The sequence below is a fragment of the Hetaerina americana genome, unplaced genomic scaffold, assembly GCF_022747635.1.
Source record: "Hetaerina americana unplaced genomic scaffold, ioHetAmer1.1.p SCAF_178, whole genome shotgun sequence".
Taxonomy (NCBI): domain Eukaryota; kingdom Metazoa; phylum Arthropoda; class Insecta; order Odonata; family Calopterygidae; genus Hetaerina; species Hetaerina americana.
Window position 1 is genome coordinate 1 of NW_027286739.1, and position 120,000 is coordinate 120,000.

The 120,000-nt window shown below is 38.1% G+C and overlaps 4 protein-coding genes across 4 annotated transcripts in view; 3 read left to right on the forward strand and 1 right to left on the reverse strand.

Moving 5' to 3' along the window:
• Nucleotides 1-25,842: 25,842 nt before the first annotated feature.
• Nucleotides 25,843-30,840, forward strand: LOC139687181 (uncharacterized). The gene is made up of 2 exons (XM_071584306.1): nt 25,843-26,358; nt 30,790-30,840. Exons 1-2 carry the CDS (start codon nt 25,843-25,845, stop codon nt 30,838-30,840), a joined length of 567 nt encoding a protein of 188 aa, XP_071440407.1.
• A 4,137-nt stretch (nt 30,841-34,977) lies between these two features.
• On the forward strand, nt 34,978-66,371 carry Tgs1 (Trimethylguanosine synthase 1). Its single transcript, XM_071584307.1, has 10 exons — nt 34,978-35,087; nt 35,377-35,523; nt 35,602-35,764; nt 36,039-37,348; nt 41,324-41,599; nt 42,725-43,001; nt 49,372-49,999; nt 57,582-57,713; nt 63,575-63,876; nt 65,952-66,371. The coding sequence occupies exons 2-10, from the start codon at nt 35,420-35,422 to the stop codon at nt 66,057-66,059; spliced, it is 3,300 nt and encodes a 1,099-aa protein (XP_071440408.1). The 5' UTR covers nt 34,978-35,087; nt 35,377-35,419; the 3' UTR covers nt 66,060-66,371.
• A 4,816-nt stretch (nt 66,372-71,187) lies between these two features.
• ND-24 (NADH dehydrogenase ubiquinone) lies at nt 71,188-81,733 on the forward strand. Its single transcript, XM_071584305.1, has 7 exons — nt 71,188-71,326; nt 71,401-71,460; nt 71,557-71,619; nt 71,701-71,888; nt 72,769-72,976; nt 77,517-77,593; nt 81,536-81,733. The coding sequence occupies exons 1-7, from the start codon at nt 71,279-71,281 to the stop codon at nt 81,627-81,629; spliced, it is 738 nt and encodes a 245-aa protein (XP_071440406.1). The 5' UTR covers nt 71,188-71,278; the 3' UTR covers nt 81,630-81,733.
• Nucleotides 81,734-91,014: 9,281 nt separating this feature from the next.
• The window catches only part of LOC139687183 (uncharacterized), a 40,099-nt gene continuing 11,113 nt past the window's right edge, over nt 91,015-120,000 (reverse strand). Inside the window, exons 7-10 of the mRNA XM_071584308.1 lie at nt 113,096-113,404; nt 111,346-111,657; nt 102,014-103,937; nt 91,015-93,621 (exon numbers count right to left, since the gene is read on the reverse strand). Coding sequence (XP_071440409.1) covers nt 93,304-93,621; nt 102,014-103,937; nt 111,346-111,657; nt 113,096-113,404 — 2,863 coding nt within the window. The 3' untranslated portion in view covers nt 91,015-93,303. The remainder of the gene's footprint in view (nt 93,622-102,013; nt 103,938-111,345; nt 111,658-113,095; nt 113,405-120,000) is intronic.

A 120,000-nucleotide genomic window follows, 5' to 3' on the forward strand; every position in this document is an offset into this window, starting at 1 on the left:
TTTGGAAAATTTGTTTCATTTCCGCCAACCGTCTAAAAAAAACCTAATATTTTTGTATTTCTGCTTTAATTTTATCCACGAGAAGTGTCTTGCGTTTTTTATCTTATATTTCTCGTATTCGCTCGGCTTCCCGTGTGGATGTCATGTTTATTCCGTTCCCTTCGTCTCGATAATATAATTTATTCTCATTTTTGAGTGAATGCGATGGAGGTACATGTATGTGTGTGTGTGGTTGTTTATTTGTGACTGTGCATTATATAGCGTTACGTTTCTTCCGATTAGCCTTTCAAAGGTGCCCTCCCCTCATGAAAAAATTGTGTAGCAAGCAGTCATTGGTTCCTTTCCCGTTTAAAGTCCTGTTGTCTTCCCCTGTTTTTCCTCCTCTTCGCTCATGACCTGCGACATTGCCATGCCGTTGTAGGACTTTCCGCATGATTGCATTGCCGGAGTCGTAGTTGCTGCTACAACAAGAGAGAGATTGGTTGCAGAAATTCCTTCCATCAGAAAATAATAATGTAGTAAATATAATGAAAAAGAACTTACGGCTGCTCCTTACCTCCCTGCTCCTCCCCTTCCTCAGACCACTTCTTATCTGCTCCGCTCCTGTCGCACCCGCCCCCTCTCTCTCCCCCCACCCACCCACCCCGTCATCCACTTTTCCAAGAGCATTTCTTTCATAAGCTTGAGTTATTGCCTTCCCTTCTCCCTCCCGCCCTGCCTCCTTTCCTCCTCCCTCCTAGATTTATTTTTTTCCTTCCTCTTCCTCTCTCTCTCTTCCCTCCCTCGTGAGTTATCGACCTTTTTATTCCCTCGCATATCTCGCTCCATTCCCTCCCCTTCCAACCTCCTCCCCTCTCACTCACCCTCATCAACCTCGGCGAGAGTTCTCTATCTCTTCTATCATCCAGCCCCCACCGTCTCCTCCATCAGAACGACCTCCTGGTTCTCTCTCCTCCCCCGTAACCACACCACCATCAACCCCCACCTTACTATCTGGCTCCCACTCCCCACACCGCGCTATACCAACCACTATCCGTCCTTCCTCGCCTTTCTGCTTCCCCATGCGTCCTTCTCCCCTTCTCTCTTTACATTTGCTCCTACGCTGCTCCCTAATTCCCCCTCTCCTTATCCTATACCGCCAGTTCAGAAAAAAAATATATATCCTATGTATGTGTATAAATTCACCCTTGACGGTGCAGGGGTGAGGGGGAGAACACAAGTTTGCGAGCGGGGGGGGGAGGAAGACGGGTGAGGAAAGGAAAGAGAGAGAGGACGAGGGAGGGGAGATGCCTTGGTGGGGAAGAAGAGGAAAGAGGGGGGAAGGGTAGAAACATTAGGGTGTCGGCGGGGAAGGTGGGATAAAACGAGAAGACAAAGTAAATGCTTCCCAGCCTCTACGAAAATCAATAGTGGGGAAGTAGGAAAGGAGGAGAGGAAGGTGGAGAGAAGCAAAACGGGGCAGGCGAGACAGGAGGGAGAGAGAGAGGGAGAAAGGAGAGGGACTATAAAACGAGGTATAGGGGGGTTGGTAGGGGGGGCGGCCAGACACCCCTCCAATAACCCAGCGTAGAGGCGGTTGGTGGTAGTTACTCGCCCTGCCGTTGGCGCTGGCGTACAATGGTCCGATTTTGAGTGCCTCATCCAAGTTACGATTTTTCCCACACTTCTTTTTTGCAGCCACACGTCTGTGAGCGACTCCCCTCATTTTCCCTTGCGTAGGGAATGCTTCCGCCATTCCGTCGCCAGAGGGTAGGACCTATCGGACGAATAGAGGGTGGGAGAAAAAATAAATATATAGTATACCTTTGCCTTTGCCGCCTAGTATGAACGTGGAAAATTATGGCTCTTTTTTCATGCAAATATTTCTCATTCATGACCTCGATGGGGATTTTTATTATTAGGTTTGTAGTTGCTCGGAGACAGGTATACCCTTAGCAGTGTAGGAATGTTTCATTGTATTGAATACCGTCCCATCTACCAATGCCTCTTTGATGAGGATTCTTTTTAATTTTTCTCCAATAACTGTTTTCTAATTCTCTTATTGCACTTCTTAAGCTTCCCGAGTGGAATTGTACGCTCCTATGTTTTTAAGATGATGAAGTTTATAACGGTCATTGAACCTTAAAAAATTTAAATCATACTTAATTTTACCTTTAAAATTAATTTTACTGACCAGCAGTTGCGGTTTTGTCATTCACAGAATGTATTGCTAACTACTATTAAGGACATGGATTAGGTACAATTTTTATGAAATTTCAGCTTGTTCATTTCAATTAATTATTTTTTCGTCCAGATATTGTTTCTTCACTGACAAAATTGTGTTGGGATATTCACTTCTCATTGCTAAAACAAAGCCATAAAATATGATGCGTTGATGAAACTTTGAATTTATCAAATTCTCCCATGCTTATCATTTATCCATTTAAAACCTGTCATTCCTCAACTGTGGCATTAAATTACTAGATGACGTATCAAAGAGTAAACTACGTTGGAAAATTGTTGCATTACAACATAATATATTGGGCAAACAAAATGTTTTTACCTGTGATCTTTAGGATAACAATCGAACTAGATTTCTTCTCTACTACCGTGGTTCATCTCATTAATTACATATAACAGAGTACTGAAAAACATATCTTTCAATGCTGTACAAAATAATCCTTTGAAGTTCAGGATTGAATATATATTCTATTTATATTTTTGTGTTCTATTGTGCGGTCCAAATGTTATATTGCTCTTGAGAGTGCTTCTACATCATAAATAAATATGTGTATGTGTATATGTGTGTGTATGTATATATATATATGTGTGTGTATATATATATATATATATATATATATACACACACACACACATATATATATAAACCATAAACACAGTAATCAACTCAAAGGTCGGTTTGGTAGGTGATGGTAGAGTTCACCCAGTAATAAGCCCTACACGGCGTGTGAAATTCACACATCAGGGTAGGGGGGCCAGTTCCTTTCCCACATATATATATATATATATATATATATATATATATATATATATATATATATATATATATATATATATATATATATATATATTCATACATACATATATATATATATATATATATATATATACACATACATATATATATATATATATACAAATATAGGGTCACGGTAGTCCAGTGGGTAGAGTGTTGGACTGCTGACTGGAGGGTCCTGGGTTCGATTCCCGGGCAAGGCACTCTGGGCACCTGCAGCTCTACCCAAGCTGTGTGATTTTTCGGGTATCAGGTCTTCCTGGGAAACCATAACCGGCACAGGGAAAGGAACTTATAGGGCTTAGTACTGGGTGAACCCTACCATCACCTACTAAACCGACCTTCGGGTTGATTACTGTGTTTACGGTTTTTTATATATATATTTATTTATTTATACATATATATATACATGTATATATTTATTTATTTATTTAATATTTTTCATACACAAATACACTTCAGTAGTGTGAATCTACATATCTTCAAATGCACAGTGGCCACTTTTCCCTGAGACCTGTTGCCCATTTATGGTATAAATATTTATTTTTATGGTATGCTAGAAGGAAAAAAAGTTAACTATTATCATGAGTTAAAACATACGCATAGTGTGGTGTTGAAGGAAGGTCTGCTAGCAAGTGGCAGTTTTTTGAGAGACAATTACATTATAGTGGTGTATTTTCTACATTATTGCTGAAATAGGCATAAACTCAAAAGTGTTCGGAAAGCCATGTTATTTGAAGCAGTAGGCATAAAAATATATCTTAGCTCGTGATTTGTTATGGCACACACTTTGTATTAATTTCTTATGTGTAATATTAGAATAGTATGTATATGAGTACAGAAAAGGGCTTTATCTGAGTCTACCTTTTAGTTATTCCTGAAAACTTGTTTAGTCATATGTGCAGTCATTTATGGTTGGATTCAAAGCAACTGAAATTATTCTTATTCAATGTATTCATAAAATAACAAAAATTTGACTACTTTCCTCATTGGAGGATTGATATCACCATTCAAGTGCTCAGTCTCGTAAAGTCATTGCTATTGAGAGAGGCAGAGACCAAAATAGTTTCCTAATTGGAGGGGTAGGGAGACTGAATGGATACCCTTGAATAATTAATCTACGATTGATGAATGATCAGCATTATACCTAAAAAATAGCTACTTGGCAGCATCTGAACCGTTTTAATTGGGCATTTACATTCTCTGCCATTTCAGGAGTAAATTTTAGTGCTACTAAAACTTGAAATTGTACATTCTGTCAAGCTTAAGAGATTTGCTTTGTAATGGAGAGAGTAGTACTTCCCAGTAGATCAACAAATTACACTCATAGTCAAGTGCACTTGCTGCTCGGTGAATGATGGAATTCCTTTGAGCAAACACTTAGTAGTGATGTCTTCACTTAAATCATCCACTGGGAACAAAATTTGTTTTCCTTCAATCTTTATTTTGGTACAAATAGTTAAAATGCTTAGGTGTCATCATTAGGTACAAATTAGTCAAATTGCTATGCCTAATTTGAAAACCGCAACTTGACTAATTTGTGCCTGATGATGACACCTAAGCTTGTTGTACAAAAATAAAGAACAGTGGAAAAATACATTTGTGTTCTTCATTTAACGAACATAAACTTCCACAAAGTTGAGCCAGAAACCATCGAATACATTCACTGGGAATCGCATCCAAAAAACTACAAGCATGCAGAAGAAAGAGTTTTGTGTCACAATCTCGACGAGTTAACATGCATATTGTACACTGGGGCACTGTAGAGATTGTAACACTTTGTTTCTTTTGGATTTGGTTGTGTGCATGTAATTGCAAGTAAGCCTCAGATATGCAAACAAGTATATTATGAATTATTGCAATTATTATTCTCCTCATTGCATACAAAATGTTGTCTTTGGTGTCCAGCAAAATTAAATTTTGAAATGTCAATAGTGACTACATAATTACTTTGTCCACCTTTTAACTTTTAGTTATTCCTCTAGCATTTGTAAAGAATTGAGGAAAGTCTGGAAAATCTGTATAAGTCAACAGGTAATTGGAGGTACTCATATGTGTCTCCCTAGAAATATGAAAGTTAGCATTTCTAAATGGAAAGTGAAAAAACTGGATTACAAGTCTCACCCTCTAATCCAATATTTAACTTTGTCCTCAGCCTCCACTTTCCTTTTTGAAATAGCTCATACTTATTGCTGACATGTATCTGGCAAGAAAAGTGCTTGATGGCAATAAATTCAGAATTATTTTCAAAGGAAACTAGAGACTAAAGACTAAGGTGAAAATTGAATCTAAGGTGGGACTATACTCTGGTGTATTTGTACAGGGTGCGGTAACTTTACTTCCGTTTTCCAAATGCAAAACGCTTAAAAAAAAAGGAAGTTATGTTGCCGCACCTTGTATAATCACAATGACATTGTATAATTCAGTTTTTTCACTTTCCTTTTAGGAAAGTTAACTTTCATAGCTCTAGGACGGCATATTTGGTATCTTGTGTTACAGCAGTGGTGGAGAAAAGTGATTTGATGCATTGGAAATGTGATGGTATAGAGGTATTTTGAGGAGTAAGTGAAAAAAGAAACCAATTAAGGGTGCTTCCTAGTGAAGACATTTATCAGACACATGTTGAGGTACGAAAGTCAGCTGAAAACAAGATTGAAAGGAACCCAGGGGAAGAATTGCTGAGGAAGATGCATGATGAAGTGCAGGAAAAAGCCAGAGGAGGCAATGAAAATAACTAAAAAGAAATAAAAAGTCGGCAAACCAAATAACTTGGAAGAGCTGCGTCAAAACAATCCTTAGATAGATGATGAATTACCTCTTTAAAGGGGTGATTTTCATTTGAACTTAAATTTAGGTTAGGCCATGGAGATTTGATTCAAATTTAATTTTTTTATGGAGAGAAAACAGTTTAAATGTAAAATAGAAAATTCAAAGGTGGACATGCTTAAGCTTCTAATGAATCAATGTAGATAGAACATGGCTATTTTATCGTGGTGTGAGAGTTTTATTTTGTTTCCAAATGTTGGAAGGCAAATCAGACAAGTGGGCACTGCCACCATAGGTATGATGTGACTTACAGATCTTAGTTTTGTAAAAACCTTCACTACACTACACAAAGTAAGTGTAATAGGATGCACTCATCGCAGGTTTGGTGAACTACCATTTGGATTATTGCATGAATTGAAATTTCTTTTGTGCTCTGTAGGACACTGAGCTAAACCATCGTTTGGGATTTTCTGTGTACAAGATCTTTGTAACAGGGAGTACAAGGGAAGAAAACTGATATTTCAAACCTGGAGATTGAATTTCACCTGCAATAAGAGCTAGTAGAAAGGTTCAGGAACTCCAACCTCATCTTAATGACCATTTCACTTATTAAGTTGATGAATGTGTTTTGGTGAATGATCCCATGGCATTCATGGTTTTTGCAGATAGATGTTCAGAAGCAGCATTTCATTTAAAATATTTTCTACCTGAGACTTGATAAGGAGGGTTGCCTGGCTCTATTTCAAACTGAAGAGTTTGGGGAAAAAGAGTCATAAAATCTGTCATCTACCTTTCTAGATATTAAGTGCCTTAGACTAAACTTTCTCATGTGTCAATAAGTCAAGTCAGTATATTCTGACTAGGTCATTCACAAATGATTTATTTTTACATTAGCCGTTATTATTTTTTGGAAGTTAGGGGTGGAACACATGTGATGTATTTTTTAATTAACTATACCTAAATGAAATACCTAATTGACCTGCAGTATTTCATTCATGATGACAAATTTATTCTTTCCACTTTTATTAGGTATTATCTTCGATTTATATTCATAGGTATGTACAGAAGTATTAATGGCTAATAGCACTGAGGGTACTTGCTCAAGAGTATATTGAATAGACCCTACACTACTAAGTACTTACCTTATGTACGGGGATGTTTACAATTTCAAAGTTTGTCTTGGCCAGTCAAATAACTGAACTCTCAGTTTCTGGTCATAATATAGAAAATATTTAAACCTTCAAACCCTCTCCTTCCAAGGAGATTTGAAGAAAAGAGTTAATACTGGTTAATATGCTTGATAGGCTATTGGTACCAGTTTTTGATTCATAATTAATCTATGATATTTCTTAAGAAATATATTATCATTAGGGTGTAGATAAAAATACCATTCATTGTGGTTAATAAAACATAAATTTACCTAAAAACTATTTTAACAGTTTTTTCTGGTAATTTTTCATGAAAGCCGTTAGATTTAATATCAGTTATGCATATGCAGAAAAACTCAGCTGTTTCTTAAAATTGCCATTGAAAGCTGAACATGGAATGCCATAAAAATATTTTTTTATCCATGGCAAAGTTGATGTTGGTAATTTAAGTAAAATTATTCAATCCTAAGAAGCAGTTGGCTTTCAGGGAACATAAATTGTTTATCTGTAAAGTTGAATGATGTAGGGTTTTACCTTTGGGACCAAAAATAGGTGAAGTGCATCATGACGTGATGCCTTTTTTGATATTGTTGTTTTTAAACTTGCCAGCTGGTCAGATTTGTATAGTTCAAGAGCATTTGAGGGACCTTTCCATTGCAAAGTTACACTTCCAGTTCTGCATGTATCTATATATTTAAGACTCTTAACATTATATTGGTGATCATGACAGAGTTCAAATTAAATCGCTTTCATAGGAGTATTATTTTCTGAGATAACATTTCTTGAAAGCTCATCATTTGTATCACATGTTCATTATAAATAGTCTACTGTGTAGATAGTGTTTTGGATGGACACCAACTTAACACCGGTGCAATTCTTAGGACAATTTAAAAATACTTGTTGTACTTATCATATAGGGAAATTTCCACTGTGGAACTTTTTGTTGAATCAAATTATATAGTTATTTTCCGTTTCTCGTACTGGTAAATAGTTTTTTACATAAATAAAATAGTTCGAATTCACTCATGGAAAAGAAGGCGTATTAATGTGCACAATAATGCCAGCGATTTTAACATTACAAGGTTGTTTAAATTTTCTCTATCATGGCAATATTTACTGAAAGGTTTTATGAAACTTAGATTTTGTTAAATAAATTAAAATTGGGTTTATCAGAAATGAGATATGTGTGCAATTATCTTCTTGCTGCTAAAATTCTGCTACTCTTGGAAATGATTATCATCTTAAAAAGATATTGATAATAATTAATGTGTGATGTTCATTTGAAGGCTTTTATTAATTGTTAATTTGAGGGATTTTATTGATAAGACTTAAACAAATTACAAATATATGTGGTTGCATCAACATCACTCTGAAAAGCCCTTATCGAAAACATGGATAGAAGTAATTTAAAAATATAATTTGGAAGGGATCAGCATGTTATCCCATGACCTTATAGCACATATTAGATTGTATGACATTGTGTAAATCATTCCTAATTCTTACATATAACAGTATCACCCTGGAATGTGTACAAATTGCATGTCAGTGAGCATCATATTTCATTGTTCATTAAATTTATTGTGTCATTTTTTTTCCCCTTTCCTCGTGAAATAGGTCGAAGTGCCCTGCTGAAAAGCTTGGTGCCTAAGGATCGTCGGGTTCTGCCGAGGTTCCCAGCAGGTGCTCTACCTTTTGGGCCATTGCCTCTGCTGCCAGGGCCCCCATTTGTCTGCCACCGTTGTGGCCGACTCTACACGCACAAATGCAACCTCATGCGCCACCTACGTCTTGAATGTGGTGTGGGCCCACGGTTTGAGTGTGTGTGGTGTGCCAAGAAGTTCAAGCACCGTCACCACCTGCGAGATCACCAGCGCACTCATTTCCATCAGGCCGTGGCCCCACCACCGGTCATCATGAGCTCTGCATCGGGCCCACCATCTCCACCACCCTCAACAACCGGGTCTGCAACATCTTCCACAACCACCACTGGGACTTCCATCACCGCTCAGACTCCTGCCTCCATCGCTCCAATCCGAGACTGATTCTCTACGTGCTGGAACACTACTTCCTCATGTTGCTGCCTCCCATCTCCAACCCCTTCCGTCCCGCCAAATCTACTGAGGGACAAGGTCCTTTTTGGTACAGAGGAACTTTCCCCAGATCAGAAACCCCACCCTCCTCCCTAGGCATTGCCCTTATCTATTCCTGTTATTATATCAGTCAGACACCTTGACCGATTTGATGAAGAAGCTTTTTTGGCAGTGATAGATTCCACGGGTAAACATATACATGAGTCTATCCTGCCTTTCAAAACAGTTGCAAGCTACATTCATTATACAAAGTGCTTTCTTTTACAGTTGAGTGTTTGCTTGTTGAAATACCAAGCAACAGCTATGGACAGATTGAAAGAAATAATTGTAGATAATTAATATTTTTTTTAATTTTAAAGGATACCAACAGATATGATATACCTCTCTTGAACAGCCCATTTTGGGGTTTGTTTAGTTGCTTCCTCCGTCCATAATCATCTGCATCTACTCTTTATTGGCAATTGATCATACTTGTCAACCAAGGTGCTGCCGCTTTCAGTCTTGTGGGAAGGACAATACTTGTTGTGTCACATTCTTACGTCCTTCCCACAGTTCAAATTGGTTATTCTCATCATTCATGGTGAGATTGAGGTGAAGTTTTTTTTTAGAGCCTCACAAAGTAAATTTTCAAGAGTTCAAAGTATACTCACTCATGCTTATTTATAGAGTTTTTTCTATTGTGGGAGAAGGGTACATGTTGTTAATGAACATAACCCACATTGTGAATAGGGGCACTAGGCGATGTGCCCCTTAAAACTTGGGTATAATTAAATCAGGGAATGTACCAAATCAATCCTTCTATAACAAGACTGTAGTTCAAATACCTCTTACTAAGTACCTTAATTATTTACTACAACCATAGTGCCAAAATCAGAAATCTAGTCTATATATATTTTCACATCAGGAACAACTGGTGTACTCGTATATTTGTACAGAAGTTGAATTATACCTAATATATGTGTGCACCAAAGGGTTTTTGTTCCTTAGAAAAATATATTTCAAAGAGTTTTCATAAATATTTCTGGTGAAGCATGTTTCAGTTATGAATGAAAGTTTACTAAACAGTTATTCAAAATAGTCAATCCTATGAAATCAATGGTGTCAAGTGTTACTTCCAATTTATCTTTGCTCAATATTCTCATTCTTCCAAAGCTCTTCTTATCTTATATAGTTGCTATTTGTGGTTGTGTAGTCTAAGTATTAACATTAAATGATGCCAAAACTATGAAAAATTTGATATGACCCTGTGATCCATTTTTGGATTTTGGGAACTTTGGGTAATGTGTGTAAACTATGTCAGCAACATACCTTGGGTAAGTTTTTAACAGGATATATTACTGATAGTTCCTTATTTATTCATTATTTTAGTTATATACTGTGGTATTCCACCTAATATTTTCATGAAGCTCAACAAATTACCTCTCATATATAGAAATGTGCCAAATTTTTTATAGCTCATGGCAAAAGATACATTTGAAATTCTGTAATTTGAGTATTTCAGAATAATTCATAAGCTTTTGCATTGTGATTATTTATGTTTTTGAAGTCTCTTGTTAAGTGATATTTGCTCATTAAACTTTCAGTAGCTAACTCAAGGGTGTAATTGTTTCATGTTCCTGTAGTACATCTCAGGCTAAGTTTTCTTATTCAGGATTTTGTTGTTTAATATTTATATATATTACATAGGGATGCTCCTGCATTAAATTAAATAATTTTTTGATCAAGGACTGCTATGATACTCACTTTTTACCTCAAAGATGTGCCAAAAAATGCTCTTCTCCAAGATTGTTAAATCAAAGAATTGTAACAAAATAATCTGATATAATATATATATATATATGGTAGTCAATAGAAATATTCAGCATGTTTTGTATGATGTATGTCTGTGTCAATTTGAGTATGTGAAAACTTAAATGCTTGCATTTTGTAAGCAGTGGCAAATTAGTAAAAAATTACAAAAAATATTAAATGAAATTCAAGCGATTAGGAGCTAGAACAAATTATTGCTATGCAAAATCATGATGTGAGTAAATTTAAAATTTTTGTAAAAAGTTCATGGAATATTTTTAAGAAGTTGTAATCAACTAAATCAACAGATGTTCTTATTTATTCCTCGACTGCCGTCAAGTGTTGTTTCTCAGGTTTTCACGACATACCTCAGTTTACCACCTGTGATAGGTGATATTTTCAACCATAGGAAAGTTAAATAAATCAATGTGTAAAATTACCCCTTGCAAATGCTAAAAGCTCTGTAATGAACTAAATCTCTCAGACAAAGAGGGGTTTTTTTTGCCTAATGGATGGTCACCAATGAAGATTTTAGTCAAGAAGTATTAAAAAAAAGTGGTCTTCTTTAGCTTTAAAAGCATGATCCAATAGTTCCCAACAGTATTTGAAAATTAAATGTCCTTATTCTTTTGGGAAACTCGTTTGCCTAATTTTAATAAATTATTTCCCAAAGTTTCTCCTGCTTGCTGTGTCATATTTTGTGATTCTTGCATGTTTTTATATACCTTTATTCAACAGGTGACTGAATGCCATCAATTATGTGATGATAATATATAATATCTAGTGATAACATAAGTTATGTAAGTTATTTATTTGTTTAAAATTATTTTTGCCATGCCAAAAATGTATCGCAGACACCTGTTCTGAGAGTACATATCTAACTCATTATTACATCATAATTTAACTAGTTTTTCTGTACAAAATGTTTTTTGTTGATTATTGTTGAACTATTTCCCTGAAAGAGTGTATTGCACTTTAACTGACTTTTTTTTAAAGTGATGTTAAGAATGTGTCATTTGACCATTTGAATTATTTTTATTTTATACGCAATTATTTTCATAAAATTGTGAAATAAATCATTATTTTTTACATGTCATTGGTAATTTTTTTGTTGCTAATGCTCATGAAAGTCAGTTTATCAATATGTGGCAAATAATGCCATTGTGATGTAATTTTTCTTATGTGTTAAGTCTGACTTTCATGACATGCTTTAATGAATTCAATATAAGGCATGTTATAGCCTTGTTTGCTCGAAATATTTTTACTGATGTAATGTGTATCTATGCCTGTATGTAATGTGCCAACTTTACCTTCCTCAATTTTAAGACTGAATATTTATCCACCTCAGACATTATATTCAAAACCAGTTGAACCATTGATGAAATATTATTGATAGTTGTTAAGTGATTGAGAGGGCTAATCCCATGTATTCATGTGGTTTAGCCTCAGCATCAATGGTGTTTGGAATCAGTTATCTCTTCCAGTTGTTACTACTGTTTGTTCATTGTCACTGTTACCATCACCGTAAATACACATATGTTTTATGGCCTATTTATTATCCCAATGCTATTATGAAAATATTCTCAGAAAAGAATGACCCCAGAACTGTATTGCTGTTGGTACAAGGTATTTTTGGCTTTACCAAAATACTTGTATAGACCTATTCACCCTGTTGTTGACCATGTTAATTTGCAATAACTGCTCTCAGGAAATCTATATCCTATAGGTGTGTGTTTGACTTGTATGTAAGTAATTTAAAAAAGTCCCTTCATATCCATTTTTCATGTGTCTTACATATATACCTCCGATTTAAATTGGACTATGACTATTTCTGTAATTTAAAGATATTTCTCCTTTTAAAAAGTGTTTGTGTGGTAATGTACACACAAAAACAGACTGAAACATTTTTTTGAGTTATATTCTCTTGTTTTTTCAACCACTACAAAATTCTTAAGTCAGATAATTGACTGTATGTCATAATAAAATGTCATAAATTTGGAAATCTCACATATTGGTCAGTAATCCATGTAAGTTAAATAAATACTTAAGTCTAAGACCTGTAAATCTTCCTTCAAAGAGATCTTTATTTTGAAAGAAATTGATGTTGCCTGTCATTTAAAATGTTAATGAAGCATATTTTTTTTTCAGGTAAAAGTAATTCAGAAACAGGTCAATGGATGTATTTATGTAGTATGATTTTAATCGGGTAAAATTTTCAAAAATTGATGTAATCAATGTTTCATCAGTGGGAAGTTAAACTTTGGTTGCTTTTTAGATATTAGGAATCATCAATGTAAACTATGTTCAATAAATAATAGTGTCTAACACTACACAATGTTTCTCATTTCATACTTATTAGACTCAACTCAGAAATATGAAAATGAACCTCAATGGTAAACCCCAGGTTTTTACTCGAGAATAGACCAGTGTGACAGATGGGTTAACCAACTTAGTTACACAAGTTACCAAGGATAACCAATTAAAAGTATGGTTGAGAGTCAATTGAAACTTGTGAAAAAGAAGCACAAATACAGAGCCAGAAATCTCATATTGTTGGAATATGGTAATGAATAAATGGAGATGATTCAAAACAAAGCACACATGGCAGCTTGCAGAAGGAATTATGGAGCCAATTGAATAACTCTCCCTATGATTCAAATGAAAACATAAGGAAAGGTGTTTATTTTGTACATGTTGCAAAACATACATCATGTACATGTTATACATTTAATAACGGATATGCTTGTGTGCATATACATGTATGTGAGCTACATATATGCTGATGACCAACCAGCCAGCATTCCTTTACCATTATTCTGGGAAGAGCCTTTCCTGAAGCCGATTCCATACTTTCGCGGTGTTTACTATGCAACATTTTTTTATTTTGGGAAAAAGCTTTTTGAGATTCAATGAATATGCATAACCAGTTCATAATTTAACACTCTGGGCTTGAAGATATTTCAATACTTACGTTTTGTGTACTAGCTAAATTGAATAAAAATAATTTTCCATTGAAAAAATTGTGGAAGTTGTTGGTCAAAAGTTTTCTCTGATTGTTATTGTCAATGAATTAGCTGTCAGTCCTTTGCTAACAATTTATAAGCAGTTCCTACTTCTTAGAAATCTTTTTATGAAGCCTTCACTAGAGTTTGTCTTCAGAAACTTTTATCTGAACCTTTTGCTTTTTCTCTGTTAGTGATTAAAGTCATCCATTTAATTTTAGTTACATTTCTTTATAATTATTATTAAAATTTCCAGTCTCAGAAGTTTTGCTTCTTTATCTTTCAATACTTCACTTCTTTCGAAAACTGTAATGAGGAAATAATAGTACACAAGGATCTCATAGGGTATGCCACAAAACATTCTGCTCGGTTGTTTAAGTACAGTTTTATTTACATTTATTTCTCTGCGACTCCAACGTAGCCGGTGAGGTTCTAAATCCCAAGTGTATTTTTACTTGAGGAACAATTTGATTTATCCTGTCTCCATGTCAACAAATGCAAAATACTATTTTTTTTCACCTTCATACATGTCTCAAGTAGTGCTGGAGTTCAAACAGCTGGTCCTTATATGTTTAACCAGACAAAATTACAATGCTCAACATAGTTTGTGTATTGTTACCTTTCATTTCCTCTATTGAATTTTACTAGCACTTTACATTCTATACTCACAAGGCTTAATTGCTGTATAATTATTATGCTGCTTCCTACTCCCCTTCCTGCCTTACAAAGTTGCAATATTGCACTCTTCCAATCATTTGGTTCAACTAAATTTGTCAAGCTTGAGTTTAAACAATTGTCAAGATGATTAAAAAGTAAGTAACATGGCCTCCACACTTCAACATTTCCCTGAATATGCCATACTATCACATTAGAGTATCATACATGATTCTAACTTTTCTACTTGTTCACTGCTATTCCAACCTCATTTTCACTAATACCTACTACCCTGAAATAATTTTCAATATCAAGTTCATTAAAAACGAAGCCACTATTATATACATAAATCTTCAAAATACTCCCTCGTACAGCATCTAATGCTACATTCATCACTTCAGAAAATAACCTACTCTAAAATGTATCCAGACCTCTGCCTTGTTCTTTTTACCTAGCTCAAAAATATTATTTTCTTGCAAATCACCTGCATTTCCTCAGTTTTTGATGTTTGTATTCTTTCATGGTGCTTTTGTATTTGTTCATTTTCTTCTTAGCTCACTCCCATTTAAATAACATCACATTCCTCTTTCTCTGGACTCATAGAATCTTACTTTCTTCATTGATTCATTACATTCCAAAATCCTAGATACACCTCTACATGCACACTTTCAGCATATTTAACCGTCATTTCTATGGAATTTTTACAAGCATTATTCACACCTCCATTTGTCATTTTCACTTGATACTAGTTCATTTTATCCTCAGCCATGCATTCGTCTACTGCATTCTTACATTTTCATCTAGCATTTTTCTTATGTTTAATAAAAATTGTTTTTGCCTTCTTTATTTCCCTTGCAACTCACTCCTTACATGGACATACTTCTGAAATCACCAAATAGGGAACCTCCACATTCAATACCTCTCGTTGCTCTTATGTCCTCCACTGACATCTCATTATATACCTATGTGCCACAAAATCAATCATCCTCCTAACCATATATGCAGACGAACGCTACATTATTCTTAATCCATGTTTTTAAGAAGAACAATCCTTTTTCTATACACCCCTCAATTAACAAGTATTTTGTCATTCATTTACTCAAAAGTTGAGATGCCGCTTTTTCGGAGGCATCCTCTCGAAACAGAGCCCCACCATTATAGCATCAAAATACTATTATTCTTTCAACAGAGACAAATTCATTCAAGATTTCTCTCAATTTTCCTTAAAGTTGTCTTTCATGCTTTTCAGCCTTGCCATTCAATGATGCATAGCAAGCTAAAACCACAAATTTCTTACAAAACAAGAACTATTTAGGAGATATGAACTTGTATTTCCTTATATGCATCTCATACTAGTCACTCAGAATCAGGTCTTCTGCTTGCTGTCTGCCGTGTATAATAACAGTAACTTGTGATCATAACGCCACATCATTGCCATCAAATTTCACAACACTTTCCAATTTGTTTCACAAAGAGAGCGACACCCATTCTTCTTGCAATCATTTGGTTCAAAAACTCTTGATCCTTACCATGTACACATCTCAGGTTCTATGGTACTAAGCTCTTGTACCTTTTGGTTGCAACAGGTTGCAACATTCTATATTAGTTTTGGCACATTTGTGTCATATGCCTCATGTCAAACAAAGCCTAGTAATACCCCAGCCCTGCTTTCACTAGTTTAAACAAGTGAGTATGCTTTCTGAAGGGATTACCTTGAAGACATACCATTTCCCATTCACCACCAGTAGGAGGTACACATGCATTGGACTGACACACTAAAACACTTTAGGGCTATAGTTCTGTGGTAGATTATCCACCAGCATGGATATTCATCTATTGAAAACTATGATTAAGTGTGCAAGCTGTATTCATGACAATCTAACCAGTTGGAAGTTGCACACTTGCTATTTGGAGAGACCTGCAAAGTGGATGGTAAGTTTCTACTCAATAATGTATCCATCTTTTTCAATGTAACACCTGAAGTTCCAAGAAACTGGGGGAGATGTCATGGCAGTAATTTTCAACGGTGTCATCTGCTATATTTGTATTAGAATGCAACAATTTTAGAGTGTAAAAATCATTTTCCTTGACCAGGATTCGAACCTGGATCCATTGATGTCTGACAGGCCAAAATCTTGGAGTGCAAGAGAATGCCTTGATAGCTTAACTGGCTGAAGCACTCGGCTGGACAGCGAGGGATCCGGGTTAGAATCCTGGTCAAGGCAAATGATTTTTCCCTCTGAAATTGGTGCATTGCAAAACCTTAAGTATGCCTTTGATTAAAAGTATTAGTTACAAAATAATTTGAGCTGTGTATTTCCTATGGGTCAACCAAGGAAGTTATTCTCTTTAGAGTTTTTAGACGTTTGCACCAACACCTAATTTGACTTGCATGCAATAGATAGAATAATATGCAAGGTTTTATTGAATGAAGACTGTAGTTCTCCTTGTTGAATGCATTAGCATTCCACATGTTCCATTTGACTCTTGAATAAGAAAGAGTTGAGAGCATATACATTGATCAATTTTACATTTCATCAACTGGGGAAGGATTAAGACTTATGTATGTATGACCAGGAAACATTTCAAAAAAAGTTTCACAAAAAACAAGCAGTGATAGATCAACATTTAATGGCTAGTAATTTTATATCACTTTTATCCAAAGTCTGCAACTTTTCTTTTTTATGTGACAATTTCTTTTGCAAGATCATATTTTTTATAAAACGTTGCAAAATATTGATTTTCATAACTTTCTCTGTTCTCATAGCCATCCAATTAAATTTATAACCCTTCTATTGCTTCCATGTGGATGGAAATTTCAACAGGCTCCTTCCCTGTCTCTTCCCTAATGACATTACTTTCCATAATTGATGGTTTCTGGTGTAACTGTATGGAATCGACTCATATTGGAAATTAAAAATAGTAACTTTGTGATTCCACTGAAAAAATTTTATTATGAGCCACCCAGATTTCGACGTTCAATGTCATCTTCAGGTGACAACTCTGACGGACATTCCTCTATACATATTACCCTCCGGTAGGGGCAGGGAGGTGAGAGGGTTGAAGGGTGGGTGGTGGAGGGAATTGAGCAATGATAGTTGGAGGGAAGGGTAGAAACATGAGTCACCCTATGAGGAGCATTCCTCCTATTGGTGGAGGAAAGTGGGTGGGTTTTAATGGTTTATAGACATAAATTCAAAAATCTTTTGCATATCTCTGAGGTCAAGGGAGGGTGTGGGGGAAGTAGAGGGGTTCTTACCCACATAAGCATAGGTATCGAGAAGTGGTAAGTTTAGGAGGGGGGAGTAGGAGGTGTACAAATGTTCATTAGCAATATTCTCTTTGGAGTGTACACTTTCTAAAATTTCAAGCTGCTCTTAAGCATATAGTCTAAGCCCTTTCTAAGACAGAAAAAGGTTGTAGAAAAGAAAGGATTTTTCTACATTCTTTGAGTGATTCTAGAATGAGACTAGATGCTTTAGAGCAGCTTGAAATTTGAAAAAGTGTGTGCTCCAAAGAGAATATTGTTAATGAACTTTTGTGCACTTCCCCCACACCCTCCTTTCACCTCAGATATGTAAAAGGTTTTTGAATTTATGTCTATGAACTGTTAAAACCCACCCACTTTCCTCCGCCAATTAGAGGAATGCTCCTCATAGGGTGCCTCATGTTTCTACCCTTCCCTCCAACTATCATTGCTCAATTCCCTCCCCCACCCACCCTCTGACCCTCTCACCTCCCTGCCCTTACCAGAGTGTAATATATATAGATGGATGTCTGTCATAGTTGTCACCTGAAGATGATGTTGAAAGTCAAAACCCGGGTCGTCTCGTAATAAAAATTTTTCAGAGGAATCACAAAATTACTATTTTTCATTTCTGACATTACTTTCCTTAATCCTTTCCTTATTTGGGATGTTTTCTTGTTAACATGTCCTCTTCTGTTAAAAGCAGCACTCTGCTCCTACCTTGTCAGTATGAATCTATCTGATTAATCACATTCACTGTGGCTTTCTGTTCATAAGAGATATCTTCAACTGCCTGTACACCAAAACTTATAGCAGTTGGTCCACTGTTTTTCTCTTAATCTATTATTTTGATTCTCTTTATCAGCTGTTCGGCAAAAATATTCCTATGCCAGCAATATTTATTTGTGCCTTGTTTATGCAATTATGTACCTTCAGAAATACTCATTCAAGCAAGGCCAATTTTGCACTTTACTCCTTGTAAATCAACAGCTTAAGGAATGGCTAAGTCTGAGGGCAGCAAAAATAAAACTAGCTCATGTTTGTAATGCACCTTTATACTATTAATAACTCCCTGATAAATGGGCTATTTTAATACTGTGATGTTTTTCGTTAATACATAACCCTGATCATTTCTATCTTTGTAAATGAGACTGTCAACAGAGGGCTATGCCAGATAGTTATCTTAAAATAGGCATGCTTTCATGGGCTAGGTAAGATATTTTTCTTAAACACTGTTGCATTGAAGGTACAAACATTCAATCAGTTCAAAAATACAGGTACAGTCATTCATACCTGGGGCCTGGCCACTTATGTATAGAGAGGTGTTTTCAGTAGGTGGGTTTAAAGCAATATGAATTCTTCAGTTTCCTGATTTCCACTGGAGTCAGATTGTGGGTTCCTTTTTTATTCATGTGAAACAATAACGTGATACATTCATTTCTTAGTTTCAGAGTCAATTTCAAGTCTAAAGATTTCATTGGTAGCATTAGGTAAACCAGTGGGGAGAATACAGTTATGTAGTTGCTCATCACAGTGTACCAATAATAACATATAAGTATTATTATGCACTGAAACTGTGTCTGTTCATTGCATGTACTACCACCACCTACATTATTATTAGAATTGATAATTTTTCAAAAAAGGAAATCAATTTTCTATAGGTTACTTTCTCCAGCATTTTTGAGAAGCCTGGATTAGAGAAATAGATCCATAGTTTTCTATTTTTTGTGAATATGGTGACATTTAAGGTAAAATAATATATATTTTAGTCAAAGGTTTTGTAATAAATATAGCGCATTTCTTTATAACAGTTTATGGCCTGCCATCAATGCCACATGATTTTGTATAATTTAGCTGATTGATAATCCTCAGAATTCTACTTTCAGTGAAAGTTTCTAAAAATGCAGATGAGGAATTGGTGATTATTTTGTAGAGGATGTACTATGCATTTGTGGATAACCGATCAAAAAACTAATTATGATATTCTTTAGCAAAGTAGTCATCAAATATATTTGATTTTTTTGTAATTCATGATATCCTTTTACCTTCATAACAGATATCACATGTTTAAATGCTGCTAGTTATAGTTTTGCCTATTTCTTGTTTCACAACTCTTTAAATAAGTATACAGCTTTAGTGTCTGAATCATATGAGAGCTCAGAATTTTACAATAATATTTTAGTACTTATATTTTTGACTCTGGATTGTTTGAGTCATTGCACTCTTTGCATGATGCTCTTTTTCTATTGCAATAAATAGTTATTACTATAGATAGCCAAGAACTAAAGTTTAATTTACTTCTAGTAACATTGATAAAATATTTTTGAGAAGAAATGGAGCATTAGTAATAGGAAATAATTTCTCCTTCTATTCATTTGATGAAAGTATACTAAAATAATGAAAGCATTAAGGATCATATTCCCTTTTCTATATAAATTCAGTGTTTGGTATTTCGTGTAATACATTATCCCACAATAATGATGAAAGGATTGCTTTTTGATCAGAAAGTCCATATCAGTGGTGTTATAAGAGTTATTCTCAATGGTGAATTGGTAAACATATGAATTAATCCTTGTTTGGCCATAAGGGAATACATGGTGTCATATGATGAGAAATGAGAACAGCAATTGCATCAATTTTGTTATTTCAATTTTTTAAGAAGCCTAGGTTGAAGTCACTGTAATTTACTGCTGGTTTCTTTTCCTCTTTAGTAAGACATGGTCAATCAGCATTTCAGTTTTGGTGTGACTAATATTCAAATTGAATGATTAAATTGCATTGTATAATTTAATTTTTTAGAAATGATAGTTATGAATAAACATTCTTTTGATTAGCCTGTGAGCCAAATCACAATTATCAGCCTGGAGATCGGTTTGTTTAGTAAGGGTAGAGTTCACTTAGTACCAAGTCCAATGGCATGTTGCATTCACACTTCAGGATATAGGGGAGTAGTTTCTTTCCCTATGCTGGCAGTGGTTTGATAGAAAGATCTGGCATCCAAAAAATCACACACCTGGGGTGAAGCTGACGGTGCCCAGTGGTATCCCCAGGAATCAAACCAGGGTCCTGCGGTCAGAAGTTCAATCCACTGGATTGCTACATCCCCCACCTGTGAACAATTTGTTTAAAAATCAGCCTACATCAACAGACCCAATATGGTACCTGTCGTAGATGTGTCAATTTCACATACCATTGGGCTTAGTTTTAGGTGAGCTTAACTCTCACATATCAAATCAACCTATGGTTTGATTGCAATTATATTATTAAGAGACCAATAAGATATGCATGGATGGACAAGCAGAATTTGAAACATGGTGCAACTCCTGCATGCTGATGAACTCACCAAAGTAGAAAACAGGTGTAGTCCAATTATTTCACAGTCAACCCACTTCATCACTCCATCAATAAGAAACAAAAAGATCAGAGGATGGATACCCAGTACAGATTCCAGAATCTAGAACACTACACATGACATAAGGCCAGACTCCACGACAAGGTCCCTCAATTGAAGCAAACTTCTTTCTATGGGAAGGATCTATCATAAAATACAAAATTACCCTTGAATGGAAGCTTGAGAAAAAGAAACTTAATACTTAGAGTGGGATTTCCAAATGCTCAGCCTCAATTTAATGTCTTGTACCTTTTCAATTTCTTTCCCACTCACTCCATTGATCTGGAAGCAAACTTGATGTAACTCTTCCTTAAGCATTAGTTGCTTCCTTAGTTTCTCAATTGAATCCTCGTGGATAGTATCAATATCAATCTCAATAGAGATTTTTGTTGTTTTAATCTCTTTTCCTATTGTAATTTTTGTTTATTTTCATTATATTCTTCTCTAAACTAGATAACTATGTAGCAATATTCAAAATCCATCCAGCCAATATTTCAAAACTTGTACCCTATTCTTCCATAAGCTTTCTTTGGTTGCTAGCTTGGTTTTCAGTTAGATTTGCCAACAGTACCCTAATTTGAGGTTGATTGCAGAAGCCCTAACTTTGTTAAAGTCCATCTTAATTATTATTATTATTATTAGCAGTAACCTCCTGTTTCTGGGTAGATTTTTGACCCTGACACCACACACTACTGTACTCATACATATATCCAATGCCCTACAAGCTGCCGCAAGGGCATGTGACAGGGAGTTTGATGCATAAATATGTAATGCATTAAAATTAGAGTCACCAGTCTCATGATTGATAATCAAGTGTAATGATCACACTTGATGTGAAGTTTTAATATATATACAACATGGTGAACCTCTCAGACCCAATAATGTTGGATGTCTCCTAGGAGGGTCAACCTAGGAAACAAGAAACATCTCCCATTGATATTTAGAAGTTAATTCAATGGGAAGCTTTGGCATTCCTACCACTCCTTTGCTAACTCAGTCTAAGTTTTTAATTCCTCTTTGTGATGCATATGTTTTCCCTCCATCTGTGATGGCTGGTGCAACCTCTCCATCATTTAGTTTGGTTCTTCAAGGTGTGGAACAGCTGTTGATCCTTCTCCCACATTTGATCTTCTGGAAAGTGAATCTCCTTCTAACTTCAGGATTGTGTAATGGCACATGTGTTATGGTAAGTGAGCACTATTATACCTTGCAAGGTTACCTTTGTTTCCTACAAAGTGTGCCTTATGCTATGGACTTATGCTATAAGGGCACCTATGCTTTCGTGAAAAAATCTCTGGTTCCCAAATTTCATTTTGGTTGCTTAGACCATTACTTGCCACCAATTTCTGACCAATTTCATTTTACCCTGTTAAGCACATAATACTGCATAGTTTCCTTCAGGCACTTTAAGAAATAAAACCATTGTCAGTTTTGTCTGTAAAATAAAATAAATAGATAAATATAAATTAATGGAATTCCGGTGAGGGAATCACCAAGCCCTTCCACAGGGTTGCTTCCACAATCATGCAGTAAGTCCTTGAAATCTGCATCAGTTTCATGTCTCTTTTGCAATATCTGCTTACTAATGCACACCCTTTTCAAAAGGCCATTGTTCTGATGGTTATGTGGGTTACTAGTTCACACTTCTTTCTCTTGATTTTTGAAATAATGTTTACATTATTTATTTATTTATTTTAAAACATTATTCACATACAGCAGTAGCGTCAATTTACAGTGAAAAACTATAACAATCATGAAAGAGGACAAAATACAATAGCAGCATAGCAATAAACAACGAGAACCGAACATGGACAGGAGAAAAATTTAATTTGTTGAAAGGTGGGATAAAGCTTGGGTGATGAAATTGTTGCATTATCATGGTAAAAATGGCTGTGTCAGCAGTAAGGGTCCTTGGCAACCCATGAGTCACAAAGATATTTTGCTTGGTGTTTATTACCACTGACGAGGGTTTATTTGCTAAGGGGCTCACTATATTCACTTAGAATAAATATAAACCAGAACTTGATATACTTTTCTTGTGAAATTGTAAGGATGTCACATGCCACTTTTTCAAATTGGAGTTGGCAGAATTCATGAGATGCCAAATGTTGCTTTTATAGGCATGAATTAAAAAGATATCTACAGCGTAATATGCTCTACTCGGTTGACAGATATCTCAACAATATTCCCAACCAGTAAGTTCATACTTTTAGTTTATAGCAATGGTCATTGTCCGATTCATGTTGTTGATCAATGATTTTTCTGAATTGATATATCATGTGCATGTTACAGCCAATGTTCATGGATTTGTGCTAAATATTATGTAACTTTGAGCATCATTTCTTTTATGTATCTTAATTGAGCATGTGTCTTTGCTCCTTTCTGATGTGCCTTATATCATGTACATAAACCACCAACCTGGTATTTTTGTATTGTGATCTCTAGGCAAATAAAAAAAATTATAATAATAATAATTTGAAACACTGGTTGGCATTTGCTCCAGATTTGATATTTCATAATGAACTTTATTTCTATGCTAACTGACAGGTCAAACGAATAAAATAGTTTCCAAGCATTACTACTATATACTACCCAATTTTTGTTTTTATAGACTATGCTTAGAAAAAAAACAGGACTCTGGGTGATGAAGTTGATATACCAAAATGTGAAATATTCAAAATATTTCACAAATATCCACATTAATAAGATAGCTTCATGATGTTTTCTGGCATTAAACAGCTTCCAATACTGATGGAAGAAATGGGATTTCCACAGTAGAATTTCTTCCCTCTGGCAACAAAGTGTTGATATTTTCCCATTAGGGTGATTACCATTTCAATATGTAAGTCTCCAGGATTCTCACTAGCTCTTGTTTCTCCGACTTCAATGTAATATTACTCTGCGGAAATGTCCTCTCTGTACTGCTTCCAAATATTGCTGCAATCTGATTGGGAGGCCACCTTATTTACTGCAAACAGCAGTCCCCTCTTTTCCAGGTCCATATTAATTGGGTTTTAGCATATTTTTACAGCCTTGTTTTTGTCATTTTATTGATAAAAATTTGGGTGTCCTGTCATGGTCCCCAAATTTATTGTTTTCACCTAATGAGCAGGTAATAAAACAGGTTCCAATAATTATGATTCCCTTTTTATATCTCTTTTATTTACTACACCTGGATTCTACTTTATTTTCTCACAAATATCACTAAAGACCGAATCCCTACAGGCAGTTATGTTGGACTCCAGAATAAGCTCAACTACAGGGTCCGTACAATAAGTATCGGCACTGGTTCGCTGTAGCCTCAACAGAGCGGTAGATCGGGGTCCGACCAGTCGGCTTGGTGGTGGGGTCCCCCACCACTCACCACACTTAAGTTCAGTCACCTCCAGGCATGCGTTGAGACAGGAGGTGGATTTTTGTGATGTGTGATTGTTTGTGGTGTCGTCATGCCAGCATGGAGCGCACTGTCGAGCAATGCTACGCTGTGAAGTTTTGCGTTAAACTTGGGAAATCCGCATCGGAGACCCTTGCACTCATTAAACGGGCTTATGGGGATGATGTTATTTGTGGTACAAAGAGTTTTTGAGTGGTACAAAATGTTTAAGGAAGACCGAGAGCTTGTCAAAGACAAGTACTGCGTCAGGTGACCGATCGAACCAATGCTCAGGTGGCCAAAGTAAAAAAAGTTTTGGACTCTGACAGGCGTTTAACTTATCAGTGAGGAAACCAGCCTTTCAGTCAGAACTGTCCACACTATTGTAACATAGGATCTTGCAATGAAGCTGGTGCCAAAAGTCTTGAGCGAGGAACAAAAACTGTTGCGGGTTGATATTTCGCAAGAAATTTTGGACTGTGTCCAGGAAGATGAAGATTTTCTCAATGATGTTATTACAAAAGGATAGCTCAAAAGGAGCTCAAAGGTATCGGTTCGACTCCATTGAGTTCAAGCAGCGAGGACAAGGGCTCTCATCAGTATTTTGGAAACCGACTTCCAGCGGGCTTTTGACACGTGGCAGATGCGCCGAACTACAGATGTATTGATGCAGTAGGAATGTATTTAGAAGATTATTGAGTAATTGTAATGATAACTGCAATCAATTTTGATTTTTGGAACCAGTCCCAATACTTATTGTACAAACCCTGTACAACACAGTTCAAATATAGGTTGTGGCGGCTCAACACTTGAATCATCGTTGAGCGCCATCGCTCGCGCCTTCACCGGCAAGTGTTTTGGCTTCCGGCGTTCGCCACCAGGGTCCGCCGCCAGGGCGCAACCACGCTGCCAGAGCCACGCCGCCAGACCCACTCTCACTCTCAGTCCCACTCTCTCTCTCTGACTGGCTCTGGACCGTCACGCGCGCCGCCATCGTGGTCAACCCAAGGACGCTGCTTCCTGGTGAAGGATTCTCTCCTGGCTTCGCCACCGCACGGCCGAATATGTACTGAATAATTACTGTTCAATCGCCTCATCAAGGTTTTAATTTTCTGAGCACAATAAACTTTGTTAATTGTTAGGAGGTGTCATTATTTCCACCACGATACCTCCTTCAATAGTGGTGACCCCGACGTGATTCATTTCTCCCCACGTGCTTAGCCGTGCACTGACCACGCCGTTTTGGTCTATCCCGAATATCTGTACATCTGCTTCGCTATGTGATTATCGGCTCCAGTGTTTCCAATAGTGAATTCGTTTTGTTTATCTGTTTTTCCCCACGTTAATTGTTTGTCTAAACGCCAGAGATGTCGACGGACCGAGCCATGCTTCGCGTGCCTCCATTTTGGCCGGAAGAGCCGGCATTATGGTTTGCACAACTGGAAGGGCAATTTTTCCTCGCAGGTATCAGCGAGGACGCAAAAAAATTCTATACGGTGGTGAGCCATTTAGAGCCTCGATTCGCGCAAGAGGTTAAGGACGTTATTTCCAACCCCCCCGGTGACAACAAGTATATTAAGATCAAGGAGGAGCTTATTCGCCGATTGTCTGCGTCTCAGGAGGAGAAAATCAGGCGACTCCTTGAGCGAGAGGAGATGGGCGACAGGAAGCCATCCCAGTTTCTCCGCCATCTTAAGGACTTGGCAGGCTCGTCGATGCCTGACGAGTTCATGCGGTCGCTGTGGCTGACCCGGCTACCCACGCCTCTCCACGCCATCTTAGCGGCTCAAGATGGCGTCGACCTAGACGCCGTGGCTTCCCTCGCCGACAGAATTAGTGAGGTGATACCCCGGGAACGAGTGCCCGCCCCTACCCACGCTCAGGTAAGCGAGGTGAGTTCCGACCCGCCATCTTGTACCGGTGGATGCTCGGGCATGTTGGCCTCCCTCCTGAGCCGAATGGACGACCTCACCCGGCAAGTTGCTGCTCTTTCGGTGGCGCGGCACCCTCGAGAGGAACGCTCCCGTTTCCGAGGCCATTCCCGTTCCCGCAGCCAATCTCGCGGCTCTGAAGACGGACCATCAGGACGCCGTACGACGCCACAACTCTGCTGGTATCACCGGAAGTTTGGTGCCGACGCGCGGCACTGCACCCAGCCGTGCTCATTCCAGGTGCCGGAAAACACCGCGGGCGCTCGGTAGACGCGGCCGCCGACCTTAGCCCTACAGCAAGCCGCCTCTTCGTTACGGACACGACCACAAAGGTACAGTTTCTTGTTGACACTGGTGCTGACCTTTCTGTGTTTCCCCTATCGCTCGTCAAAAGTCCTAGACAGCGGACCGACTACCAACTTTTTGCTGCCAACAATTCCGTAATAAATACGTACGGTTGGGAAGTATTAAACCTAAATTTCGGTCTGCGCCGCGACTTCACGTGGAGGTTTGTTGTGGCAGACGTTGCACAGCCTATTATCGGAGTGGACTTTTTAACACATTTCAGTCTTTTGGTGGACGTTAAGAATTCTCGTCTTACAGACAGTTCGACGACAATTTCCGTCGCCGGAAATATTGTACGCCTCCCGGCAACGCAGATAAAGGCGGTAGTCGGAGAAACCCGTTTTCACGTTCTTCTCTCGCGCTTTCCCGAAATTACGCGTCCAGCAGGGACACCCGGTCATGCGTCCCACTCCACAGTGCATTTCATTCGCACGACCGCAGGTCAGCCGGTGTCATGTAAACCACGTAGGCTTGCTCCCGACAAACTTGCCGCAGCCAAACGGGAATTTGAATTAATGGTGCGATTAGGGACAGCCCGCCGCTCGGATAGCTGTTGGTCCTCCGCCCTCCACCTTGTTCCCAAGAAGGGAGACGAGTGGCGCCCATGCGGGGATTATCGCGCGTTAAACGCTAGGACCATCCCCGATCGCTATCCTGTCCCCCATATCGAGGATTTCGCTGCATCCCTCAATGGTGCTCGTGTTTTCTCCACCATTGACCTCGTGAGGGCATATAACCAAATACCTGTGAACCCGGAAGACATACCGAAGACTGCAATCACGACCCCCTTTGGGTTGTTTGAATTTCCCTTTATGTCATATGGTCTGCGAAACGCCGCACAGACTTTCCAACGTTTCCTCGACGAGGCACTCAGAGGCCTCTCCTTCTGCTACGTCTATTTAGACGATATTTTGGTCGCCTCCCAAAATGAGGACGAACATGAGCATCACCTGCGTGAGCTTTTTGGCAGATTAAAATCATACGGTGTGCTCATTAATCCTGCAAAGTGTGTTTTTGGTGTTCCCAATGTCAAGTTTTTAGGATATAGTGTAAGTGCCGAGGGTACAACGCCTTTAAGTGACAAAGTGAGTGCTATCGCAGACTTCCCACTCCCTGTGACGGTGAAACAGCTCCGCCAATTCTTGGGGATGCTGAATTTTTATAGAAGATTCCTTCCCCATGCCGCCGACTTACAGGCCCCCCTCAGTGAAGTGCTACGCGGTGGTGTACACGGCCGCGACAAAGTGGATTGGACGCCCGAACTGCGCCTTTCTTTCCAGCGGTGTAAAGACGCTCTTTCGAACTTTGTGCTTCTCGCCCATCCGGCCCCCTCCCTTCCCCTCGGCCTGTTTACCGACGCCTCAGACTTCACCCTGGGAGCTGTGCTCCAGCAGCGCACTGAAGCGGGTTGGCAACCGCTTGGTTTCTTCTCCAAAAAACTAAGCTCGGCCGAGAGAAACTACAGCCCTTGCGACAGGGAGCTCCTGGCGATTTATCGGGCGGTCCGGTATTTTCGCCACATGGTGGAGGGTCGGAATTTTACAATTTTTACAGACCACAAGCCGATAGTGTACGCGTTCCAGCAAAAACCTGACAGATGTTCGCCCCGTCAATTCCGCTACCTCGACCTGATCGGCCAATACTCGACAGACATTCGTCACGTAGCCGGCGCGGATAATGTCGTGGCGGACGCTTTATCGCGCATCGATTCCTTGTCCTCCGCGGTAAATTTTGAGGAGTTAGGCCGTGCACAGGAGGCAGACGCTGAACTTGCTGCGCTCCTTAAGAACGAAGAGTCTTCCCTCAAGCTCAGAAGACTTCCTGTTCCCGGTTGTGCTGTGCACTTGTTTTGTGACACTTCCACCCCTTGTGCTCGCCCATACGTCACTCCCGCATTCCGGCGTCAGGCGTTTGATTCGCTTCATAACCTGGCGCATCCCGGAGCGAAAGCGACGATAAAACTCGTGACATCGCGTTTCGTGTGGCCCTCTATTAGGAAAGACTGCCGCGAATGGGCACGCGCGTGCATCCCGTGCCAACAGGCAAAAGTGACTCGTCATGTTGCCTCCCCTGTGCGCAGTTTCCCGTCTCCCGGACGGAGATTCGAGCACGTCCACATTGATTTGGTCGGACCTCTCCCAAGTTCACGTGGTTTTCGATATTGCCTTACGTGCGTGGACCGTTTCACCCGATGGCCCGAGGCAATACCGATTGGTGACATTTCGGCCGAGACAGTGGCATTCGCTTTCTTTAGCGGATGGATGTCGCGTTTCGGCTCACCCCAACGCATCACTACCGACCAAGGACGGCAGTTTGAAAGCAACCTCTTCCGCCAGCTCTCCCTCATGGCCGGCGCGGAGCATTTCAGGACGACAGCATACCATCCTGAGGCGAACGGGATGGTAGAACGGTTCCATCGACAGCTGAAGGCCGCCATCCGTTGCCACGGGACCACTCAGTGGGTGGACGTACTTCCTGCCATCCTCCTGGGATTCCGCGCCTCCTGGAAGGAAGACCTAGATGCCTCCACTGCAGAGCTAGTGTATGGGGAGCCTCTCCGCCTTCCCGGAGAATTCCTCTCACCAACCTCTCCATCGCAGCCAGCTGACACCGCCTTCATGTCCCAGTTGCGCGAGCATTTCCGGGAGTTGAGCCCTCGCCCCGCTGCCCGCCACGGTTCCCGTCAGGTCTTCATCTTCAAAGACTTGCCGACGGCGTCCCACGTCTTCGTCCGGCACGGCCCCCCGCGGGGTTCTCTTCAGCTGCCGTATGACGGGCCGTTTAAAGTTTTAGAACGGAATGATAAGGCGTACAAAGTCCGCTTACCAAACCGTGATGTGTTCATTTCTCTCGACAGACTCAAACCTGCCTTTACGGTATCCAACCTACCAATTTATAACCACCAGGCAGCTCTACCGCTTCACCACACCGCGCCACAGCTGGAGGCAGCAGAATCGGACGAAAGATGGCCTGCCGCCTTTACATCGCGCCCAGCTACGCTGCCTGCACCACCAGCCCCTCAGCCCCCAGGTGCTGCACTGCGCACACAGCGCGGCGAACGGACAACCCGATCTGGGAGACGCGTGCGCTTTCCGTCGCATCTTGAAGAATTTCAACTATAATTTTCTCTTTTTCTTTCGTTGTCTTGACTTCATTACCTAACCTGTCATGCTTCCACCACCACTACACCCTCCTTCCTTGCCGCTCACCCGTTATCACCTCCTGTTTCCACAATTTTTCCAATGTCTACTAACCACCAGGGACTATAAAACAACCAAGGGGGTGGTGTGGCGGCTCAACACTTGAATCATCGTTGAGCGCCATCGCTCGCGCCTTCACCGGCAAGTGTTTTGGCTTCCGGCGTTCGCCACCAGGGTCCGCCGCCAGGGCGCAACCACGCTGCCAGAGCCACGCCGCCAGACCCACTCTCACTCTCAGTCCCACTCTCTCTCTCTGACTGGCTCTGGACCGTCACGCGCGCCGCCATCGTGGTCAACCCAAGGACGCTGCTTCCTGGTGAAGGATTCTCTCCTGGCTTCGCCACCGCACGGCCGAATATGTACTGAATAATTACTGTTCAATCGCCTCATCAAGGTTTTAATTTTCTGAGCACAATAAACTTTGTTAATTGTTAGGAGGTGTCATTATTTCCACCACGATACCTCCTTCATAGGTTGATGTGTAATCACACTCCAGCCTTAATTATCTAGTGAAATCCTTGTCTCAAGAATAAGTCAAAGGAAAAAAATTAGCAACAAGTTGATGGCCTAATTTAAAATGAACAGCAAACAATAAAGTTGCTTGAAATTAACATTAACGATTACTAGGTTTCAGAGGAGAATTTCAGGTAACAATTTCAGGTTTCATTATATTTGTGAAGCTTGATAAGAATTTCATTATTTTACTACATTTTAAATTCATATTTGTATTGTTTGTGAAGAAAGATTAGCCTTATTTTGAGATCTGACTAAAACTGTTTCATTAACTCAAAAATCAAGATATTCTTCAACTTTGCTCTAAGATATAAAATTCTTGCAGATACAACCAGATTCAGATGGTGTGAATAAGAGAGCAAACCCATTTTTCTAACTTTAAGGTAAATGCCCTGCAGTATTCAGGTTCCGCAATCATATTCTAGTGACAACATTTCTGAATTGAAGGAGATTATTGTTCCCAAAGGGAAGATCTTCATGAGGAATTGTATCACAGTAAATGACATAGGAAGGGGAGAGGTACGCGTGATGCCATTGCAGTAAAGAGATCACTAATCAAGAGGAATATAGAATACAATCAGGACATATTTGCCTGTTTTGTAGATTTTGAAAAAGCGTTTGATAGAGTAAATTGGGAAAACTTATGAATATATTGAAGAAAATAGGAATAGACTGGAGGGATAGGAGGCTAATCTGCAACCTGTACATGTCTTGGACTGCTTAGGTGCAAGTGGGGAACGGGGAGTCCGGATGGGCAGCCTTAGGAAGAGGTGTCAGGCAGGGCTGCCCATTATCACTGTTGCTGTTCAACCTGTGTGTAGAGGAAATGATTTAAGAGGCATGGGAAGAACTGGAGGTAGGAATGAAAGTGGGTGGGGAATTGGAAAAGTCAGTTAGGTTCGCTGATGACCAAGCTTTAGTTTGTTAGTCAGCCAAGGGGTTGCAAGCATTGCTGATTGCATTGGAAATTCAGTGCGACAGATATGGGATGAGAATCAATATTAATAAAACAAAGGTTATGCAATTTTCTAGAAAGAAAAAGGCTAAGCTAAACATTAAAATAGGAGGGCAAAAATTAGAGCAGGTAGAACAATTTACGTATCTCGGAAGTGTTTTGGATCAACACGGTCAAAGTAGTAGGGACGTAAGGAGAAGAATTACACTAGGCAAAGAGGCTTTCACAAGGAGGAGGGAGTTGATGACAGGGACATTGAGTGAGGGTATTAAGAAAAGACTCGTAAAAACTTTGATATGGAGCTTAGCTATGTACGGTGCGGAAACGTGATCATTAAAGCAGGAGGATAGACGTAGACTGGAGGCTTTTGAAATGTGGGTGTGGAGAAGAATGGAGAAGGTGAAATGGACTGAGAAGAAAACAAATGAGGAAGTACTTGGTATGGTGGACGAAGAAAGGGGTTTTTTGGGAGAACTCCTATGGAGGCAGGAAAAGTGGATGAATGGGTATGATGATGGGTATTGACCAGCAGTGAGATGTTGAAGACTGTAATAGAGGGGTGAATGTTAGGCAAACGAAGAAAGCTGAGGAATGGGATAGGAATTTTAGACGGGATGAAGGGAGGAAGGAAGTACTCAGAGATGAAGAGGGACCTGATGTAGAGTAGGATGCTGGATTTTGTGTTTTGTTAGAAGTCACAAAATTTTATTTGGTAGTTGTGTTCAACCAAAACCTACCTTAACCAGTAGATTACCTTATAATAATAAATGACATAAAAGAACAGGAGGTATAAGTTATCTATTCTCAAAACAAAATGCATACAGAACATGAATGCATACAAAACAGAATGTGTGCATGTAAATCCAAGGATCCTCCACACAAACTATATTTATTTATCCATGCATATGAAAATGGGAAAATTTTCCACAGTAACTACAATGCCCTTCGATTATGAAGTGGGAAAAGTTAGAAAAAGAATTAAACTAATGGAGGGATATTTTGAGGTTAACCACTAGCCCAGCCGGCACAGGGGATGCTCTACCTTGAGTATATGAAGGGTAAGATGTCTTATCTTATTTCTATCAGGGTATATGAAAACAGAATTGGACTCCAAAGGTATTTGGGTGGAAATATTTAGCTCAAAAATCCTACTGTCACATTTATTTATTAAAAATATTACTGGATAATATACATGCATGTATTATTCGACAAAACATATATATTTAGTATTTAAAGCAACAAAATGTCCAGAGTTTTATATCATGTAGTTCTTCCGAAATCCCCATGATTCACCCTGTCGATATTGGAATTAGCATGTATCTAGCCAATTTATGAGCAGCAATTTGTAACCTCTTCCTTATGTGTTCACTCACTTGACTGAAAGATAGAATGTAAATGTTAACTCACCAATGCTTAAAACTGTAGTTTAACATAATTTATTATGGTATATAAGCATTTATAACAAATAAACAAGCCATCCCTCTAAAGTGCCAATAGCCACCCTTCCTTTTTATATCACCATATCCTCCCTCCAAATATCCTACTTGCTACACCTTCTTAATGGAGGTTTCTTTTGTGTCCATCATTGTTGGGTTCTTCGGGAGTTTCTACTTCATGAACTTAGTTTCATGGCCAGTAGATATCTGGGGGAGGAGGAAAAAAGGCATTGGGAAATGGTTACCTATTAAACAATTCTTATTAGTAGAGGGGAAAAGAGAAGAGAGAATGCAGGTGTTATTTAAGATGATAATTTAGATACTAGATAAGGTGATAATTTAAGTAATTTTTGTATAAGACAGTAAGGATAAAAGAACACCAAACATGAGTAAAGAATAAGAACATAACATCCCTCTTTGCAAAGCACCTCATCGAGAATGGCCACAAAAGTGACTTGGTGACTAAAATTCTTCATTTTCAAAATAAATGTCAATGGCTCGATGCTTTGGAGTAGTTGGAAATTTTGAAATGCGTCCGTTGCAAAGATGAACTTGCCAACAAAATTTTATATCCCTCCCAATCCCCACTCCTAGACCGACTACTCTTCCAAGTCAACGATTGACGCCGAAAGATGTAATTTTCTTTTCCTCCCAGCTACATTTTAACCTTTTTACCCTGCCACCCTCCCTTACCCTTCCTCTCTGACCAACTCCTATTCCCTGATCAGATGATATATATATATATATATATATATATATATATATATATATATATATATATATATATATATCAAGTTTGCTTCTATGAGGACCACCTGATTATGATGTTCAATGTCGAAAACTGGGTTGTGTTTTTTAAATAAAGTGTGTGGAATTTCATAGTCAATAATTTCATTTCAATATTTTATGCTATTTCCATAAAGTTATGCTGGAGACAACAAACTCGAGGGATGTTGACATGGTGGCATGGAAGTCCTCAAGACTGCATTGTTAATCAACTGTTAAACAACAATTCACACTAAGCTAGCTACTACCTTGCTGAAAATTAATTACAGGACTTTTCTTAATCATTAAAAATTATATTGAAGAATTTAAAATACTGCACTTTCCATTAAATGAAAATTGTCTATTATGGGTGCATCCCAAAGTTATAATCAAGGACAAGACCAAGTCAAGTGGGCCAAGAAGTGCATTTAAAATAAAGCTTCTTTTTCATGACAAAAAATATAAATATTTAATTCTGCAACATAGAATCATTGCCTTCCATTACAATTAACTGAAGCTGTGAACCATATGAAAATAATATGGCATTCTTAGATTATGCTAACAGCAAAAAGTCTCAGTGTGTATTTCTGATCAAAGAAGAGCTCTCATAGGCGTCTAAACATAAACAGTTAGTTCACTCATGAATAAGTCAATCCTATAAATAAATGAGCTTGGGAGCATAAAGAATAAGAATGAATTGGCACAGAACTTGGAACTTCAAAGATTAGAAATACAAAATATGAGAAAGATAACGCAAAGAAAAACAAATTTGAAGTAAATGTTGCTCTTTGACGGGATTGAACCTCGGCGAATATTTAAAGACTTTCAAATTATAAATCAAATTCCGCGAACCAATTTCATCTACCTTATCCTAATCGATTTTGGCAAAAAACAACCATGGCCCCTATCATGTGGATGATGTCGACATTCATTTCTCTTCAGTCATAATATTCTCATTTATAGAAAAATTATAATAAACGATCCCTTTCATTTAGTGCCGGGGGTTATTACCCTGGCAAAACTTTAACTAACAAGAAATATTTCTACAACAAAACAAGAATATCATTTTGAGAAAAACAGCACGTATGCACCTTAAAAAATACCGCCAGTCTTTAACACATTGACCGAATGGTGAATTAAATATAGTACCAAAACATCCTTCGAACTTTTAATTCCCTTTCTCACTTTTTAGTAGGATATTATGACGCAATCTGAATGCAATGCAGCATGCTTCAAATGTCAGGTCCTTCAAATAAAGATCGCTCTACCGCGCTTACAGCTGCTGGTACCCTGCCGGGTAAATGCAAAGTTATAAATTTGAGCCTGAATATCAGAATGCGCACCTGCGTCTGAGAAACTGCAATTCTAGGATGAATTTTTAAAAATTTTAATCTCATAAAGTTATTCAAAACTCTAAGTTTTGTTGTTAGCGTTTTTACAGAGAAAAATGAGTTATTAACGTTTACAGTAAGTAATATAGTTTAGGTAAGCTATTCATTTCTCTGCCCAGGTGCATATTTCTGGGGTTTTCCTGGAGTAGAAAATCTAGTGTTGTAGCATTTTATCCAATTTCCTCATCCACTCATTCGTATATTGCTACTTCTCTATTGGTAACTATATTCATAATTTTAATAACGAATAAACAGAGTGGTTAATGAGCACCTCATAAATTCTGTTTTCATATTTTTCATGACCATCGAATTTTAGTTTTTACCAATGTTTATTTAGAAAATATCGCTAATTCTCTCTATTGTAGTTTCATTTCAGAGCACTTATACGTGCATTAAAACAATTTGAACATGTGTGAGCACTTCTGGGAGCCATTAGCGCACATACATCTGTCTCTGACTGGACTTCCTCTTGAGGAAAACATTTACTGCCTTTGTAGCAGGGTGTTTATTCGGTGAGTAGAATTATTTCAACCCAATGAGTTAATTCCTTTCATTATAATATTATGATCAAATTCTATTTGTATGTATAGTGATGCTGGGAGTGCTAGGGAAGGAATGTGTGAAAATTCATCTTCCATCGATGAGAAAGGCAGTCAATTCCAGGAGGCTTTTCATTCTACTGAGGCTAAAGAAAACGTGCAATATTTTTCTTGTGCCACCGAATCTCATCTGTCGAAAACAGGGAAAAAGGACGTACGTAAAACATAAAAGTATGGAGCTTCTCTCTTGTTTAAAATTGCTATCCAGTTCTGTGCCCATGTTCTCTAGTTCTCACTTTCTGTCGGAGTGCATTTTTTTTATCTATGGCGAAACTTTGTCGCGAATAGTTTAAGCATGCTAACGAGAACCATTTTCACGTAATAAACATGTAGATCAATTTAATTAACATTAAGATAATTCCTTGCGCGCCATCCCTCCATGAATTACCGTCCCTTAATCATTCCATGTTTCTCTATTCTGTCAATAGGATGAAAATGTTAGTTGCTATTGCAGTGCATCTCATACTGACAACAATTACTCAACTGATGAGTATGTTGGAGAGGAGGACGGTGAAATGAGGGACAGTGGTGAGGCTGAGGTCGCTATGGACGGGCTTGAAGTAGACGAGGAAGAAGACGATGAAGACAACGAGCTTGCTGATGATGAAGATGCTGTGCCTGAAGAAGACGAGGAGGAAGAGGAAGAGCAGGTGGAAGATGATTTACATTCAGACATCCATGGCAGTGACAGCGGAGCAGATCTATCAGAAGGGGGTGGCTGTCTTGTTGATTGGGGGCACCCAGGGGTGGAGCTTCATCCTGGGAATCTTGAAAATTTTAAAGAAAGGAGCACCGGTGGTGAAGACCTATTGTTATTATGGGAGCGCTTCTGGTCTCAGAATGGTGAACGGCTAATTTGGGAAAGCTGGCTGCGACTTTATGGTCACTATGTGAACCCAGGGTATCTGTCATTCTCTGAAAGTAATGTTGATAGGGAGGATGAGGGTACAGAGCAAATCCTTGGTGTCGAGTCAGCTGTTAAGGCCACTGGCAACAGGGAGGAAAATTTAAGGGAGGACAATGAATATCAAACGGTAAGTCCATCAGGGGATGCTAGTGCTGTGGAGGATGCGGACACTAAAGAATCTGAACTTCTCTCTGAATTTTCAAGAGAACATGCGAATGTGCTTTTAAATGCTGGTGAGGATTTGGCTGCCAGCAGATCAAGCAATCGGTCAGGGTCGGCTGCAGCATCATCCTCATCTTCATCTGCGTGCTCTCTATCTTCTGCATCCTCGTCTCCTAGTGATTCCATAACAACAGTCACTCAGATTACTGTGTCTTCACTTGGTCAAGACCTAGATCAAGATGAAGAAGAGGATGGTGCCTCTGCTAAAAGTCCTTCCCAAATGTCGGAAGTGAGTTGTGCTACTGGTTCAGAGTGCGATGCTGGCGGCCAAGGGAATGTTGACTCTGGGGATGCTTACTGGCAGGAACTCTGGCGGCAGCATTTTGAGGAGAGATATTATTTCCACTACAATGAGTTCCTCAGCTTAAGGACTTCGAACTTTACGCCAGGTGGTCAGAGCAATTCCCACTCCAGAAATCCAACACCTGACGTGTATAACTTAACTGGTGGGGTTGACGAGGCATGCTCTTCTTTTGAACCTTATCGGTGTGCTAAACATGATGATGAGGATACCACTCAAAGTGGTTTGCTCGATGACAGGGATGTGAAATCACCAGATGTGCCAAAAAGGTGTCACTCCAGAACAAATAGAGTGTCATCCGGTCAAAGGTGAGGAAAATTTTCAGATGAGTAGAAGATATATTGTTCTCCTTGTTGAAAATTAATGATATAGCCTAGGTACCATGCATGCCTTAATGTAAATTAATCTCCCATTTCCACGGTGAATATATCCAATTTTATGTTTGGAATAACACTGTATTAAGGATAAAATAGTATTATAGCACGAAAACACATTGGTCCAAAAACAATATCCTCATTACAACACTATTTTAATGGTAAAATTAGCAAATCAGTTTAATAGCTGTGGTACCTACAAATATATTGTATTGCAGTAAGTAGTAATCATTTTAAATGAGTGTGGAACATATCAGTTTCTTCCTTTTTCTTAATTCATAAATTTGAATGAAATAGTTTTAATATATGTATACGTTTTAGTGGTATTTTAAAGCTGTGATTGTTTCAATTTAATTTTATTAATGTACATAGATATATTTCTATGTATTTTAAAGTCATTTTACAACTGGTGTTCAAATCTTTAAGGACAATAGATGGATAGGAGGTGAGTATTATGTCATAATCAGTCCTTATCTTTTTGGCATTAAGTTTCATAGTTGTATCTTTATCTATGTTGAAGTCATCAAGACTGTAGTTGTTGGTAGGCAACCTAACAGCACCTTTATTGGATCTTCTAGTTACGGTTACTTATTACAGAAGATGCTTAAAGTGATACCTGCTGTAAACTATAAAACTGTTACTATTGCAGTTTTGATTGCAACTTATTCTCAAAAATAGCTGGTATCTTTCGGATTGTATTGCAGGCTGTAAGAATTGTGAACTTGAGATCATTCTCCAATATAACTGCTGTTGCAATCAATAAAATCATGTCAGGTTATCATGCAGAACCAAAGAAAAGAGCCTTGTTGCAAATCCATGGTTAGCATTTCTTACCGTCAGCCAAGAAGCTTAAATGCACTGCTGCCCAAACATAATAAAACTGCATGCTGTGGCATAAAACCATTACAAACTCCACTAGTCGCCTGAAGAATTCATCCAATGGATTCATCAATGACCTGGTAACTTCACTGGCCCCTGTTACTAATATTGCATTAGAATTTATACATTGCATGTAGAAATGAAAGCTGTCCTCTTTGGTCTACCTAATTCACTTGACGTGTTGTGATATAAATCCTGGAATTGGATTTCTTAGAAATAATAAGTGTAATTTCGTGTTCATGTGATATTGCTGAAGAAATCAGAAACATACATGCGTAATATGAGAAACTTGGTAGGGACTTAATTTCAAGTGTTTTCCTCCCCTTTTGTGAAACAGCATGCATCATACCCTTCATGCATACCCTTCAAGTTTCCTTTGGGATAGCCGCTGTCAAGAAAAGTCTGATATCATTTTGTCTTTTCGTTAAACTTAGATGTTGAAAAATGTTTGTCTTACTCAATCTTCCTTTTGCCATCCATATACATGCATACAGAGTTATCCATTGAGAAATCGTCTTTCTGAATCATTTAAATTCATCAGTACTGCTCCTGAACTCAATTAAAAGATGCATTGAACTTGTGGTAAATTTTGGGGTGGACACCTAAAAAAAATATTTGAAGACAGAAAATAAAGATAGGGCAAAATCAAGTTTTGGAAAACCATATGTTGCCAAGAGTTATTTCGTAAGAAGTCTTATAGTAGAATGTTGGAAGATGTATTTCATCTTTCCACATTATTCCCACCATTTATGCCTTTTGCGTCCATTCTTCTGGATACTGTGACAGAGATAAGACCAAGAGCTTTTAGAAGCTGTTCTCAGAGCAGCTTATTTTTCCTTTCATTTTCCCTTCCCATTAGACGTGCCATTATCTTTTGAATTTTTGAGAAGTTGGCCATGCCTTTGAGTGTGGAGATGTTTGAATGAAAAGGGGGATATCAAACAATGATTTTACTACTCTTTCTGTGGACTGGTTTCTTTGGGAAGCCAATGGTCATATTTCCCTGTCTCTTCTCACTTTTTCAATCAGGATAATTTAACCTGAGATTTTATTCCTTGATTTTTGTATCCACAACTTGTCTAAAGTTTGTCATTCGGTCACTGGTAGTCCATATTGGTCATAGTAGTTCATTTGTTGTTTAAATCTCCTTACATCTGTAAGTGTGCTGTTTATAATGTGCTTCTTTTGCCATTCATTGTGTTTAGTTGTGTGATGCTCATTAGAATGACTTTGAGTAGCACAGTGAGCTCTGCCATTTAAAAAAAATTGAGTTCTTATAAAGACTTAGATTACTTGCACAAAGAACAGGATATGTGTTTCATGTATTAGTGACCAGATATTTGTCTCATATCCTGCCTGATGAGGGTAAAAAAAAAGAAACTTTGCCCTTCCACGTAAAGAATATGCGGAAGTCCAATTTTCTTATCCTCATCATGAAGGAATTCCACAAAGTTAAACCTGAAACTGTTATGTTCATATCTTGCATCTTGCTTAATCCTATCAATATTGACACAACCGACAGCTGAAAGAAGCTGTGCATATTATCATCTGAATTTCATCTGAAGTTGAGCATTTTTGGGATATTATGGCGTGAAAACTGTTTACTGTAAGGCAATGCCATGATAAATTGTTACACCTGAAAGTTATTTTTCTGCAGAAAACATGTTAATTTAATAAGGAAATTTCCACGAGGTTAATCTTTGAGTGTTGTTTGTCAATGGCTCCCTATTGCAGGGCCCTCATATGCTTAATGCAAGTTCATGGGTGGGGGCAAAGATACTGGCTGGCTGGAGTTAAGTATGGAAGCATTTCAGGAGTCTCAAAATGAAATAGGCATATTATATTTTGAATAAAATAGTTTCTGGTGTGGTGTTGTAGGATTGGAACATATTAATGACCAAATGAGAAGTTTCCACTGTGAAAATTTATTGTGAACAGGTCACATCTCAATGTCACCTCGTCTGTAATTTGTATTGGTATTTTATGTATGCCTACCTCACAGGAGAAATGTCTACATCTTGGTGCACAAAATATTTTTGGCTACATTGGTTGATGGAATTTGCAAAATTATGGGTCACCAGGTTCAAATGATTGAGGAAATTTGCTTACCTTATATGCTGAGTAATATTTGGATGGGTGTATATTATTTGTTGTAAATTATTACCATAATATTAAATCATAACAAGCCAGTGTGCTATTTTGCAACAATATGGTAACCAAGTGGTTTGGCCATAGGGTCATGGTCGGAGACTTAACCCTACAGCTTCATCCATAGGGTGTAATTTTCTAGTTAGCATATCTTCCTGTGAATCCACTGGCAGATCCGGAGAAAGAACTGGCCTACTCTGAATGGATGAATTTCTTATACCATTGAGCATAGTGGCAGGTGACTGATATTGCTATTGTTGCTTTTAAATGTAAATTAAATACAAATTAATATCCTCCATAGCATCCAATCCATGTTAAAAATATGTTTTAGCCATAGTGTACATGCATATTATAAGTTTTTCTTGGTGCATAGTTATAAATTGTACACTCTGAGGAAGTAATATTGTTATTTCTTAATTAAGTTTACCAATTTGTGCTTAATGATTTTATCACAACTGCTTAGCATTTTCAACCAGATTTATGAAAAAAATTCATTTTTATATATTTGACGGTTCTTACAAGGCAACTATTCATTTATAACTTTATGCATTATCACCTTCATCTACGGCAATCATTGTGTAAATGATGATCGTGGTAGGTAAGTGGGTTCTTGGTCATCAACCATTTCCTTATTTTGCCATTGTTTCTGTTTAATTAATGATAACAAATAGCAATTAGTGGTCAGAACATTAGTTTAGTGAGTATTCATCAAGTTCACCATCAATCAATATGGGTGGGTGAATGTAATTACTAGTAACAATAATTAATCAGTAATAAATAAAATTAGTCAATCAATTTGTTTTGGTCAAACTATTGGTATAACCAGGCCATATAGTGATTGATAAATGTAAAAATAATTGTGTACTGTTTTTTCACTGTCAGGAAACTGCTAGATTCTGTTGGTGCTCTTCTGAAAAGTCTGAGTGTTTCAGTGATTAGTACCAATGGTTGTGATGATGAGCCATGTGAAGCGAACGGGGATGGTGGGGGAGAGGTGAGCAATGGTACCCCAGCTGACAACAGCACTGGTAATGCAGAACTGGGATCATCATCTGCTGCCGGGTTGGTTTCTGATGGCAAGGGCAGGTCCAAAGGAACAGAGGCCAGTGGAGGAGGCAAGGAACCTCCCAATGACCGACCCATCTCTCTTAAAAGAAGGTTTGGATGCTCTCATTCTTCTTGCATGGGTGCTCTTTGGGCCTACAATTTTATTTGAATGTGTATATGGTTTGTTTTACTTAATCCGAGGTTCCCATTGGATATGCTATTCAGGAAATATTTTACTAATTATTGTTCCGTATTCCAACTATAATTATAAGAGGCAAACAAAGTTCATATCTCTGTACAGCTGCATTAGTGAATTTCTCTGGAATTGTAATGCAATTTCATTGCATTTCTCATGGCCAATAAATTCACTTGTTCAAGTGGGATCGGAAATTGGTATAACCCATACGAGTTTCTTGATTCAAAGAGATCATTATTCATGGAATTCATGCACAACTAAGAAAAATAATGTATGTGATTGTGGATGTTTTTCTTGCTGTTTGGTTTTTAAATGGTCTTGAAGTAATGCATGGTAAACATCTGTGTTAGTTGTCCTGTGACAGATCTTTTTCTAAATTGTCTGTTAATATCATTTGTTGTGAATCCCTAAAAATGGTCGCCATAATAATCCTAATTGAAGGAATAATCTTCGCTTCTTCTGCGCACAATTCGCTGTGAATAATTCGCCTTCTTCTGTGCACACTGACTGCTGGTGACATATAGTATATCTGGGAAAATTCCTAAATTTCAAGTGTGTGTAAATTTAAGTGTGTAGTGGTGTATCCATGTTTCATCGACATTACAAAATATCTCCGTAGCAACTTTTTATAATAATCTAATATAAATGGTAATATTACCCATTTTGTTGGATGTTTCAAAAGTTATATTACAGATGGCTATTCATCTTTTTTTGGATGATTTTGTCTACATGATGCCACTAAAACCATTTGCTATGGTAATATGCTTCATTGTTTTGCCCACGAACTGAATGAGAAGCTAGTAAATTTTCCATCAAGCCAATTTACAAATTCCCTTACTCTGGAGAAATTAAGAATCAAGGCTCGGTAATAAAATGAAATCATATGTGATGTGTCCGTTTTTCTATGGTGCATGAAAATGATTTTTTCTGGGTAGTAGACTAAATGCTTTGTTTACTAGGAGCTTCTTATGATCATATGATACATCAGTATTTTGTTGCATTTTAACCTTATCTCCATGCCCACTATTTTCTGTTTTCAGCCATGAAAATGATACCGAAGTACCTGCTGGCCTAAGTGGTGTAAAAAATGCCTTCTCTCTGATGGGATACACTTTTGACTTGAGCATCAATAAAAAAAGCCACTCGGAGGCAAGCAGCGGGCCAAATAAAGTCGATGCAGCTCTCCATAGGATACATGGTGGTGTTGTGTCCTATTGCAAGAAAAACATCAAAGGAGCCAACAGACATCTTAAAATACAGCAGAGGTCTTCTCTCGATGCCATTCATGTGCCTAAGCAAGGAGGGACATTGGAGAAGGTGACTAGATTTTAGTTGATGGTGGTTGATTGCAGCCCTTTAAATTCCCTGTTGCTTTGTTTTTGAATGTAATTAATTGGTATTCTATCCATTTAAAATAGGTTTTTGTTGGATGTACCCTGAGCATCACTGATTTTCTGAGATTCGACTAACAAACACACCCTGATAACCCAAAAGACATTAAACTGTTTTTCAATTCAGCATTTTTTCTACCTCCCTCCATTACATCCAGCATGTTTATTCTTTTCCACCCCTCATATCCCCCTAAATAATATTCTTCTATTACAGTCTTCAAGGGGATTGGGATGGTGCAGTGGCTAATGTACTGGTTTCCCACCGAAAGGCCCAGGTTCAAATCCTGGAGACAGATATTTTTCAATGATATCCCAATCCCTACTTTTAGTGCTTTGTAGAGAGCACTTTGAGTCAGCACACTGTCCAATAGATGGGACGATAAACTGCTGACCCCTTTGCACCCTTTGTTAAGAGTAGGCTAATGCTCCACCCTGTATCCTTTCCCATTAACCCCTACTGGTGGGAATAACCTTAGATGTCGGTCACCTTCCCTAAAAACCACTACAAACTACCGTCTTCAGTGATCTATAATCAATCAAAATGCTCTTCATCCACCTTTCCTGCTTCCTTTGGGTTGCTCCCAGCAGCCATCTCTCCTCCCCCACCATGCCTAGCCCTTCCTTGTTTATTCTCCTTTCCATCCACTTCAACTTTTCCATCCTTCTCCACACCCACATTTTGAAAGCCTCCCATCTATATACATCACCTTGCTTCAGTGACCATGTTTGGTACTATACATAATCACCCTTCTTACCAAAGTTTTGTCTAGTCTTTTCTTAACAGCAACAGCCTTGCTCAACATCAGTGTCCCAGACATCAATTCTCTCCTCTTCGTGATAAAAATGTTTGCCTATCACCATCCGTATTTGTATGTCCCTACTATTTTGTTCCAAAACACCTCCAAGAAAGGTAATCTGTTTTACTTGCTTTGTCCACTCCGTAAAAAAATGGTCATTCACAAAAATGAATATTTTTCAACACCTTGAAATATACGTATTATTTGTTATCTGAACTTTGAAATTGATTACACCCTGTGTTTCAATTAATGATGTTGATCTTAAAATTTTGATAATGCTATTAGCAGTAGTAACTGTTATTATATGCATAAATATGTGATGGTCATATTGCATATATTAGCTATATACGAGGTCTGTTCAAAAAGTATCACAGCTTTTGTATTTTTCAAAATTTATTTATTTATTCATAAATATCTATTTTATTCCTTCAAAGTAATCCCCATTAGATATTATGCACTTGTGCCAACATTTTTATCACGTCAATCGTAGTGTAGCGTCATCCTTTCATGTGCCTCTTCAGTTTTGGGAACAAGAAAAAGTCACTTGGGGCCAGTTCTGGGGAATTCAGTGGCTGCGGCATCATTAGTGTGTTGTCTTTGGCCAAAAATTTGCGCACCTGTAACGATTTGTGAGCAGGGTGCAAAAGCCAATTTTTGTCCTTCCACAAATCCGGATGTTTGTGGCCAGTTGCTTTGGGCAAATTGTGCATAACTTGCAGGTAATATTCCTTTTTTACCGTTCTACCCTGCGGCAAGAACTCATGATACACCGTGCCCCTGCAATCTAAGAAAACTGTGAGCAAAAATTTTACGAGGGTCATCCGGAAAGTAATACCCGTTCGTGAAATAAAGACACAAAAGTAAATATTAACAAACATAAAAAATTTTATTTGAAAGAGGATACTTTAAACTACTTCTCAACATAATCTCCAAGCAAATTAAGGCATTTGTCATAACGTGTGACAAGTTTCTGTATTCCTGCTGCATAGTCCTTCGCCGCCAGCTCATTGAGATACGCGAGGGACCCATCTTGCACAAATTTTTGCATAATGCAGATGGTGTTTAACAATTTCATGAACAATTGTTCGAGAAACATTGGGAAAATGCTCACAGATGTCATCAATTGTGACGCGCCGATCGTTCCTCACGAATTCGTCAACTGAGCTCACCAGTTGGTCTGTAATGACAGACGGTCTCCCCGAACGCTCATCGTCGTGTGTGTTCCCCCTCCCCATGTTGAAGTTGCGACACCACCGCCGAACAGACGACTCGTCCATTACATTGTCTCCATACACCTCCTTTAATTGGCGATGAATATCACATGGGCGAACGTTTCTTGCATTGAGGAATTTAATCACTGCCCTCACTTCACAACTGGCGGCGTTCTCAATTTTTTTAAACATTGTAAACAATCACAGAAACAACACAGGCAATGCTAGCATCACGCAACTTGGCTCAGAGAAGGCAGACAAGCCACTGAAGCTATCTGACCTCGTCCAGCGGCTACTCGCGTCGTCAGCACTTCATGCGGCACGAACGGGTACTACTTTCCGGATGACCCTCGTATATTCAACCAAACTTGGCGTGCTTTTTTTGGTCTTGGCTCGTGCTGCAGCTTCCATTGGGATGAATGAGCTTTAGTTTCCACGTCATAACCATCAACTCATGATTCGTCACCAGTTATGAGCAAATTTGGGTCATCGTGGACAGAGTCCAACACCTCATTGGCAATGTTAATGCGTCGCTGTTTTTGGTAGAAATTGAGCAATTTTGGTAAGAATTTTGCTGCAACCCGTGTCATGCCCAAATCATTGGTAAAAATCGAATGGCACGAGCCAATCGATATATTTAGGTCCTCAGCAACTTCTCTGACGGTGATTCGATGATTGGCTAATGCTATTTTCTTCACTTCATCAATGTTGTCTGTTGTTGACGTACTCTGGTGTCCAGCACGCTCTTCGTCGTTCACATCTTCTCGGCCCTCTAAAAACATTATGTACCACCAATAAACATTGCTTCGGTCCAAGGTAGCTTCTCCATATGCCACAGTCAACATTTGGAATGCATCCGCGCACTTAATTTCGTTTTTTGCACAAAATTTGATACAGATTCTTTGATCCATATTTTGGAACGGACAAAAATCGAAGAAAAGTCAAAACACATCCCAGCAAAACAGCTGTCAACAATTAACTGAGCATTCAAAATGGTCAACTTAACTTGGCCTAAGTGAGAGACATAAGTACCAAAATAATGCCACAAAAAAATCAAAAATCAAATATAGAAAACCTGCAAAAATTCTAAATTCGCGATAGTTTTTGAACAGACCTCTTATATTAGATATATTGGGGTATGTTTTCAATATGCCATTTTAGCCTCTGTTATTTATAAGCATTATTTAAGAGTCATGGTATTGGAAGTAGTAAAATGTTTCTATTTCCATGTCCATCATTATTATTTGAAAATTATTGCAAATGACTTGATTAGATTAGTTGTGTTTTGAGATTGATCTCTGTGGGCAAAAACCAGTGATTTGTGGTAGACTAAAATTTTATGTCTGCACATGTACAAGTATTTTACTCATAGGAAACATGTAATCTACAAAATGTTTTTATATGTAAGCTTTGTAGACTGTGTGAACCTCCAAGACATTTATCAATTGATATTGCTCTATACTAACTAAAAAATCAAAATACTTAATGAAGTTAATTATTCTTAAATATATTCTGGAAATAAACTCCCATTGCATTGACAGTCCTTTTATCATGAAAAGCCCATTGGGAAAGATAACCCTTGACGTAATTTTATGCTGAGCTTGCACGAAAATATTGAAATGGTAAAATATGTAAATTTCAAATAATTTCCTGGTAGAAATAAAAAATTTATATTAAATCCTAACTTCCACAATTATCTTGGAAGTAGTCAGCTGGGACTTTTTTCAACTCTTAAGTTTTCAATTGATGGAATCACTGCTGGAAGTATACTGGCTGTAATACTACCTTGATCAAAAATTTCCCGGAATTTATTCAGAAAATTAAAAATACAAGTTTATTCATCTAAATCTATATTGTCCCCTTCAAAGTAATCCCCATCGACTGCAACACACTTATGCCAGCGCTTGATCCAATCCTCGAAACATTTTTTATATTCGGTTTTCGGTATGTCCATCAGTGCTTCCTGCGATTTTTCCATTACTTCCTCTCGGCTGCTAAAACGCGTTCCCCGTAATGGTTTTTTAACTCGATTGAACAGAAAGAAGTCACAGGGAGCCAAATCAGGTGAATTCGGTGGCTGTTGGATGGTATTTGTTGCATTTTTCGTCAAAAAATTACGAATAATGATAGCACTGTGCGACGGTGCGTTATCATGGTGCAAAATCCACGAGTTTTCTGCCCACATTTCTGGTCTCTTTCGGCGAATTGCTTCACGCAAACGTCTCATAACGCCCAAATAATACTCTTTGTTTACTGTCTGGCCTTCTGGCAAAAATTCATGATGCACTACACCGTTGTAATCCATGAAAACCGTCAGCATTGCCTTCTTTTTTGACTGAAAACGACGTGGTTTTTTTGGTCTCGGCTCATTTGGTGAACGCCATTCACTTGCCTGATGTCTGGATTGCGTGTCGTACTCATAAACCCACGTCTCGTCTCCAGTAATGATCCTTTTGATGAATGTGGGATCGGATTCAGCCTCGCAAATCATGTCTTTTGCGACGTCAACACGGTCTCTTTTTGGCATGAAATTGAGGTCTTTTGGCACCAACTTTGCTGCTACACGACGGAAACCCAAATCATTAACCACAATGTCTTGGGCGGATCCATAGGCAATGTTCAAGTCCTCCGCTATTTCTCTGATGGTTAATTTGCGGTTATTGACCAACATTTCTTTTACTTTATCAATTTTTTCACCGACTTTCGATGTCGATGGTCTGCCACTGCGTTCATCATCTTCGATTGACTCACGACCACTTCTGAACCGCTCGTGCCACTGGTAAACGACCGTTTTTTTTAGAGAATCGTTGCCGAAACACTTTTCCAACATTTCCAACGTCCGTGCACCACTAAATCCGTTTTTTACGCAAAATTTAATACAAGTTCGTTGTTGCAAATTTAAATCCATTTCTGCAATTGTAAAAAATCGCCAACACACACAGAGATAGATGTACTCTTGGCTACGTAACTTTTGCAAATGTCAAGTTATGACACTAAGATTTAAAGGGAATATCAACAACAGATGTACCAATTTAACAAAAAAAACAGAACTCAAATCGGAACGATGGGAGCGCCACACGGTGGTTATTCCGGGAACTTTTTGATCAAGGTAGTATGTTCCAAAATCTGTTTTCATTCAATTTGGATCTCTTTATTGGAGAATAAATTCCACCTCTTCAAATGGAGTTTCATTTTAGGGAAGAGAAATCAATTGCAAGGGACTATTTTTACTCTGTGAAATATTTTTACTCATTGATGTATTTTAATGCCCATTAGCGGATGACTGAAAATTACTATTGCAGCATTGCCAAAGTTATTTGATTTTGCAAGGGACTAGGTTGTGCAAATGGGATTTTGTTGCTGACTTACTTTTTTCAGCTGCGGAGAGGATGGTATCTTCCACCATGCATATTGATTTTTTATATCATAGTTATAACTGGGCACCAATGATTCATCAGCAGATATGGCTTTGGACATGAAGTTTGCATCATCTGGAACTGTTGCTTGCAGTTTAGTGCACGCTTAACCAGATGATGTTAGTGATCATCGTGCAAAAGATGAGGAACAAACTTAGCCACAATTTGTCTGGTGTTCAGTATATCTACTAGAATGTATGAAATGTCCCATACGACTCACCAATCCTATCACCAATGTCTAGAATTACTGGTGTTGGTCCTCAAGGACTACTTCACAATACTATAATGATTACGTGGTTGTGCATGATGATGGCTGACATTGATGTTCATCATCCTCTGCAGGCTCTCGGACTTCTTTCTCAAACCACTCAAATGTGCTTGCTTAGCTGACAGATTGTTCACCAAAAACCTCCTTTGGCATTCCATAGGTTTCAGCCCCAGTTTTCTTGTGAACTTGACACAAAATTGCATGCAGATACTTTGCTCCTTCATGTCAGCTATTACAGAATTCACAAACAGAGAAGAACACGGCAAACAGCAAAAAATAAGAACATGTGCACTTGCAAAGATGTAGCTTGGCCGACTGGCAACTGAAACACACACCAGATGACATCTGGTGACAATTCTCTGTACTGGGATTGGTTTAACCAGAATAGCCATACTCTCAGAAATATTGGGTGGGGTTATGCAGATGACATATTCCGCATATTGTACGTTGACTGCATGTTGTTTACACTCTCTTGTTTACATCTAGACTAAACTATTTTGTTTGGAGATATATATCGGTGGCAAAAGCAGCCAGTGAGAAGGTAAAGTAACCATGGATCAATCTTTGAATTTACTCTGGAAATGCTACTTTATTCATTCCTCAGGTGAAGCGTTTCCTCATGGATGAGACCATTAGCAGTGGGAACCCTGCCATCACCATGCCCTCCCCCTCCATCACTTCCAAGAAGCTGTACAGCTCAAGCTCAGAGGAGGAGGAGATAGGCCCGGTCGAGGGATCTCAGTCTCTCCTGGTGAGCAAGGTTCGCAGCCGCAAGAAGCTGACTCAAGATGGCACTGCATTAAAGAGATCGCCCTCCACGGGGACTGGCTCCAAGCGACCTCTGCTGCAGGTGGAGGAGGGTGCTGAGGAAGAGGAAGGGGATGAGGGGGAGGAGGAGGATGATTACATAGGGTCTGGGCTGGGGAAACTTGGGGAGGGGCTGTCCATCCTTGCTGATGGCCTCATCTCCAAGGAGGGAGATGGGGATGAAAATGGCAGGAAGGGGGAGGAGGAGGAGGTGTCAAGCTATTTGCCAGGGTCAGAGCCTCCAAGGAAGGCCAGGAAGAAGAAAAAGAAGCAAGGGGGCAAGAAGCGGAAAAACAGTTTGAGGGAGGACGTTGAACTTGGCCCCTTGCCAGCGGAGGTAGCGCAGAACCCAGTGTTGCGGAAGTATTGGTTGAGACGATACAACCTCTTCTCTCGCTATGATATGGGAATAAAATTGGACAAAGGTTAGTATGAGTTTAATTATATGAACTTAAAGGATAGAAGGCATTAGGGAGATTGTGCATCTTGAAATATTTTTTTAAGTATTATAGTTTTGGTTTTAATAAACATTAGAATGCAATTAGGTTGAATCCTCTGAATATATAAAGTTCCATAAAATACTTTGAAAGGAATAAGCCAAGTGACTAGGGATAAGAAAGGTATGGTAAACTTTTTCAGTTAACTGTTAGGTGTTCCTCAAACTGAGAATATGGGGGATTAACATTTTAGTGTATTTTTCTCCATTATATTTGAACAATGAAAAATATGAGAATAGCAAATGTGCACTTTTCCATAGACAAATTCCGTGGAAAAATGCAAATTTGTTTTTCTCATAATGACGAACTTCTACTAAATCTTGCCTGAATCTGTTGAATATACTATGAAAAATAGTTTTAAATGTCCAGCTTTGCTTGGAAAATGATGGCATCTGAAGTTTAATGAATCCTGTGAGACTAGTACAGTTGAATCTTGTTTTTACATACATACTCGGGACTAAAAAAATTAAAATTTGATCTAAAATTGTGATCATGTTTAAACCATGACACAGTCATGACTGTGCTGCACAGATAAATGCAAAAATATAAGCCCCTAAGCAGGGAATTATTGATTTAGCTTCCTCATAGGGAATTGAACCAATTTGGTCAGAATTTCAATTAAAAATTCTTGGTATTGATATTATTCTTGTTAATACATGATCTTCTTTGATGCCTGTATTTGTACTTTTGCAATATTATCAAAATCATAGTAATTGTCGAGAATGTCATGGTGGAAGACCTTTTACATTCTGTGACTCCTAGAGATGAACTGGCAGGAGGAATGATAATTACTCTTGGTCGGGTCACCCATGCCTAATAGGTAAAGGGGAAGGAGCAGGATGAAAAGCAGTATGCACAATGTCTGTTTCTTGGTGAGGTGGCTGCAAAGGTATCTGACACCATTAGGGTGGCCATTTCAGTTATGTCATATTAAAAAAATTTATTGAGGAAGGCAATGGGAAACCACCTCAACCGTCATTCCCATAATAAATATGAATGGACACAAAGAGAAAATTAATTCTGGCCACTACAAGACTTGGCTCACTGGGTTGGGTGTTGTGTTAACAGTTGTTGTCATCACACGAAATAATTGCATGACTGAGACAAAAGAAATAGAAAAGAAGACCAAAAAGAGGGATCCTAGTGGTAAGGATTATTGCATGGAATGTTAGGACTATGATGAGGTTAGGTAAGCTAGAAAAAATCAAGAGAAAATGGAGAGAATAAATTATAGGTAAATTAGGTTTGTGTGAGGTGATATGAAGAGAGAGCCAGAATTACTGGAGTGATAGTTATAGGGTGATATAGAATGAGGGGATGATAGCCAATGTGGAGTAGTACTGAATAGTAACTTATGCGGAGATTAATGAATATGAAGCAGATAAGAGATAGAATTCTGTTGGTGAAAATAAAAGTAGACCACACCAATATATGTAGTTGTAATCCAAGTGTGCCAGCCAAAAAATTAATTACTGGGAGGAAGAAATAGAGAGTTTGTATGATCAATTAGAAGGAATATGCGTGGTAGGAAATACCTAGTATCAATAGAGGATTGGAATGCAGTGGTCAGTAGAGTGAGGATTCGAAGAGAGAGATAGGAGAGTATGACTTAGCAATTAGAAATGATCAAGGAGGGAAATCAGTCATTTTCTGCTGAAGGAGGGGTTAGATATAATGACTATAAACTGTTTCAAAAATCCTCACAGGCATAAACTTAGGAAATGCGGAGAGAAACGGGTTGAAACCAGTTAGATTATGTTATGGTTCAGCATAGATCATAATAATTATCATGAAATGTAATTTAGAATCAAAGTTGAGTAGTGGTTTTAAAGTTCCAAATTGAAAACTGGAAGTTTTGAGCTAATTTCTGAGGTTATTCTGCAATTTATTTTATTCAGTTATGATATTTTCAACTTTGCATAAGATGTTTTTACACTTAAGGCCTCCTGTTCACTATATGAAGTTTTTTACATCAACAACGATATTAAACATCCACAATAAAAGTGGTAAAAAATGTTTTGTGTGGTTACTTACATCTAGTAAATCCAGAGTCTACTCAGTCTGGACAACCTCTAGCTCCATATAGTCTCGATAAGTGAGGGTTTACTGTACCAACTATTGGATGTGGGCATTGAAAAGATTAACCCTCATTTGTCAAATATTCTCCCTCAAAAAAACAGCCATCACTAATTACCTGACTTTATTGCTCCAGGAATGCTTAGATGCTCCAGGAATGCTTAGATGCTCCAGGAATGCTTAGTATTATTATTATTAGATATAAAACATGTGTTTGATCTGACATTAATAGAATATCACATATGGCAAGGGTTAAAATAGGATTGATAGCATTGCTCAAAGTTATTGAAAAATCAAAAAGCAAAGAGGACAGAATAAATGTTGGCAATTAAAGCTTTTATTTCCATGGTGGCTTGAACTTACTTCAAGGTATCACCTTTCCTTTCCTTTACTATAGGTTTACATCCATGACTAATTGCATTCAGCAAAAATATTGTAGTTTTTTTCCATATTAGAAATTATAAGGTACTGTGACATTCATAAAAAAAATGTCTTATAGACACATTTGGCTGTGGAAAACATGCTTGTAGGTACATAAGCTTATAATCCAGAGCAGGTGCTTAGTCACTTTGTATTTATTTTTGATCGTTCGTAAAAATATTTTAGTGTTAAAACTGACTACACATTGACCAGCCCAAGTTCTCTCTTCTTTAAAACTTAAAAAATAATCTTCCTAGCAAAGCTGTACATTTTGGCTGGTATATATTTTATGCTTTTGAAATTGCAAAATTAAATGGAGATGATTCATTATTTTTCATAATTGCTGAGCAAAATAATATCTAATCCCAGAAGTAGAAAAATTGGCCCTAGAATTTACCAGGGTTACTATCGCAGGCTTAGGATTGATCCAAGGATCAGTACATAATGGGACTAGATTTCTTAGGGAGAGATCCATTCTAAGTATTGCTATCACACCTTTGATTTCTTGCATAACTTTAAAAATATGAATAAATATTGCCCATCAGGCATACTCTTGCACATTAGCCTTTCTCTAAAATGCAAGGTGCAGGTAATGTACTTTGTGAATTCTATTCAATTTGTCATGTAAAATTCAGTTTATAGCCATTAGACATTATACTTCCTTTGCCCTCTACTAAACCCAAATTTTGTTTTTCCCTTTACCCAAGCCCTTCAAGTAAGCAGGAAAAAATCTACAGTTTAAGACTTCATTCTGATGCCTTCTTTGCTTGATCATCATGGTCTCATTTTGATCCATTATTATTTTAGCATGCACGTAGATACCATTGATCCTCCAGCAACAGACAAAAATTGCCATGAATAACCATTGTAGTGTTTTAAATTTAGCCATAGCTGTCAAAAGGACTCTTACAATGCCCTTGAAGGTATACTTGAAGTGTTCTACAAATGGATTGACTCAAATATTGAATTAATTTCTTTTTTCAATTATTTTCTATGGTAATCTACTGGTTAAGGTATGTTTTTGTTGAACATAAGCTAAATAATGGTAGAGTAATACCCGTGTCTCTCTTAAAAAAATACAGCCCTATATTCAACCTTATGGTAGGCCCCTCTTCAATTCTTCATAATTCCATCCTCCCTCATTCTGCCCAACATCCCTGTCCTACTCCTGGCCCATCCTCGTTTGCCTAACATTCTCTCGATGAAGTTTTCTCGGGTTTCAAGCAAATACACTGGGAAAACACCAGAACTTACTGAACATTCCCTCTATCACAGTCTTCAGCATCCAACTGTCCATCAAAATGCTCTGCATCCATTTTTTCTGCCTCTTTTTGATTTATTCCTACAATATCCTCTTCTCCCTTACCATACCTTGCTTTTCCTTGTTTGTTTTCCTTTCTGTCCACTTCACCTTTTCTATCCTTCTCCATACCAACATATCAAAAGCCTCCAATTTATGCTTATTGTCCTGCTTCAGTGACCATGTTTCTGTGCCATACAAAACTATGCCACATATCAAGGCTTTGACGAGCATCCTTACTCAAAGTCACTGTCATCAATAGGGTCCTTCCTCATAACTGCAATGACACCACATGTGCCTCTCCCCTCTCTGAACCCAAACTGGTCATCGCCAAATTAATCATTTTCCCTGCTCTATATCCTCTAGTTGATGATTCTGAGAACAGCTACGTAGGAAAACAAACTGTCTTCCAACCAAATTTCTATCTAATTAATGCTCTGATTTAGTCTACAAAAACACTTCCTCCTACTTTTTCCTAAACCTTTTTAGTAGTTCCATGGGAATTTTGTCTACCCCCTCTGCCATGTTTGATTTCAGTTACCTTAATACCCTTTCTGTCTCACTATTAAGTAAGTCAGGACTTAAGCCATCCTCATCTACGTCATATCCTCTTTCTATGTTGCTCCTTGCCTTCCCAATGTATTTACCAGTTCTTCTATATATTCGTTCCATCTCTCTTGGATCTTTTCTTGTTCAAATATTTTTCCTGACTTATCTTTTGGTGGCAATGATTTTCCCTCCTTACTTCTTGACTAGGTTTAAATCTTCCCGAATAGTGTACCAATTTCACCCATCGTCAGTAAACATAATTATCCTTTCCATATCCTTGCACTGAATCTGCCACCATGCATCTTAAGCTACATATGTTAACTGCCTCAATTTATTGTTCAACTCTTTCTACTTTCTTCTACAGTATTCTGTATTTACATTCTTCCTTATCCTTCTCTCCTATTTTTCTAATCATCTTATTCATAATCCATCGTTTCCTTGTCCTTTTCTAATTAGAGTTCCTATAGTTTCTTTTGTAGCTTTTGCTATTCATTTTTTGATATACATTTGACATCCTGTATTCTCACTTCTATAGTGCCCAACACCCTTTCCTCACTCATGATTTCCTCTACAGCCTGCTGATACTCCTTTCTTGTCAATCCAGGTAATGCTTCTACATTCAGTTTCCTAAACCATCTTTCCTGTTTTATCTTTTTGAATCCAATGCTATACTTCATTATTACTAAATTGTGATCCAAGTTTACATCCGCTCCTGGGAAACTGTGCCAATTGATCATGCTGTTCCTAAATCTGAGCCTAACCATATTTTTCTCTGACTGATACTTTTTTATGAGTCCCTTGGCATTTTCCATGTGTACCTATGTAATTTTTAGTGTCTAACCAAGTGTAGGTTATGATTCTATGATTCTGACCCCTGTCTTCTGCAGAATTCAATTACTTTCTCCCCGTGGTCATTCCTTGTTCCTAAACCATAAGCACCCTCCTCACTACCATCTCTTCCTTCGCCTACCTTCATGTTCCAATCCCCCATTACTGTCAAATATTTCCCTCCAGTAATATCCACCAATATATACTCTATCTGATTGTATACACTAATGAATTCTTCCTCCCTATGGCTGCTTCGTGGCATTTAGACCTAAAAGTTTGATGTTTCAGCTGTTACTTCTGTCTGCTGCTTTTCTATGTTTACCATGCTTCTTCCTACCTTTTCGTTTAATATTATTGCCAACCCTGGCTCTCTCTCTTCTCCTCTATTGTATATTACTCTATATCTATCACTTCAGTAATCCTCGCTATCCTTCCATTTCACCTCGCCTGAGCCCTACCACTTATATGCGAGGGAAGTTTGAAAGGTTCTTGGAATCGCCATCTAAATGCCAGAGATAGAGCAACGAGTTTCTTGCATAGTAATAGGTAATCCTTTATGAGTAAACAAGTAACTCATTAGTGCTCTGGGAAGAGATCGCCTCTCTGTTGTTGTCCTCGTGTATTGATTTGTGAAGATGGAAAGAATTGAGGTTAGAGCTGTGATTAAATACTTCGTAAAGAAAGGTATGGAAGCAAAGGAAATTCATGCCGACTTTCAGAACACTCTGGGGGACTCTGCTCCTTCATATTCAACTGTTGCTAAGTGGACAAAGGAGTTTAAAATTGGTTGTCACTGGTTAGATGTTGATCTGCGCAAAAAGTACCACTACCCCAGAAATTATTACGCAAGTGCATAAAGTAGTCATGGAGGATCACTGACTGAAAGTGCCAGAAATCGTTGAAGCTGTTGGAATGTCATCTGAATGGGCATATCACATTTTAACTGTGGAATTGGATATGATAAAATTATCTACTAGATGGGTGCCACAACTCTTGATGCAGGATCACAATCGCATCAGAATGGAAATTTCCAAACAATGTTTTACCTATTTTAAGAGCATCCAACAAGATTTCTGCACCAGTTTGTGACCATAGATGAAACTTGGGTCCACTACTACATGTACCCCAGAGACCAAACAGCAGTCAAAGAAGTGGAAACATGTTAATTCACCACCACCAAAGAAAGCAAAGGCAATATGGTCGATGAAAAGGAAATAGCTTCAGTTTTCTTGGATGTGAAAGGGGCTTTGCTGATAGATTATCTTTCGACTGGTAAAAAAAAATAATTGAGCAATACTATGCTAACCTCCAGGACCAACTACAGCAAAAGATACACGAAAAAAGGTCATGTTTGGTAAGGGAGAAAGTCATCTTTCATCAAGACAAGGCATGCCCACACACAAGTGTCGCCATGGCAAAACTGCATCAACTAAGATGCAAATTTTTGCCATACCCTCCTTATTAACCTGATTTGATTCCATCTGATATCCATCTCTTCCCAAGCTCAAAATTTCTCTCAGTGGAAGAAGATTCTTTTCAAATTAAGAACTAACAGCCACAGTAGACGGTTTTGCAGGCCTGAAGGAATTTAATTTTTGAGATGGTATGAAGACTGTGGAACATCGATGAGCATAGTGCATTAGTGTACAGGGAGACTATATTGAAAAATAAAAGAGTTTTATTGAGGTAAGTTCTTTATTTCTATTGTATTCTGAGAACTTTTCAAATGACCCCCGTAATTCCTCTCACCCTGTCTCTCTCTTTATACTCCCTAATTTTCCTCTTCTTAACATTGTCCTAATGTTCTAAGTTCCTGTTCTAACTAATTCGGTCTTCTGTATCTTCTGTGCTGCTGCTGTGTTTTGTTTTGCAAGGGTTTCATGAGATAATAACTGCAGAAGCCTTGCCTCCCCAGCTGCTGGGCATGGCACACAGCCCATTGGGCCAAGTCCCGTAGTTGCCAGGACTCATTTTCTATGTATTGTCCATCATGATACTCTTGGTATGAATAATTTAGGTGGTTTCCCATTGCCTTCCTGAATAGTGTTTTTAACATGATGCCATCACTCAATGGCTGCCCCACTGGGGTCAGATGCCTTTGCAACCACCTCACTGAGGAACAGATGCTGTGTGTACTACCTTTTGTCTGGCTCCTATCCTTTGACCTATGATGACCCTACCAGAAGCAATTATCATTGCTACCACTAGCACAGCTCTAGGGCTCATCAGAATGCACAAGCCCTTCCATCACAAAGTTGTAGTCCATGGAGATTTTTCAGTTGCCTAATAAAAAATGAGTGTTCCACCATAAAGGTTTTTGCATCTATTGCTTTTCAGAATCTTGGTTTTCTGTGACTCCGGAGAAGGTTGCGGAACATATAGCTGAACGATGTCGTTGTGATGTAATTGTGGATGCCTTCTGTGGTGCTGGGGGTAATGCCATCCAATTTGCCTTTACTTGTTGTCATGGTAAGTTAACCAAGTATTCGCCACTTCTTTGATTATTAGGTTCATATCATATAGTGGTAATAATAGTTTGGTAATAACTGAATCAAAACTAAGTAAGTGTGATGGTGAATTAGTTTTAAGTCTCACTTAGTGCATAATTACAGCTTTTTGTCCCCAAAATAATGACTGCCTGTATGAAGTTCTAATACTTCTTGTGATTGAGTGTAATCACATAAAATGCCAAAGACTCTACCAACATAGTTCCCTCCTTGCTATTTTGAACCTGGTTAAATGTCCTTCCGCCTGTTGATGCTCACGATGCTGGAGGAAGAGGAGTAACCAATAGCCAGGGCCTGCTTATCATATTTATCATCGGTATCTGGGAAAATATCCAGGATATTAGCGAGGCACAACATTTAGGCCGTCCACAAACCATGAGGAAAAATCAGAATTTTCCTTGTCAGAACCAAGGACCCAATTGACCTAAGGACCCAAGGCATTTACAAGGTCCCGTGTGCATACGAAGACATCTTCACTGGAGAGATGGGTCAGACCATTGAGGTCAGAGTAAAGTAACACAACAGTTGGGGCAGATGGAGAAGTCGGCTATCACTGAACATAGCATCGTTATGGACCACTCCTTTAAATTCGATGAAGCAAAGTTGCTTGACTACTCTGTTGGTTCCTGGGACCAAGTGATTAAAGAAGCTATGGAAATATGGATGGAGAGTCAGAATTTCAATAGATATTCCGACTATTCCCTCAGCAACATGTGGAAACCGGTGCTGCAGAATGTTAAAGAAGGAAGGAAAAGAACACAGCGCCATGGCGACTAATCAGGAGACTCCAACATCATCGACCAATCACAAATCACCCGACCTGTGGTCATGTTGAAGGAACATATTGTTGGAAATATCTTCATAAAGCATTGCATCTCTGAGTTTGAATAATAGTGATGTGTGGTAGTGGCAGTGAATCAATGTTCTCTTGAAAAGGAGTATTAGAAATTGAAATGAAATAAGTAACTTTGTGATTCCACTCCCACTTTATTTAGAACATGACCTAGGTTTTTGATGTCACCATCAGGTGGTCCTCACAGAAGACAACTTTGCGTATATACCTTCAGAGCGGGAGAGGGGGATTTGGTCAGAGTGGGAGGGAATTGGTGGGTGGAGTGGGTAAAAAGGTTAAAATGTAGATGGGAGGGAAAGGGAAGTACAGATTTTGGTGTCAATTGTTGGCTGTTAATGGGAGTTTGTTTGTGAGGGGATATCCCTTATGGGGAGTACTGAATGTGAAATAGTGGTAGATGTAGGAGGGGGGTGTAGGAGGGATACAAAATTTTGTTAGAAAGTTTATCATTGCAATGGACACCTTTTAAAATTTCTAATTCCTCCAATGCGTGGAGTGTATGGCCTTTATTTTTGAAATGGAGAAATTCAGTCTTATATGTCACTTTTTTGGTCACGTTTCAATAAGATTCTTTGCAAAGAGGGATGTTTTGTTCCTATTCTATGCACATGTTTTGTGCTCCTTTATTCTTTCTTTAAATTTTCGTCTCATTTGCCTATTATATTTTGTGGAACACTCCTAGCACTTTAATTCATACACTGCACTCCTCTCATCTTTAGTGCGTGAACTTTATCTTTAGTGTGTGAAATCAGGTTCTTACGGCATGAATTATTGTACATCTACATCATACCCCGCAAGCTGCCGCAAGGGCGTGTGGCGGGGGGTGTTTGGTCACCAACCGTAAAAGGAAAAATACCTCATGCAAAAAAACAACACGGAAAATCACACCCACAGCAGCGCACACACTCATGCAAAAATCCTTTCATACAATACTCATGCAAACACATATACCGCAAAACAACTTAAAAAACTGCACCCCGTGATGCAGCACGAAAGCCATCCTACAACACGGAAGCCAGGACACAACAAGCAAGAAATTGAAACATCAGTACCACATGAAAATGCACCACGAAACACTCTACCCCCAAAGAGTCTGTAAAAGGCGACCCAACGTTGCAGGTAGCAGGAATTTCCCCCCGCGGAGAGGGACGAAGGATTGAAAGGAAAGAGACTTAAAAACAGATGAACGGAACACGAATGAGGTCATTCGGAAAGAATGGGTTGTGATAACAAAACACATAAGGTTAGTGGAAGAGCATGCATTTAAATACAACTAATTATTTTTTAGACGCTGAGGGTGGCAAGTGGAATTTTTGCTATCTATAACCCTGCAGTTGCTATCCCGTATTGTCCGTGGGAAGAAGGAGTCCTTGAGTCGGCTAGTTCTGGCATCTATTTCCCGAATTTTATATGCCTGATCCAAGCGACCAATGTATGTAGGAGTACGAATAATTTGCGAGACCTCGGTGCTGAAACATGCGGATCTAAATTTATTTAATAATTTCAATCTTGCATTGAATCGTCTTTCAGCCAATGATTCCCACCCCAAATCCATGAGGATTTCGGTGACGCTTTGCGTTTTATCGTAGGAATTTTTTACAAAACGGGCTGCCCGGCGTTGAACCTTCTCAATTTCCCGAATGAGACCTTTTTCACTCGGATCCCACACGCTGCATGCGTATTCTAAATGAGGCCTTACAAGAGCGTGGTAACAACGTTCCTTGACCTTCGAGTCACTTTTGCCGACAATGCGTCTAATGAATCCCAATTTTTTATATGCTTGACCACAGACTTTACGTATGTGAGTCCCCCAAGTTAAGTCTTTTGTGAATGTGACACCTAGGTATTTTACCGTATCAACTACTGCTAGGTCACCTCCAGCTAATTTGTAAGCAAATCCCGTTGATCTTTTAAAGAAATTTACCACTGAACATTTATTATAATTTAGAGTCAATCCCCAGTTAGAACACCATTTAGTAATGCAATCTAAATCCTGCTCTAGAATAAAACGATCCTCATCCCCAGATATCTCCCGATAGATCACCGTGTCATCCGCGAACATCCTAATTTTACTTTTCACTTCGCGGTTCAAATCGTTAACAAAAATCAAGAAAAGCAACGGCCCGATCACACTTCCCTGAGGTACCCCCGACGTGACTCGAACGCTGTCGGAACTAGCGCCATCAAGGACTACCCTCTGTTCCCGCTCTGAAAGAAAATCTTTAACCCAGCTTATGGCGCCCTTGTTTATACCCGCGACCTTTAATTTATGAATGAGTTTACCATGTGGGACCTTATCAAATGCCTTTTGTAAATCTAAGAAGATGGCATCCACTTGCCTACCTCTCTCACCCGATAAAAGTAAATCATGTGTAAATAATCCTAATTGGGTCTCGCAGGAGCGGGTTTTCCTGAATCCGTGTTGATTGTCACTTAAAAAGTTAACATTGTCAAGGTGTCTCATTATTGAACTGACAATTATGTGCTCTAAGATTTTGCAACAGATAGAAGTGAGAGATATAGGTCTGTAATTACTGGGATCCTCCCTGTCACCACTTTTAAAAATAGGCGTTATTTGCGCGGTTTTCCAAATCTTAGGTACTTTACACTCTGTGAGGGATTTGTTAAATATAAATTCAAGGTACGGGGCAATGTTTGGAGCTAAATGTTTTATCACCCTAGCTGGTATATTTTCGGGACCCAAATTGTAAAAGGCAAATGTTTTTTATTTTTTTTTCTTTTGGTGCATTTTTGATTACCTTTTGAGAAATATTCCCTGTGCAGAGAATCCATCTTCATTCAACAAAAAATATAATTAATGAGATGGTGAGCTTAGGAGAAAAAACTTTTTGAAAATTTTCTATATAAATATCAGCCAGGAATGGGGACAAGGGCAAGCCCATGGCTAAACCATGGGGTTGTTGGAAATATATACTGTTAAAAATAAAATAATATTTTCATATTTATTTATGTATATCAAAAACCATCAATACAAATTTAGAGACCCATGGATCATATCCAATAATGCTCAGAAAGTTTAAAATCCAAAATATATTCCTGAGAGAAATTGGAGAATATGGAGTACGTAATTAGGATTTCCTCTGAATGTTTAGACTGTAAAAAAATCAGGGGGATAGATATTCAATGAAGATAATAATGTGTTAGAAAGTGTAGAAATTGGTGCTGAAAATAAAATGATTTGACTATTACCAGAAAAAAATGTCATTTGACTAGTTCTCACATGGAGAAAATCCACATACTTTTAGGCCAATCATGAAGTTGGACTGTCTCTTATACAAGAGAATTTTTGTTCTCTAACACTGGTATGGGAATACATCACTCAAGAGTTGGTCGACAAAGTTATTTCCTTTTATTTAGAGCCAGATGTAAGCAGGAAATGACTGGCTTCAAAAATATCATGAGTTTTAAAAGAGGGAGCTCTTTGAGCATGCAAAAGAGATTAATTTTGGGGAAAATAGAGAAAAATGTTCATCTTTTTAAATAGAACTCATGGGAAATTAAAATTTTGTTTTATAAGTTTACCAAATTAAACAAAAATGTTATATACTTCCCATTATTGCATCAAAATATGAAACTGATGTTTGCTATAGCATGACTATCCAAGGATTTGCGCAACAAATCCTTGGAAAAAATTAAATTGATTGATTGAAAGACTAGAACAGCTTAAGAAGGATGGGACTGTTATGTTTGTCTCATTTAAGGGTTGTTTCTCTTTTAATTACGGTAAGTCATCTTACAAAAGTTGTTATTCTTCAAATTTTGAATGAGGCCTTGGTTTAAAATGTATAAAAATTTTACTTGAACATTTTTCAAGATTATTTCATTTAATCTTTGATGTACAGAAAGCGTAATTAGATTGAAAGGTGCTTCATGGAAATACTTCCAAATCATCTCGTGATTTTATTGAGTCCATTCAAAAGGTTCTCCATCATCTGTTGCACTGTAATATAGTGGAATGGGGGAATGAGATGATGCATGGGCTGGCTTCCCACTCTGAGGGCTCGGGTTCAAATTCCGGCGGTGGTGAATATTTTTCAGAGGTATCTCGATCCCTACTTGAGGTGCTTTGTGGAGGGCACTTTGAGTGAGTACGCCGTCCGTTGGATGCGACGTTAAGCTGTGGACCCCATACGCCTTTCGTAAAGAGTAGGCTAATGCCGACGCAGGGTTTCTCTCCACCCTTCATCCTTTCCTGTCCATCCCCTATGGCGCAAATGACCTCGGCTGCCGGTCGCCTCCCCTAAATACTACTACTTCTATATAGTGGAATGGTGAAGTAATTTGGCAGCACATGCAGTTAAGGATGGGCCATTGCATTATTAAGTAGATTTCATTTGAGTTTTCGTGCAGCCATTCAATTGTCTGAAAACATTAGAAAACTCTTGTCTGAAGAATAGATTTTTTAAATTTTGAATGAAAACTTCATGGGTATTTGCATTGTGTGTATCATGCTCTTATCTGTAAAAAATAATCTTCAAACCTTTTATCAATAGTACCAATTGATGACAATTCTACAAAAAATTTGAGTGCTCATAAAATGTGCAAAAATTCTTTATTCAAATAACTGTTCAAAACAATTCAGTTGTGGATAAGTATCAATTACCGCAATTGGCAGTTTGAGGAAAATCTGAGATGGTGCTGTGAATATTGAATTGATATGGAATGACCCGGATACATTTTCATTTTGTAATATATGGTAATGAATGGTTCTTATAAGTCTCAAAAACAAAATAGCATATGCTACTTGACATAAAGTCATATCCACAGCAGCCAGTGGCAAGGTTAAGGGCTCTAAATCAAAGAGTATCTTAGCATAATTTATCAGCTCCTTTCTCTTTCACATGTAGTATGCATTCTTAAATTCATTAAGTTGTGCACGACAAGTTCCACTGTATGATTATTTGTCGGCTGTGGTTGTTGAGGACTAATTGGTGATATTTTCTCCACAGTGATAGCAGTGGATATTGATCCAGTCAAGATTGCAATGGCCAAGCACAATGCCTCTGTCTATGGAGTTCAGGACCGCATAGACTTCATTGTGGGTGATTTTTTGCAGTTGGCACCAACTCTCAAGGCAGATGTTGTGTTCCTATCCCCTCCATGGGGTGGTCCAGAATATAGTGTTTCAGAATCTTTTGATTTGGAAAAAGGGATATTTTCTCCTTTTGGAGGATCAGTCATTTACCAACTGTCGGCTGCTATTTCAGAAAATGTGGCATACTTTCTCCCAAGGAATATCAACACTGACCAGGTAACTTATTTATGGCAAATTTGTGGCATGCATTAAAGAAATGTGAATGTTCATTCTGTAAATATGCATGTTTTTTATGAGTAGACCTTCATTTTACATATAGGTAGAGTCATTTTACACGCATCAATTGACATCCATATACATATGCACTTCATTATAGAGCTCTACAGAGGTATATTAAAGCTTCTGCCTCTCTCTACCTGCTGAGACAATGACCCATCTTTATATGGTGCATAACTAAGGAAATCAGCTATCTGAGGCAGTCAAAAATTTGACCTAAAATTTACTCTTTATGGTTATTTGATTTTCCTCACAAGTAATACAATTTTGGACATTAATTGCACCCTTTGCCGTCAAAGGGGAATATAAAGCTATTGCTGCTGTGACTTAGAAACATCAAATTTTTTAACATTTCTTAACTTCATGCACAAGGCTTATTGTCACAGACTCTTGCTGAATTTGCATTATCTAATGCTTACTATGCTGCCTATTTATTTGGTAAATTGCATAGCACAAAATGACATGAGACTATGGTAACTGAAGCTCTAGTTGGGAAGATTATCACTGCTTATTCGAATTTCTTATTAATATAATGCAAAAAGTTTAAGGAAATGTATTCTTTTCATTTAAAAACAACAACTTTTTCCACCCATTGAGTATAATGAAATCTAAAACAAATGTTCTATGAATTATTGCTGTAAAAATTAGTGTCAGAGATGTACAGAATAGAAAGGGATTGGGTAGGGTCATTGTATTGGTGATTACATATGCTAAACCAAAAGATGTTGTAAGAACATTGCTGAATCTACATAATACAAGATCAAGTTGGGCCGAGAAGGAATTGTAGTAGTGGTAATCAAATCTAGCTCACTGGCACACTTCTCCCAATCTCATTTTCTTCAGCCATCTCATCAAAAAACTCCACTTAAACAGGTATGGGGGTTAGGTTGCATTAGATATGGTCAAGAATTTTCTCAATATATATGGCATCACTGTCAAAATATATATGGCACCATTATCTTCACATAGTGAGGAGATTTCAATATAATGCCTGAATTTTTTCCCGTGCCACATATAAGTGGTGAATTTAGAAAAGGTGAATTCAATCATAGGTCTTGCCCTATGATTGAATTTTGTAAGGATAAATTTCTTCATCGTGCATTAAAATTATCATTCTTTCATTAATCATGTCCCCACAAGGGGTAATTGAGGATTTAACCTGAGGCTTTTCCAGAAATCATATTGAAGATAATGTAAAAATAGTATTTGCAAAATGTTTCGCTTTGCTTTTAAGGGTAGAGGCTCAAAAATGTTAAAACCTAAAAAAATTAAATGACTTTTAATTTCCTTAATCAACTAAGGTTATCTTTCTGGCTTTTTTTATCAAGCCAGGGTAATTACTTTGATGAGAATTTTATCCCAGATCTTATAATTGCCTATCATTTGTCATTTTAACTTGAGTTGAACTTCCATGGAAGCTAACCTGAGTGAGATTTGCCCACTGAAAGTCCATTTTGTTGAATATTAAGAAAAATCATGTTCAATAAGCCACAGTTTTCAGCATATACGTGTGTTTTGTCACTTTGAGTTTGATGACTTGGGTGGTAATTCCACCAAGAATGTTGTTTTTGCTGAAATGCACTTTGCCAATATTTGTAAGTTAATTGTTGCATGTATGGAAACATTATGACAATTAGAGTTAGGTGAGCATAGGTGCCTGCATGTAATATTTTTTATGGCATTTCTCCGGAAATTGTTTCAGCTTTATATATGATTTCCCATAAAGTAACACTTCTTAAAATCTTTATGCTAAGTTCATGAATTAAAATACTGAATTAATGACTTCATTAGTAATGTGTTTGTCTCCGTAGATCGCTATGTTAAATCCTAAGCTGACCAACAGCCTCAAGGTAATGATAGAATTGACTCGAAGACTTAATTCCTGAAAAAATAAAATAATGAAGATTCTCCTTTAAAAACAAATTTTATGGAAGAAATTTATCAGAAACCAAAATTAAACCCAGACAAAGACAAGAAATCTAATTTGATTCTGATGGTAAAATTTCTCTTTTTAGGTCGTAATGCTTGCTGGTCCAGGTGGTCAGGTGGAGATTGAGCAAAATTTCCTTGGGAAAAAGTTGGTATCCATAACTGCCTACTTTGGAGAGCTGATACATGAATGAGGCATTTTTTTAGTATTTGTCTCAAATCTGCATTTGCATCGAACATTGCCTTCCACAGGACTGAAACATTTATCAATGAACCTCAATGTCATGCAAGTTTCAATAAGGTATTGTTTTTTACATTTTATGTTTGACTGAAACTGTTCGTGCAGAAGGGCATGGTTCTCAAGTGTCACAAAATGTTTTAAGAGGGATGTGCTCATTCCATATATTCTCAACAATGCATTTATTTGCTATCCTCTCTTTGTCAATCATTATAGGATTGTGTACTCGTATGTTGTACCAACGCTCTTCTGTAAAATAGTTTTCCCAATAAAGACTTCAACTCTTAATAGTTCTGGTTTGGATTTTTTAATTTTATTTTTAAAAATCAACCACAGTTGACATTCATTCATTGTCAATTACAACATAGTCCCTGGGGCCTCATTCTAGCACCCTATGTAGTTGCAGCAATAACTGAGGGTAATATAATGTGCTGGATTATATGTTACAGTTAAACTTGCTTAACGAGCACCTTGCATAGTGAGTGAAAATATTTTTTTAGAAATTTTCGTGTAACAATCGATTTTTTGCATTAGTGATGAGGGGAGGGGAATTGTTATGTGCCTGTTACTTTAGTTTGTGTTCAGCACTTGCTCTGTTTGCATCTTAGTGTCGCTTGTGTTAATACATTTTTCCAATTTTATGTCCAGACATTATATGTAATATTTTTGTGTAAATTTTAATGATATTTTGTATATGGTTTGAAAGATTTCCATGAAGAAAAATCCAGGAGAAGACAGCCACAGGGGAATAAAAATAACTGTAGAAATGTACATTGAAATCATTGAAAAGCAATGGGAAGGTGTGAGTGTGGTGCTGAAATAGCATGTACATTCAATTTGTCTACATCAGCAATTTCAACTATCCTCAAGGGCTAAATTAAGGAGATAGGTGCTTCAAAGAGAGTAACCAGAATATCTACACAATAGTTACAAGTGGGTAACTGTTGTATCATGTAATGAGAAACATCACTCTATTAAGGCAGTGGCTATGTGCTCTAAAAATTCATTAAATGATAATGTTGTGTTACATTTTCACAAAATTTTGAAATGAGCCGATGCCTATAGATATCTTTCTAGGAAAAAAGAATTAGGAGTATATCATAATTGCTGAACTAATTATTTTGTTTCTTTTTTGTTTTCTACAAATTTAATTTGCATTCCAGGTTAGTTCATTCCATGATAGAAGAAAAGATGAAGATGATTCATGATCCTATACAATGTTCATATAATTTTTGAATAAATCTTGTACTTAATTTATTTTTTTTTGGCATTGAATGTTTGCATTAACTTGTTTTCCATTAATTTTTATGGAAAGTATTGTTTCATTTTGCGAGAATGATTCCAGAATGAATTATACTCATTGTGCAAGGTCCCACTGTTATTGGGGATTTGGTAGTCCAGTAGAGTGCTGGAATACTGACTAAGGCCAGGCCAGATCAAAACTGGGCACCCTCAACTTCACCCAAACTGTAATATTTTGGGCACCAGGTCTTCTTGGGAAACCAGTGGTGACACAATTGAAGGAACCCTGGTGTCCCCCCTCCTTTTCCGATATGTGAATTTCATGTGCTGTTGGGCTTAATATTAGGTGAGATCTACCATCGCCTATCAAACCAGCTATTAGGTTTCAGGATTACTGTGGTTTAACATTATGTTTTTTTAGTTCTAAATGAAACCATTGGAATATATGCTGAATATTTTGTTTTACAACATGCATCTAGTCCTAGTAATGAGGACAAATAGGCAACAGAAATAACATACATTAAAAGACAGGTTGGAGGAATCTTGTCAATTTTTATACTAACATAATGTTAGTGTAAAAAATACAGGTCTATATACTTAATATAATTAATTATGAATGCAAAACTAAATATATAGAATTTCACCGTGGAGAAAGTGTTTGATAGTTAGATGAAGGGAAGAGAAGATAGCATGCTGGATGTAATTAATGAAAATAGAAAATATGCAGAGCTAAATTAATGGGTTTAATTTAATACATGATTTTGGGACATCTTAGTGTCATACTAGGTGGAGCTTAGTCTCTGGATCTATAAAAAATCCACCTTGATCAATACTGGTGGTAAAAATAAATATGAAGAAGCCATAACATATATGGGCATCTGTGAACTGGATGATTGCCTGAAGTGAGAGGAAGGCCAACATTCACACTGATTGTGGAAAATGAGGTTCTGAACTTGCTATGAATGTCATTATGATTCTTGAACCTTTCTCACTCTGGTGGACCCCTTTCTTTCTGTTCAGACCTCTGCCCAATTGTTATGTGATTGAAATAAAACCCAAATTGTGAGCAGTACAATTGTTTTTCAATTTTTAATAAACGATATAAATGTTCCATGAAATCATACCGGGTCCTGTTAATTCTATAAGTTCCTTGTTGCCATGTGAATTGATAACTGGACATACTTACTGAATTGTTGAGTAGTTTATTGTTAGTTTGGAATAAGATACATTTATTCTTTTATGTTTGTTTAATGAGGCATTGTTTTCAATGTCACCATTTTCTCCACCTATGAAATTCACTCTAAAGATTTTCTTCACTCACTTCTAATTCCCTCATTTGTTTAAAATTTACTCTCAGTGCTTTTCCATAAATATAACTCTTTTATTTGCTATCATCAACTACTGATCAGCAAACCATACCTAGCCAAAACCAATTTGGATAGTGTTGATGTTTTTGCCCTTTCATTATGCTTAAAATTAATTATTTTTTTCTCCTCTCTCCCAGTTCTCATCAGAGTACAAAATTGTCCGCAACTAATTGTCTCATATAGAGAAGGGCACTTCGGCTGCCTCTTTAAATATTTTCTCTGAGCCTGCATGAAATCAGGGTAAAACTAGTGGCTGGAGCAATATAGGAACAAACAGAAGATATATCACTTCCTGTTCTACTCCCATTTATAATCCTGCCTGCATTACTCATGGACTCCCCATTAGGTAACTGTATTTTTGCCTCCCAATCATATTGTTTAATGCGGAAAGGTCTCAAAGTGGTTTCTTACTATGAAATGCTGATGGTTCAACTGAATACTCCCAAGGTTTGGTGATGCTTTCAATATGAAACTCACCGGACGTGGTCCATTGCAAATTTTGCATTTTTCCAGAGTTGAAAGTGAAGAGATTTGTTTCAGTTAATAAAATCCAGGGGGAAAGCAGAAAATGAGGAAGCATTCTGAAAGTATGAGCTATGGGTCAAGTGCTTATCATCCCATGGTGAGTGCTCTGAAGGCAACTTCAAGTAAAAGTTTGTACATTTACTCCTAAATATTAAATAGTGTTTGTGTATATATATATAATATATATATATATATATATATATATATATATATATATATATATATATATATATATAATATATATATATAAAGATGTATATATATTAAATTATGTGACTGCATCTTAGTAAACTATGACTTTGAAAGGGAGTCCAAACGTTACAGCGTGAGTCATTTTCAAGCAATATCAATTTTAAAATTTCATGATATTAAGTATGAGTATTTAATGCTTTCCAAAAATTCATTTTATATGTTTAAAATGTTATTTTTCTTACATTTAAGCTCAAGTTGTTATTTACTGTGTGTTGTCATGAATAGTTTGGATTTTTTGACTAAAATTTGGTCATAAACTCTAGGGCCAATCTATGCACAAGATAAGCAACTTAAATGAAAAATGTCGTCATGGCAAAATGAATTGTTCCCAAGAATAGGAACTGTGATTGAACCATGCATGCATGAATTTCACGTTAAAACATTCTATTGCGTGAGGATTTGGAGGATGAACTTAATTGGGTAAATACGGTGTTTCACAAGTTTAATATGCTACTTGTATTCCTTGTGCTACTGTCAGAAGCCCCACCATTAATTTTAGCAAAAATATTGGTGAAATGTACAGAAAATGGTTGCTAATTTGCTCCATGTTCCATCAGAGAGGCATTCTATTTCCTTCTTTTCTCTGGATTTTCATGTATCCTGCATGAGTAACTCCATTGTATGTACTTAAGTATTTCATTTTTGTTTTTGGGATTACTCAATAGTTATCATTGGTTTCCGCCATGCATACTGTATAAGCATAGATTCCTGGTGAGTAACAATCATTTCTTATCTTGTTCCTATTTTCATGTCCAATTTAACATAATTAATAGAAAACATCAGTGTATGCTAACGTTGATAAATCTACTAACTACATTCACAGGAAAAAATTGGAAATTCTTAAAGACCAACGATACCATAATTAATACCATTGAAGTTTGATTAAATGTAGTCTAGGTATGACTTTTAAAGAATAAGTTATTCTTGTGGGCAGTTTGTTATAAGAAAAGCTTTGTGTATAGAATACAATGGAGATGAATGCCTCTAAAAAATTTGTCCCTTTACTACACCCCAGGGCTGGTTCAGGCTCTGGTTTTTATACATTCCAGCTGGACGCTTGTCCACAATTACTATCCAAGGGAAGTATCAGTAGAGGGGAATGGGTGGTCGACCCCTGTTCTCCCAAGTCCAACCCCATGTATGTTTATTATCGAGAACAGGTGACTTATAACATTGATTTAAGGTCAGTATAGATGTCTTGGTCTACTCAGTTTGTCGCAGATGACAAAAATGTCTCATTAACTTTACTCTTTTACGTAGGAGGTGAATGTTTCAGGGGAGAACATTCAAGATGAAATTGTCTACCCAACTCACATAGTGTAAGGCTTAGGTTACAGGTTAACAATGCATCAATCGCTCTCCCCATATTATTTTTTTAAGTAATTAAAATTGGCCACGCACCATCCCTCCGACACGTATCACTTTAATTATTCCTCTTAATAACCTTTCCTGTCGCTCAAAAATTGTACGCTAATGTATGAATTTACAAAAAAGTAAAATGAAAGTTAAACTGACATGCCAAATTAGTGCTTTTACTGAATTGTGTGGTGTGCCTTTCATACTTTTTCGTCTTCGTAATGAAAATTTTGATGTTATAACGTTCACTATTAAACCTTGGTCACGAAACGCGACGCATTAAATTTAGCGGGAATATAACTGATTTGGAAAACCCATGGTAGCGCTGCATTCGCTATTTGCTCTCAGCATTTGTTTTTGGAAGTAGCTCATCTGGTCGACGTTCTCGTCTTAAATTGCGAGTGTTAGGGTGTACGGTTGCTTAAAAGTGTGAATGATGTTGTCTAACGCGAGAAACATCGGGTCCATCATCGTTAGTACGGTTAGTGCCACTTTTTGTCTCCAAGAAAAACTTGATTTATTTCTAGTGTAACTATGAGTATTTTTCTACTTTAGCTTCGAAATGCAAGACCTTTGCAAACTACGGCTGCGACACACTCCGAAAATCTCTTTGTTGTAAGTATTTTTTCACATATTTTGACTGTTTCTCGTTTTCAAGTAATTTATGGTGTGTCATGTTTTACGTTTATTTTTTTCTGAATGGGATTGTAGCATCGAGACTCCCCAGAAAACAATTCAGACGTTCCATTCGAATTCACCAGCGAAAATAAAAAGGTATGGGTATTACTGGGTACTCCTTTTATTGTATGACTGGGCAATCTTGGTATGTACAACAGTTTTTCATTGATATTGCAGCGAGCAGAAGTTATTATGTCAATATATCCTGATGGCCATCAGCGCGCTGCTGTAATACCTCTGCTAGACCTTGCTCAGAGACAGCATGGTTGGCTTCCTATTTCCGCGATGCACGCAGTTGCTGATATGCTCAAGATGCCAAAAATGAGAGTATATGAAGTCGCAACTTTCTACACGATGTTCAATAGGTAACTTAATGCTTTAAGATACGATGTTGAATAATTCACATATTAGCGTATTGATTCTTCTGTTCGTTCATTCAAATGACATAGGACTCGAAAATACTAAAAATTTAGCAAGTGATGTCTGCAGAAATTACCTACAAAGTTGAAGAAAATTCATCAACCTAATGGTCTAATAAATATACAATCCGGAAGACAAGGAATAGTGGAAATTCAATTATTCTACACATTGCAGCACACAAAGATCAGGCTTACCGCAGAAGAATCTTTCTGTAATTTAGTCAGTCCTGTTCCTCCTTAATACTTTTTGGCTATTCAAATTTAACCCCGAAAAGATGGCATGGTCCAACAATGATCCATCGTTATGGTATAATATAACAGGAGGTGGCTGTTTTTGTGAAGGTTTAAGGAGATTTGTTTCAGTATTCAATTCAATTTCTTTAGCGATAACTCTCGTTTCACGGTTGAATGGATATCATTGGTTCTTGAAAATCATTGTGGCTAGGGGCTTGCAGTGACAGGCCGGTCATGCATTTATCGCTGTCAAATGTCTCAATTTCCCAGGCATGCATTTATCGCGGTCGAATGTCTCAATTTCCCAGGCACCATCATTTTTACAAGTTGACTGAGTGGCGTGCATAATGGGAGAATATCTGCTATCCCCTACTTAGTGATTAATGAAGTATGATTCTTCGTCGAAATAGAATTCTAGAGACGGACAATTTTAAGATTCAAATAGGGGATCCCTATATTTTTTAAAAGTTGTTTAAAATGCTTTGTTCAAAATTAATCCGCTATCAGCGTTGTTTTAATCTTCCTTCATTTGCGAGTTTCTTCCACCTCAAGAAATTTGGTACAAATTTCTTCACGTTTCCCTTTTTTTTAGAAAGCCCGTTGGGAAATATCATCTGCAGGTGTGCACCACTACACCTTGCTGGCTTCAGGGGTCTGATGGCATAATGAATTGCATCAAGAAGAAGCTGAATATTAAGAATGGCGAGACCACTCCAGATGGAAAGTTTACATTGGCCGAAGTTGAATGTCTGGGAGCATGTGTGAATGCTCCAATGGTTCAAGTCAATGACAACTATTACGTAAGTTATTAGTTACATCGTTACAAGTAATAGGACTGAGCTACTATCTAATGTCAATTGGCATCAGTTGTCCATTTTCGTTTATCCTGGAAAAATGTGAATTTTAGATTTGAAAGAAGTGAAGGGTTCACATGTTTGAAGGCTCCCAAGTTTCCTTTGATGGAATAAATTTTGGAAGGTAGGGTTTAGTCAGGCATTTCAGTTGGTAATTTGTGGTGTGAATGAACTGTGGAGGTAGATGGAGAATCAATGAAATTAATGTGCTTAGAATGCATCAATGGAGGGTCTAGCAATTATGTTTGTAAATACAGATTTTATTAAGGGTTACGTTATGTTTCAAGAAGTTGGCCAAATCCTGTTCAGTTGATGGAATGCAGTTTTCAAAAGCATTCTTTCATGAAATAATGAAATTGTAATGCCTTTTATGTCAGTTGCATGCTTGTTGTACTTATTGCAGACCTTGCTGTATAAACCTAGATACCATGCACGCCCATATAAGGTGCATACCCATTTTGATTACTTTGAGATGAAGGAAAGATATCTGGAAATGTGTTGGAAATTTTAATTTCATATGGAAGCCAAAATTGTCTAAATCTATAGGGTCAAACATTTTTTGGGTAAATTCTTAAAAAAAATCTCCTTTTCAGAGAGATAGCTAAGTCATTGTGTAAGTCTGACATATATCAAGTGACAGCCATTTTCATTGATGCTGCATAATCAAATAGTTATGTGCTCAGCTAGTTGTTCAAAAGTAATTGCAGCACATCATACAAATATTCAAGGGTACTAATTCTGAATTTTGGCACTTCAAGTAAAATGAACCATTAGCAGAGGAGAATGATCCCATCATGCTGTGGAGCTTTGTGAGTTATTGTAATTTTTTTGAAACTTTTACAAACTTATCTGACAATCTTATTTAATTGCCTCAAAATGGAGGAATATAGCTGCAGTTAATTTTTTTACTTCCAAGTATTAGAAGGGTCCTCTACCTCCTCTGCCTCATGGTATTGTCGTTGATGATTCAACTGGTACCAATCGTGTATAAGCCTTATGCCTACCATGTTGCCTCGACATAACACCTAAATGTGCTCCTTGCCTATGCTTTAATTTTTTTAAGTATTGGGGTGCCTGGTTATCTAGCCGAGTCTCCAGCTTTTTTGGATCTCTTTCATTTTCTCTCTCCTTTTGGCCGTTAATAAAAAACAGTGGACTAGAGCATTGAGAAACTTAAATATACTCACTTACAAACAGCTTGCAATGCAATTTTCTCAACTAATTGCATTTGTATCACCTATCTGTTTACGGACTATTCTTTCTAATTTTAGCATTGATATTAACATTTGTCATAGTAATTGTGTTAAAATTGAGTGATGATGGTTGTTGATGTGGAAGAATGTGTGTGTGCTGCTTTTGGGACATCTACCAGGATCCTAAGTTGATTCTGATGATGCCAGTTCATTTAGTTTCTTCAAATTTATGTAGGTTTTTTGTGTGATTTCATACCAATTTAATGCATATGGCCTGAAAATCTATATAATGGTCCCATGAAGCATATGGCAATGTGTGTAGCTTAATTTTTGGCTATCTTATAATAAAAGTGTGCCAAATATTATCCGATGATTTCATATTGTTTGAAGTTGACATATGGTCAGATTTTGAAGCCCTTTGCGAGCAATGGCATTGTATGCTACTTGATATTCAAGAAACCACAGAGATATTGACCAAAGAAATCAATTCATGGTGCTTATAATTAGTGACTCGGCAGTTACAATGATCAAATCCCGATCAAGGCAAATTATTTGTACACTCTGAAATTGTTCCATGGTTTAGTTGATTTAGCAAGTGAAATAATGCCACACTATATTGAAATGTAATGAAATAATTGACTTTGTAATTCCACACACTTTATTTAAAAGCACGACCAGGTTTCGCCGTTGAACGTCATCATCAGGAGCCTGATGTACCTGTACCTGATGATGACGTTCAACGTCGAAACCTGGTCGTGTTTTTAAATAAAGTGTGTGGAATTACAAAGTCAATTATTTCATTACATTTCAATATGTTATGCAAATTCCACAAAGTTACGCCTGAGACAACAAATTTTAATGCCACATTAGTTAAGGTAAAATCAAAATTTTCAAATTATTTCCTTGGAAATAAATAAAAAATAATTTTGGGTTTGTTTTTTTTTTAATTTTTCAGTGTAATCTACTTATAGTTGATGCATCTCGGCAATTCTCGAACTATTTTAAGCTGCCTAAAAAGTAGGGTTTTGGAAGGTCCTTTAATGGGCATCTGGGTTGGTGATGACCTCATTTGACATGAATCGTTTTCTGCTAAGCCTTTTTTTCATTTTTGGAAATTAAATGAAGTCACTGTGGGTCAACTCTGGTGAATAAAGTGGTTGCTATAATAATTTGAACTCTAATTCCATCATTTTTGCCATCGAAACTGCTCAGGTGTGTACCTGTACATTGTCTTGATAGAAGGGAATTATTTCTTTGCCAAATAAGGGCATTTTGTTCTCTTTCTTAGCTCAACCAGAGCAATAACAGTGCATAATACTCTTCATTTATTATGTGCCCTTTTTGCAAATAATCAATGTTGATCATTCCGTGTACATCCAAAAAACCATGACCATCACCATTTAGGCCAATTTCACTGCTTTTTTCTTCTTCGGAGCCAAATTGCCTTTAAAAACCCACTGTTTTGACTGTCCATAGTGTGTGTTTGTGTACCCATGTTCAGTCCACAGTTATGTATTATTGCAGAAACTTGTCTGAATTTAGATGGAAAATTACCAAACCAGCCTTTCCATCCCCAAACCAAAAATTTTCAAGTTTACCACATGATTGTTTGTTCTCCAATGAGAGCACACATGGTGGCTATCCTGCCAAGTTTTTTTTCACTCCCAATTTTACCTTCAAAATGAAAACAGTGTACCTTGTGATTTGCCTGTAGCTAGTAGCTTTTTGTGTATTTTGTAAACTTTGATTTATGATCACTCAAAACCATGTCGTGGATTTTTTTCAATCATTTCGGAGGAAGTCACTTCTTTTGGACGTCCCAAGCGATATTCATCATGTATGGATGTATGGCCATGTTTAAACTCATCTGCCCAAATCTAAACAGTTGCAAATGGAGGAGAAGATGTGCCATGAACTTCATCCTGCGCTGCTTTGATCTTTTTTGATGTTAAGCAAATAGAAGTTTAATCGCCATGTAAAACTCAATCGTTCCTATGTTTCTTAACAAACAAGTTTGCTGCTTCAATTGACTATGAAAGGAAATCATGTGATTGATATAGCTGAAGCTTAAATAGCAGTCTAGTGGGAGACAAGGCTCTCAAAAAGCAAACCTTTTCTGATATTAGGAGCACCATCTCTTCTAAGATGTAGTGAAGTGCCCATGTACCATGAAGATTAGTCATTATAATGGCTATATTAGATTAATTTGTAATCTTTTTCTTTTCTTCAAAATTGCATCTCTAAAGTGCTCTATTGCTGAATGCTTCTATCATGGGTTTGATAATATCTAGCTTTGTACTGGTTGAAAGATTTCAAAAACCTTTTTATGTCATTCTCATTTCCATGAAATAATGTCAATATCATGCAGTGAAACCTCAAATATGTTTTGGGAGTGATTCCTTGCAAAAGATGCAAATTTTTAGTTGGTGTTGCATTGGTATTTGGAGAAATAAATTCTTTCAAGAGTGTATTTTTATGTTTTGTAAATATCTTGCAGAAATTTATTGAGATAAATATTTTAAGCAGCACTAATTTGTTCATAGACTGGGTAAATTTATGTGAATATAATAAGGCCCAATGCTGAAAAATTGGGTTAAAACTTCTTATATTGGAGGATTTCCAATGAGCCTATATTCGCATAAAAGTTTTGCGGAGTTTCTACTTTTGCAATATTTTTGTATTATTCAACTTTTTCAAAGAAATATTAATCTGCAGGAAAAGAAAATAGCTTGTATCTTAAGCCAAGTAACAGCTGTGGTATAATTTGAGTGATTAAAGATATCTGATTCGACAGGGAAAAAAAGGCATGGCTATCATTTAGTTCAGATTTCCATGTCAGAGGAATAATTTTCAGATGAGCAATTTAAAAATTCTGCAATGTACACTTCAAATGTCAGTTTACTAGCTATAAAATAAGTTTAATGGATCAGTTTACATAATATTTCTGTATTATCAAACCTTACCAATCATGAACGAAACTTAGGGGAAAAAATATGATGAAAATGAGCTTGTCAAGCAAATTAAAGGATTTGAATTTTGTATGTTTATCTGTCTGTACTTGATAATGATCACTTGAATTCAGGGTTTATTTCAATTGCCATGCATTGGAGGTTTCATTTTACATGCAATGATATATTGTGTTCTCTATTGCAACTAGCTGTTTAAGCTACAGGGAGTAAAAAAATTACTCCTGTCAGAAAAATAAAAAAGAAATACTCCTTGTTCAAAAATCTAAGTGTTAATCATTGTGTGAGTTATGATTCATTTAATATATTTTGTTTTTTCTTTTTCAGGAGGACTTAACGGTAAAGGATATGGAGGAAATTCTGGATGAACTTGGAGCTGGTAAAACTCCTAAGCCTGGTCCCAGGTAAGCTTTTCTAAAACATGGTTCTTGGTATATGATTAGGGTTGCTCACATTCCCTGTGATTTCATTTGTTTTTTACTTCATGTTTGCATGAAAGCAGTCTCAAAGAATGACCTTTGAATGATACTTGAGGAATATTGAAATTTAAAACCCATTGTTGGTGGTTTATATCATTAATAATGCAGCACTAATATAGTTGAAGAAAATACTTCGGAAAAAGCAAAAAGCAATGGCCGTGAATAGTATTTCCTCCTCTTTTCTGTTGAATCAAAAGACTCAAAAGTGGTGCTCAATCCGTTCCCTCGAAATTATCTCCTATAAGATCATCAATCACCTACCTACCTCACTCAAAGCAGCCTTTCACCCAACCCTCACTCTATCCTAACTTTTATCTAATGACTAAGGTAAACTGAAAATGTTTCTCAAATCAGGCATTTATAAATCGAAATGTGATAGTTGCAACATCTCTTAATGTTGGTCAGGCAGGGAGAAATTTCAAGATGCGAGCCAAAGAATGAAATGCGTCACAAAAATCAGAATTCCAATATCCTCTCTGGAAAACACCTCATAGAATTTAACCACAATAGCAATTTTAACCCCAAAATACTGCATATCCTTCCTTAGGGATTAAAAATGGAAACACTCAAGCAAATAGAAATACAAACACGTGGCATTTGCCAAAAAAATCCTTTGTAATGAGCAAAAGTACCCACAATCCTCTCCACTCCCTGCCAAGGAACTAACCTTGAGGGGGAAAACGTGCATGCACCTGATTGCCTCCAACTTTCCCATGTCATGTCATAGCCACGGCACCACCGCCTCTTCCCTTACTCCCTGACCTTCAAACATAGACATTCCCCTCTCCTATATCCTGAGCATATATATTCCGGTGCTGAATAATGAAATTTGTAACAAATGATACCATTAGTCAGTGAAACTTGTCATCTCTTAAAATAGTCTGTGGAAGAGTACAAAATCTTTTAATTTGGAGGAATAAGAGTTTTTTCAAATTTAAAATTGGGTTTTATCGGGGGGGGGGGGGGGGGGGGGAAATCAGAAAGTTGCCTGTCCCAAACCTCATAAAAATCGCTATCTTATTTCCCAGCCAATAATATACACTTTTTTTTGCCCCAAAATAAGCTCTAAAATAAGCCTGCAATGTATTGGCATAACTTCAACTTTTACGCAAGCTGATTTGCCGAGTATACTTACTACATATATACTACATTGAGTATTATTTCCCAGGCATAGACAGATTTAGCATAGGCTTGTCCAAAGTTTAGGAACATTTTAAGAATTGGACATAAATCACAGGTAGAATGGGATTACTGTTTCAATAAAAAATAATTGTAATTTAAGTGAGAAAGTTAGTGACAGGTGAGCATAAGACATCAACTCATGATGTCACACTGACGGTAAGAATGAATGGCCATCAATTTCTGGGGTCTGTGATTGGTTGAAAAAGTCCTAGGTAGAAGTTAAAAGTGAGACTATCGTAATGTCTTTATTAAACTGGGTAAATAGTAATGCACTAGATGGAAGTAAAGATGGCATAGTGTATGAGGAAAGTGAAATTAACTGTGGAAATGATTCAGCAGCAGTGATCATGAATTTCTGGGATTCTACAGCGAATAAACGTTGATATATCTTATAATTTTTTAATGTAAAAATTCAATTTTCTTCGGAATAATTGTTAACACTAAAATATTTTGTTCCTTTTTAAATATTTTTTGTAAATTCTAACCTGAAAAATCACATTGCATCTTATTGTGTAAAGGCACTTCTCTTTGTCCGGGAAATGCAGTAATTTGTCGAGGAAATTGTGGCGGTGGGTATCACATGAAGTACTCACCAGTGGTAATAGTAATTATTAATTTTCTCTTAATATTAGTAGAGTACTTTATGGTGGATTTCATGTTGAAAATAGAAATGTAGTGTTCAGGATAGACACACCCATCTTTTGCAATAGTCATATCTCTGTATTTCATTTTAAAAGGTGGCGATATTTTGATTAGAGAATGATTCGAGTAAGTCAGACTCAGACGAAGTTTCTATTGCTCATTTCTTAGTCCCGAATGAGTACGCGAAAAATGTCAATTTTAAAATCCCTTTGTCTAATGAGCATGTATGGTAATGTGGGTTGAGTTCAAACACTTGATTTATGTCAATATAATCATCATGTATTATATTTTCTGATGAGTGCGAACTAAAAGTAAAAATCCCTCAGCCTATAGAGACAGTGAGGAGGAGGAAAATCAGGTAATTTCATTTGTCGCACCCTGGAAAATATTCAATAGCACCATCGCAGCACTCATCACAGAGTGGGATAATTTCAGACACTTGCTATACATTTATGTTTTTGGTCAGTCACTCACTTTCGTGATGGTTGGGGAGCATATGTTTTTTTAAATATGTCTTATATTAAGATTAGTAATTTTGCATGGATTTTTTTATGTTAAAACACAGTACAATGCTTTATTTTTCTGTTTTATATCAAGTGAATCATTGAATTTGAAAATCGAATATAAAAAATATTGTGAAAATTTTATTGATGGATCTAGAATGAAAATGATTTTACATTAAAATTCTTTTGTTGAAATGGGGAGGTTGAATGTGCTGAATGAAAATGAAATTTAGCATGCGATTTACTTGATTTGAATTAAAATTAGACCAAAAATAGTAAAAATTTCCTCTTTTTTGAAAAAATGAAGACAGCTACCCGTTAAAATAAAATGTAACCATAGATACCATCATGTTTTTTAAATGAGCACATCTGTAAGAAAAGTGTTTCTTCATATATATCAGCCATAACATCCATTCTTCAATTATTGGTATGACTGAAAATCTTGAAATTGAATATGAGGTCTGTCCAATAAATACGCGAACTTGAGGCTAGAAAAACATTAATTTGCAACATTTAGTTTTCATTGATTTTGTCCCTTTCAAAGTACTCTCCATTAGTTGCTATGCACTTATTCCATCTTCTTGCTATGAAGATGGAATAAGTGCTACTGTTTAAAGCACCCTTGGAAGTCCTCGGCAGTTAGGCTTTTTAGTTTTCTCATTGTTTCTTGGTTTATTGTGTCCACGTCTTCCTAGTGATGTCTCCTTCATCACATTTTTGCATTTTGAGAACAGGAAAAGGTTGCAGGGAGCGAGATCTGACAAATGAGGAGGATGATTAAGGATGGCGATTGAATTTTTTGTCAGAAAATGGACAATCAATGCTGAATTTGCAGGTGCATTGTCATGGTGAAGGATCCATCCAGCGCCTTGAGTCAAATTTGGTCGCTCACGATGCATGCAACCTCTCTAACACCGAGAACTGTTAGGTAGAACTCGGCATTTATTGTTAGGACAAGGGACCGCACATGATCAATGTTCTCATCAAAACAGGTGGTTGAAGGTTCAACTGGCCTGGCATCATCCTTGCGTCTTGTCGGCCATATTTAAAATGCTAAATCCATTTGAAAGCGGATGTTTTCTTCATAGCATTATCACCGTAAACAACTGTCAACATTTCAGTAATTTCTTGATAACCTTTACAGGACTTCACCAAAAACTTGATGATTCGATGCTCTGTCATTTCGTCAATTATTATTTTCGACAAACAGTAAGAACAAGGACAACAGGAACTAATATAACTGGCACCATACGCACAGCTTGACAATCCACCAAGCACAAACAGATCATTGGGTCTCTGGCTACTAGAGCCGCTAGTTGGCGGGGCTATAGTCTCTGCATCTTGGCCACCAGATTACACTAGTTCGCGCATTTATTGCACAGACCACGTGTGTTCAATAGCAAAAAATGAAATATATGAGCAAATATGATAATGCTTTATGACCATTTATGACACTAAATAAATTAAAGAAATGACTATCGTAATCCTAAGAAGTCTGCTGCTGTGTTATTTATAATATGTTCTCGATATGTTTCCTCAGGAATGGAAGGTTTGCTGCTGAACCTGCTGGAGGCCTGACTTCTTTAAAAGAAGAGCCATATGGACCTGGCTTCAAAGTTAGATCAGATTTATAAGATGGATATTGAAATGTTGATAATAGTTGTGATCAATTTGTTCTGTAAATATTTTTGAATAAGAGGTGTGTAGTGTTATTGAAATTAAATTAATTATTACATTATTTGTTTCTAAACTATGTGGACCATTTCAAAACCTCTCCCTCACTTTGATCACTGGTGTACTGTGAATAGCATAAGTTGTAGCATTTATAAGTGGATGTATGCAGTCTTATTTGGAAAAGTCAGTGTATGCGTCAGCATTCAACGAGCTGTAAAACTAGGTGTGGAATTGTGTGCTCTGGAATGAAATGATTTTAGATCAATGAGTTTTAACTCCGAATTGGGCAGCAGTAGTACCTACTAAGTATCAGAAAAAATTGAATAGGAAGAAAAATTAATATTGTTAAAGATCAGTTGATATTTGGGCAGGGATCGTCGCAAGCCATTAATGTAAAGAGATCATGGATGGGGAAATATGACTGTTGTCAGGATGGCTCTTGCTTCCCAAATAAAAACCTGTTCATGGATCACCCTGCAAAAGTGGTTAATGAACTGGGATGATTGTATTAGACAACGTTTTAATTACTACTTTAGAAGTGAATAATGGTGAAACTAAGTGTATAAAAGTGAAGTGATAGTGTACGAGAGAGAGCAAATGGGGAATTTATTGTTCTTCTCAAAAGTTGAACTGAACTGAAAAAAGCTGGGAAGTAATCTATGTGTTATCCTCCTGCCCACCCCTCAAGTAATCCCTCCTCATATATTTCTCTTCTTTTTTCTTTATTTGTATTCTTTTGCTATTCTGTAGTTGGGAATTGCATTTACCTTTTTTCTTTGGAGAATGCAGTGGTCTTGATCAGGACTTCCTATTTTCTTATTGTCAGATTTGTTGGGGACCCTTCACCAGCTGGCTTAAATTATGAATTTAAAGTACAGGTTCTTGATATATTGAGAAATTAACATGAATAAGAAGATAAAATTATCATATTTTGAAGAACGTAGGCCAGTTAGAAAACACCCTCTACTCCTTGGGTTACAGTATCTTGTTGGTTTGGGTATAATACATGTATATTCTCTGGCAGTGGTGGGGCACAGAAGAAGATCAAAGTTGGAAGTGGAGTCCATTCTGGTCACTTCTAAATATCAGCCTCATCATTAAACACCTTTGCAAAATGATCATTTGAGTTTCTACTAAGTGCCCAATGAGCCCCAAGGAGAATCTATTCAACTGCTCGAATCGAGACTAATTTCAAATAGTTCTGGCGTGCTTTGGAAATGACAAACTTTTGTCAGGTGTGGGATTGACATATCTTCAGGGAGGTTACCAAAAGGCCTTTTGAGTAGCAGATGGGATTCAATAATGATCAAGAGACCTATGCAGGATTTGGGCGATCACGGAACCCCTGTTGGACGACCACCACCAAGGAAAGGTCAAGGACTAGCCCCGATTAAGGAACTGATGGGAAGGATGGCATTGATAGACTGTGTAAAGAGCCAATTGAAGACAGCTGCTGCAAGGAGTTCCTCAAAAGTGAGTCTTACTCAGAACCTTCTTACCCATAAGCATAGTTATTGTTTTAGAAAATTTATATGATGACGCAAAGTGCAGATAGTCAAGGGGCTGAGACCCAAAGTTAATGCTGTATAATGGTTGCAATTAGATAAAAGCGGTTACCTTTGAGGGATACAAGAAGAAACCTAGGGAATCCTTGGAAAATAGCATTTGATTTGGTGCATTCTAATAATGGGAAACTTTTAACTTTGTAGCCTCAAAAGTCATGGGAGAGGCAAGATCTAAGTTACATATGGGATCAGACCCATACTTGGATGCAAGTTAGAACCATTTAGAGAAATCATTCCATTTGGTACACCGTAGATTTTTATGCATGTATCATGCTTAGCACGAGGCAAGGAGATAATGAAAACATTACAGCCTGGGCAAGTCAAGTAGACATAATGCAAACAGACCTCAGATGGACCATGTATGAATTTATAGGGGTAATAATGGACTTCAACCACTAAGTAGATATGTTATCAGCTTTCTATTGCTACTACTTTCCCCCTTAATTGGAATATTCTTATTAAATTTATATATACTAAAGGACTACAGAACAAACCTTTCCCATGCAGCTAAAGTGGTTCACAGCATCATCAATGAAAGGATGGAGAGCAGGGCTAATGATTATTTAGGGGATGATAAGTTTATAATTAGGTAGGGGAGAGGCACACATGATGCCATTGCAATAATGAGAGCACTAATCGAGAGGAATATAGAATAAATACAATCAGGATGTATTTGCCTGTTTCATAGATTTTGAAAAGGCATTTTGATTCCATTTGATTGAGTGAATTGAAAAAACTAATTAGTATATTGCAGAAAATAAGAATAGATTGGAGGGACAGGAGGCTGATCCGCAACCTGTACATGTCTCAGACTGCTCAGGTGCAAGTAGGGAACGGAGAGTCAGGATGGGCAGTTTTAGGAAGAGGTGTAAGGCAGGGTTGTCCATTATCTCCGGTGCTGTTCAACGTATATGTGGAGGAAATGCTAGAGAGGTATGAGAAGAACTGGAGATAGGTATGAAAGTCTGCGGGGAATTCATAAAATCAGTTAGTTATGCTGATGACCAAGCTCTAGTTTGTCAGTTAACCAAAGGGTTGCAAGCATTGCTGAGTGAACTGCAAATTTGGTGCGATAAATATGGGGTGAGAATCAGTGTAAATAAAATAAAGGCTATGTGATTTTCCAAAAAGACAAGGCTAAGCTTAACGTTGGGATAGCAGGGCAAAAGCTAGAGCAGGTTGAACAGTTCACATATCTATGAAGTGTTTTGGACCAAAATGGTCAAAGTAGTAGGGACTTAAGAATTGCATTTTGCGAAGAGGGTTTCATAAGTAGGAGGGAGTTGATGACAGGGACGTTGAGTATGGATGTTTAGAAAAGGCTTTTCAAAACTTGGATATAGAGTGTAGTTATGTACATCATGGAAACACGGTCATTGGAGCAGGATAGCCGTAGATAAGAGGCTTTTGAAATGTGGCTGTGGAGAAGGTTAAATGGACCGAAAGGAAAGCAAGTGAGGAAGTGCTAGGCATGGTGGGCGAGGAGAGGGGATTGTTGAACTGTCGTCCTCCGTTTGAGTCACAGCTGAACACACATCATCTTCTGGGTGCCATGACTGATTAATGGAATATTCAACAGGGAAAGATCACAGAAAACTCAACATCTATCGACAGTAGCAAAATTCAGTTTGCAAAATGGGATTCTTTCCCAAGAAAATGCCCCCCCTCCCCCATCTCCACCTTTTGGAGTGGAGAGATCTGTCGGCTTCTTTAGTTAGGAAACCCTCTTCCAGATGGCCTGGAATAAGTCCGAACCACTGATACTGGTCTGATGGCTATCATTTGTCTCTGTCTCATACGGGAAAAATAAGTAATAGTAAGTATTTTTCTGGTGAGTCGGCTTGTACTTTTAGGAATGTGTAGCCAAGATGCTCAAACTTCTAAGAAATGTTCTTTCGGATTTTTTGTAAAGAGAAGTTACTCTTGACCATACCTTATGGAGAAAATTGGATAATAATGCATGGCTGTATGTTGCATCTTTGGTGGAGATTATGGGAGTCCTCTATCAAGATCAAGATCCTGTTGATGTGAATTAAAAGAGCACAGGGAGATTTAGATTCGATACAGAAAAAGGGTTGTGGATTAAAAACTCAAATAAAATTTCAGATAACTGATAATAGCAATGTTAGTAACAAAGATATAGATAATAGCACGTAAGTCTAAACTAAATCTCTTGTAGAAATCCAAATAGTAGGCTTTTGTAAATTACAAATAGTTTCACCATGCTTTAAAGCTTTGGGCAAGACAATACTATATATTAGTATGACTTCCACTAAATTTGTCCGAGGGGACTCCCTTTTTGTACTTCATGATTTTAAGGGAAAATTTAAGGCAATAGTTTTTTTTTTGGAAAATTTGATCAAGTGGAATGCTGCATATTTTTCATTCCCATATTTCATGATAGTAGACTTTCGGTACCTTTAATAATTAAAAAATAACCATGCTAAATTTAGAAATATGGCTGAAAAAATAAACCACTTATTGAATTTTATGCCGCTTTGTTTCGATCTACATATGTACCCTGTCTGCAGTAAATTTTTTTTGCAACTAGAAAATGAGAAATGTGCAGTTTGTATTGCTAAAGTTTACATTAAATAAACATGAATGTGAACTGTGATCCAAATGTTTTTCTTCTAGTTGATTATGTCCACACAGTAATTATTCCTCCCTATGATTGTTGGTTGAATTTTTCACCAGATTAATTCTTTGATTATATTTTTTTTACCTTATTATATTTTAGTCAACTTTTCCCCAAAACTACTATTGTGTTTCCAAACTTTTTTTAACAATAAGATTCTCTGGGTATTTTCCTCTGTGCGATATTTTCTTTTTATTACAATGTAAATCATTATTTGCATTTTCCTTCCTCATTCATCAATAGATACTACTGACCCCATATGTTAGAATGAGAGGCTTTAATTACTCTTCCTAATCAATACTCACCAGTATTATGAAATGTAATATTTACCATTAAGAGGTTTTAAATAATATTAGTCAACAGGAATATATTACAGTGTTCTCATACTGCAACAGAATCATCACTTGTCCCACAAGTACATCTATGCTGCCTTCACTTGGTCCAACCTGGACCACCTGTGAGAACCAATGGATGACTCTTCTCCGATGGCTGGTGAGTCTGAAGACATACAATGTTTTCTTTTATATATTTTTTAAGAAAAAAACTTTAACAGTAAAAAAGCTATTTCTATCCAGAGTGAAATTTGAAAATTGCAGTTTTGCTGAACCACAAAACCCATACTCAGAATATGCTTATCTTTAAAACCTGCTTTTAATTTCACCTTTTTTGATGCAATGAATTCCATTCTGAAAAGTATATTTGCACTCGTTTGTTGTGTTACATATACATATTTGCTAGTCAGACTACAGCATATGGAGTTTATTACATCCTAGCTTTCATCTCTGGCAGCCCTTGTCATTCTTGTCAGCCCTTTTCTTGTAAATCCCTGCCACCCATTGAATACACCACACCTTCCTGCATAATCAGTATTGGCCTCTGTCCTCCTCAGTATGGGATTCCAGTACCATCTCTCCTCCTTTATCATTCTCATGTGTTCACATAATTTCAGCCTTTTTTCGTCAAATTTTTATCATTTAATAATAATCACTCGTACCCACATTTTGATTTCTTCATTTAGTATTCCATCCATTTATGGAGACACTGCTTTGTGTCCTAAAATCCATTAAAAAATTTTTGTCCTACTTTCATTTTTTTCTTGTTGTTTTCCCCACCTCCGGGTAATTAATTGCTATGATCTTCATTTTCACATTGAAAATTCTTCGTTTCACATTAATTGTAATAATTCTGTGTTATTTATTTATTTATTTATTTGGGATACATTGCTGTTAGGCGATAAGCCGGGTGGCAATGACATGATATAACAAACAGTAGTCATTCTTAAAACATATCACAGTGTCATTAAATAGTCGCCATTAAATAGTGTCATTAAATAATCCCATCATGTATACCTTTTGCATTCACGCCTAAATGATTTAATGCTTTTGGGTAAGGGCTTAAAGAGTTCATCAGGCAGCTGGTTCCACTCTTTGATTCCCATATTTAGGAACGAAAACTTGGCGGTGTTTGTCCTTTGGGGCATGTATTTGATTTTAAGCGGGTGATCATTCCTGCCGAGATAACATGGCTTATTTACACTCTCGTTCAGTTCTTTCCAGCCTCCGTCAGCTTTCAATATTTTAAAAATGGCACACAGTCTATTCAGCTTCCGTCTGTTCTTTAGTGACCCCCATCCTAGTGAGCCTAGCATGTCACTTACACTGTCGGTCTGCCTATGTCGCCCTAAAACGTACCTGGCAGCCTTCCTTTGCACTGCTTCTAATTTTTTCACATGCCCTTTTTATATTGTAGCATGTGACTGTCGACTAGTTTTCATTTACCAAATTCAATGTATAATGTCTTCATCTCTACTGTAAGGGATGACATTTTTGAAGTAACTATAATTGCCAGTAATACTCAGAAATAACTATGAATAATTAAGTGCTGCAAATCGGTTCACATTTTATTAAGGTCATTTTCCTAATGTTTTAGAATTGTTTGCGGGTATCCACTCATAGGTATAGGATTTCAGAGATGTTTGTAAAATTTGGTGTTTTCCTGATGCACAATTGTTTCGAAGTCTTCACAGGTTTTCCACCAGTTCAGGGTTCCATACTTTAGGGTTTAGCGGCTAATATTCAAAGATGCTAGTTTTCAGGACTTATGGGTTACCTTCTCTGTATCCATCAGGAATCCTTTCGTTCAGGCATTACTTTCAACCAACAGTTTATTTTAGAAAGCATTCCTACTTGCCGTTCTACCATGAAACTAATAATACCACCCTTTCCTCAGGTAAATGTATAGTTTTGTCCAAACTTTGGTATTTGTAACTTAGCTTCACCTCATGAGTGATGAGGAGAGGGGAATTCCCAGAATGATTGAGCATCTGCTACTTAAGTTTGTGTTTAGCACTCATTTTGATAGCACCTTAGTGTCACTAGTGATAACACATTTTTAACAATATTTTTGTGATAGTTTAAAAAAATGCCCCCGAAGAAAAATACCCAATAAGACAGCTATTTTTGAATAAAAATAATCCAGTAGAATTGAAAAGTAAAATCATGGAAGAATCAAGCACGCACAGGAAAAGGCTGATCTAGCACACACATCTACCATCGATCAATATCAGCAATTAACATTTACTTCAAAAACAAGGGCAATGCTAAGGAGATTGATGCTTCAAAGAGAGTGGCAAGAATATCTACATATTCTCAAAAATGTTGCTTCTCATATGGATAAATGAAACAACACCATTAATGGATATTATTTGTGAGTGATTATCGCCAAACTCATTAATAAGATGCCAGGATATCAACAACTGAAGAAGTATTTAAAGGGAGCCGTGAGTGGTTCTAGAATTTTACGAGAAGAACCTGCCTCCATGGCATTGTGAAGTATGGTGGAGCAGTAAGCTCTGACTGAAAGGCAGCAGAGAACTTAATCAAAGACTTCAAGAAGCTCGTGAATTCTTAGGGTTGGTTACTGCCTCAACAGGTTTTTGTGGCAAGATGGGTCTCTTCTGGAAGAAGATGCCGAAGCTAACCTATATTTACTTGTATTCATAATAGTAGGGGAGAATGCATTGCCTGGACAGGAGCCAATGAAAGGCTATCTCATGCTGCTATGTTGCACAAATGCAAGCAGTGTTTTGAAAATTAAGCCCCTGCTTGTTCACCATTCAGAAACTCCACAGAGAAGTGTGAAGTCCAAAATGGCTGGCTAAATGTGATGTGGAGGTCATAGGAAACTGTTGCATTGCACCATGCGTACAAAGTAATGCCCTTATAAGGCAGTGGCTACGCACCCTAGAAATTTATTCAATGATATTGCTGAGTCATATTTTGACAAGAGGTTGAAGCATCAGCTAAAACAAATGAAAGCATTATAGTAAAAAATAATTAGGAATGTATCATAAATAATCGATAACTCTTTTGATACCTTTTGTTTTTGCAAATACAGTTAGCATTCCCGGTTGCTTCATTCCATAATAGAAGTAAAGATGAATATAATTTTCAACCGTAAACAATGCCTGTATAATTTTCTTTAAATAGACCCTGTTCATAATTTGTTTTTTTCCAACATGGAATGCTTATGGAATTTTAAATTAATTTATATGTGAACAGTTGTTTCACTAAACGAGTGTTTCACTTTACAAGAAAGATTTCAGGATGAATTATGCTCATTGTATGACGTTCCACTGTACTGTGTTTTGACTGCTAAAAGATTTCTTTTTATTTGGAAATAATGCTTCATTTTTTAACTTCATCTTTAATTCGCAACTTTAGTTTAGTATTACCCAGATAATTCTAAAATTGGGAAAAATGTCAAACTTCTTCTGCACTTCATGTTCATAGGTCTCATTCAAATGTGTTCTCCTTGAGTTTTCCATTAATTTAGTTTCCCTTATATCAATATGAATAGCCTTGTGCTGTAGTTGTCGATTTGATGTACCAGATTCTAAGTTTAAAATTATATGTAGATGGTAAGGGAGCAATTCAGGAGCCAGATGAAAATCACAAGTATTTGTGATTTTCAGTGGATGCGAGGCTGACTTCCTGTGTGTTCTTGCTGGTTCAATGACCAGAAATTTAACAGCTAACGAAAATAAAAGAAGCCATAAACCCAGTGAGTTTTAGAGTATTTCAAGCTAGTCTATGTAAAAATCCACCAGTATAAATAATCCTGGTGGTATTACTAGGATGATAAAGAGTAGTCCCAGCTTATCAAAGAAAAATGCAAATCTTTCTTGGGTGAAATGCGACGGGAAGAGAGGGTGATTGGATTTCTAGTAATTTTAAATAATTTATTGGAAATGAATAGAATTTATACGATAGAATGGAAGATATGTTGAGGCGAGGAGGCAAATTGGAGTTTTTTCTGACTAACTGGCTTCCCACCCCGAGGGCCCAGGATTGAATCCTAGTGATGGCAGAAGATCCATACTCAGGGTGCTATATGGAGAGTACTTCAAGTGGAGTAGGCTGTCTGTTGGATGGGACCGTGGTATTACCCGTAGTGCCTTTTATTAAGAGTAGGATAATACCAATGTCCTCTTCATCCTCCCCTCCCCCATTACTCGAAAAACCTACCTGTACCAAATTACCTCATATCCCTAATGGTGCAGTTGACTTCATGTGTTGGTCACCTCTCATTACTATTACTACCAAAATAACATATGAAGTTAATTAAATAATAATCCATTAGAAATGTTTATTGATTATCAGTCAAAATATTGTTGATTTTTGATAATTGGGCTTCGAAATGATGGGTATCAATTTCAGTACCGTAGCTGTCTGACCTTAGTATGGTAATATTAAAAAAAAGGGTTGCATACTATTAAAAGATGTTCAAATACCTGACACTTCTGAGATTGACAAATGTTTGTAATTTCCAAAGCCATTTGAACTTCTAAGCCAGCTATTAGCTCTATGAAGAGAACACACGTCTGAATTTAAACCTGTTTTGTCATTACAGAGAAACAGCTCGCCTAATAACTACAGCTCCTCCTTTTCAGGGTGAAAAATGAAGGACATCGTTCTGTTGATGATTCTGCAGCATATATCATGCACACATGATAGCCGACCAAACTTTTATCATTTTTTCATCAAATATAATCCATTTACTGTTGACTCTCTAAACAATTCTCTTTTCGGCTCAATAAACTGTGGTTCAATCTTTAGCTAGGTTTGAAATCAATAAGACACATTCTCATATATATAACATATATTTTTGTTAGATTACAAAAATAATAAATAGCTACACAAATATACATTTTTAAATAGGCATTTTAAATCCCATTCTTCACTGAGTATACACATTAGCTACCAAACTTGGTGTGCTTCCTCATCAAGGTACATATTAAGTCAACAGGGATAGGACATATGATGTGGCTGCTTTCACATCTTTTCTATATAGCAGTCTCTGCAACGTTTACCATGGCACTCAAAACACAACACTAGAAACTGATCACTTTTCTTGACCACAACCATTACAAGACCTAAGTGGCATATCATTAATGTAAAATTGTACCTTTACACATGGCTTGTGGATTTAAATTTGTACAACATATATCAGTGGACTTTCACAACCCAATATATCAATATTGAAACAACATTTACGAACAAGATGTTCCACAAGATTGAAAACTTTTAGGTTGCGAGCAAAGTGAAATTTAAATGCACAATCGTAAGTGCTTTTTCATTACATTATATACATTTGAATATTTAGAGATTAAAATTGCCTGATATGACTGTGTCCATTTTCGTCCAGTAATTAGTGTTCTTAAATGGGTATTGTGTAATGGGGTCTGGACTTCATTTCATTTGGTTGAAACACAATAAAAAATGGACTAGTAATGTAACATTCAGTAATGAAATTCAGTGAACACTGCATATTATTTTTTGGTACTTCTACCAGGCTAACAAAATCAATCAGCACTTCGATGCAAGGGTTCTGACTCTTCAATGCCATTCAAAATTTATTTCCCAAGGTAAGAGTGAAAAAGGATTTCACTATAGTGAAAACAGAACATCACTGGTGAAAATGCATATCTTTCGAGGGACACAACAGATGAAAACCAAATAAGTTGGTGCAATTTGATGAAGTATAAAATATATAATAATTCACAATATTTACAATTTCGAAAACGAAATTCCATTGGTTAGTTTGCACCAAACACCCAACCAAACTCTTCCCACATGTGCACCACCTGCCACCATTATCCTTTACCTGTGCTTATACTTTTCATACTTCCAAAGAACGCTCACTGGATAGTGTTTGAACAAATGTGCCAAAAAAAAGGGCACCAATAAACAGTTACTAGAACCTGAGGATTCAACTGACAAGATGAAAACAAATTACGTCAAGTTGTTTTCAATCAGCTCTCGCAAATCAATAACCTACCACATGTCGAGCAAAGAGCACAAAACAATATCTTGAGCAAAAATTTGAAAAACAAATAAAACACAGAGAAAAAAAATGTACATAGAAGCAAGAAAAATATTCAATTTCAGCTTACAAAATTCGTGGCAACATCCAGTGCATATCCCTCCACTTCAAATCAGCATTTCATGAAAAACATTTTGACAAGATTGTCTTTCTAATACTGCTTGCATCTGGAAAACCCAATTATGATGAATATGTCAGCTCTGAAACATCAAGAGCTATAATTTGAATATCATAGTGAAATGGAAAGATAGAACTAATCGAACTTTTTCTACAGTTGCACCTATGTCAGCAATTGCCATTCTCCTATTTTAAACTTGAATAATGTTTCATTATAAACAAAATGCTAAATAGAAAAACCCAAGACATGTTTTCAGATACTGAATGCCGACACAACAATGTACAGGTTAGTCAAACACTGCCTGTGGAACAGCCAAGTTCAGCATTTTAGAGATATCTCACATTTTAATATTCTTCCCAATGGTTTAAGACAACAATAGAGAAGATAACAAATCCCTTCGGTAGCACTTGACCAAATCATCGGTAAGTTTCTCCTGCTCACCTGATAACAACAGACTACATTTCCACCCAGTTATATTAAATATCAATTCACTTATTTTATTAGATCCATAGTGACAAGCCTGAAGATAGACTTTGGTAGGTTCATTACCAATTGTCTAAAAGATAAACAGGATTTGCCACTTGTCTGCACAAAACACTCCCAAGGTTTGCAGTCTCTTAATTGGGTTTCTCTGGTAAAGGAAACAAGAAAAGACAAGATGTGGCAAATTAATCACCTTCACCAGACTGCACACAGTGCAGTGGCCTAAAACTACAATGTCTCCTCTATCTCTTTCCAGCATCTATCCTCAAAATGAAGTCTATTTTAGTTAGAACCTTGCTGCTTCACTCCTGGTCATTCAACATGTCCTGGCATTCTGACCATTACAGAAAAAGAAAAACAACGATCATCTCCACGTATCTTCCATGCAAAAGATCAAGCCATTGTCACTGGAAAATACAATTTTTCCTTCTCATAAGTGGTGACATTCACAAGGCACTTTTTCCCTCATGCTCATCTTCCTCACTCACTTCCAGAGTGGCACCATGCACCAGTTCCTCCCCTTGTCTCCTGCGCCAACCATCCTCATCCTCCTCACTTGAGCTCCGCACAACTGACAGCCCAGATAGCCCACTGCTCCCACCACCACCCTCTGCACCTCCCCTATTGCTGTTGTCCTCCTCCTCTTCCTCCTCTGAAAGGTCATACCATGGACGATCAACTACCACTGCAGTAGAAACCCCTTCCTCGACATCCACTGCAGAGCTGGGGGATACTGGCTCCAAACCACCTTCTGCTACTCCAGTCTGCAAGGTAACAAAATCAAGGAAATGTTTAAAGAGGGTGGGTTAATCAAATGCACTTAGCATCATCATAAAATGGTTAACAAGGAGCAATATAACAACATGAGTAAACTGTTGGCATTTACTTTTAACTAAATTTTGTTTAAATATTATTACAATTATGCGATGGAAGTAGTTGGGTGTGTGACATCAATTCACAATACTACATCAATATCAGTAATAACATCCCACGGAATTTTCTCTACGGCGGTGAGTCCAAGACAATTGAGATGAATATTATTAATCTAGGAATATTGATTGATCAGGGTATCTTAACTTCACAAAGCAATAAATCCTTTCAGTATTTTTACTTGCCAAATGCAAACACATCAACATCTCTTGAAGGAAAATATATTTATAATTCAAGTGCTGCCAGCATATCTATAGAGTCTGTGTTCATTTTTAATTTTGTTTCAGCTTGAACAACAGTTTTTTTCGCTCTCAGTTGGTCACTAAAAGTTTACCAAATGTTTGGGAATGAATCTTTCCCATGCATTAAACACCGCATATTAAGTTTTCAGAATATGCATGATATTTTGCTGCATGACAAAAGTGACCAAATTAACACCTAATCCATAGTCTATTATTTTGTATCCAACGGAAGGGGAACCATGGAATTTGGAGCTGCATGTGCCAAGCAATTTCACCATTACCAAAATCAAATGGTTATGTGCATTACCTCAGGGTGAGTTTCTTCTTTTTCATTTACTTTGAGAAAAGCAATATTTCTTAAAATATCCTTTAATGAAAAGTTTGGTTATATTTTTTCCAGACCCCTGAAACTTAATTAAAAAGGATAGTTGTGATCTGGGAATGTAGATCTTTCAGAGAAAAGAATATTACGTGCACAAAATTTATTACTTTGTATGAGATACAATGTAGGGGGAATGCCATTTTGCTTGTTTTACTTTAAAAACTTAACAAAAATGTATTTAGTTGAAAAATTAACAAAGAGGAAAATGATTACAGTATATCTCTATGAAATTCTTTTAGCATTTATATATATGTTTATAGTTCGACGCTCTATTTGGGCCAGATAATAGTGTGTGGGATCCAAAAGAAATTATATCTGCAGTCTAGGAGTAGTATTTAGGGGAGGCGACTGACAGCTGAGGACATTTGCACCATTAGGGATGGACAGGATAGGAAACAGGATGGAGAAAAAACCGGCATCAGCATTAGCCTACTCTCTGCGAAAGGCGCCAAGGGGTCCACAGTTTAACATCTATCCGATGGATGGCGTACTCAATCAAAGTGCCCTCCACAAAGCACCTCAAGTAGGGATCCAGATACCACTGAAAATATTCAACATTGCCGGGATTTGAACCCGGACCCTCTGGGTGGGAAGCCAGTAAAATAGCCACCACACCATCTCGATCCCCATATCTATAGTGTAGAGAAAGAAAAACATATTACTAAATATTGCCATTTTGACTAACTTGGAATTAGATTATCCCACTTGTTTATTGGAGCTTGGATGTTCAATTTAAGAGGGAAGGAAAGAGAAGTGGCTCACTAGACAACTTAGAAATAATGTCATGGATTTTCAGCCTAGTCACTGTCTCATGCTCCTAATTATGTAACTACATGAACAGGAATGATATGTGAACTGGAAGAGTGCATAAAAGGCATTATTTCACTTTTAGGGATATTGTGATGGTTATTGCATTCCTCCCTCCCCGGACTACAACCTTGACGTGGTGGAAGGGTTTGTGCGTTCCGATGACCCCTAGAGCTGTGCTGGCGGGAGTAATAATAATTGCTCCTGGTAGGGTCACCCATGCCAGATAGGTCGAAGGTTAGGAGCCAGACGAAAGGTAGTCCACGCAGCGTCTGTTCCTCGGTGAGGCGGCTGCAATGGCGTCTGACCCCAGTGGGGCGGCCAGTAAGTGATGGTGTCATGTTAAAAACACTATTGAGGAAGGCAACGGGAAACCACCTCAATTATCATTCCCAAGAAAAATATGATGGACTATACAGATATTTTGAGTCCTGGCAACTACGGGGCTCGGCCCAATCAGCCGTGTGTCGTGCCCGGCAGCGGGGGAGGCAAGGCTTCCACGGCCGTCATCCAACGAAACCCTTGCAAGGGAAAATCAGCAGCAGCAGGACAGAAGACACAGGAGAAGAAGACCACATTAGTTAGAATAGGAACGTGGAATGTTACGACAATGATGAGGACAGGGAAATTGGAGAATGTTAAGCGAGAGATGGAAAGGGGAAATATAGATATTTTAGGTCTATGCGAGGTGAGATGGAAAGATAGCAGGAATTACTGGAGTGATAAGTATAGAATAATATACAGTGGTGGGGACGAGAGCCAACGAGGGGTTGCCATAGTATTAAATGAAGAGGTAGGAAGAAGCGTAGTCAACATAGAGCAGGTAACGGATAGAATACTACTAGTAGAGATAAAAGCAAAACCGACGAACTTAGTTATTATTCAGGTATACATGCCACTGAGCTACCATAAAGAAGAAGAGGTCGATAGGATATACGACCAGTTAGAGGACTTAATCGCGTGTGTTCCTGCAGGGAAACATTTGATAGTGATGGGGAATTGGCATGCGACGGCAGGCGAAGGAAGAGATGGTGACGAGGTCGGGGACTACGGTTTAGGCACGAGGAATGACCGCGGGGAGAAAGCAGTTGAGTTCTGCAGGAGACAGGGCTTAGTCATCACCAACACTTGGTTTAGATACCACAAAAGACGCAGGTATACATGGAAAATGCCAGGTGACTCAAAGGTATCAGCTATATTATATCCTGGTTAGGCACAGGTTTAGGAACAGTGTGATAAATTCGCACAGCTTCCCGGGAGCGGATGCCGACTCTGACCACAATTTAGTTGTTATGAAATGTAGCGTCCGTTTCAAAAAGATAAGGCGGGGGCGGTGAGTTAGAAAATGGAATGTAGAAGCATTAAATGGTTTGAAAAGGAAGGAATACAAACAGGCGGTAGAGGAAATCATGGAGGATGGTAAAGAGCTAAGTACTATCGAAGAAAAATCGGAAAGTTTCAAGAAAGGGTTGCCTAAAGCCGCAAAAGACACTATTGGACACTATTGGAACCGTTAACGCTAAAAGGACTAGGAAACCATGGATCACGGATGAGATGATTACAAAGATGGATGAGTGGCGAAAATGGAAGAATGTAAATACAGAGTTAGGCAAAATGAAGTACAAAGAATTAAACAATAAATTGAGGCGGGCAACAAATAAAGCAAAAGAAGCCTGGTGGAAGACGCAGTGCGAGGATATGGAGAGTCTCCAGAGGAAGGGTGAAATCGGTGCACTGTACAGCAAAGTTAAATCGTTATCGGGAAGTAAGAAAGGAAGAGCTATGCTAACAGTTAGAGATAAGGCGGGTAAGGTAATAGTTGACGCAGGAAAGATCCGAGAGAGATGGAAGGAGTATATAGAAGAACTGTATAGTAAGGAGCTTAGACCAACAAAGTTAGACATTGAAAAAGAAAATGACGTAGAGGAAGACAGCTTAGGTCCAGGCATACTACACAATGAGATAGAAAGGGCATTAAGGGAGATGAAACTAAATAAGGCCGTGGGGGTGGATAACATTCCCGCGGAACTTTTAAAAGGCTTAGGAAAATGTGGGAGGAAGAGGCTATATGGGGTGATCTGCAGTATTTATGAGGAGGGAGTCTGGCCGGAAGACTTAGTGAGATCAGTTTTAGTTACTATTCCGAAAAAGCTAAAGGCCACGTCATGTGAGGACTATAGGACAATTAGTTTGATATCCCACGCAGCTAAAGCTGTTCTTAGGATCATAAACAAAAGGATAGAGAGTAGGGCAAATGATTACTTAGGGGATGATCAGTTTGGGTTTAGGAAGGGGAGAAGTACGCATGATGCTATTGCAGTAATGAGATTATTAATCGAGAGGAATTTAGAACACAACCAGGAGGTATTTGCCTGTTTCGTAGATTTCGAAAAAGCGTTTGATAGAGTGAATTGGGGAAAACTAATGAGTATATTGCAGAAAATAGGAATAGATTGGAGGGAAAGGAGGCTAATCTACAACCTGTAGATGTCTCAGACTGCTCAGGTGCGGGTGGGGAATGGGGAGTCCGGTTGGGCAGTGTTAGGAAGAGGTGTAAGGCAGGGTTGCCCATTATCACCGTTGCTGTTCAACCTGTATGCAGAGGAAATGATTAAAGAGGCATGGGAAGAACTGGAGGTAGGAATGAAATTGGGTGGTGAATTTGTAAAATCAGTTAGGTTCGCTGATGACCAAGCTTTAGTTTGTCAGTCAGCCAAGGGGCTGCAAGCATTGCAGAGTGAATTGGAAATTCAGTGCGACAGGTATGGGATGAGAATTAATATTAATAAAACAAAGGTTATGCGATTTTCTAGAAAGAAAAAGGCTAAGCTTAACATTAAAGTAGAAGGGCAAAATCTAGAGCAGGTAGAACAGTTTACGTTTCTCGGTACTGTTTTGGACCAACACGGTCAAAGTAATAGGGACGTAAGGCGAAGAATTGCGCTAGGCAAAGAGGCTTTCACAAGGAGGAGGGAGTTGATGACAGGGACGTTGAGTAAGGATGTTAAGAAAAGACTCGTAAAAACTTTAATTTGGAGTGTAGCTATGTACGGTGCGGAAACGTGGTCATTGAAGCAGGAGGATAGACGTAGATTGGAGGCTTTTGAAATGTGGGTGTGGAGAAGAATGGAGAAGGTGAAATGGACAGAGAAGAAAACAAACAAGGAAGTACTTGGTATGGTGGGTGAAGAGAGGGGTTTGTTGGGAGCAATCCTATGGAGGCAGGAAAAGTGGATGAAGGGGTTATTGACCGGCAGCGGGATGTTGAAGACTGTAATTGAGGGGAGAATGTTAGGCAAATGAGGAAAGGGAAGGAACAGGATAGTGATGTTGGATGGGATGAAGGGAGGAAGAAAGTACTCAGAGATGAAGAGGGACCTGATATAGAGTAGGATGATGAATTTTTTGTTTTGTTAGGAATAATAAAATGTTTGTTTGGTAGTTGTGTCCATCCAAAAACCTACCTTAACCGGTAGATTACCTTAAAAAAAAATATTGCATTCCTATAATCACATCCATTTTTTGCCGATGGAAATTGGTAATTCCCCGTGCATGCCATGGCTTACATTTTGTGATAGCTGAATTGTTGAAATGTAGCAAAATAGTGAAGATACTTCATTTAGGATAATAGGCCTGAGTGCTGTGAAAAAAAGTGTTGCAAACAAGCAACCACCATTTCAAATGAGAAGCAGAATAATAACTAAAACATACTGTAATTTTTAAAATTTCACCTTACATGATTTCTTCCTTCCTTCAGATTTTCCCAATGTGTACATACAGAATTGGCACACAGAGAATTCCTGTTGAATATGACCCATGATAGATAATGTATTTTAAGAACTTGGCCTTTATACAACAACAGTTAAATAACAAAAGACACTTCTTTATCCATCAACTTTTCCAAAGTACTTCTAATTGGAATTAAAGAAATGATATTTGGCAAAGTCATGCTAACAAAGGTAACCATCAAACCTGATTGATGGATATTCCATAAATTTTTCAAATTATGGATTTAGAACCATAATGCAACCAACATTAGACTAATACAAATATTTAAAAAATACCTACTAAATTTTATTTTGAGTTATCAATGGAAATAAATGCATGTGGCTAAAAAGGCAGATGCATATATGGATTTAACACTACCAAACTAACCCCATCATATGCTGAATGTAATGTTGGTAATGATATTTCATCATATCTCATCTATAACAATCTCACTAGAAGACATCAAAACTTAACTATGCCAACTTGACCAAAAGGATTGTGGTCCTGATGAACTCCCAGCCCTACTTCTGAGTATGTGTCTCGAGCCATTACTTTATCCTTTGTATATACTCTTCCTCATTACTGGGATATTTCCTGGCGAACTTTAATCCACATATATAGTACCTATACATAAGCAAGGTAACAGAAATAATGTAACTACTAATGCCTGATTGCCACACTCCCATTAATAACAAATCCTTAGAATCATTGGTTTGTAGATAAGCCAACTCCTATCTTAATTTTATCACTATCCCTCAGCAGCATGGTTCCCCTAAAAAAAGACCAACAATCACTAATCTTTCGGCTTTTTAAAAGGATCATAAATAAGACTTTTGATACTGTTAGCCATGTGCTTCTTCTTAGAAAGTTGGATACATTGTGAATGAGTGGTACCTTACTTGACTGTTGGGGAAGTTATTTGACCAATAGAGAAGTTTAAGTAAAAATTAATGCATCTAAAAGTTAATGTTTCTATCCATCATTAAGTATTCCCCAAGGGTCCTCCCTTGGTATGACCCTCTGGGTCCACTATCATTCAACTTACTTATAATGATATCATAATGGCTTTAGTCTCAATTCCTTTTCTTTTGTATGCTGATGACTTACAATTTTTTAACAGTTCAATCAATAGATAATTACCTAACTCAGCAAAACTGCCTTTATAGTCTTAAAACCTGGTGGTTATTCAATTTTCAATTAAAAAAATACTATTCTGTAACTTTCAACCGGAAAAATAGTCCATGGCATTATGAATATAGACTAAGCAATTATCCTCTTTGACAAATTCCAAAGAAACTGCGGGAGATGCCGCAACAGTAACTTTTAACGGAGTCATCCGCTAATGTGCATTTCAATGCAACAATTTCAGAGCGTAAAAATCATTCGCCTTGACTGGGACTCGAACCCAGATCCCTCAATATCCGGTCGAGTGCTTTAGCCACTTAAGCTACCGAGGCGTCCTCTTAAACTCTGAAATTTTGGGGCTTTTAAAGGAACTAGATGTTATGACGAAATACCGTACATACAATGTCACATGTATTCGTAGTCGTGCGCGAGGCGCCACTGTCCACGAGGTTAAAGCCAACTTTAAACACGTATGGTGTTTTCCCTTTGACAAATTCCAAAGAAACTGCGGGAGATGCCGCAACAGTAACTTTTAACGGAGTCATCCGCTAATGTGCATTTCAATGCAACAATTTCAGAGCGTAAAAATCATTCGCCTTGACTGGGACTCGAACCCAGATCCCTCAATATCCGGTCGAGTGCTTTAGCCACTTAAGCTACCGAGGCGTCCTCTTAAACTCTGCCTGATTAACAAATATAAAAGACCTAGGAGTTATATTGACTCCTAGTTAACATTCCATCAGCATTATAACTATGTTAAATCCAATTGATTTATATCCTCTAGATTGATCTTCCAATACTGTAAAAACTTTAATCATATATAACCATTTTAAGTTCTACTTATCTTGTTGGTTAGGTCACTCTGTTAATACTGCTCTACTGTCACCTTACTACAAGCTCCTTATTTATACAATAGAACATATTCAAAGAAAATTTGTGCACACAATTGCATCCAAATTCAATATTCACAAAGATCTTTTTATAGCTAACATGAAATGTTACCTCTCCTAAATCTTCCCTCCTTGCATGAGCATTGAAAAATTAAAAACAACGTTTCTTTATAAATTACCACATAACAAGTTAAATTCATTAGAACTCCCAAGTGCAATATCTTTCAGAGGACCTTAACACAAGGTATGAAGCACTCTATGAAACATCATGCACAAAATTGCACTTACTACTCACCTATAAGCCAGATTATGAGAGATGCCAACAGTTGTGATTATATTGACCTATTTTTTATGTCACCAGGATCTCTTAAAAAATGTAATTTAAAATACCTGAAGAATTAAAGAATGCTAATTATTGCTGTATGGATATGTGTACATGTCAATAAGTTGTTCCTAATGCCCATTGGGTAAATTTTCTTAACTGATAAGGTCTATTTAATCCTCATTCCAAAATAAATCTATGTTGGACAGATTCATTTTCAAAGTTGCCAACTTAAGTATGGTCAATAGCCAACTACTTTGAATGATGGAAATCTCCCTCTCTAGCAAACCCAATGCAGTTTAGTACATTGAAATTTCACTGGGAACAATAAAGAAAGAATCCTGTATTATGATGGTAGTTCCAATATAAGTTACTTACCTATGCCGTGCCATCTGAGAATATTAACTTACTATTCTTATTAAGAAAATGTAGACATAACCCATCAATGAAAATCATGTCTGCTCCCCTGGTACAGCTAATTGGAATAAGAAAGTGAAATGCCTGGATTTTTGTTAAATGAAGTTACTCATGAGAGTATTAGAGCAGGGGGATACCTCATTCTGTATGATACATAATTCCTGGTAAATTAATGCTATATTTGGGCTTTTCCATGTCATGACACATCCCAGTTAAACTATAATTTGAATTCATAGTGAGCATGGAACAAGAATGGATGAACTAGCTACCTACCAACTGTTTGTCCTCAGGGCTGACTGCATTTGAAGATTGGCCCTGCGATGGCACTTCTTGTGGTCTTATGTCCACTGTGTCACAGTTCAAACCTGAGGTCCTCTTTGTTGCCTTCTGAGCTGCTTCAACATTTGCAGTCGTCTCTTCCATGTGATCAACACAAGCACTTCGCTCCGAAAGAATTGGGGACAGGTGGGCAGGGTCGCTTGGTGGGGTACAGGGTGGATTAGGGAGTGGAGCTGGGGAATGGGGCGGTCGAGGAGGGGGTGGGGTGTGTGGGAGAGTCATCTCCTCCATGCTGCCTTTCTGCCTTTGCTGTTGTTGAACCCGAGTCCTCCCAATGTATGCCTCGAGGGCTTTCTCCGGATGAGCCAAGAATTGTTCTGCAGCAACCGACCCTATCCTCCTCCCCATGCACTTAAGGTGGTATGTGGCCAGAGTCCTGTGGTGGTGCCCACTGGTATGATGTAACTTGTCCTCCAAGGCAACAACCCCTCCTCCCCCACCAATCATGGCCGCTTCCCTGGCTCCAACAGCACGCGTTGCCGCAGAATAATAGCAGGAAGATGATGATGAAGGCAGAGAGGCTGAGGATGAGGGTCTTGGGGGTGCCACCATCATTATGCCGGAATCCTCAGAGGCAGCCACACTTGCCAATTCCGCCCGCACCTGACTGGTCCTATGGCCACCTGTGCTGCTGCCAGGACTCCCATGCCGGTCACATATGGGGCTCACAGGGGCCGTTGTTAGCACAGTCTGAGGAGGATGGGATTGTGTGCCCGTGCTGCCATCTTTTCCCCCAGACAACACAGACTCCACTGGTGGGTCTGGGCGATCACTGTTCGGACAGTTTGTCATACCCAACCTTGGTGATTCCTGACAGGTGGAAGGGGATGAGTCAACGCTCCCATTAGTGATTCGAGGACTAAGGTACGTCTCTTTGAAGTCTTCAGGCGATATTTCCTGCGAGCGCTTGCTGCTACTACCACCAGAAGATGGGGTGGAGGTAAGAGATTGAGATGAGAGGGATGGGCCCACAGGTGATGCTGTCTTTTTCCTCTTGGTTGAGGGCCATCTCGCTTTTGCCGACAGTTTCTGGAGAAAGTTACGCTTTTTCAATCCGGAGGAGTGCGGTACTGGGAGAAGACCCATGGAAATTGTTCCAATACCCGATCCACCAGATAAACCTGTCTCACCACAAGATTCCGAGCCAATGTCCTGCACATCACACACCATGGACAATGTCAACTCATCTGTCCCAACTCTGGGAGTGGTTCCAGCCAGTAGATCTGGACGAGAGTTGGCTGATAATGAGGATGAAGAGGCAGACGAGTGAGATGCTGTAGATGTGCGCCCCTCTGTGGCACTCCCCACTGTGCCAGGAGCACTGGGTGTGCCCCCATGCTTAGATCGTCCAGTCACCGGACCACCAACTGCTACACCTGTTGCGCTGCCATCCTTCACTCCCCGTCCCCCAGGGGGAGGAAGAGTCTCCTGACCACCCGCTCCCCTTGCCATGGAATGACCATCTCCCCCTCCTCCGAGCAGGTCTTCAACTGACACACTGAGTCCCCTCTCCCTCTCATCCTCCCCTGCATCCTCCTCCATCGGTATCCCACGATTTATTGTGGTCTCAGAGACACTTCTGTGCAGCACCACATCCCATGGCAACGTGGCTGATGTTTGAGACTTCTGCGACCCCCTCCCTAGCATCTTCCCACGGCGACCCCTCCTCCTCCCACCAGGTGCTGCAGAAGCAGAGCTGCTTCCATGGATTTTGGACTGTGATACGTGATGATGGTTTGTCCCACCACCGACTTCATCTTCATGGGGTTCAATGACTTCCAAGACAGATGCATTTCCACTCTCAGAGGTCAAGGAGAGACCGTGTAATCGCTGACGTAGCTCAGCTTCTTGGACCGTCCTGAAAAAGAATTGGATTTGAAATCACTACCAATCAAACACTGAGAACGTAATTTTATAAAATATTTAATTTTTCAACGATCAATTTTTTATTTCGATAAAAGCAAAATTTTGTTCTCAATGGAATTTGTGATAATAATAAGGCTAATTTGTGAATTTTCAATCCAGGAGCAATGCACTTTCTTCAAATTTGTGCTCTTCTACATCTACACAATACCCCATGTGCAGTCCACATGGATGTGTGGCAGGGGGTAGTAGGTCACCAGCCATTCATGCAGTATTACGGATATATATATGTATGTATACATATCAACACGTATTCATACATACACATACAGACAAGTATATACTGTATTTCCTCATCCATAAGACACTTGTGCATAAGATTCACTGTAATTTTTCACATCAGAATTTACGCAAAATATTTGGATAGACATAAAAGGATCATAACATTATAATTTAATAATTAATATAAAGAAAATGGAACTGCTACATTAAAAATGTAGAAGCTATACCATCATTTATTCATCATAGAGTCCCAGAAATTCATCATCACTGCTGTTAAATCATTTCTGCAGTTAATTCCACTGGGGCTGTCACTTTCCTCATACACAACGTCATCTTTACTTCTATTTTTTTTATTTGGTTTTTTTTTCTGCCAGGACCTATTCAACCAATCGCAGACACTAAGTTTGGATGGCTGTTTCATTCTACCCGTCAGTGTGGCATTCATGAGTGCTGCCTTTCATATTCAAAGGGGCAGTTTTTGTAATATTGGACTACTGGTATGTATGCACAGACCATTTCTCTTCATGAATCACTCACAACATGATGCCAGAAAAATTGGCAATAGAAATCCCTAGCCAACATGTGCGACAGACATAGGCAGCGCTCAGGACAAATGATTTTAGCAATGACACTAAAGGACTTATATTGGCCCCATACTATTTAGGTAGGCTAGACCACAAAGATAAGATAAGGGAGATATATTCCAGTACAGATTGATACAAATACTAGATTTTTCCTTGGAAATTCACGAATCATAATAGTAAGAAACCTAAGTCACTATAGAAATATTAAATAAATTTAATTTACCACTCGGGACAAGATTATATGTTGTGTAGACATTAGGTTTATTCATAAGTGCATGTGTATGATAATTGATAATATATTATAGATTTTGTGGTTTAGATTGGCTTGAATTTGTGGGTTTTGTATGCGGTTTTATTCTTAATTATGGGAGATGATCTGACACCCTACGCCACACACCCTTATGGTGGCTTGCGAGGTATGATGCAGATGTATCACTGATTTTCTCGCTTCAATTGAAATCATTTTTCATTGAAACAGTAATCCCATTCTTCCTAAGATTTATTGTCAGGTTCTTAACTTTTTCCTCAAACTTTGGCCTTTTAGGGACCATATGAAAGTAAAGTTTTTTTACTCAAAAGTATATCGGGAGATATACAATGAATGCATTAGCAGTGGGGCGACATATCTAGGGATTTATTTGGCAATTTTTTTGGGAAGTTATTTCAAGAAAATATTAAAACTCGATTGTTTACTACTAACTCAAATTGGTGATTCTAATCAAAATTGTTATAAAGGCAATATTTCAATGTCTGATGCAGGAAAAAATAATTAATTTAAGTAGTTTTCTGGTTAATTGGCTTATGCTTATAGGTCAAAGTTATACGCATACAACCTCTGCCCATAAGATGCAGGTTGATTTTAGAGCACATTTTGGGGCAAAAAGAGTACATCCTATGGGCCAGAAAATATGGTATATGCACTGATGGTACCATTTTTTTCCCAGCTGATGTGAGGTGCCACTGTTACCGTCTCTTAATTGATCTTAGAAGCACATCTTAAGCCTACCTCTGACCTCTGCAATTCTTTGGTAATCTTGAAATTAGCTCGACATCTTGATAAAACTAAGATCTAAAATTTATTTAAGAAATTCAATTTAAAATTTAATCTTCGATTTTAAAATGGGTCCCATCACAATTCCTTCAACAAGTTTGTCACACTGCTGTTTGTCATTTAATCCTTTCGTAAACTTTCAAACTCTACACTGCACACAATCTAATTTTTATTAAACCCACCTCAAGGTGATACTTGCTGCATACTCCAGGTAAGCAGCTTGAGTTTTTGAAATAATCACCTAGGCACCTCTCTTACCCATGAGAGATCATGAGTCAAGAGTGATGCCAAGATATTTTATGAATTCCACATTTCGTTCATTATTATTGATGCTGTATAGAGTTTGGAGAGAGCAATTCTATTTCCAAAAGTTAATAACAAACATTTTTGAAGACTTAACTCAGAATACTATTCCTGAACAATAGGGCCATTAACCAAGGCATTTCTATTAGACTGCCAATATCCCTGTACACTACTCAATAGTCGGAAAACAAGCAATTCTCACTCTTGACAGTGCTAGCTAGGTCATTAATGTATTTTAAGAATAAAAGCAGGTCTATGACTCTTCCTTCTGGTACACCTGAAGATAACTCAAGTGAATTATGAAACCATAACATCAATAACCACTCAATGTGCATGACTCTAAGAATTCTCATATAATTTATCAGGGGCACCTCGTCAAAAGCATTTTTTAAGTTTAGAAATATTAAATCAACCTGATTGTTGTATTCACCTGATACTAACATGCCGCGCAGAAAAAGAAATAGCTGTCTCAATAGATTATCTTTTTGGAATTCATGCTGATTACTAATCAATGGGTACCTTGCATTCTGCTAGTGACTAAATAAAAGTATTTTTTACTCCAATGTCTAATAAACAGATACAGGAATTTAATTAGAATCATGAGATTCTTTGGGTTCAATGCATTTCCGACGAATAGAGTATTCCACAACAGAATACTTTGATTTTATCCTTCACATAATGATATTGACGAGGTAATTCTGTAGTTTTTTCCTCAATGTGGATTAAAGACCCTTTGGAAAGAATTCTATAAATTAGCTTTTTTCTAAACAGGATGTTATTTTTTGTACTTGACAATCTTTTACAGAGCATACCAAAGGCATGTTTCCTTGAACTTCTCTCACATAACTGGAATGCTATGGCATTTTCTTTAACTGAATCCCTTAAATGTTACTCTAGAAATCAGCCCAGGCTTACCGAAATGCTGACTTTTTCAACGACTTAGAATTTTTGTAGATTTCTAAAAACATAGTATATTTACTACTTGGTAAACCTTGGTAGCCATTTTTCAAAGCAACTCCTTTGCTCTCAATGCCTTTCACACTTGGACAAAAAAACACTACGTGTTTTTTTGTCCAAGCTTCTGCATTTTTCTCTCTTTAGTTTTCTAGGTATTGACTTCTCAAATTGTGATATCTAGTAAGTCTTTCCATGTTTTCTCAGCACTGCCTTTGTTGCTCAATTATCTGAATTTTGGAAATCAGTCAGCTTGCCGGCCCTGTTGAATAAGTAAGTTTTACTTGCATAGGTTGAATTTCTCTCTACTCTAAAGGAGAATTTAGCACGTACAGGTTTATGATCACTAATTCTATGAAACATAAATTCAAAACCTGCTCAGGCACATTTGCTGCCAAAAAATCAAGAAGAGAATTAACCCTAGTTGATTAGGTCTCTAATTAATGCAAGGGATTATTAGCGATTGTGCTCGAGAACAATTTGCATATGTTTTTGTCTTTTACGCTTTGCTCAAAATAGTATGTGCTCCTATCTATCTCGAAAAGGTTGGAATCTCCACCTTGTGCGCTTAGTCTCTGACTGGTTATGCATGATTTAGGATTGGCTTCATTATATTTTCTTTCAGTTAAGGTCATTGATGCTAACTTGAACATGTGTGAACAAGGTGCGCAAGGTTCATCACTCAATGGAACCCTTAGAGACATAAGAGCATTTATTGTTATTAAGTAATCTACCAGTTAAGGTAGGTTTTTGGATGGACACAGCTAGTAAAAATATTTTGTGAATCCTGACAAAACACAAAATCCAGCATCCTACTCTACATCAGGTCCCTCTTCAATCTCAGAGTACTTTCTTCCTCCCTTCATCCCGTCCAACATCACTATCCTGTTCCTTCCCTTTCCTCTTCTGCCCAACATTCTCCCCTCAATTACAGTCTTCAACGTCCCACTGCTGGTCAATACCCCCTTCATCCACTTTTCCTGCCTCTATAAGATTTCTCCCAACAAACCACTCTCTTTGCCCACCATACCAAGTACTTCTTCGTTTGTTTTCTTCTCTGTCCATTTCACCTTCTCCATTCTTCTCCACACCCACATTTCAAAAGCCTCCAGTCTACATCTATACTCCTGCTTCAATGACCACATTTCCTAACCTTTGTTTTTTATTAAAATTGATTTTCATCCCATACCTGTCGCACAGGAGGACAAAAACTAGAGCAGGTAGAACAGTTTATGTATCTCGGAAGTGTTTTGGACCAACATGGTGAAAGTAGTATGGACATAAGGAGAAGAATTGCAATAGGTAAAGAGGCTTTCACAAGGAGGAGGGAGTTTATGAGAGGGACGTTGAGTAAGGATATTAAAAAAAGACTTTTAAAAACTTTGATATGGAGTTGATGAGAGGAACGTTGAGTAAGGATATTAAAAAAAGACTTGTAAAAACTTTGATGTGGAGCGTAGCAATGTACGGCATGGACACGTGGTCATAGAAGCAGGAGGATAGACGTAGACCGGAGGCTTTTCAAATGTGGGTGTGGAGAAGAATGGAGAAGGTGAAATGGACAGAGAAGAAAACAAACAAGGAAGTACTTGGTATGGTGGGCGGGGACAGGGGTTTGTTGGAAGAAATCCTATGGAGGCAGAAAAAGTGGATAAATAGCGTATTGACCGGCAGTGGGATGTTGAAGACTGTAATAGAGGGGAAAATGTCAGGCAAACGAGGAAAGGGAAGGAACAGGATAAGGATGTAGGAAGGGAGGAAGAAAGTGCTCAGAGATGAAGAGGGACCAGATATAGAGTAGGATGCTAGATTTTCTTTTGTTATGAGTCACAAAATATTTATTTGGTAATTGTGTCCACCCAAAAACCTACCTTAACGGGTAGATTACCTTACCAACCTACCTACCTGTCACACTAAATTTCCAATTCATTCAGCAATGCTTGCAACCCCTTGGCTGACTGACAAACTAAAGCTTGGTCATCAGCAAACCTAACAGATTTTACAAATTCACCACCCAATTTCACTCCTATCTCCAGTTCTTCCCATGCCTCTTTAATCATTTCCTCTGCATACAGGTTGAACAGCAACGGTGATAATGTGCAACCCTGCCTTTCACCTCTTCCTAACACTGCCCATCTACACTACCCATTCCCCACTTGCACCTGAGCAGTCTGAGACATCTACAGGTTGTAGATTAGCCTCCTTTCCCTCCAATCTATTCCTATTTTCTGCAATATACTCATTACTTTTTCCCAATTCACTCTATCAAAAGCTTTTTCGAAATCTACGAAACAGGCAAATACCTCCTGGTTATATTCTCTATTCCTCTCCATTAATAATCTCATTACTGCAATGGCATCACGCGTACCTCTGCCCTTCCTAAACCCAAACTGATCATCCCCTAAGTAATCATTTGCCCTACTCTCTATCCTTTTGTTTATGATCCTGAGAACAACTTAAGCTGCGTGGGATATCAAACTTATTGTCCTGTAGTCCTCACATGATGTAGCCTTTACCTTTTTCGGAATAGGAACTAACACTGACCTTACAAAGTCTTTTGGCCAGATTCCTTCCTCATAGATACTATAGCCCATATAGCCTCTTCCTCCCACTTTTCCGTTAACATTTCAATAGTTCCGCGGAAATGTTATCCACCCCCACGGCCTTATTTAGTTTCATCTACCTTAATGCCCTTTCTATCTCATTGTCTAGTATTCCAGGGCCTAAGCAAGCTTCCCCTATGTCATGTTCCTTTTCTATGTCTAACTTTGTTGGTCCAAGTTCTTTACTATACAGTTCTTCTATATACTCCTTCCATCTCTCTCGGATCTTTCCTGCGTCAACTATTACCTTACCCGCCTTATCTCTAACTGTTAGCATAGCTCTTCCTTTCTTACTTCCCGATAACGATTTAACTTTGCTGTACAGTGCACCGATTTCACCCTTCCTCTGGAGACTCTACATATCCTCGCACTGCGTCTTCCACCAGGCTTCTTTTGCTTTATTTGTTGCCCGCCTCAATTTATTGTTTAATTCTTTGTACTTCATTTTGCCTAACTCTGTATTTACATTCTTCCATTTTCTCCTCTCATCCATCTTTGTGATCATCTCATCCGTGATCCATGGTTTCCTAGTCCTTTTCGCGTTAATGGTTCCAATAGTATTTTTTGCGGCTTTTGATAACCTTTTTTTGACACATTCCCATTTTTCTTCGAGTTTACTCAGCTCTTTGTCATCCTCCATGATTTTTTCTACAGCCTGTTGGTACTCCTTCCTTGTCAATCCATTTAATGCTTCTACATTCCATTTCCTAACCCACCCTGCCTTATCTTTTTGAAATGGAGGCTACATTTCATAACAACTAAATTGTGGTCAGAGTCGGCATCCGCTCCCGGGAAGCTGTGTGAATTTATCACACTGTTCCTAAACTTGAGTCTAACCAGGATATAATCTCGCTGATACCTTTCTGAGTCACCTGGCATTTTCCATGTATACCTGCGTCTGCGTGGTGTCTAAACCAAGTGTTGGTGATGACTAACCCTTGTCTCTTGCAGCAACTCACTCACTTATGTCCTCTAACAGATTGTATATCCTATTGAACTCTTCCTTTTTACTCCCGCCAGCACAGCTCTAGGGGTCATCAGAACGCACAAGCCGTTCCACCACGTCAAGGTTGTAGTCCAGGGAGGCAATGAGAGCATTAAGGGTCCAAATTTAAATTTATGAAGACATTCACAACAATATATCAGAAATTTACATTGTACATAAATTTAATGAATAATTACTTTCAGTGCACATTGTTAAGCTATTCAATTACTGTAAGCATTGTGAAAGAATATGAGCACCAATTAGATCATTAAAATACCTATATTAAAAAGTCATGACTGCAATCTTAACCAATTTTTTGAATCAGAGATAACTGATATACATCGGTCATTAATTAATTCCTTCAAAAACCCCAATAGAGGGCACTCAAAGTATCAGAAAGTCTGCTTTTAGTAAGCCTTGTCTCTCACTAGACTCCTGTTAAAGTTTCAGCCATATCCATTATGTGGTTTAATTTTCATAGTCAATTGAAGCAATAAACTTTTGTTTATTAAGAAAAATGGGAAAAAGTGAAATCCATGGAATGATTAAACTCTCAACTTTAAGCACCTTTTGTAGCTCTTCCCCATGATGCCATTACCAAGTTGCGAACACCAAATTTTTAGCAAAAAAAGTTAACATACCCAACTCCTTCTCCTATCCCCAGCAACAAGCCGAAGTCACATGACTTCCTTCGTGTCTCCTCTCTCTCCTCAATCTCGCTGTACACAGCATCGAGGGACAAGGCCATGAGTTTCCGCTCCTCCTCATCTTCACCTTCAGCAGAGCAGGATGAGCTGGGGGAAGACGCCCTTGATGACGGCCGAGACGAAGATGAAGACGATGAAGATGAAGCCGAAGAACATGAAGCAGATGAGGTTGAAGATGACAGCTCGCCCACACCCTCCACTCTGACCACTTCCCCAGCATCAGACTCAGCTTCAGCCAGTGCACACCTGGTGGGGAAATGCATATTTCGAGTGAATCAACATTAATCAAACTATTATTCCAAAGATGTTCAGTAACCATTTGTTTGAAAGGCCAGCATGTTAAGAGGACTTGAAACCAAGGTTAACAGCCTTGTTGAACAGCCCAGTTGAACCTTCATTATCTAATATTGATTTTTGGCTATTTTTTTTACTCAGGAATGCATCTAAAACATTTTTGATTTTAAGAGTCCAATTATGATGTATCAGTAAAGATGAATAAAAAATGATCATATCAGAAGCATGACATGCAAAAACTGAATTTAACTTTACATTCTTTTTCATTCCTTACAGAATGGAATCATTTTGGTTTTTTATTTAGAACTAATGAAATTTCTACCACAGTTGACTCACGTTCAAGATGCATAAAAAGTAGAGGAATCAAAATTCATTTAAATCGATCAGCACATATCACCAAGCAAGGCTTTAGCAAAATGAAAAGTAGTATTACAGTAGAATATTGATTATCTGGGAGGAAAAGAAAATAAATTACCGATGCTAAAACCTTAGTACAAACTTGGCTATGATATCATGAATGCAATAGCTTATGAAAATACTGAAAGTCACCTATAATCTTAAAAAAAAAATACCTTTTGCTGTGGTGAAAGAGGATAGCTGACTTGGTCTCACTCTACAAAATAACCCTGAGTCAGTACAAATGACTCTCTCATATTATTTTTGCATTAGCTAACTTTATCAGATTTTAAATATTTGTGCTCTGCTTATAAAACAGTGCAATCCAGAAAATACATTCAATATAATTTTCAACCCCACAGAGAGTATATATAACTATTTAATTTTTTAATAGTTGGGATAATTTTGGCTTTGGGTAATCCTTTTCTCTATTCAAATTCACAGATTCCAAATTAATATTGAACCATAGAAAACAAGTTGCTATATATGACACACAAAGTAGGTACATAAGTAATATATACCTCCATCATACACAGCTTTGATGTCACTTCATGCGAATGCACCTCTTGTAAATTATTCACCCCCATGGTCAATTACTCTTAATTTCAATTATTTTTGTTAGTTCACATCATTGAACATAAGAGTGTTGTATGAATTACTACAATTATTCAAGAATTTACAAAATAAAAAAGTTTGTTTAGGAAATGGACCTTACTTTGTACAGAATAGTGGGTACAAAAATACTCAAATAATAAGAATGCAAAATGTCAATGGGTGGTTGTTTCCATGGTAGGAAAATACTTTCACTTAAGAGGTATTTACCACATCTTTTTCAAAACTGACACACACACTCTTGGGTTATCTAACTAACAAAGTCATCACAAAGTATATTATTTGTCAAAGCTGGCAAGTTGCATTCAATCGAAATTTACATTTCCATATTACCAATCTAATAAGTAGTTAAGTACTAATAAAATTGCAGTAATTTTCATACGTGAGCAGGTGAAGTGCTTCCTTCTCATTATTCATGCTGCTTGGTGTAGTAGCATTTGTGGTACTGGGATTCTGATTGGTGGTTGAAGCATTTCTACCCCTTCCATTGGCCTCCTTACGCCACCACTGTTCGGCCAGCAAAAGCCGGTGCTCCATATCAGCAAGGCTTCCGGAAAAGTGGGCTTTGTGCAGACGCGATATAAGGAGGTGCTCGGACACGCCACTTCCCCTTCCACTAACAGCTTCCCCAAACTCCCGACACATCTCGTCCCTCTCTTTGGCCAATCGTTTTCCCACCATCAGTACTTCCCTACACAAATTAATTGAAGGATGAAAAGAAAAAAGTAATTATTTATTGTTCTGGAAAATATATCCAATGAGAAAATGAATAAATGAATGCCTCAATAATATAATATTAACGGGTGCACAGTTGATATTAAAATAAAAAAATTAAGAAATATTTCACTCAAAACTGGTTAGGTTTCAAAATGGAATCAACTGATAAAATTCATGGCTAAAATTAGCTCTAAAAGAACTCACTGTAACACTTATTAGAAATATATAACAGTTTTGAACAATTGAAATTTATCATAATAATATTTTCATATAGTTTAATAAGTCATTTACACTGAAGTGTTTGGGGGATCATGATTACTGCATATGCCAGAAGCAGAACATCAGATATGAAATAAAAGTACTGATTGGCAAGTGAAAGGGTTTTTGCAAGCCCTTGAACATTTTACACATATAGGGGTGCCTCAAGACAATTTCAGAGGTGGAACAGTTCTGCTACGTTAAAGTCAAGGCAGAAGTAGGACAACATAATAGCAATTGCCATACTTGTCGGATATGAGCCCAGCCTGCCTTTGAAATGCTTCCAAATGAAAAGAAACCTATAAAATGACAGTGGTATCACAGGCTAGTTGATGTGCTATGTGGTGGTTATTATTTTTACTCTCTATGTAAGCAAGCTTCCCCAGAATGCTTCAGCTTTTAATTTAGAGAATTAACTTTTTTCCAAAATATTTTAGAACTTATGAGGAGTTGACTTCAATTCCTGCAGCAATACAGGCAGATGCAGTAAATACAATTTTCAACATAACAGAGCTTATATTTGTGATATCTAACTTGAGGTTGACACAAAATCATATAATACATGCTGTATTGTGTTGTAATTAATTTTGATTCAAAGCAGCATAAATAGTGCTTAATATAATTTTGCTTCCTTTTCCTTGTTTACATTGTACTGGTCGCCGCCCAGCTACGATGACGGGACCCAGAGACATTCTGACAGAGGACAGATGACCAGCGATATGGTGGGAGTGGTAAACCATTCTCCCCTATCGCTATATATCCAAGTGTCGACATGTATACCCAAGAGACAGGACAGCAAAGAAGAAGCGATATGGCGGGAGAGATAAACCATACTCCCCTATCACCAGACGCGAGGAGGGGTCAGCAGGCCAAAGGCCACCCTGGAGCGAGAGACCTTGCACTCCCCTCCCCTGTTTTCCTTTCACCCCCACCCCATCTCTCCCCACGGTGGATGAATGTATTTAAACGCCCCAAAAAGGGAAAAAAGGGGGCGTTCTCTGATTATTAGACTTGTAGCTCTTGGACGGGTCACGTCAGACCCAGAGGGCAGCCATTGTACTCTACTGTAACTCTAATAAACTCCTTGTTGATTCTAATTTACTTTGAGTAATAACTCTTAAGTGTCCAAAGACCCTACCGGAGATTCTTCGCAGCCACTCGAGATGAATCTCCTCTTCCATGTCTGATCAAGAGATCACTACATAGGGAAAAATTTGGTGTCAGGGGTGGGGTATTGGCGCAGTAAATTAGGATTAAGTACCGGCGGACCGGAGCAAGGAAGAGAGAAAGAGAGAGACAAGGCGGAGTCCCGGAGAGTCGACGGCAGAAAGACGCAGAGCCCCGGCAGGTGACCGCTGCACAGCCGAACGACAGACCGAGAGCAAGTGGAGACCACGGGACGCAGAAGGGAACGGAGGAAGGAGCTTGGGAACGCAGAAGACTGCAAAGATAGAGAGGGTAAGTCACACCCTAACTTTCCTTTCCTTTTGCCTTATCTCAGATTTCATTACTGATTAGTGATGGCTCCTCCGGAAGCCCACGTTAGCGCAAGCCGTGAGTCGTATTGTGGCATAATGGACGCCATAAAACTAATTGCTTCTCCATTTGAGGGAGATAAAAAGAAATTGAAGGAATTTATAGAGAACGCGGACGTTGCCTTTGAATTAGTCAATCCTGAGGAACACGGAAAATTATTGAAGTTTGTTAAAGCTAAAATAACCGGTGAAGCTCGAGCCAAACTTATGGTGAGAGACGAGTCCAATTCTTGGGAGCAAGTTAGGGCCATTTTGGAAGAGAACTATGCGACCAGGCGGACACTTGATTACTATGCATGCACTATGTTCAATTCGCGCCAACATGCAAAGGAGAGCATTGCTAATTGGGCGAGTAGAATGGATACGATGCAAACAGATTTGCGAGATGCTGCGGCAAAAGTAGTCGGGAGTAGAAATGTTGCGGGAGCCATATCCCTTATAAATCATTTAGCTAAAGCATGTTTTGTGCAAGGGCTTGAAAATGAAAGAATTCAGACGATTGTAAGAAGTAGAGGGGATGGAATTTTCCTTCCCGAGGCCACTGACGTAGCCTTAGAAGAGGAGAGTGCCATACTCTCAGCAAAAGAGCGGAATAAATTTAATCAGAGAAGTAATTCCAAATGTGAGAATTGTGGGAAAATGGGACACGTAGTTTCGGACTGCTACTTAAGGAAGAGTAAAGTTGAAAATAAAGCAGTTAGGGCATTAAGTGGGATTAAATGTTTTAATTGTAATAAAATGGGACACTTAATGAAAGACTGTAGGGTGCCGAGGAAAAATGGCGATAGGAAAAGATGGGAGAATCAGGGTGAAAGAGCGCGCCAATCGTATGGCGAAGTGCGCCAAGTGAGGTCCGTTAATATTGAAAGAGGGTGCACTGTCACTTTCGAAGCTAAGGAAAGTAAAAATGGAAGGCTCAAATTATTAGTTGATACGGGCGCGGAGGTAAGCTTAGTAAAGGAAACCTCATTAAAGAAGGGCACAAATTACCTCTATGGGGGAAGGGTAACCTTAAAGGGGGTTACAGATAAAAAAATTGAGACGTTGGGAATTATTAAATTAGGGCTGATGACCGGAGCAAAAGTAAGAAGCCACAGTTTTCAATTAGTGGATGAACAAGTCGCCATTGGAAACGATGGAATAATTGGTAGCGATTTCTTTAAGGAGACGAGAGCTCAAATAAACTTTGCGCAAAGAATGATCAAAATGGGGAATGTTGTGATACCGTTTGATACGGAAATAAACAAAGAGATACGGGTAAAAGCGGTCAGACGGTTAAAGCTGCCTGCGCGAAGTGAAGTAATAGTGAAGTGTCCGACGGAGAGTGTTGGGGAAGGACTTATCGAAAAACATACAGTTGCTCCTGGGATATATTTGGCCGAGTCGCTCACCATGGGCAAGGACGGCGAGTGTCTCACCAGTATGGTCAATACTAAGGAGAAAGACGAGGAGATAGTGCTCCCCGAAATAGAGCTGAAAGCGGTAGAGACGGAAAAGGAAATTTTGCGGTTAGAAAAGGCTGACCGAGTGTCTGAGCGGAGGGCTTTAATGATCTCCCTTCTTAGACTGACTCATTTGAACGCGGAAGAAAAGATGGAATTATTGAAAACCTTGGAAGGATTCAGTGATGTATTCCACCTACCGGGAGACACTCTCTCATGCACGAAAGCAGTGGAGCATGCAATTCCAACTCCTTCCCTTGCAACTAACCAAGCGATAAAAAGTAAACCTTATCGTCTACCTGAGGCCCATAGAGAGGAGGTGAGCAACCAAATGGAAAAGATGTTGAAGGATGGGATAATTGAGAAGAGCAGTAGCGCCTGGAATTCCCCGATAATAGTGATCCCTAAGAAGATGGACGCCTCCGGAGAGAAGAAATGGAGAATAGTGATAGATTATCGAAGGCTGAATGATGTTACGGTGGGCGATGCTTTCCCCCTCCCTAACATAGCGGAAATATTGGATCAGCTGGGTAAAGCACGCTATTTCTCCACCCTTGATTTAGCGAGCGGGTACCACCAGATACCCCTAAGGCGAGACGACCGGGAAAAGACGGCGTTTAGCACACCCACTGATCACTATCAATTCTTGAGGCTACCATTTGGATTAAAAGGAGCCCCAGCCACATTTCAGAGGCTTATCAATACTGTTTTGAGTGGGCTACAAGGGATCAAATGTCAGGTGTACTTGGATGATATAATTGTCTATGCAGATTCCCTGGTGAATCACAATGAGAGACTGAAGGAGATATTGAAGAGATTACGGCAACATGGCCTAAAACTGCACCCAGACAAGTGCGAATTCCTGAGGAAAGAAGTAAACTATTTAGGGCACGTGATCACGGAGGAAGGTGTTAAACCAGATCCAGACAAGGTGAGAAAAATTCAAGAGTTTCCTGAACCCAAGACCACCAAGCAACTGAAAGGATTTCTTGGATTGGCGGGATACTACCGCAGGTTCATCCCTGAGTTTAGCCAGATCGCCAGGCCATTGCACACACTGCTAAAGAAGGAAGTAAAGTATGAATGGAGTAAGGAGCAACAGGAGAGTTTTGAGAAATTAAAACATCTCTTGACGAATGAACCTGTTCTCCAATACCCCGATTTTTCACGAGAATTCATACTCTCCACCGATGCCAGCAACGAGGCATTGGGTTGTGTGTTATCGCAAGGAGTCATCGGTAAGGACAGACCGCTGGCTTACGCAAGCAGGACGCTCAACAAGGCCGAGAAGAATTATTCGACCGTAGAAAAGGAACTGCTAGCGATTGTTTGGGGGACAAAATATTTTCGTCCTTATCTATACGGAAGGAAATTCACCATTGTGACCGATCACAAACCCCTAGTGTGGATTTTCAGTGTGAAGGATCCGAGTTCGAGACTTATGAGATGGAGATTGAAGTTGGAAGAGTACGATTACCATATAGTATACCGAAAGGGAACTCAAAATGTAATCGCGGACACACTCAGTAGGGTTCATCATGTTTCCACCCCGAATAAGCCTGGAAGGGAAGAGAAGGAAGATGATGAAAATGAAGAAGGAAGAGAAGAGAAGGAAGATGATGAACATGAAGAAGGAAGGGAAGAGACGAAGATCTCGGAAGAAAGAAGATTCTCCACGAGTTCCATGACTCACCAGTAGGAGGTCATCAAGGCGTAGCGAGAACGTACGAAAGAATAAAAATGTATTACGATTGGCCAGGTATGAAGAAAGAGGTAAAGGAATACATTAGAAAATGCGAGAAATGCCAGAAAAACAAAGGTAGCGACAAGAAGACAAGAATGCCTTTAGAAATCACCAGCACGCCGGAGATGGTAATGGAAAAATGTGCAATGGACATATGCGGACCATATCCAGTAACAGAAGGGGGAAATAAGTATTTACTTACTTTTCAAGACGAATTGTCAAAATTCATCCTAGCCATTCCCATCGAGCGGCAAGATGCTCAGACAGTAGCAAAGGCCTTTGTGAAAGAAGTAATTTTGAAGTTTGGCATTCCTCAAGTGTTACTGACGGATCAAGGAACAAACTTCCTAAGTGCAATATTTAAGGAAGTTTGCCGGATGATGAAAATCAAGAAGATTCAGACCACGGCATTTCGACCGCAGAGCAACGGATCTTTGGAGCGCACGCATAAAACCTTGACAGAATATTTAAGACACTTCATAGCAGAAGACCAAAGGAACTGGGACGAATGGATTGCTTATGCAATCTTCGTTTACAACACAACTCCTCATACGGCTACGAGATTCACGCCGCATGAACTAATGTTTGGCAGAGCAGCCAACATACCTGGATATCTTCAAAAGGAGACTCCTGCTACGCAATATTGCCATGATGACTACTTGAAAGAATTGAAGTCCCGATTGCAAACGTGCTATCATAAAGCAAGAGAAAACCTGCTGGAAGCAAAGGAGAAGAATAAGCGATATTACGACAGATCAACGAAGGTTGAAATATTCAAACCCGGTGACAAGGTGTTACTGTTCGATGAGTCGGTCAGAAGAGGTAGGTCCAAAAAGTTATCCGCACAATGGATAGGACCGTATCTAGTCACTAAAGTGGAAGGGGTGAATGTAGTAATATCTAGACAGGGCAAATGTGTGAAGGTACACGCGAACAGATTGAAACTGTTTTTCTAATGTTTTGCAGGAACAATGAAAGGGATCGCCGCCGTGCTGATAACGACAACGTGGATCTTTTACCTGGTGGCAGGATTCGATTATACAGTTACCCACATCCGAGTTTCCCCTGGGTTATATTATGAGCACGAGGGAGAAGCTCAGTTATATTATTCTGAGTGGAAGTTAGTTTGTTACGTTGATTTAAAAAACCTAAATGAACAGTTTAATCAAGTAAAACAGTTTGTCAGCGCGACGGAGGGATTTTGCAATAGATATCAAAATACCTCCTGGGCGAATCTAACAGACTGCGTGACCTTAATACAATATGCTGCGCACAAATTAGAGGAAATCGAACAGATTAAGGGACTGATTGCGCAGATAGCTAAACCAACTGAAGAACCGTTAAGGATCAAAAGGGGAATTCTCAATTTTGTAGGAGAATTGGGAAAGGTATTGTTTGGGACTATGGATGACGAAGACGCTAGCTATTACAGCGAAAAAATAGGGAAATTAGAGGAAGAACAGAAAGACGTTTTGCAATTGGCAAAAGAACAAATGACGGTAGTTAAGTCCACCCTGAAAACAGTGAACACGACCATTCGAGGGTTGGAGCGGAATGAGGAATCCCTAATGGAAAATTTAAAATCAGTAGA

Coding starts and splice junctions, on each gene's coding strand:
- LOC139687181 (XM_071584306.1), top strand. CDS start 25,843: ATGTCGACGGACCGAGCCATGCTTCGCGTGCCTCCATTTTGGCCGGAA. Junction 26,359..30,789: donor CCGCCCCTACCCACGCTCAG/GTAAGCGAGGTG, acceptor AAATTCTTGCAG/ATACAACCAGATTCAGATGG.
- Tgs1 (XM_071584307.1), top strand. CDS start 35,420: ATGTGTGAGCACTTCTGGGAGCCATTAGCGCACATACATCTGTCTCTG. Junction 41,600..42,724: donor CCCATCTCTCTTAAAAGAAG/GTTTGGATGCTC, acceptor TTCTGTTTTCAG/CCATGAAAATGATACCGAAG. Junction 50,000..57,581: donor GGGAATAAAATTGGACAAAG/GTTAGTATGAGT, acceptor ATTGCTTTTCAG/AATCTTGGTTTTCTGTGACT.
- ND-24 (XM_071584305.1), top strand. CDS start 71,279: ATGATGTTGTCTAACGCGAGAAACATCGGGTCCATCATCGTTAGTACG. Junction 71,889..72,768: donor TTCTACACGATGTTCAATAG/GTAACTTAATGC, acceptor CCTTTTTTTTAG/AAAGCCCGTTGGGAAATATC. Junction 72,977..77,516: donor AAGTCAATGACAACTATTAC/GTAAGTTATTAG, acceptor TTTCTTTTTCAG/GAGGACTTAACGGTAAAGGA.